General features: G+C 38.3%; 2 protein-coding genes across 7 annotated transcripts; both read right to left on the reverse strand.

Annotated features, from left to right (window-relative positions):
• Positions 1-4651: 4651 nt before the first annotated feature.
• COL12A1 (collagen type XII alpha 1 chain) lies at positions 4652-104012 on the reverse strand. 6 transcript variants are annotated; one of them, XM_086876302.1, is made up of 67 exons: positions 103908-104012; positions 103460-103559; positions 100790-100897; positions 92453-92569; positions 91632-91775; positions 90695-90751; positions 89765-90028; positions 89487-89651; positions 88862-89035; positions 87755-88045; positions 86929-87531; positions 85266-85538; positions 82756-83028; positions 81566-81838; positions 69824-70093; positions 67688-67954; positions 65584-65776; positions 63828-63949; positions 61016-61165; positions 60810-60929; positions 60121-60285; positions 59785-59931; positions 58951-59090; positions 57658-57787; positions 56470-56615; positions 56074-56203; positions 55154-55293; positions 54277-54406; positions 52766-52905; positions 52377-52509; positions 52249-52275; positions 51795-51937; positions 49595-49724; positions 48599-48738; positions 47373-47502; positions 46591-46733; positions 45560-45689; positions 44500-44642; positions 43019-43148; positions 42701-42820; positions 41946-42092; positions 41042-41158; positions 40460-40606; positions 40298-40372; positions 39639-39778; positions 37637-37760; positions 37298-37441; positions 35313-35477; positions 32577-32615; positions 32344-32482; positions 29991-30133; positions 29510-29619; positions 25507-25656; positions 25017-25094; positions 24366-24452; positions 23474-23527; positions 22861-22956; positions 21391-21444; positions 20406-20459; positions 19144-19197; positions 17976-18047; positions 12413-12448; positions 12239-12305; positions 10479-10667; positions 9376-9444; positions 8166-8336; positions 4652-5773 (listed from the first exon to the last, which is right to left on the reverse strand). In XM_086876302.1, the coding sequence occupies exons 3-67, from the start codon at positions 100860-100862 to the stop codon at positions 5592-5594; spliced, it is 9369 nt and encodes a 3122-aa protein (XP_086732428.1). In that variant the 5' UTR covers positions 100863-100897; positions 103460-103559; positions 103908-104012; the 3' UTR covers positions 4652-5591. The 6 variants fall into 6 exon arrangements, with proteins under 6 accessions (XP_086732428.1, XP_086732427.1, XP_086732430.1 ...); XM_086876301.1 differs by lacking the exon at positions 103908-104012 and having other exon boundaries at positions 103460-103897; XM_086876304.1 differs by lacking the exon at positions 103908-104012 and having other exon boundaries at positions 4652-7018; positions 103460-103897.
• A 13727-nt stretch (positions 104013-117739) lies between these two features.
• On the reverse strand, positions 117740-121638 carry COX7A2 (cytochrome c oxidase subunit 7A2). Its single transcript, XM_023922347.2, has 4 exons — positions 121434-121638; positions 120295-120384; positions 118761-118845; positions 117740-117954 (listed from the first exon to the last, which is right to left on the reverse strand). The coding sequence occupies exons 1-4, from the start codon at positions 121449-121451 to the stop codon at positions 117896-117898; spliced, it is 252 nt and encodes an 83-aa protein (XP_023778115.1). The 5' UTR covers positions 121452-121638; the 3' UTR covers positions 117740-117895.
• Between the last annotated feature and the right edge of the window lie 258 nt (positions 121639-121896).

Here is a 121896-nt window from a genome sequence, read left to right on the forward strand (position 1 = left end):
AAGGTATTTATCAGTTTTATATACTTCTGCTTATCCCAGACAGGAATATATTTTATTTTTTTTACAATACAGGGGTCTCTTTTTTTGCTCAGAGAACAATAATTCTGGTGAAGCCCATGACAGTAGACCCTGGATATGTTCCCACTCTAATGAAAAAAGATACTGCTTTTATTTTATTCTTTCTGGTATTTCCTGTGCATCTGAAGCTTTTCTACTTTCATTACAGATGAAGGAACAAAATACATCTCCTTCAGTACTTTTAACTGCAGAACTTTACAGGGATAACACTGATGACACTGATAACTTTGAAAATGAGAAACAGAAAATATTTTATTTCTTTTCTGTCCAATTTTTATTGATTTATTCAATATTTAATATTATAAAAATAATCTTTGTAGTGACTTGGAAGATAACTCAAGGCTGGTTAAATAGGCCAAGTTATTAGGGCCATACTGTTTTCTGAAACTCGGAGGTCAATGGGTGTCTCAAGGTAAGCACCCAGAAATGTCACATTCTTAAAACTTTAGAAACTCTTGAAAATCCAGTGAGTAGCTTCAATCAGCCCAGGAAGTAATAAATATGAGCTCCACAAAGAACATGTACAGTGGTAATGAATAAAAACCTCAAGACATCCTAGACTGACTATAGAGGAATGACAATCAGGGGGAGTCAAACTGGGCACAAAACTGTTCTTTACAAACAGTTCAGAAGCAAACAGGAGTGTTTAAGGATGAAGAAATTCATAACCACAAAGCTGACACAGAAATGAAAATGACACCAGGGCTCATGTGACTGCTCTATACAGTCTTGCTGCATTTCCTCATCAAAAAGCAAATCTCTGATTACTAAGGGCTTTCTAAATCTCCAAGTTTGGGGAAAAGATTTGTTCACTCAAAGCAGGACTACAAATGCAACCTCACTAAATTTGGTGGAAAAAACCTAGTTAATCATGCAAGAGAATTTCACAATCACTCTCTGAGCTGTAACTGTCACAATTCGCTCAAAGACTGCACAAAAGAACAAAAACATGGAAACATATTAAGCATAAATAAATGATAACACAACTGAGCATTTTTTTTTAGATGCCAAGAGGGTATCAGTACTAAAATCACTGTTGTATTCTATTCTTTTTAGCTGAGTGTCACCTAAGAAAGTTTCACATCTGGAGAAACATGGAAGAGAATTGCTTTTAATCCTCAACTCCTTTTCCAGAACATGAAAGTGATCAGTATTTTTTAACTAGTTGCTAAAGGCAAAACTGTGAGGTCTTCTGCAGGATACTAAGGGAAATAAATCCTTTATTAGAAGCTGTGTTTTCTTGATGGCTAAAAGCTGGTATGATCTTTTTTACTTTGAAGACCAGAAATATAACTACCTTTATATCAATAGGTTCAATGGCGCATTAAAAAAAAAATAAATACAAAAGGTGTTCATTCTTATTTAAAAACTGACATGAAAACAATTTATATCTCACAGTGTAACATCTTCCAAAATGTTTCACATTCGTAGCTGTGGTCTGAGATGCAGTCAAAAAGTGCCACTTGTCATAACAACAAGGGACAACCTCAAAGGATTATGTGTCTTCTTTAATGTGTTTTCCACAGAAGAATATATTTTTGAAACTTGCTAATATTTATTGCCTTTAAGATCGTTAGAGATTGATCCATTTATCACTAATATATATATTTAACTTTTTTTAATATAAAGAGGAGCCTTCAAGGGAACAACGATCAACTGCTTTTATTGTTTTTGAAACCTTTTGTGTCTGTCCAAATCAGTTATTTTCCCTTTATCTTCTTCTTTTTAAGTCTCTATATGCAGTCAACACTAAGACATTCAACAGATTACTGCAAAACCACAGCAAAAGTAAAAAGCATTCTTACATCCTTTGCTCCATTTTTGCCCACTATTGAGCAAAGATTACAACAGTGATGCATTACCACAATATTTAGCCTCCATAAATCAGTAACATTGTCTGGGTATTTTTTCAGTTTTGCTATCCATGCTATCAGAAATGCAAATAACTTGCTCTCTGAGCAGGCGGCCTGTGGAACAAAGACTGTCTTCATTAAACTCCTCTCTGCAAACACAGACTCACAAAATCAGATACTAAATACAGAGTCACAGAATGGGTAAGTTTGAAAGGGATCACAGTGGGTCATGTGGTCCAGCCTCCCTGCTCAAGCAGGGTCATCCCAGAGCACATGGCACAGAATTGTATCCAGATGTTTCTTGAATATCTCCAGTGAGGGAGACTCCACACCCTCTCTGGGAAATCTGTTCCAGTGCTCAGTCATTCACAAGTAAAGAAGTTTTTCCTCATATTCAGAGGGAGCTTCCTTTACAACAGTTTATGCCTGTTGCTACTTGTCCTGTTGCTTGGCACCACTGAGCAGAGCCCAGAAAAGTCCTCTTGACACCCTCCCTTCATGTACTTACAGAGTTTTTTGAGGCTCCCTCTCAGTTGCTTCTTCTCAAGGCTGAACACGCTTAACTGCCTCAGCCTATCAAGAACTTCATACTGATTTCAAGCAAGCAGCAGCCCTTTCCCACCTGCTTGTATCCACAGCTTTTCCCAAAATGAAACGTGTATGCAATTAAAATTCAGCTTTCAAACAATTTCTTTCAAACTGACAGACTATGTAAACTGCTCAGTTGTATCTGAGATATTCAGGAACTGAAATTTGTTTGTATCTGCATTGAATCTGTATTTTTCCAGGATTTCTTTGGCTCACCTTTGCAACAGCTTTCCCTGAAGTGTCGTCAGTAGCCCTACCACCTCCTTAAAGTCATTCCCCTAAGAATTCCTGGAAATAATTTTTCTTCTTTGTTGGCCTCAAACAGTAAATACTTGTTTATAAGCTGCCCAAACATCTAAAGTATTTTCTTCATATTCTGGATGGGACAGTGAAATTTCTTTTTGCTTCAAAATGTAGTCAGAAATCTGTCTCATGTCAAACAGGTGAAATAAGTGTTAATCAGCTTTGGGGATTATGGGGGTTTTTAAATGAAACATAAATGCTTATCAGCACTTAAGTACACAGATGATCACAACTCATACTTTGCAATTCTGTGCCTGTAGGGAGCACACAAACCTTACATCTACCCTGCAAATCTGTGAGCAGAATTTTGTCATTAAAAATGTATTGACTATCAAAAATCTCAGGCTTCATTGAATGTTTAAATATTTCAGGCCACCATATAATCAAATAGTGGCATCTCTATTAGGATTGACATCAACAAAAAATACAAAAAAAAACCAAACAAACAAACAAACAAACAAACTCCAAAAAACCCCCCCAAAAAACCCCAAAGCATCCTTGGCAGGAATTTGGAGTATTTTGTGAAGAAATAAAAAAATAATTTAAAATAAATGCTTTAAAAATGGTAAATTTTTTGGTTTAAAGGACAGAAAGGAATCTTTTAATTGAAGACATGGACAAACTTGTCCTAGAAACAATGCCAGAAAAAGAAAAATGGGAGATCAATGCAAGATGTCATTATTTTTAAATACAATTAAGATAAATTTTTTAATCACTTCTCCAAATTTTTACCAGTATCTTTTTTTGCCTGAGACATGCCTTTATTGTACTTGAAACTGCAGAACATGTCTTTGATACTCAACTCTGAGCACTTAGAAAAAAGAGTAAAGAATTAATAGCTTTGATTCTTCTTCCTCAGTTCAACCCATAATTAGTCTCTTACAGTCTAAAAGACGTGTGGATGTAATCAGGATCACTCTTTGAAATGCCATTTGTTTGTATTTCATTTCACTGATAACCAGTCAGGCAGTCAATGGAGTTGTGTAATTTCCATTTGTGAACACTAAAATTTGCCATGCAGCTTCCAGTGCAGAGTGAGATTCAGTGATCAGGGAGCCAGCCTGCACATCTAGCTTCACCTCTGTGACAGATGTCTCACATGATCTTAAGAAACACAGCTCCAGCTTTCCCAGTTATATCAAAAGCCATCATACTTATCAGGAAGAGAGTTGAGATACTGTGGAAAAGAAGGATCACCACCAGTCCGCTCTTTCCTCCTCCTCGGTTAGCAGCTCTGGCCCACTGCTGTTCTTTCCCAAACCACTGTTATCACCCTCTGCAGGTAAAGCTCCATCACAGCCTCCACTGTGATCAGAGCTGTGTGAACACAGGTGACCTCCCAGGCAGGGAGGAGCCAGCCATCCCAGCCATTCCCAGGAGGATGGAACTCAGCAGACACCAAACCCCGCTTCCTCAAGCAAGCTATGTGCTAATGTCAGTGCTGCCACAGTGCTCACAGCCCACCAGCAAACACAGGCGGGGTAGGTCCAGGCACTCTGCAGTTCAAGCAGTTCCTCAGGTGGAAAATCTCTCTCCCTGCAAAAGCCATCCACCAGAAATCCCCCAAAAGACAGCAATTAATCCTCACAGTCGATCTCCCTTTCCTCACCAGAAGCCTTGCAGACTGAATTTCCTAAAAGTTATTCATACGTCAGAGAGAAGAGACATCTCCTGCTTTCATCCTGTCTCCTCTAGCCACCATAGTCCAAATACTTCTTAGACTATTCCCATTCTAATTGAATTTGATACCTGGCATTTCCAGATTATTGAGGAAATACAACTAATACAATATCAGTCCCACAATGCCTTTCAAATAATGAATTGACACATACATTTTCAGTAGTTTTATTGAAAAATGCCTCTTTCATTTCAGAAATAAATAATATAAGGCAGTGAAATTCACAATTTGCAGTTAAAATATAAAAGCAGCAATTCTATATCCATAGTCTTGCAAACAATTTCCAACTGCTTTTGGTAACTACGAAACATTGTATTCTGAAAAAAAAAATCCATACTAAATATACAACATAAACATGCAATTCCACCTCTGCAGGATTGACTGCAATTTGGCATAAATGTAACTGTGTCTACAAACAAGGAGATTTCAGGCATTATTAAACTGTATCCAGTTGATACAATGATTTCAGCTATTTAATGTTTGTGGTGTTTAGAGGAGATGTATAAGAGCAGTATATGCTCTGCAGACTGTAACTCAGAATAGAAGAAAATTACAATGATACTGGAAGGAGAGAGAAATTTTTGGTTCTTTTTAACTAGATATTGCAGACCTGTGATCTGACTGAACTGAAAACATGCATTTGAAAAAGAAGAAAAATGTAGAGCTAAAGCAGACAGTCCTTAGAAAATTTGCAACAGCTCTGCGGTTATTTTTGTTTTGGTTTTTTGGTTTTCTTTTTTTTTTTAATGTATTTGTTTTTACATTATTTTAATGAAAAGGCAGCACTGGGATAACTGAATGCACACCTTAATCTGTATGCAACCACTATAAGCAACAGTATTTTACAAGCATTTCCAGAGCAACATGAAGTGTTTGGGTACACACATTGCTATCCCCACATAAGCGAGATACAAAACAGGGGTGTATCTGATATGAAAAGACCAGAAAGCCATATTGCAAAAGGAATGATGCACTCTCCCTGTGTGTATCTGCAAATGCAAGCACAGCAAAGAACAACAACCAAAAAAAAAAACCCACCAACCAAAAAAAAACCACCAACCAAACAAAAACCAAAACAAGACACAGATCTTTTACGGTTTTGTTTTTGCATTTCTTGACAGTGATCTTTTCCAGCGCATGTGCTCAGGGTATTCTGGTGAATGCATTTCAACTCCATAGTCCTCATACTCGTCCTCTCTCCTTTCTGACTCCATAGGTACTATAAAGGGTTCACCTTCAGGCTGATAGGGTCCACTTTCAGGCACGTATGGTTCTGGTTGAAAATAGTTGTCCGATTGAACATAATAGTTATCGCATGTCTTTGAATCCACATATGCAATGAAAGTTAGTCTGTCTACATAATGTTAGTTCAACCTTATTTTCATATAATAAATATATAAATAATTAGTTCACTGGGGGTATTTCTCAGTTTTGCTCATGAAAGCTTTTTTGGCAGTAAAATAATAAAAGGTTTAAAATTCATCTTGAAAGGCTTTGTATTTATAATACACAAAACAGTGCAGAAAGAGTCATAAATTAGGCAAGGGACAAATCATGGTAAAACTATTTAAAGAAGAAAACCAAGAAAATCAAATAAAATTACTATTTTACAGCTACTTCAGTAAATCTAAGCATTGGGCTTTATTTTAAACTGCATAATTAATAGAAGATATGGAGCAGGTAAAATGAAGAGATGGGTTTGGCATATACTAATTTTCTCTGAGAATGGGAAAGTAAGTGTAGGCATAACTATCACCAGCGGCAATATACAGTACATGTCATTTTGTCGTGCTGTTCCTCGTAACAAACCGAGTTACAGCTGGTGCTTCAGGAACACCAAAAACTACAGCAAAACAGAAGAAAAAGTATTATAAAACTTTGGTATTTATAATTGCAGTTACAGATCCAACAAGATTACACATAAAAAAAAAAAGGTATATGCCCCAATTCAGACATGTTGGTAACAAGAAACAGACAAGTAGGTTTCATAAGTTGTCAAAGATGTTATTCTGGCATACAGCAAGCAGCAGCAGGCTTTTATGCAAAAGTATCACATAGAGTTGTTAACAGATTTTAGTGAATACAGTCCCATACAAATCATCTACAAGCCACAATTAGTTTACTATTTACATAAGTTATTTCTCATTTTCCAGGTTAAAACTGTCTCTCTTCTAATGGCATTACCTTTGCTGGTTAGTAGTTTTACAAGCCTCCTTCACCACTGAGGTTTCTGGTGGTCTAGGTCTTTTTTTAAAAAGAAAGACTGTCTATTTTATTACTGAAATGCAATAGGCTTAATGAATTGACGTCACTGTCCTTTATCTCATTCATGAGTTGTGTTAGTAAAAGTATCTCCCCGTTCTATGAGGTCAACATGGTTCAAGAACCATATCCGTGGTGAAATATCCATACGGACTCATTTTCTAATAAGCACGTGCGCAAACATCTCAGAAACAGGATTTTCATGTATTCAAACTGTAAGCAGCACTGGCGACTTAGAAAATGTGTTAGCCGAAACCTGAAACAGGCCAAAGATGATGTTAGTCTTTTAAAAAGTCCATCTGATGTGCAAAAACATACTTTCATCCAACTAAACACATAACAGTTAAGTCTTAGGCATATATTTATATATGTATACATAGCTGCTTGCTAGAAAGAACACTGCTGAATCACATGTACAATTTTCTTTATTTTTCATTTAAATAAGATTTTTTTTGTGATTTCTGCACAACCACCTGGCACTTTAACCAGTATTACTGAGTCTGCAAGTGTGTACATATATATATATATATATATATATCTTTTCTTTTCTTTTTCTTTTCATGAATACATGCACAATTACACTAACAGCAAACCATATCCAATAGTAGTATCACATACATTAATTCTGAGATCTGGCAAAGCATACATATTAATTTGTTAACAATACTGTGGTCCTGCAGGATCCCCATGTTAAAATATATTAGAACCTTTCCAGTCAAAAAATGGTGGTCACTGTGACCCTTCATTTTGGTTCCAGAAGCAGCCTACTGCTTTGAGCTACGTCACAAAGTGGAAGGTTTGTATGACTCAGGGCTAATCAGGGAATCCATGGTGTTTAACTTGGTAGGTATTGTAGGACAGTGGTGCTTTCAGTTTGTCTGCACTGTTATCACCAAATGGATTTCCTTTGTGGAAAAATTTTATTTCAGGAATCTATTTTGTATAAATAATCCTGACATGGCTCAAAAAGAGACACATGGAAACTGCCAACCACAGCATTCCTTTTATTTTTCAAGAGAAACATGGAGAATTCAACCTTGTTCTGAAGACGATTGGAAGGGGTGGTGATAGAGGGGGAAAAAAGAAGAGAAGAAATTGGTCACTTAAATCCTACGAGCAACACTATCAGCTAGTAACCATCTACATTAAAAAAGAACAACAAAACAAACAAGACTACAATTTTACTCATTATTTCCTATTTAAAACAAACCATGCATAACATCAAGTCTAAATGGCTGCTCATATACCTGTACCTTACAATGAGGCAGGCCTGCTCACTGCAGCCATCTCCTTCTGACCCAGTATGTTCAGATTAGCAGGACTGTCTCATGTAAAGCAGCTCGATATGAACATCTGTGAAGGCTATTTAGGGCAAGGTTAAGGTTAAGTAGTTCATAACCTACCTGGGAATCCTTGGCCATTGTAAGGGATGCTAGCACACTGGGATGAATCACAATATCCTGGTGGCCCTGGAGGACCCCGAATACCCGCGTTTCCTGGACGGCCTGGTGGCCCTGGTGGTCCTCGTGATCCTGTGGAGCCTGGTGGACCGGTTCTAGATTCTCCTTGTGGACCTAATTTTAAAATTGAGAGGTTGGGAGTTTGTTTACTTTAATAGCCATCTAGATAAAACAGCTAACAATACTTCTGTCTAGACTATGCAGCCCAGGCTGTCTTTGGTGAGAAAGCACTCACACTTTGTTGCTATATGGGGGTCAACAGAAAGAAAAACAAAAGAAATCTAGAAATGTGACTCATCATGAGTTGCTTCCCTGTGTGTGGCTTACTTAAGTATTTATTCTTAGAAACTAATTTAGTAAGGTTTGAGCCAAGTAAGAAACGTCAATGTATTCTCTGGTTAATTTCCCCTTTGTGTAAGATATGATGATCTCAAGGGAAACTACTAGATTAGACAAGCACACTGGATTTCAATTAAAATATAGGAGTACATCAATTATACTGCCCAGTAGCCCCAGGACAGATGAGGTAATGTTTTTTTTGGAACCAGTCTTATTATGGTTAGCAGAAAAGTAAAGCTTCAAGTAACTGGGGCTACAATTTGCTGCAAGCATGTTATGGTTCGTGTAATGAAAAGCAATTTTAGTCTAGTAAACTACAAGCAGAAACAAGTGATGAAGATGATTATGCCAAGGCGTAAACAAAATTTCATAATGCAAAACCCAAAACTAATAATCAAATCATCTTGTCTCTATTATCTGGTAACTCTGCATGTGGGAGTATTTTGTAGTCCAGCAAGTAAAAAAAAAAAAAAAAAAATAGGTACTACAAAAGAATCATCTGATAAGAATTATGAAAAATATCTGTCAAATATTTTGACAGTGTATTTTCATTAAACACATTTTCACATTAACAGGCATGCCAGATGACTAAATTAAAATATAAAGATGAATACCTATTAGCCATGTCCAAAAGTCTCAAAATTGCTGGTTTTGTGGTGGTTACCTACAAATTTATTAGAATAGACTCCAATATAGGCCAAAACCATGAAATGGGCAAAGGGTGTTCATTCACCATATCTAGTCTGGTTGTCTGTGAAGAAATGTTTGCTTTTCTCCTACTTTTCTGTAATCTGATTAAACAAAAAATATTTACCAGGTGGTCCTGGCAAACCTCGTGGTCCTTGGGATCCAGTCCCTCTTTCACCTTTCTCTCCAGGGATTCCTACAGAATAATAAAAAGGCCATGAAAATCAAAGAAAGGAAACCACATCAACAGACATTTCTTTACACTCTCTCACTGACATTAATATTTACTTCCCATGATTTAATACAACAAGGGTGGTTAAAATTTATGTTCTACAGATGTTCAAAGGGGAATTTGGGAAAATAATTTGGAACTAAATATAGTTACCCAAGAATAAAATAGGATGTAGTGTAACTTAGCACAAATAAACTCTCTCAAACATAGAAAAACACATAGAAACACCACCATTTTTTTTTTATTTTAAACTACAATCAGGAAGGAATTTTCAGTCTTGTATACTTCTATAAAGCATGATTTACGCTTTCTTAGGAACAGTTATAATGAAAAAATTTTAAGAAATTCTTCTGAATTCCTTGAATTATTCCTAGCCTTTTTAAAAGAATGTATAAAATATATCCTAGAAAACACAGCACTGAGTCTATGCTATAGTAGAATAGTGGAAATAAGCCAAGGCCACAAAATAGTGCACTACAGGCACCCCGTGTGATTGCAGTGATCCAAGATAGCCATAAAGTAGGTTTAGCCATATGTTCACATTAACTTCAGTTGCTTCCCTCCCTCAAAATATTGTAAAGTGCTAAGGATGTCGATCTAATTCTTTAAAGTCCTACATTTTATGCTTGCTAATGACTCATTTTCTCTCTTAATCAGTGTTCTATTTTGCAAAGAGCTGTGTTACTCCAAACAGCCTTTTAAGACTCAGCTGTTTAATGCCAGAAGAGATCTGAGAACATTTGCTTTGTTGGGTTATTATGTGGAAGTCTCAGACAGCAGCCAAAATGTTACACCAATTTGTATTTCATGAAACCTGAGCAAGAGAGAGACCGGAAAGCAGTGATCCAGTTAACCTTGTCCTTCAGCACACCAGTGTCCCTCAGGCACTCCAACTGGCCCAGCAGGGCTTCCTAGCCTGACACGGTGAAGGGAGCAGACTGCTCCTCTGGCAGCCTCTGCACTATGTCCACAGTACAGCTGACTTGAAATTTATTCACCTCTTTCACCAGGTGGTCCTTGAACCCCAGGAGGTCCTGGGAATCCTGGTCTTCCTCCAGGTCCAGGTTCTCCTCTTGTCCCAGCAGCTCCTGGGGGACCAGGTGGACCTGGTGGCCCTGGCTGGTTTCGGTTTGAATAATAATCATTCGGGATTTGATTCAGCATTTGATTGAAGCGGCTCATTTGACCTTCAAAAGAAAAGAAAAATGTGAAATGATTGAAAATCTTTTATCAGAGTGGGAAGGAATAAAATATTATCTCTCTTAATTAAATCCTTTGCTTGTTCCCATTCAATAAATTAGTACAGATAAATTAGAAAGACTTAAGATTAATTTCTCATAAGAAGGGTGAACATAAATGGAAGAGGGAGGGGGCAGGGAGTTAAAGTAAGGGAGCTTTTGGAAGCCAATGACATTAAAAAAATTATCATAGAACTATTAAAATCAAAATCAAGGCATTTTTTTTTCAATACTCTTGCTCTTGGAGTTCTGTTTAGAGGTTGTTTTTACTCTGAGGAACAGAAAATATTTGTTCCATTTCTAAAACTGTAGTTTCACATTTCTATGCTCTTTCAGACCTCTGCATCTACCACAGACAATATAAATTATTCAGGTGTAGAGTTAGCAGCACAGTCAATGAAGCAATTTTCTTAAGCCTGTAGGATTCACAGGCTTGTACCTATATACCTTCTGCATATGGGAAAATTTAATTTCCAAAAAAAGGATGTGTAAACAAAAGCAACACCATTTTGAAACTTTGCAGGAAGGAAGCCTTAATGGAGAGATTACATCTGATTAGTATAATGTGTCAGTCCTAGCATAACAATGAAGAGATCAACAGAATGTGAAAAAAATAAGGCAGGGATGCTCTAAGAAATGTTAAAATATCTTGGACATGACATCCTTATTCATAGGCCTAACACATTCACAAATGTACTTCTTCTGTGATGGCTAACTAACAGACATGTTTTTATTAGCAGCCATCACAGACATTTTAAAGGACATACTGTCCTCCTCCCTGTACACAAGCACTCTTAATGATCCAAAAGGTATATCTGTTTTCCTCAGTTAGCGCTTATCCTTGTAATAGATACAATATTAAAAACCAATTTCCCTCTGTCTTTCTTGGCAAGCCTACTGATAGCAAAAGCACTGCTTCAGGGTCAGAGAGAAAGCCTCTGTAGAGAGCAACTTCATGGGCTACAGAGCTTCACTATGTGGCAGTAGAGGACTGAAATTAAATTCAAAGTCCTTTTCCAAATAAATTTTGTTTCTACTTGCATAGCACCACTGGTTTTGTGCACAGTATTTACCCAGCACTCATCTGTCCTTCCCTGCTGGCAAAGAACCTGCACTAAGCATCCTTTTTCTCACTGATTCCCTTGTCATGAAGATATGACACATTTAATGAGAAAATATATACTGATTTGATTGCTAAGATGAAGTCATTTTGGACCAAAATGATAAAGGGAACCTCACCAGAATGTTAGAACTGCATGCATATCTCCAGAGGTCACAGATTCTTCCAACTCAGTTTATTCTGTTATTCTGTGATTATCAAGCTAGCCTCTGGATCTCGTAAAAATTTGCTGCTACATTTTTTCCACCAAATCATTTGCATTGGACAGCTATCAGATTGATCAAGCTCTTGCTGTGCTCTGTGGAAAATATCTGTCTCTTCAAATTCAAACCATCGCTTTCCCTTTTTAAGAAAGTAGTTAATTACGTGTATGGGATACAAAGCAAGCAACAGTGTTTACCATTTATCAGCTGTTCACAAACTTGTCTTGCAACGGCTCGCATCATGTTTTGAGAAGCAATATCACCCTAAATAATCAAATTCAAAACAAGTGTTTCATTAGCAAGTGTCTGTACTTTTAAAAACATAGTGTTTAATTTTAAAATTATGAGAATAGACTTTTAAGCAGACTTACCCTGTCACCTTTTTCTCCCTTCATTCCAGGTGCACCCTAAAATAAATAAGTAAATATTAAGCAACTGAAGGATTATTTCACCTTAACTATAAGTTTGAGATGTTTAATTTTAGAAAAAGTTTTGACTCCGTCAAGAAGAAAGTTCTGGTTCTCCTTGAACTTTTCATTTCAGAGATGCTAAAACAGGTGCCAGAAAAGAGTGGAGAAACAATGATCTTTTGTTTGTCATCAAGCACACTAATAGATGCAGAAGAAAAAGACCTGAAGGAAAAATTCAAACTTGGACCAAAAAATGGATTAATTCTGACACTTGGATCACACTGTCAATTTCAAAGTTAATTTTCTAGCATCATATTTCTGTAAAAGGTCAATGGTCTTGTATGAGTTATATCTGACTGTTGCAGTAGGTATATTAGGAAGAATAATACATGTCAAGGAAGGGCAGTTGTCTTCTTGAATCCATATGAAAGGAATTCTATATTAAGTGAAATAGAGTTATTAAGAGATGACACATAACATGGAGAGAGTGTTTATTCTACTTATAATGACAGCTTCTCTCTTAATTCTCAAACATTTCTAGATTTAAAAATGTCTCATAGAAGTCTTAGTTTGAGGTCCTTTATAATTACTAACATTTGCCAACTTTTCTCTAACGGCTCTTTCCATTTGCCTTTGAATAGTTTAGTGGTTGTGGGGTTTTCAGTTTTCAAGGGTACTATGTAGGAAGCAAACCAGAAGGAATTATTCCAGTTTATATATATATACATTCAGTTTTTATATATGTGTATATGAAAATACCAGAAATAATGATGGGGCTAGCATGTGTTCACATGGATTTTCATTTCTAGCCCAAATTACTACTTGAACATAAGGCATATTTCAAAGGTGAAAGATCAGTTTGGTCATCTGCTGCTCTGCAAAGCTCTCCACATAGTAACACACACATCCTGAGTGTTACTGCTTTTTGCACTGTGTTATTTCTTTAAGGAATCTATTTATCACCATTAACAAAGCAAAGGCCAAGTGTGGGCTGCAGCTGTTTCTCATAACATTCCTACAGTACCCGCAATTAATTTCAACAACACGAAACACCAGATCATTCCACTGAGGTCACAGCAGACACCCCTCGAATCTGGTGACACTGTTTCATAGACTTCTACAGAGGGTTTGGGCAGACAAATGTCCTTGGGGTATGTCAGGGTGTGAACTTAGTGTGGTCTCTGAGCTTCTCTGCTGCAGAATTGCACACACCTACCCCATGACATGGCACAGAAAATATGAGACAGTTCATCCATCACTGAGTTAAGTGGTTGTCACACGGTACATTTGCATCATGAATAACAGATCGTTCTTGCAAAATTAATTGTACAGGCTCAAATGAGAGATTTAGAATTGTAACACCATAAATGTGCCATTGGAATAAATTATGCCACCAATGAGGCAGCTGTTCATACGTACAAAATATACCCATGAAGCTGATGAATATGCTTTCCCTTCTGTCCTTTGCTTTTCATCTATATTTTTCTTATGCTGTGAAGTCCATGGGGAAATGTCTGTCTTTAAGTTTTAGCTTATTACAGCCACAAGCTGAAGCAGACTATGGACTTGTAAATGCCATATCATAAATAAATGGTAACAACTAAAGCCATTAGGAAAATATGACAATTCTCTCTGTCATTCTCCAATAATTAACATTGTGGTAAAAGATGATGTAGTGAAGCACTAAAAAACCCTGGTTTGATTCCCAAATAAACAGACATTAACATCTCATTCATAAACTGTTACATGTACCTGAAATATCCATTGAACAGAACTATAAGTTTTTTAATTGCACTAGTCTATTACATGAAAATCTTGTAAAAAACTGTTGATGCTCCTCTTTCTGTCTGAAACTTGCCAATTTTTCTATTTCCTGCAAGCATATGCCTTTGAAATTATCTGCTGTGTTCATAATTATAATACCTGTTTATTTTATTCTCATTCTTTCTAAGGCTTTCATAGTATGATCTTGTTCCAGAGCAAATCATAGAGTACATCTTTTGTTTATTCACTAGGTAAGTGCAGGCATTATAAATCAGATTTCTCATCTACTATCCTGAAAATATCCTGATAATTACTTAAAATGCTATGTTCCAATTTACTTGCCAGACAAGAAGAGAAGAGAAAACAGATAAAAAGTGTGCAAAGTTAAAATGTTCAAATCATATATACTGTTTCTGGAAATATTTCTGCTGACTGATCAAGGAAAGATTGTCAGGCTGTCTTCAACTACAAGCCATGTTGGTAAAACAGGGAGGTGCTCTGGTAACAAAAACACAACATTGTGCCAAAGTATTGACAACAAGTTCCCCCAGGGAGGAAAATGCTAATGCCATTCCTTCATTATAAGCAATGCATGGTCAATTTTAAAATTCACTGAAATGAAATGAGCCTCATTCTTCAATTTGTGACCTTGCAAACACTCACTGATTCAGCCTTGTGGCTGGAAGTCTACAGTCTATTTGGAACTAAGTTTAAAATTTGAAGCCTAGAGGCTGACTGGTCATGTTAACAATAAAGTGAATTTTCCACCATAGAAACAAATTTGCAAAAAAGTAATTACAACTGCAATTATTACTGAGTTACTATTTGCATCTTCCTCCCACTTGGTTATATGCCTCTTAAATTTCAGTTTATTTTCTTTTAATAGACAAAAAAGTGCAGTTTAGCCAACACTTGACAGCATTTTGAGAAATAGCAGCTGCTGCTGGCATTCTGTTTTGTTGATATCCTGCAATGAGGGAGTCACTTGGGGTCAGTGCAAGGAAAAGCTGGTTTATGCTGCATGTGGGATTTTTCTGAGCTGTGGGATGAAGGCTGTGGCTGCAGCATAGTTCTACTGCTGAAGGAGGACAAAACAAAGGAAGTTTTGCTATTTATACTTTTAAAGATAATGTGCTCAATTGTTTTTCCCAAAAGAATGTTTGGTTCCCTCAAGAACCACCAGCTCATTGCTCCCAAAGCAGCGCCTTTTTGAGAACTCATGTAGGACATCTCTATAGATGGATACAAGAGCAGTGAACACATGGCAGCAGAGATGCAAAATTCTCAAAACCTGCATGTAATTCACAACAGACTTGGACTATCCTCAAAAGGTTTTCACAGTTTATTTCATCCTGGGGGCATCAGTTTAATAGCACCTTACTTATTAAATTTAAATGCCTTGCTTTTTTTCCCGGAAACCATCTAAATCAACAGTGTCAGACCCTGTTGTCAGAGAGTCTGTTTTATAAACAGGACAGCTCTACCTTAACACAACTTAGTTAGCCTACCCGACATTACTGTTTTCAGTCTCACACCTATAAAAAAACATGTACTGGAACCTTTCCCCTCTAATAGTCCAACATCTTCTATTTCCCATTATATTTATTCATAGAAAACATATCCATTTCTTCTTGAACCAATATCCTCTTCTAGTTTAATGAGTCTTTCTTACTGTTGATGGTTATTACCTTTATGATATGTGTATGAACCACTATGGAATTCTCACTATCTGACCAGACAGACAACAAATATTTTAATCTCCTCTAGGACAGCCTGCACACAGTTCTCAATAGATTAGCAACTCATTTGTGTTCTTACGGTTCCTTTCTCAGCCATTTTGTTGCTACACTGGAAAAAAAATCTAAGTTTCTCTTGGAGGTACTTGTAAGCAGACCAAAAAGCCAAATTTCCAATTTCCATGAAAATTCAGTTAACAGTTCTAGGATATACTTGTTCTAGGATAAGTACACAGTGAGGTAGAGAAATGTTTACGGTGTGGTCTGCCTCAGCTTAGCACAGGAAGGAGCTCCTGCTGACCACATTCTCTAGGGGTAACCTCATAACACCAAGGCTCTCACTATTTGCAGGTAATGGTATATTTTTACCTGGAATGCAATATCCCTTGGTTTGCAGGGGTCTTTCTCCTGACTTTCATTTAATAGTACTAGCAGTACAGATTGTTCAGGTAAAAGAAAAACTGGGAGGATCTGGTCAAAAATTATTTATTCCTTGTATTTACTAAAGGCAGTATGAAGCCTCTTTATCTTTCTCTTCAGGCAGAACTGTGATTCATGACAGTGCAAGTTGCCTTTGGCTGTCAGGCCACACCTTTGGCAACTGTAATACTGCAAACAAAGGAAGGCCTTGAAATTTTGTCCACCAGGAATCTGATAAAACATCTGTGCAAGGTGCAAGCCAGAATTCCTGCTGGGATCTGTTCTAGAAACATTAGAAATGGTAAATATGATGTGCAGTGTCCCATTACAAGAAAGTGCAATTACTGCAGGGAAAAAAATGTATTCCTAATTGAAAGAAACTCTTAAGAATTAGAGTGCAGGAGAACTTAGACATGCTGCTTGGACAGGAGTTGACTGCCTTGCTTTGCAAATGCCTTTAAATTGGGCTTGTAGCCAGATTTCCTTCTAAACTCATCACAGAAGATCTTTGGTTCTGAACTGGGTCAGCTATCCATTGTCCCAGGTGAAGGAAAAATCAGATACACCTGACAATTTAAAGCTCCCTCGTGAGCAAAGCACAGCACTTTGTGCTCCGGCCATGTCTATTCAGCAGGTAACCAAGCACGAATATCCCGTTAGAAATGTATATCTAAAGGCTGGAAAGCTTCAAGACTTTCTTAAGACACTCCAAGTCCTCTGCTACAAAGAGAAATGGAATTTACAGTCTGGCAAACACAGGCTGAATTCAACATGTGTATGAAAAATGACCCAGCTTCCAGGTGATCCCAGGAGCTTCCACATGCTCCTGAGAGCTTCCACTTCATGGCCATCAAGTTTCCCAGCCCACTACATAGTCTTTAAAATTATCCACCATTTTTATATACAACTACACTGAGGCAGGATGGAAAATTCTAGATGACTGCCATACATTATTCGCAAGTAATGAATGACATCTCATTTCACTTTCTGTCTCCACCCCTGACTCAAGCATAGTTTCTCAGAGATCCTATACATGAATCAAATTCAATTTCTCCTGAAACTGTTTGTGAGAGGCAGCACCTCCTGCTCTTTCTCCCTGTTCAGGAAGCACTTTAAAAGATTAAATAGAACCCACAGAAACCACTCCTAAATAATTTTGAATTTACATTGTAAAAAGAATGAAACATTTGGAAACAGAACTGATTATGTAATATTATCAAAGATTGTTCACCTTCAGCAGTTTATCGCTATTTTACTACACACACTTGCACCAATGTAAAGACTTTTAAAGACAATCATTTTGCTGACCTAGTTTTTCATGCTTATGCAGTGTAGGAATGAATATATATCTTGGCACATAATAGCCTACGATCTTTTTAGTGGAAACCAGAGACCACAATTTCCAGCCCCAACTATTAAACTCAGCAAAATGGCATACTGTAAAAATAAAATTGTTCTTTAAGAAAGATTTGTGGGTTTAGGTCAGCTCCACTATATTAACCACCATCATAAGTACAAGACAACTATTTAAAGCAGCAGAAGTCTCGCGTTCATCAACAGACTATAATTTTAAATTTGATACTCTAAGTGTATCATTATCTTACTGGTGTCCCACGATCTCCTGGTTTCCCTGGTTTTCCACTTGGGCCAGCAACTCCTGGAACTCCGGGAGCTCCCTGCAACAGAAGACATGAAAAATGAATTGTGGAAATACATAATCTAAGAGCTAATAAGAAGTGTGCTAATGCATTGAGTACAAAGAAATATTGAAAATGGCTCCTTATCAGGTTGTTTTCTGCTAGGTGCATATCAAGCTTGAAATTTTTTTTATGGAATAAAGTTTGTTTCTTCTTGGAAATGTGTTCTTTTATGTAACACCACAGCTTAACAGGCATTTCAGCACTAAAAGATGCAGTGTGTATATGCTTTTGGTAACATTCTTAATGATCGAATCCTAAAGCAATACAAAACAGTTTGGCCTTCTAAGTTCACCTAGCAGGTCTGTGATCCATGTAAAAATCCACAACAAGACCAAAATCCTTTCTAATTATACTAGATAAGTACAAAAATTAAAAGACCCGTATCCGATTATGTGACAAAAGCTCATCTGCACATTCACAAAGGAACATAAGAAACAATTGTGGGGGAGTGGGGCCAGCCCAAGACCTACCTTAGAGACTGCTGTCTATATGTAATGCAAATATGTACTCTGTGCAGCTGCCTTCTGGAAATGCATTTTCCAGCTTGCTGCAGGTTGGGCCTGGTGACATGGAGCTGCAGCAACTTTCCTATCTCAGGTTTTCTGGTCCAACATAGGCTTTTCTCTAACAGCCAGCCACTTTTCTAGCATGGCCCCACAACCCACAAAACACAATGAAGCAGCTCTTTAAGAAAAAGCTAATCCTCAAATACTCTTGTCAAGAAAAATTTGTATCAACAGTGTTTGTTTCCATCAGTGTACAAGTAATAAGCTAATTGATTTTAGAAGACCTAGCTGTGCATTTAAAGATGATGGCTAAAGAACCAGAGAAACTGATTCCTCCCTTATTTACCATGGCAGAAACCAGTTTCAAAACCACTGTTACGAATGTTTGTGAATATATGTTTTGTCCTGCTGTCTGCTCACCTTCTAACAAGAGTTTTTCAGACCCATTTAGGAGATTGAGCAAAGGATCCATTTTACATTTGACAGAAATTGAAAATTTCAATGTTGTGTCTCTCTTTGCTCAGGTCTCTTAATTCAGAGTATATCAAAGACAAAATTATATTTACCGCTGGTCCTGGTGGGCCTCTGGGACCTGTGGGACCATCTTTTCCTGTGAAACCCTATTCAAAAACAGAAGAAAGATTAGAGAAAAGTGGTCTTTACAATTATATAATTGCAATACTTCTGGTTACTACTAGCCTATCTTTTAAAACCTAACCACAATATAAATCCTAAAATAGCTATCACAAATCATGCTGGAGAAGGCTATGGAACACTTCAGACACTTTAGCTGTTCAGCTGCTGTTGAAACTGAACTGAAACTGAAATCAATGTTTATTAATATTTTTAAGAAAAGGAACCATTATTCTATCCCAGAAGAGCAAAATCTCTCTTTTCACTGTTCTTTCATTCACGGTTTAACTGGACAATCAGAGGTTTATGCTTAACTGGTGAGCCACCTCCCTCTCATATATTCCCCCTGCAAGAATGAATGCTAAGAAATCCCGTTTCAGTAATCCAACACAGCATTCACAAGTCAATGTTGATGGTCCATGACCCACCAATCCAACAGTATCCTCTTTGGTAACTGGCTACCACATGGTTGTCTATTTTCATTTCCAGCTATCAATTTCCACTAAAGGACAGTTATAAATGCATATGTCAGCTATTAATTTTGATTGTAAAGGCAAATAATTGTTTCAGTCATCTTAAAAGTGATATTCCACTGTGACGAAAAAAGACATTTACTTGACACCAATTAGAAGAAAGGAATTGCAACAACTCCACAATGAAATACCTGTGTACATGCCCTTCATTAGGAAGACATTTCAGAGTTCTCCATCCAAAAAAGCTCCTGATAGCCGCAGGTTTAGGGGCAAGCTTGACCTTCACAGTAAGTTTAGCACAGACAGATTCCTTACCAATATCTCCCAGATGTTGAGATAAGCAGAGTTTCAAAGGGATCCCTTTTGATCCCCTGCAGCAGCAACAATGTGGGGAAGACATTGGGGCTGAGTCCCTCGGCAGAGCCCTGGCCAGGGGCCACACTGCTCTGTGGGTGAAGACAGCTGAGATCCTAGTCAGGGGAGGGAGCAGGGCAATTTTTACAGAACCTATCTGGCTACCAGTAGCTGTCTGGGGAGGTTTTCACCCCTGAGGTGCTTCCAACCCTCCTGCTTTTGTCTCTCCACAAGAAATGCTGATAAAAGGCCTCCTCATGAAAAAAACATTTGAAAATTGAAAGATATATAAAGAAGGGGAAAAATCCAACAAAACACAAAAACTACATTATTTGGTCTTTTCAGAACATAAGCTGAGGAAACCTTACCCTTTCTCCTGGAGGTCCTACTGGTCCAGGTGGACCAGGTAAACCTGGCGTTCCCTGAAGGGAGAGAGTGAGAAGTCATATCCATGACAGAACAAACATTGCTATGTCATTCCATATATCTCAAGTATATATGCTCTTCCCTCATTTCTAATCTCATTGTACACTAACATGTAGCATTGTTTCCTACAGGACATAACTACTCCCTACAAGTATATTACTCAGAGCTATAAGGACTAATGAAACAGGTAAATAACACAAGGCCCTTGGCCCATGACTGGCCTTATCTGATACATGAAACTAAGTCCACAACAACATTCAAGCATTCCTCATATAGCCTTTTCATCATCAGTAAAATTAAGGACAGTATAGTAACCAAGTAATATTCATTATGCCATGACATGTGCATATCAATGACCTTAGATTATCTATAAATTTGGCCAATTAAAAAAGACCCTAATTTTTTGTTTTCCTTGTATGGTTTACAACACAGAAACCTGTACATAACTGAATTTTAATATTGTTTTCTTCTTTCAGAAAGCATACAATTAATGTCCCAAGGCCATTTGGATTCCAAAAGTAGGAAGAAATTAGGCAACATTGCTAAAGAAAGGTTCAGTAAAGGTTCTGCAATCTTTATTTTGGAAGACTTTCAACTGCAAGCGGGCAGAAGATGAGAGACCTTCCTTGGTAATTATCAGAGTACTCTTCCTAATCCAATGGTCTGTCACTGTGAATTCACAACTGCCCAGATGGACATTTGGACTGACCAAGCACAGCTGTTTTTTCATGTTTGCTGTTTTGAATGGTTTACTATTAGCAACATTTGAAATTTCAAAGTGTAAGATAACTGTGTTTCCAAAACTGTGGCCCAGAGAGGTATGAGAAGAGCCTAAGACTCCCAGTGATGTCAAAGGCAGCTGTCCAGCAGCCAGGTTGCATCAGGAATAGTGTAAAATGACATTATCTTGTCTAAGTGTCAACTTACCGATCGCCCTGGGAGTCCAGGCTGGCCAGCATCCCCTTTCATTCCTTGACGACCCTATAATTTTCACAAATGATTGCAGAATACGTCAGATTTCCAGTACACAAGGTGTAGGAGCATATAAAGAAGCAATTTGTTGCCTTTCACAACTAACTTGCATTCTGTATATGCTACAGCACTGTAGTGTAAATTCACAGTCCAAACCCACATGAGCTAAACTTGACAATAAAATATTTATTTTTTACAGTGTCTTGGATGATTATCCAGCATTAACAACTGGTACTAATCAAAAAATTTGTAAACATAGACTGAGAAAGTGGATTGCAATTGATTCAAAAAACAAAAAGTACATGACTCAAAAGTGCTCTAAATTCTTGTTAGCTAATGAGAAATTCCACAAATGTTGGTGTTTTCGTTCTTCAGACTTCTTTGAGTGAATGTGAAAAATAAATGTATTATTTGTATTACACATGTAAAAGGAATGTTTTTCCTTTCTTGCTCTTCGGTAAATCTAGATCTTCTTGATTAAATTTTTCATCCCAGTATATAACCAAAATAACCATGAAAAGAATTTACACAAGGTAACAAAATCATTCTACTTTGACCTTACAAAGCAGAAGGTGTTCCTAATGTCTATCTTAAAGCACATTTTATTTTCTATTTCCCAAATTCCATTACAGATGAAGCAGGTAACCAATTTTCAAATGAAAAATTACACAGCATGCAATTAGACATCACTTCTTTCTATAAGCTTTACATTTTGATCAAAGACTTCATTAAAAAAGCTCCTGAATATATTAAAATTCAAGTTAATCCTAATTAGGAAACATCTGAATTATATTCTTGCTTTTAGGGTGATTAATTTTTGAAATATGGCAAAATAAGCCTTAATACAGTCACAATACAGAGTTATGTATGGGGTCTTCTATAAAAACCAGAACATAGTGAAACTTCATCAGTGTTAATAAGAATTACTATGGCTTTGAAAGCATGCACATGAAATCAGAAATAGCATCCTGCTAAAACATGGATGCTGTTGCCAAGAAAACCCCTAGCTACTGATTTAAGCCAGAATATAGAAGTGGAACATGTAAGTCTGTGGGAAAGTCTTCAAAGTAATACTGCATGCTTAATTTTCCCATACCATAGTTTGATTGTTTTGAGTCCTTTATGCCTAGCAACTCTACAGAAAAGCCATTAAGACTGAAAACAGTGTAGTACAACTTAATTATAGCACTCAGACTTTGATCCTTCATTAGAATCCTATAAGCACATGTAACATTCAGGACAGAAAATACTATTGTATTAAGAGACTTGTTTCAGAAAGAGGTGTATTTCACAATACTACTGCATTGCAGGGACAAACAAATGCTGTGGCAAATCTGCCACCCTCTTCCCAAGACCACCATCCCCATGGAGAGCTCTGGCTCCACACACACTGCCTTGCTGATGGCACTCAAAAGGGCCACTCACCGGTTCTCCTGGGATTGACAGCCCATTGGGACCCTGTGGACCTGGGGGACCTTGAGGGCCTGGAGGACCTGTCTCACCACGAGGACCAGGAGGCCCCTTAAAACAGAAAATTAAAACAAAATTGTAAATGACAATCCAGTCTGAAATCCAGAACTGCAAAATCCTTTGGGCTAGACACTTAAGGTAAATCAGAAAGCTGGAAACACGATAAATACTTCAGAACAATGGTGGAAATGGCTGTTCCAGGGGCATAGCTTATGGAAATAAGCTATTCTCTGATTCATGTTGGCAGTCTCAGGCCAACACATGCCCTCTGGCACTGCCAGTTAGAAGCACTGCCATGTCCTCTTTACAGAAGAGAGAACAATAATGTTGCAGAGTGCATATTAAGACTCTAATGCACATAATCCCAATATCCTGACGTGTGGCCAATGCCTTTTAGGCTACACACACTGTAATATATCATCTCAAATAGGCAGGCTGCACATAAGTAACAAAAAGGCATATTTTCAACCTACTTTTTAAGCTACATTCTTAAACTAAACCTAAAAATTTTCATACAGGTAAGCCTGTAGTAACATTATTATAGCTGCAGTTTGGTAAATATACTTACAGATGATCCAGTCAAACCCCTTTCTCCTCTGGGACCTTTAGCGCCTGGGCCACCCTAAATCGAGTATTTGGAAAGAAAATGTATTTCATACACAGAAAACAAAGGTGCATAATACTAGTGTGCATTATGAATTCTCTTTAACAAACTCTTAAGTGAAGTCCCAAAGTTTTGAAGTGTACAGATCACACTGCTAAAAAGAGTAGTAGAATGAAATATGCTTCAGGAACTCAGGGAAACCACATCAGCTTCAGCCTTGCCAATTCAACCCATGAAAAATTATTATTTGGATTTTTTGTCCTTGCAGACATAAACTTCAATTTATATTCATCAAAATCTCTGAATATCTCTCTAGTAGACTACCAGACAACTCAACTGGGCTTTAGATTCCTCATGCAGCACTTTTGATAGTTTCAAAGTATGACTACTGGGCTGAGCATAACTCCCTAGTATTCAAAGCAATTGATAGAAGTATGTACATACCATAAATTACTATCTCTCCCTTTAAAAAATAAAGTCATTTATTTCCCTGACAGAGTAAAGAATCTTTCCTTGGAGTGAAATTTTGACTCTGTATTCAGGAAAAATATTTTCTCAGTCCATTAAAAATATCTTGTACATGATGTGCAAGAGGCTGGGCCAAAGTCTTTCAGCCTATCAAACAAAGAGGAGCTAATCCCAGAGATCACACTGGAAATACATGAAAATATCATACAAGCAAGTAGATTTAGTAGGAGCTGATGAAAAGGGGAAGGATTACCATGTTGTTAAGGATTTATTGATAGAAACTGACTGACAATTGTTTCACAAAACCATAGACCAACACAAAACTACTTCCATAAATCTAAAAATCAAAAGATTTGTCTATTGTGAATAGCTACAGTCGGTAACTTACAGCTGGTCCAGGAGGTCCTGGCGGTCCCACGCTGTCTTGAGTACAGGTACAAGCATTTGGAAGAGCTGGGCACTTTGCTTCATCTCTCTGAAAATTCAATCACAACTTATTACTGTCCTTTTAAAGACATTTACTTAGTGGCAGCATGCTTTTCTGAAACAATAGCAGGAAGATTATTATCCTGTTTCCAAGTAAAACTTACAGCTAAACCATGGTTTAGGATCTTTTATATTTTTAGCAAATTTTCTTTGTGAGCTATGCAAGGCATTAGCAATAGAGGCACAAGCAAAATGTTGTTCTAGTATTTCTATGCTTTTAACAGCTTGTGCTGACAAAGAAGAGTAAGTTTTTGAATGCCCCTGCAAGAACAGATTAAATGAATAAATATATATATTCCCATTTATAATACCTATAATTTGAAACCTTACTATAATACATATATTACAGTAATTTTTTGCACCATTTCTAAGGGGCTCAATTCTAGCATCTCAGACACAAAACTTTTAAATAAGGTGCAGTTGACTGGCTGCTCTGACAACTGTGATTTAGACGTGTTTGCAGTACAAGGTTTAATAACAGCCAAATAATAATATTATTAAATTTACTATTAATAACATTTTTCTGGATAGCCTCTGGTTCATTTATACTTACCATAGAAGGGAGATCACAGCATCTATCTCTGCTAGTCCAAACTGGACTGCATACAATGTCAAAATTCTGGATTTCTAACTGTAAAAGAAAGTAATACTCTTGAAAGATTAGTAAGTTAGGAATGTTGTTAAGTATGAAATGTATTGATATTACCATTAAAAATTACTCCTCCATTTATTTATAATGGTAGAGAATTCACAGTACATGCACTCAATTACTATCTGATCTCATTAAAAGAAAAAAATTCCTGCTCCTGTTTGAAAATGCCAGATTGCAACTTCCAGCTATTACATTTTTGTTCATGCAATTCTGCTGGAACAAGAAGCTAAAAAGACAAAACTTCTCAGTTAAGCACATTGAGTTTGACAGTACAGATTCTTGAAAGCTTTGGATATAACACTGGTTTCCCAGCAATCCCTAATCTCTAAGGTCTTTCCTCAGAAAATTTCAAGGTCTTGCAATTATGAATGGATTCATATTTATTGCTTACTGTTGCTGATCTTCGGTCGCCTTTTAGAAGTTTCCCAAGTATCTCATAGCCATCAGTTGTGATATTGCCAGCCTCCTTGATTGGTTTTTCCAGTATTTCACTGCAGTCAATGTAAATCTTAACATTTGATGAAGTTACAACAATATGAACCTGAAAAAAGGTTTAATGAAATATTTAGATATGGCACATGGGCACAGTTATTTTAACACTTTAGCAGTATTTCACTGATTCGGTAGTAATGTTTTAAATTTTATTCCTAGTAATCCTGCTTTACCTCCAACTCGTGGAAAAATTCAAACTCAGGGAAAGTCTGCAACATTTATAACCTCTTTAGAATGTATTAAAGGTCAATAAGATGAACATACAAACACAGCTAAGAAACACTATTTAATGTAATAGTTTAACTATTATTAACTATTTTAAAAGGTTTCCTGAAATATTTTTTAATATGACATAAAAGTAAAAAATAAAAGAACTTTTGAGAGGAAGTGGATATAAGCATTTCTTGTTCTCTTCTGCTGGCTGGGACCACACATGTTTATAAGCCTGGGTCTGCCCACTGGCTAATATACTCTGTAGCTCAGAGAGTTGATTGTTTCAGACCCAAAGATACAGAGTCCAGTTTCCACAGATGACTCAACCAGAGGCATTAACTACACTGAGATACTGGAAGTGACCAGAGAAGCCTGCCCAGAGCAAGACAAAATAATGGAAGATGCAAGAGAAAACTTCCATGAGAGAAGTCTAGTTACAAAAACATGCCAAAACAAGGGGAAACAGGGAAGAGATTAATTATTGGAAATAGAAGACACTTAGGAGTGAGAAAAGAATGATCGTAATAAAGAGAGAATACATTTACCAGGAGACAAGAAGGAAGTGTTTGGGGGAAACATAGTAAACCTTAAACAGAGGAATATAGGAAACCTAAGTGAAGATTATATTTCCAAACATTTACAGTACACATGGCAAATGTTACGAAAGTGAATTTTCTACATTGCTCTGAAAGCACAGAAAATATTTAGGAGCCTTGATAAATAAATAAACAAGGACCACTTTAGCACATCTAATATGCAGTCGATGAAAGAACATCTTCAGGCAACAGAAAGTTTTCAGGGGCTTTATAAAATTCATATACATCATTGTAACTTCCATGTAATTGCTAAAGTATCAACACATAAAGATCAGGAGTAAAGAATTTCTGAAGTATGTATTTATGTTTTAAATCTTCTCTTACCACAGCACATAAGCACACAGAAGCATATTGCTATTTGATGACTGCTTTAAAAATTGGCATAAAGTTGAGAGATTCCCCTAAATGTCTTGAGTCAACAAGTGCCTGAACAATCTCCTGGGAATTTTTACTTTTTTTCCCCTTTCAAATATTTTCCCATGCAGATTTGTCTCCAAGGCATCAGCACAGCTTATCTAAAACTCTTTTAAAATTATGTGCTTACACTTTATATCTCAGTGCTGTGTATACAAGTGGGGCTTTTAATTAAAATTCCCAACAGTATTCATTGAGCAAATAATATTTTTTAAAAACAAACAAACAAACAAACAAACCACCAAAAACGCAACAACAACAATTGAAAGATAACTCTATGTGTCCAAAGTACAATTTGGTATTAGATGCCAAAGTTTCTATAAAATAAAATAAGTGCCGTGCCAAAACTTTAAATTCATTACAATTTGTACATTATATACTCAGTCACTTGATTATATGACCAAAATTTACAGGTTAATTACTGCATCATCCAGTTTAAACACATCATAGATGCAACTTACTAATTCTGAAAGGTACCTAATATGCAAGCCCTTCTACTGGAAAGTTAAGTATTTGTCATAATTTAAATAAAATAAAACACATTGCATAGCAAATATAGATTATATTTTCACTAGCACAAAAAAAGAAATTAGGAGAGGTAAATCTACATCAGAATGTTGAATGAGATCAGCTTCAAAAGGTTCAAACAGGAATAACTGCTGAGCATCACCTATCCATCCAAAGAAGAAGCAAGAAGAACAATCAAAAATAAGGAGCTCCCTCCCAAGCCTTGACACAGTCACTTAAACACTGATTTACTGCCAGATCTGAATTCCAGCCTGAATCTCATGGCCTAGGCAATAAATCTAATTAAAAGAGGCATCTGGTGTTTACAGTAAATAACATGTCTCTGTATTCAACCCTGATACATTTTGCTTTCAACAGTTTCTAAGGCACCAACCTAAAGAATCTGTTCTGATTAGTTCTGACTATTTATTTAATTTAGGACATTTTAGGAAAGAAAACATACTTTAATTTTTCTCTCTAGCTGCCTTATAAGGTAAAGTTTGATGGTGTTCTGATCTGCTGCTAAGTGAATCACATCAATAAGCCAAGCAAACTAATTTCCCATATGTATATCAGCAGAAAGATATACATTCATTATCGAATTTCCTCTTGCTAACTACGGCAAAATGGCAAGCTGAAAGGAAGTCTAGTGTGGTAAGAATAAGTTGTCTGTCTCTCCAAAACATCAGTTATAAATTTAATGACTGTCTCAGGCAGTCAGAATTTTTCCTATGGAACTTGCCAGATTCAACAGCTTTCACCATGGCTATGCTACACAGAGTGTTCGAGTACGCCAAAGTAAATTTCCCTACAGTTAGGTGTAGCTAACTGTATTTCACTGAATGAGCCAGGAAGTCATCAAATGAAAGCCACAAAAATATTTAATATTTTGGAAAACATCTCCTTGCATTGTAAAGATTTGTCATTTATTTGAAACTGGATGGTAGGAGAAATTGCAAAAGTACCTTTAGAAATGTGTTAATCTTACTTTCCTTCCTTCATCCATCTGAAACTACTGCCATCCATTATTAGGAACTAATCAACACAGCTGATGCACAAGGCTTTCCCAGCAGGTTGGGAAGCCCGTGATGCCATCATTAACAACCTGACTGAGACAGCAATCTTAGTAATCATCTGGAGAGAAGCCAGAAAAGCCAGCTCAGTTTCATGGTGAAAAATCCCAAATGTAGCTCTAAACCAAGACTCTTTCAGCTACTTTAAATATTATCAAAATCTGAACTTTTGATTCCTTTCTGGGAAAAAAAGACAGAGAATTACACATTGCATTAAATAACTGAGATTTTTTTTTTTCTTAAGAAATAGTCTCTTAAGCAAGAATTTGTAGTTGTAAAGCTTTAAGATAGTTTTCAAATCACTGCTACTTCTGTTCATTTTTTGGCATCTTAGGATCATTTTCTCTCCATATGTATTAGTGTATTTAACTATTAAAATTATACAAAATTTTGGATTTTTATTTTCCCGGTAATGTAGCAAATGTAATAAACAATTCTGCATAACTTTTAGCAGCTAGCAGGTTTTTCCTCATTTGCTCTGATAAATGAGCAGAACATCACTGTAAGTGCTGTCAGGTAAGTTTGCTCAACTCTATCATGTTTAGAGAAACTATAAGGAAAAAGGTGATTCTAAACATCAATTAAATTAGCAACAGGTATTTAAAACAGACTGCTGGCAGTACAGCATGTGGAGAGCTCCACACCACTGACCTGAACAAGAATCAGCTCTCTCAGTGATATCTACACTGGTTCCCCGCCTACTCACTTTCTCTGGCTATATCTTCCTCTGCTCTGAATGATTTCAAATCATTACACTCCCATGCAATCTTTTCTCACCACAACTTTCCTTTCTTTCTTCCACTTTAATTTTATTCTTTCTCTTTCATTTGGCATGAACCAGGCTACAATTTCTTCTTCAGTTATATCCCCCCACTTACACAAACAAACACTTGACAAATTCTTGACAAATCTCTTACAGTGGTTCAAAGAAGACCTATAGCTTCAGAGATCTTGTTTTACATGATCTATAGGTTCTTAAGTCAACTTAAAGTACTATCCAAAAACCAGATACAATCACCTGACAGTGACTTCTGCTTGGTTGTCTTCTATTTAAAAGAACAGTATTTCAGAAAGCAACATCACAATTTCAATCCTTTACCTTATGGAAGCTTCCATAAAAGATTTTCTTTACATCATCATTATCAAAAGTTACAGTTTGAACCTCTCCTCTTGTATCCTTGTTAAAGAATGACAGCACTTTGTTGGCAGCTATAAAAAATAAAAATATCATATTTCATTTCATGTGTACTACTGAAACCACCATCCTAATACACACTTATGGATAAAATCTAGTTTACTCTTTATTTGGGTAAACACAAATCTTAGATGATCTTAATGACCTATAAGTATATAGATGAACTTTCCTTTGATTTTAGAGTTAATACCAAAGTTGAAATGTAGTTTAGATGAATTATTCTTAGTTGAACTATAGATGTACAAACTCTAAAAGAAATCTCTTAAAACTAAAAATGTATAATCCTTTTTTCATGTAGAAATGCCTTTGGGTTTGGAAATATTTGGTAAGAACACATGCGAAGTAACATGTAACTTCTCTATGCAATAAGTATAATTGTCCTTACGATCAAGCACAACTCCAACTTGTGGTTTGTAATCTCTGTCTGTAATCTGCCAAATTGCAAAAGGCTCATTGGGGGATTCTGGCAGAAGACGGAATAACAGAATGATAGTGTACGCCTGTGGCAATCCCTCTGGGTGAATCTCCCTGTTAAGACAATATGAAGACATTTTTTCAACATGGAAACATGTGACAAAAATAAGATCACATTTGTTTGCTCTTTTTCAAAGAAAAGACACAAGAGTAACAGGGAAACCACAGTGTTTAGTGGAAAAGAGCATTTTAACTACTCTCTCAAATAGAAAACACCATTGTGATATAAAAACACTGTGATTTGTTAAGATGAACTCACAGCCTGTCTTCACTTGGTGCCAGCACCACAGTTCAAGAGGACACCAGAATATGACCAAGAACTCTTGGGTATGTATTCTTGTGGTAAAATTCTGTATAAAATACACATGTTTTAAATTCCTTGATGATAAGTACAGAAAAAAAGGACCACAACTTTATTCATTTTTTTCATCTGGCCTGCTTCATTTAGGCAACAGCATTTAACTATTGCTGCCCTTCAGGCACAGAAGCAGGGATGGAATATTTATTGTCTTCTTTCCAATTGGTGATGCATTTGAGCTCCAGCCCATTCTTTAGTAGCTCAGGTTTAAATTTTTGATTTTTGAACTGTTACACATTAAAAAAGCAGAGAGCCAAAAGTAAATGAAAAAATTCATGAAACTTCAGAATTTTCTATAGTGGAAAGGAGGGAATGGAGGATGAGAACTGTAAGAAAGGAGGTGATCACTGCCTCTCTTTAACCATTATAATGGAGCTCAGAAGGAGATTTAGTCACATGAACATAAACATGAAAACCTTAAAATGAAGAGATGAGTTGCTTTGTACGTTAGATAAAACTTATGAACCCATACAATTAGGAACACTGCAATAAAAACCATATCACTAAGTCAACAACACCACACAGCACAGTGCAAGAATTCAAACTTTTAAGTAGATATAGCAACACAATTTATAACTTGGATAACAAGTTATTCCAGATATGGAAACAACTATGCCACTAGGATCAGTATGTGTTTAGTGCTTTGCTGACTCAGTCCAGAGTTTTATTTTCTGGATTCTCATGAAAGATAAGTGCCCAGAATACCCTGGCAAGTCTATTCCACCTCTTTAGCAGACATTAGACTATGTATAACAACATTTCTAAAAGAATGAAATAAATATGAAGCCTATCTTTTTATTGTCTTTTCATCAACTTATCCCAAATGAAATATCTATCTATGCAAGAGAGTTGCAAAACTGGGATTGTCTCTATTTCCCTAGAATGCAAAAATCCATGCTGTCAGAGACCTATAATCCCTACAGGTATTAATGGCATGCAATAAATTTAAAAATCCTTGAGTCCTCCACTTTTAAAGCTGTGATCTCAGAAGGCTAGCAAAAATAAATTATTTCTTCATAAACCTCAGCTTCTGTTTTTCTGATCTGATCTTCACCCAACCTGGCAGGATTGCAGACAAGTTCAAAGGCTTTTATGAAAGAAAACTAAATTTTCCTAAATATAATAGGAACAATGGGCTATTTTTAGGCATCTCCTCTGAACCACAATAACCTTTTTTGAAACTTACAGAAATAGATGAGACAGAAATAAATGTAAAAAACAAACAAAAAAACACACAAAGCAAAAAAAAAATAAAAAAAACCAACAAAAAACACTCCAAAAAATCCCCCCAAAATATAAAGAGGGAGAAAAGTAGTGTTCCACTTTTAGTAAAACTGCTAACTGAGTCCTTTTTTCCTTTGGGAAAAAATGTTGGCAAGAATGACCACCATATTACCCATCCATAACCAAGTACTAAGACCACAGGCCCTTGAAAACTCAGCTCCATTTGCCAAATAAGGCAAATCAAGTAGAGGAGAAGCTACCCTAAGTCAATGGCATCAATATGCTGCCTACTGCAGTGAGAATGATGCTTCTGGAAAAAGTGATGCTAATCCCTCCGTATTGAAACCATTTGTCCAGCAACGTGGAATTCATTGTACTCAGGAGATTGTTTTTCAACTGCCTAAGTATAAACTGTGGATTATATGCAACATGAATGGTTAAGCATGATCTCAAAGAAAAATAAGCAACTAGATTAATAGTGAACTATGATTGCAGTGGAAGAAATAGATTAGCATTTAATGAAAACAATGGTAGATGTTCTTCAGAGTGTCAAGATCTCTTGAAGCTCAGTAAAAAGAACGTTAAGTTAATGCATCTTCCACAACACACAAATGCTATCTATAAACTCTGTTAACCCTTCATCACCTGATCACCTTAAATAGAAGTCTTTAGGTTTACTTACCGTATTGGCTGGCTGACAAGGGCGTTTTTGTGGAGTCTATATGCTACGTAGCTTGGGAAAGAGCCTGATTCCAGTGAAACTCCTTGTACAGAAGCAAAATGCTTCTCTGTTAGATTGTATGATTCCAGCATCTTGAAACCTTCAAGTCCAAAAAGAAAAGAAAGCATAAGAAACACTATAGAGCTGTAAAACAGACAAATGAACCTATGCCAAAATATTAGACAATTACTTACCAGGTGAAGTGTATCCCTCCAAGTAAATAAGGGGACAAGCTGAAAGACATGAAACAATATATAATTCAAAACTATTAAGCCTAACAGGATATGAACATATGTAGAATTCAGAAAGTTTTATTACCAAGAAGTATATGCTATTATTAATTATGAGACAGTCTTTATTACTTTTGTCATATTGTGTCCTGAACTCTGTTAGATGTCAAAATCTGTACTCATCACTTTTAGTAGGGTATTTCTACTGTGACAAATTGCATGGAATGACAAATGAACCCCAAATATTTTAGGAGTATCATTCATAGGAAGAAAGGAGGACAATGACACAGTCTTTCCATGAATATTTAAGGCATGAGTCAAACTGCATAATAGCTGTCAGATTCTCAAGAAATAACTGCAAATTTATGTGTCTCCTCAGGAGCCAGCAGATGAGGCAGTTAGGGAACATGCAGTTGCAAATGACAGGCCTGAGAATTTCTTATTTTTGCCATAGAAGGATTTCACTTGAATAAACAACTGAACTTAGATAATTTTAAAACAGCGCCACACACCACAACTATACATCTTCAGCACCATTTTCAGCAGTAAATAAGTTTAGTTTACATTAGGCATCATTCTACTTCTTAACATCGTGACTGTTACTCTTTTATTCTTCTACTAGTACTTTTGAAATGCAAGATTAGATTACATAAAATACAATACTCACTTCAAAATTTTAAAAAGTGACTTGCTCCCTTGAACTATATCCAGTTACTCTGAAATCTAACTTTTTATTATGAACATATCTTCTGGTGTACCTTAAATAGGATGGCAAATTATATTTGGGTTGTGTGGCAAAACTTTGGTAATGGGGGAGCTACAAGGGTGATTTCTGTGGGAAGCTGCCAGATGCTTCCCCTGTGTCCAACAGAGTCAGTTCCATCTGGTTCCAAGCCAGACCTGCCACTGGCCAAGGCTGAGCCCAGCAGTGGTGGCAGTGACTGGGGGATAACACATTTAACAAGGGGCGGTGGCTGGGGTTGGGAGCTGTGTGTGTTGGAACAGCACAACAGCCTGCAGCTGGAGAGAGGAATGAGAATATGTGAGAGAAACAACTCTGTCAGGCACCAGGGCAGAGATTCCACTGTGTTCCTGGTCTTCCAGTGGTGAAGACTATGGTGAGGCAGGTTGTCACTCTGCAGACTGTAGAAGTCCACAGAGGAGCAGACACCTGCCTGCAGCCCCTGGAGGACCCTATGGCAGGGCAGGTCTGAATGAGACTGTGACACTGTTGGAAGCCTACTGGAGCAGGTTCCTGGCAGGACCTCTGGCACCGCAGAGAGAGAAGCCCATGCTAGAACAGGTTTGCTGGCAGGACTCGTTGACATCATGAGAGATCCACAATGAAGCAGGCTGTGCCTGAAGGACTGCACCATGTGGAAGGGCCCTAATGAGGTTCAACAAGGGCAAGTGTAGGGACCTGAATATGGAGAGAAATTACCCCAAATTCAGGTTGGGAGCTGACCTACTAAACAGTAGTTCCGCTGAAAAGGACATGGGAGCTTTGGTGGATAACAGGCTGACTATGAGCTGGCAGTGCCCTTGCAGCCAGAGAGGCCAATAGTATCCTGAGGTGCATCAGGAGTAGTGGCCAGCAGGTCAAGGGAAGGGATCCTGACCCACTGCTCTGCCCTAGTGAGGCCACATCATGTCCTGTTCTGGGCTCCTCAGTACAAGAAAGACTAGGAGCTACTGAAAAGGTCCAGCACCAGGGTATGAAGATGAGGAGTCTGGAGCAGCTCTCTTATGAGACGAGACTGAAGAAGGTGATCCTGCTTCGTCTAGAGAACTCTGAGGGGGGATCTCATTAATACATATAAATATCTCAAAGGTAGGTGTCAAGAGGACGGTGCCAGACTCTTTTCAGGTGTTCTCAGCAACAGAAAAAGGAGCAAAGGCCATGAACTAAAACATGAGAAGCTTCATCTCAATATGAGGAAGAACTTTCTTATGTTTAGGGTGGCAGAGCACTGGAACAAGATGCTCAGGGAGGTTGTGGAGTCTCCCTCTCTGGAGAAATTCAATACCCACCTGGATGCATTCCTACATAACCTGCTCTAGGTGACCAGAGGTATTGGACTGGATGATCTCCAGAGGTCCCTTCCAACCCTTACAAGATGATTCATTCTGTGATTCTCTGATCTACACTGGAGCAGTTCATGAAGAACTGCAGCCCATGTTGAGAAGTTCATGGAGGACTGTCTACCATGGTAGGGACCTTCACTGGAGCAGAGGAAGAGTTTGAGGACTACTCCCCCAGGGAGGAAGGAGCAGCAGAGACAACATGTGATGAACTGACCACAGCCTCATTCTCTGTGCTCCTGTGGTGCCCAGGGTGAGGAGACAGAGAAAATTGGGAGTAAAGTTAACTCCAGGAAGAAGGAAGGGGCGAGGGAAAGTTTTTAGTATCTGATTTTATTTCTCCTTATCCTACTCTGATTTCATTGATTATAAAATTAAATTTTCCCCACATTGAGTCTGTTTTGCCCATGACAGTTACTGCTCAGTGATTTCTCCATGCCTTTATCTCAATCCACGTTTCATTGTATTTTCTCTTCCCTGTTCAGCTGAGAAGGGGAGCAATAGAGCAGCTTTGGTGGGCACCAAGCATCCAGCCAAGGTCAGCCCACCACTCACTCACAGCACTATATAATCAAATATACCAATTTGGGAAAAGGGAAACCAATGTCTTCTACTCACTTGAGGTAGCTGTCTCACACACAAAGGTGACGAGGTTATCTTGAATCTTTTCAAAGGCATCAAAGTCATCAACAATAAATACGTGACGCTCACTGGGCTTGCTGGCAATCTTGGCCAGTTCATTGTAATCTACATCAGCCACACCAACCACAAAGACACTGAAGCCTGTAAAAATCACACTTGTTACTTGAAATGCAGTAAATATACATTAACATTTTTCATGTCAGTATTGCACAAACCATTCACTTGTGAGGAGCTGCCTATGAGCACACATTCCAGATGTCTTTTCACCCTGTAAAAGCTCAGAAGGCTTTCTCATCTTTTTTCAAAACTTTCTCCTCTTTCATTTTTTTTGGGGGGGAGGCATTATCCAATCTCATGCAGCCTTGGCTATACAACCCCCTCACTCTTTAATACAATATGTAGCATTCTCTCAACTCTACAGTATCTTAATTCTGTTCTGCAGCCAAAAACTTAATAGAGTGATAGTTATCCAGTTGTCTATCTGGTTCCATCTCTTGCATTTCATGCGTCTCAGTTTCTCGTAGAGTGGTATTCACCTCACAAACTTCCTCTTTCCGAGTTGTTTAGTTTTTCTCTATAGTCAGCAGATATACTAGAGCAGATTCAGAAAGCAATCCATTTTAGCTCCCTAACATGCTGACCTCAGGATAAGAAAAGTCATTGTCTATAGATGCCTATCTGTTGCTCTCTTCACCAGTCACAAAAGACCTTAAAACTAGACATTCAGTTGTCAGATGTCTTAAGCCAAATGAGAAGGACCAGACCATAGAAGTCAATCACCGGGTATAAATTTCATTGAAGAGAAACTGCACAGATATTGGAAAAGCCAGTTGGAGGCTGAAACTGGAATTCACATTTATTCCAAATGATAAAAGTACCTTTATTTTTTCTTTTTAAAGAAGGTAATTATTCCCCTGTTGCCAGTTCTGATGAAACTCTGACTGAAATACTCTGTCCAGCTTTGAGTATGCTTTGATATGTGTAGAAAATAAAGCAAGTAGAGAGGAAACTAAAAATGATAAAGGGTTTTGAAAACACGATCAACATGAGATTGAAAGAAACAGCTTTGTTTAGTCTAGAAAAGAGAAGAGAGAAAGAGGAGATGACAACAGTTTTCAAATACGAAGGCCCATTACAGTGGACAGTGATCAACTTCTTTCCTGGTTGACTAGGTAAATGAAGACAACCATCTCACTAGCATGAAGAAAGACTCAGGTAAAATGCAAGAATAAGGTCTCCTATCAGTAGGGCAGTTAAGCACTGAAGCATATTTTCCAGGGAGACTGAGAAATCATCTAGACAGACCTAATTCTTCCAGATTAAAGAGACAAAGAAGACCACTTGTGCTTTACATGCATGATTCCCATAAGGATCTATAACATGTCCCTGCTGAGAGATCAGGACTAGGTGGTTCATGCACTGAAACACAAAATGTTGAGTGCTGGGACAGGAACAGATAACTACACACACATAACCCACAATCATCATATCTTATGAGGAAGTGCAGTGCTTCTTAGCTCAAAAGGCAGCAGAGGAGTCCATTCAGACCCAGTTCCTTCAAAAAAAATTACTCTAACTGGAGATCCACTGATTTATACAAGATAAAACATAAACTTCAGCAAACCTGGCCCATTAAATCCAGCGCTAGTATGAAGTACACTTCCCAAAAATTTCTGGGGTCTACACATCAAAAAGAGGAAGAAATAACCAAATGCCACATCTTTGAAATTATATGCATGAGGAATTACTTGAAATCTTTGGGAAACCACATCCTTCCCCAGAGAGAAGGCTTAAGAAAGAGAATGTAAATCTAGGTCCAGAGAGCATAAATTCTTTGAACAGTTTTGAGGTTTTCCCAAATACTCAGAATGTATTTCTGAGTCTATAAAGGATGAGTAAATGATTCCCAGATAATTGAAGCAATACAGAAAAGAAACAGCCAGATGCTGTGAATTGCTTACCAGAGTGCTGTATGACTGTTGCTGCCTTCCTCACCTCATCCTGAGACCGACCATCTGTGACAACAACAAGTACCTTGGGAACACCTCGTCTCATGCCACTCTCCCAAGTCAAAACCTTTTCTTTAATAAATGTTAGGGCTTTGCCTGCAAAGTGTAAAATAAACAAGGAATCATCCTTTTTATCCACAAGAGAAGAATTCTTTTACTTTGTAAGGGCAACAGCCACAGAGCAAAAACACAGCATAAAAACCTACTTCTTCAGTCATGCAATATCAGGATAATTATGCAGTTTCTGAAAATATTTTATCTTAAATAAATATAATTACAGCACAAAATTACCAGTCCTTGTGTTTCCTCCTCTGTACTGAATATTTTGAAGAGCTCCCAGGGCCTGGGCTTTGTCATCAAATGTATTCAGTTTAAATTCAGATTTTGCTTCATCACTGTATTGCACAAATGAAACCTGAAATGGAATGTAACACAGTGTTGAGTCTCATGCCTCTACATTCAGGCCAGCTCTCTCCATTGAAATACATAAATTTGTATATTAATAAGTCTTAAATAATCAAAAATTATTTTTCAAATAAATCTGACTATGCACATGCATATATATATTTATATATAGACAGCATAGCAATATGCACACATCTTTTCTTTTTTCCCTTCTTTCTTTCTTTCCTTCTTTCTTTTTCTTTCTTTCTTTCTCTTCTCTGTATAAAATCTAATATGGACTTAAATGCATATAAACAAATTCTTGCCATTACTATGATGAGGTATATATGCATATTCCCTACTTCTGAGTAGATGTACAGTATCTACTAAACTTCTTCCAGTTGCTTTTTGTTTAGGAATAAAAAAGAATTTGTCAATAGAATGTAAATAAAGTTGGACATACATTAACACATACACTCTCTTGCCTTAAAAAATGAAATACTGTCACTAAAAACTTATTCCTAAATAATCTTTAAATATGTTTTTTATTTTGCTCCTTTTAATAATCTGTATCATTGAACTGTTATAGCATACTATTTTAATACTGAATAGAAATATTTCTGTATGTATATATTCACATTTTTGTAGTAAATCCCTTTTTTAAAATTATTAATTTTCAATTAAATACCTGAGATTGTTGCATTTCAAGTGGTATGTGACTTCATTATTTTACTAAACACTAGTGTGTTTATATATCTGTCACCTATAATGTCTTCTCTACTTCCATAGATATTAGCAAGAAAAATATATGGAACAAAACACAAGTGAAAAGGAAAACTACCCAGTATAGATTAGAGCTAAGAATGATAAAGAGTGTCTGACACAGAGTGACTTTAAGGAGTATCTTTTCCTTTAAAAGTCTAGAGAGTTAAAGATCGGGAATCAAATGACTAAAAATATGCCTAGAAAATGAAAAGCAGACTTTTAGCAAGACCTTTAACCTCCTGTCAGCTTTCTAACCAAAGAAAATGCATTGCACCTGCAGCTCTCTGCAGGTCTCCAAAAACACCACGTAAGAAACTCTCTCATACCTCATGTCATTCATTTCATTTAGTGAAAGAGAAGTCCTTATGGGAACCTAGACATTGATTTCATCCAGATTCCTACTAGTAGAAGAAAACTGATAATGGTGCAATGCTTATGGTAAGAAGCCTGACAGGAAGATCCTTTGACATAAGTATGAGCCCAGAACCCCTGAAAGCCTATCCCTCATTAGCTATTACTGTTTACTCTCTCAAAATGCACTAATTCATGAAAAGGACCTTTTCATACTTTTACTATGCCCACTGTGGAGCAGACCCATGTTACCACAGCATGCAAAGGCTTCTGCAAGTGCCTTTTTCAAAGGCATTCTGCTATTTAGTGCAGTGGTATTCTAGGGAGCTCGGCAATGGCAAGCCAGCCAGGCCTTGTATCCACAAGGCTCATCTTTTACACTGAGTATTTAAAATGTAGCCTTTAATCAAGTCAGAATGTCCCTAAAAGAGATTTTTGATATGACAGAGACAAAATCTAGGATACAAGAACAAAGCAGTATGCTACTTGTTGATGCTGTATACAATAAACAAAAATATAAAACTGACCATACATCACACCAGTTTCTCTACCTGGAGGATTCCCACAAACTCTAACTTTTGTATTTCAGAATATTAACATCTCAGAATAGACTAGATTTCCCTTGTATTTATAAAATGACAAACACATTTAATAAATAATAGGCATGCACACCCATATACATGTGTTTTACAACAATCTAATACAAAAAATGGCAGCAATCTGAAAGAAAGTAACAATTCAGTTAATCTTCACTTTCCCTCCAAAATGTACCCAATGGGAATAATAAACTGACCTGAATTCCAGCAGGATTGATTAAATCAAAGGCTCCTACTGTGCTAAAAACAAATTTCACTACTTTGTTGAAATTGTCATCACCAATACTCCAGGAAGCATCAGTCAAGAATACAATGTCTGCTTTGGCACCTCTGCATACTGAAAGTCCAAGAAAAGGAACCCTTAAAATACATCAACCATATCACCATGAAATAAATATTGCTTCAAAATTTGAAAATTCAAGAATGACAAATATTCAGCAAATGTCTACTACCACGCATTCAACCTGGCAGATGACTAATGCTCTACACAAAAACATTAATTAAAATATATCAAAGAAAACTTCAAGACATATGAAAAAGTTCAAGAATAAAATGTAAATGTTATAAATTATTTTCTGATCAGCTACCATAAAACATGAATTGTCTGCTGAGAGCAGATAATCTCATACACTTTCTGCAGAGCTATAGAATATCAATAATTTCTTTCCCAAACGTTTTCATCTTGCTGTTCTAAACTAGGAAATGCTGAAGTCTAGTAAAGCTCTAGAACAAAGGGATGGCATCTGAATCTTCATTTCTGTTTTAAATCCACTTGAAGTTATGGAAAATGGAGGCAAAATATAAAGCAGTATAGGAACTACACAAAAATATTGAATAATTCTAGAAATAAACATACCATCCCGAGCTGGAGGGATTGTGGGAGGTGGAGGAGGTGTAGGTGGGGGAGTTGGTGCCTCTGTAGGTTTGAGAACTGAAAAGAAATAATAATTTTATTCTACAGCTGAAACAAGGCAAACTCTATAGCTAAATCTTAAAGTTCACAGTACCTGTTACCTACCTGTATGCTCCCTCATAGAGACTGGAGGTCCCTCAAGGTTAGGGGTCTGAACAAAGACAGTAGCATTGTATTCTGTGTCTGGTGAGAGCCCAGTAAAACAGTGACTCGTTTCTGACCCACGTATTGTGATTTCCTGTCCTCTGGAACCTGTCAAAAAAAGCCCAATGGAAAGTTAGAACCTATTCCTTCCTTTCTAAAGTATGTATTCATTAGTATAGAAATGAAGAAGCTTCTTTAGAAGAGGTTGGAGCCAATGGGACAGCACTCTTATTCCTGTCCCATAACACCTTTTCTAGAGCAAAACTGTGTGGTGAATATGAACCCTAGAGCACAATAGAAAGTACAGTTGCAGCCTCCATGTGAAACCAGGCAACTGGTAGATGTAGGCTCACTTGACAATAAGCCATATTCCTTTTTGCAGCTTTTCCACCACTCAAGAAAAACAGGTTAAGTTCAGAGCTTTAAAACTCACCCAGATGTATCATTATGGTTGGTGCTTGCCACCAATCCAAATAAGTGGTGCTGTCACTCATATGAGACAATTGTGTTTCCAGAAAAATGCAAAAAACAGAACACACTTACCATCAGTTGGGTTTAGCTTCAGTCTGTAGGAGGTTGCTGACCGATGAGGTGACCACCGGATACAGAGAGTATCCCAACCCACTTTGTAACTTGTTAGGTCAGTGACATTCAAATATACTGTGAGAGGAAGAAAGAGAGAAATTGTTCTTCAGACAATTGTGTATGTAATAGGTAAAGAACACCAAAATTATATTAGCAGTGCTGGTTTGGAACTTGATTTTTAAAAATACTTGCAGAAATTTTATTAGCAGTGCTGGTTTGGAACTTGATTTTTAAAAATACTTGCAGAAATAAAGAGCAATTCTAGACAATTCTCTTCATTTTACATCCTACAGATCCCCACCTAGCTATTTACAAAGGCCCCAGATCCCATACTGGGTAACAACCCACTTTATGAGTTTTCACATGAAGTTGATTTCTTTACAAAATAAGAAACTTCCAAAAATAAAAATCTGATTCATATATATAGCACTATGAAAAGAATGTACTGAATCAGGATGCTTGATTCATCATAACTGAAGAAATTTTTAGAAGCTTCTTAGCTGAGGCCATCATCAAAATCGCTGGACATTTCTATGAGGTAAAAGCAGAGTACCAAAAAGCCTAGACCTGATTACTAGCACAGTTAGATTCTGTAGTACCCTGGAGACAGGTAAAGATTGACTCCACATATAGCTCAACAAAATTTTAGGAAATAGACTAGAAAATTTTATTTCATGAAGTCATTACTTTAAAATATATCTTCATTACTCTTTCCAAGATTAGTGTTTTTAAGATCTACATCATGGACAGATGACAAGCATTCTCCACAAGAGGATGCTCAGGCTTCCTAGCAACCAGCCATCAAAATCTTCTCTTCAGCATATGTATCTAACATGTCTACAACAAAATTATTCTGACTTACATGTAGTGCCTTGATCTGTCAAAGGTATGCTCATTCCAGAATCATACTGAGCATAAACACTCACATCATAAGTAGTACTGGGAGACAGATTATGCAAAGTGTAGGAAGTCACTTCTCCCACAAAAAACTCCCTGGGCTCATTTGAACCTTGAATCAAGGAAGCATTAAGAAAAGAGAAAGAAAGAATCATGATTACATGAGCTACAGAACTATTCCATCTCTTACACATCATTAAATGTTAACCTCATCTCTAAAACAAAGCATATTGATTTCTTAAATTTTAGCATATTACAATGTTGCAAACAGAACAAACACATTAATTTTGCAAACTATTGTAAGATGTTTGTGTTCAGCTTCTAGAAAGATATGTATATTGTTTGAAGGCCAGATAAAAGTTCTGCAGGCCATTAGTACCCATTAGTACCCAAATTCCCGTCCAATGTCATCTCATGTACACCAATATATAGCCTCAGAAGGACAAGAGGCATTAAAGAGGTTAAAAACAAAACAGGTCACTGTATAAAGTTTTAAGTATACAATTCAATCCCTGTAATTGAATGCACAAAACTGCTCTTGATAGTTTGTGTTTATTATAGAATACTGATCATAAGAGTGAAGTTTTCATGAAAATTGGTAAACAGAGGGAATAAATAGATCTTTTAACCCAAAATTATACATATGATTTCTACTCTGGTCTGCCATTAGCTACTCACTGTTCTAAAAGTGATATACTCAGAATGAGCAAGTTTTCTTACCCACAGGTTTGTATACAATTTTATAGCCAAGAACAGGGGATGGTGAAGGATCCCAGGAAACTCTGAAACGTGTATACCATTCATCAGTTATATACATATTTTGAGGAGGAAGAAGGCCAACTGAAAAGAAAGAAAAAAAAACCCATTATAATTAGGCTAGTAATTGCTTTTCAATCTTTAGACATGTAGATTATTACTCTGCAAGGTAACAATCACATCAAGGACTTAATTAACTTAGTGAAACCTTAACAATGTTGAAGTGCTCAAGGAATACAACTCAAATTGAAAAAGAACAAACAATATGAAAACTATAATTACCAGTTCTGCCATTTCCAGTCAGTTGTCCACCATCTCCATCTTCATACACAGCAACAACAGTAATTTTATATGGCGTATCTGATTGTAGTGGTTGTAGTATCACGTTATTCCTTATGCCAGGAACTGTTGTCTAGATCACAAAAAGAACAGAGGTAAACACACTCAACTAGAAACAAAAATTTGTTCTGATATTTGGTACACGCTGTTTTATGTCCACCATAGGAAAAAGTCATTCAGGATACCTTAAGGATTATAACTTATAAACTATTACCAGTATTTGTTATTCTGAATTATAAAACACTGTGGACATCACAAAAACATAAATCAAATTGACTCTGCAGCCCCAAACCTCCATCATACTGAAATACTGCAGCTCTTCACCAAGACTGCAGTACTCCTCCCTCACAGAAATATAAAAGTCATAATGATGTGTTTGTTTTCTTGGCAGAAATAAGTTATTCTGAGACAGAAGCTCTAAATATGTTGACATATAAAAATTTCCCTATGTATGTATCCATCAATCCTTATGTAGTCATGTATTATTGCTCCCTTCTAATGAAAATGTAGGTATAATCCCAAAAGTGATCCTGCCCCATAAGGAAGACATAAATCACTGAAACCAAGGGAAGTAACTTGGGGTATCTATCTCAAAAGCACATGCCAGTCAGCACTCGCTACTTCATTAAAATTTTCAGTTGTTTGAGACTTGCTGTTTTATGGATTGTCCAATTTTTTCTGCAAAAAAAGATATGTGTGTTGACAAGATGTGTGTCCTGATTAATGAGTCCAATAGTGAATTTTCAAACAGTGAATTTTCAGCATGTGCTATACAGTAGTACAAAAGCAATAATAATGTCATTTTTGCTGGTGGCAGTTGGCAGGAATTCTGCTACTGTCCTCTATAGGATCTGAGCTTTGCTTTGCTATAAATACTCTGTGCATTTTATAAGCTTCAGAATAATTTGTGCTATCATTAAGGTGCAGGAAATGAAACACACAATTCATACTGAAACACAGAACAGCGAATTACATGCTGAATCAAAGTCATCATTGTTGTCTTATTAGACTCTGACAACTCTCTTCAATTTATAAAATGCAGACATATGTTTATTCTGTATCATAGCACACTGACTTTTTAATGAATACAGTATGAAGTAATAGATGGCTATTCAATGTACCACATTTTAACAAAATGCCAGGAAGAAGATTCTGTTCAGAATCTTCTGGTTAATGTATGACTCACATATTTAACATTATTTCACACATATATTTGTTCATGAAACCATATATTTTCTGTAGCTTCACGGGGAAAAAAAAACTGTTTTATACAAACCATGGCTTCCTAACATTGACAACAATGACCAGAAAACCCACAGAGCCTGCACAGAGTGCTACTTGTGGAACACTTGTCTTGTTTTTCCTGTAGACTAAAGAATCAACTGAGAACACCTCAGTGCTTACCAAGGAATTACAGAACTTACATATTCATCGATAGGGTCCCCCACAGTGGGTGAATAAATGATTCTGTACTGCTGGACTGGCCCATCAGCATGGTCCCATTGTACAGAAAGGCTGTTTGTAGTCTCATCAAATACTCTCACATTCCTTGGACCACTGCGAGGCACTGCAGAATGAAAATACAGAAGATTGTATGGGGAAGGATACCTCTAGATCAATGTCACCCTCACCAATCCAAATGTTGCCCTCTAGCCAAAGTCAAGGGCTCTTCCTAAAACCCTGAATAAATAAATATATTTGGGAGATTAAGTCAAAGATCATGCTGCAGTGCCTGATGGTCTTAAATAGAAAGAGAGCCCAACTGGAGGAACTAGAGCAGTATGGAAGGGAGAGAACATCCAGATGTGCAAAGTGAGCATCTAACACACATTCTGCTTCCCAAATTCCTGCAGACAAGTATAACTATAGCCTCTCATATCTTCAACTTTTAGATGAATATGGGGATTTTACAGGGAAAACAGAAGAAAAATTATTGTTGACAGGTTCTGTACATGTTATTTCCGGTATGAAGGACAAAGCAGAAGCCGGCCAAGATCCTATGAGATAAGTTGTAACAAGAAGATATTGTTGTTTAGGCGTCTGCAACAAAATACCAAACAGCTGGAGAGGCCAACACATTTACCGTGTCAGAAACCAAACATTAAGCCCTTTTTTTCTGTTGACAATTTTAATTCTAGCCATCTTAAAAGACTATGCTTTTTAAAAAAAGATAAATTTTTATTCACCTGAAATTTGATTTTTGAGATTTTTTTTAAACAGCCTTTAAACTCTAACACATTCAAATTAAGCTTATTTCCCAATTGAAAATTACATTGCTAATTATTCAAGTACCACAACTGACCGACAGCATAGTAAAAGTTCCTTGCCACAGATGCCTATAATTGCTGCAGGCATAGTTCAGATGCATTAATTCAGAGTTGCACTAAATAGTTTACATTATTTGTAACTGTAATCAATTTTTTAAGTTCTTCACACACCAATTTTGACATATATTTCACAACAAAAGTACTGACTGTCTCTTACATGTTCTTCCCTGTGCTTGGCTTGGATTTCCCTCTCCATCTGCATACAGAGCTATAACATTTATTGAGTAAGCAGTGTCAGGAGTCAAGCGCTCCAGAATCACATCACGAGTGTTGCCGGGCACCACAATCTAAAAAAGAAACAAAAACCACCCCTATAAATAAAGTTTCAGCTTATACCATCCCTTTTTAGAAAAAAATATGAATGATATAGAGAAAAATTAGAAACATGACCATGCTGCACACTATCCAAGAAAAAGAACACAAGTTTAAAATAAACATGCAATATTGATAAAAATTCAATAGCGATGGAAAAAAGAACAGAGTATAAGGAGCTCTCATTCTGCAAATACAACTGTTATTTCTAACATTTTACATTAAAATAGTTCAGAAAAAATAGAAGAAATATTCTCAAACAGGAACTAAAAAAGTAAATTCTGTCACAGTTTTTTATGTATAAAGGACATCAAAGTCCTTAAAATTCCTTACATAAAAACACATACACCTATATGGGTGTACATTTTGTGTGAGTACCTTCATGGTTGAAGCTTTAAAACTGCTCTTATTTCTACAGAAATACAAGAATTCTTACTTCACACTTGGAGGGCACTTTTTTACCCATATCCAGACTTCACTGCTCACCAACCTCCACTAAAGAGTAATGATGTGGGGTAAGCAGATGGTTTGGCAAGAAAAGCACATAAACCTGGCATCAAGTTTCATAATTTCACAATTCCTAATAAATATTTGTTGTCTCCAACTCTCCTAAAATATATATATATTTTAACTCATCTTAACCAGCAATATGATAAAGGATACTCAATTCTTAATACAGAGTTTTAAATATTTCTTACATTTTACCAAATAAGCCTTTATTAACAATGGACTAGGCTCCTATAAACGCTGTGCTTTCAGCAGAGGCTCTCCTGGGCAGACAGTTGGCCTGACTTTACTGTTATTTTTTACACTCATTGAAGGAAGCAATATTCTCTACACACATTTGACTAATAGTATAAAAGCTAAATTACTTACAGATTCTGATGGCCTTGGGCCAGACAGTGGAGCATAATTAATTCTATACTGCTGTACTGGACCTGGAGCAGGTTCCCAGCGGACATTCATGCTGTTTGGTGTGGGATTGTAAACTTGAATGTTTCTTGGTGTTCCTCTCTCCACTAGATTAAGGATAATTTAAATTTAGTTTTAAAAAGTTGCATGTGTAAATTCTGTTTGTACATGAATTTGCAACAGTGATCAAAAGACGAAAAACACCTCAGCCCAAGATAAATACACTGCTTTTGTTAGCCCAAAATTTACAAAGTTAAGAATCATCATGTTCAGTAATTCCAGACTTCCATATCAGGCAGCAAAGTACATGCTTGTACTGAAAATTGAAAGTATGATCATAACACTTTGTTATCCTATTGTTGATCAGATAAGTATGAAAAATAAACACAAACTACATATTTTAAGTCAGGTCAACATTCGTAGCTCAAACTTCCTGGAAAATTTTAAATACACTGTATGCACATTATCACAGATTAACACCAATATTCACTGTTTGTTCATGAGTATTTCTACTAGCACTACAACTGAAAATAGGCTATTCTGTGAAGTAAACACTAAGTGTGCTGCACAACTTTGGAGCTGAGCTTGCCCAAGATAAGCAGACTGAAAGCCTCCACACAAATAAGCAAAGGAAACAGAATAAGTTACAGAGCTGCAAAAATAAGCAATGTAAAATCAATTTCTAATGATTTGAGGCCATTTATAAAAAATCCTAAAGTTTTCTTGAAAAGGACTGTTTTCCTTACAAGTGCGTCCAGTGTCAGAGGTACGTCCACCGTCCCCCTCTGGGAAAACTGGAACCACAGTTACAGTGTAAGGTGTGTTGGGTTCAAGAGTCCTCAGGATGACGTAGTTTGTATTTCCTGGAACTGTGGTCTACAAATTTAGAAAGACAGGAAGGGTCAAGAAACTTACAGAAACATGAAAAAAACAAAAACAAACAAACAAAGTTTAAGCTTTTTTATTTCTCACTCCCCTACCATATCTCATTTCCAGACTGGATGTGATAAAAACTTTGCAAAAGGTGAAGCTTAAAAAAACATGGTTTCTGGCATCTTGTGGAGCTGCCTTTCAAGAAGGTTCTGTCTCAGACTTAATTCAAATGAGCTCTATGTTCTCCTATATAATCCCTTATAGCTCTCTCCACTTTGGGGTCCAGACCCTGCTGTAGTGAAATGAAGAGTAATGAAAGTAGCAGAATCTGCAGTGATCTCTTTAATGACTACTATTTAGCAGCTCAGAGGCATTAAAATATCACTTTTAAAGTCAAGGAAAAAAAATCCATTACATAACACTACAACACACTAATGGCAAGAAGCAATGAGCAGCTCATGTTAGGAAATAAAACTCCACAGCACTTGAGAATATTTGTCATCAGCAGCACTTTAGTTGCTTTTGAAACAATGACATTCATGTGGTCATTTCATGTGCACATTAAATTGCACTGATGTAGAAAAATAAACACAACTGGAAAATAATATTTCCCAGTCCGCAGCAAGTGTTTCCTATTTTCAGGATTCTTTTAGCTCTTTAGTAATTAAGTAATTTCAGGAGATGAGAATATGGATTTTTCTGCTTTCACAAATACCATTGAAGCCCACAATCACATGACTTCTTAACAGTAAAAAAGGATAGAAATGAAGTCTGCTAACTTTATAACCTTTAGTACACCCTGAAGTCAGCTTTAAATTCCCACATAGTGCCCCAGGGATAAAGAAACAAAAACTTGTGTGTGGTATTAAAGCCCAGGCTAAGAACTAATCACTGATGGTTTACTATATGAAATCAAACATCTGTAATGCATATGGGAGAACTTTCATGGAGGTGCTATGCATTTTCTCCAGGGTGGCTATAAACAGAAAGAACCCAGTGCATGGGCAAACAAGACCTACTTCACTCAGCAGCATTTCTCTCAACACCACCAAGAGCTGTAATTTATCTGAGATTAGTGAGATCCACATGAAGAATTTACCATTTCTTCTGCACCTCCAGCAGTAGGTCCATAAAACACTTTGTACTGGCGAGGACTTCCTTCTGCATGATCCCATCGAACATTCAGAGTACTGGTGGTTGGGTCATAAACTAGCAAGTTCTTCACAGTGGTGAGAGGTTCTGAAACAGATCAATAAGATGTCAGAAATGTGGAACCTTATTCTCTCCTTTTTGCTGTCAGATCACACCTTTGTAATGCATCCTTAGAAAATTTTAAAAATAGGTTCAGTAGCTCATGTTAAATCTTATTTATCTTCATCAATCTGAACACATCATCCCTATCCAACACCACAAACAATGCTAGTTAGAAAATTTTATTTCCAGACACTATTTTGGAATTATGCAATGAGTTCATTAGGATTTATTTCTTCATTCCTCACCAAACCCATTGCTGTGTCCAACTTTCCATTGCAAGCTCATAATTTAAGTAAATGCAACCAAATTAATAATTTTATTTTTATATCATTAAGTAAATATATTGAAATTGTTCTTATACCTGGAGTGTTTCTGATAGCAAATTACTCAGTGATTTCTATGGTAGGATCAAAAAATGCATCAATATAAAATGATGGAGGAGTCCTAAAATGCACACTATGAAGGTCAGCCTCTCAACTGAAGGTGCTTACATATATGTAAGCACATATATATGAGTAGCATGCCTTCAGATCCTTTAAGCTGCTTACTACATTATGGCATAAAACAATTAAACAAATCAAAATGAGGAAGAAGTTCCATAGAAGATTAGGCTTCCTCTCAGCTGTAAAAACTGGGCTTCCAGTCAAAGGCAGCAGTCCAGGGTTTCTCTACAGCCAGGAGACTGACAGGTGTTCTCACTGCAGAAACTTGAAAACCACCAAAGGACAAATGACATATACAGATGGGATTAATTTCACCACAAGAAAGCTTTCTCAGCTCTTCTGAAAAGCAATACATCATTATTGTTTTGTACCTAACAAGTCCTAAAGAAGTTACTTACTGGTTCTGCCTCGTCCTGTCATTCGTCCCCCCTCACCGTCTGCGTACATTGATGACACAGTAATGGCATATGGTGTGTCAGGCTGCAGCTTCTGTATCACCACACTGTTCTGTCGTCCTCCAACAGTAGTCTGCAGCAAAACAAAAGGAAAATATTAAAATCCCTTTTATACTGTCTCTTTTGTGCTTACAGCCGCAGTAAAGAGTGCAAGCATTTGATGCAGAGTGGAAAACACTGCAATGTATCAAGTGTTGCAATTTTCTTTTGACTGACAATGGCAGTAGACACTGAACAGTAGTATTATTTAATATATATTGGTTTTAGCCAGTTTAGACACAAAGCCACTGCTCTTTATAAACTCCCAGTTCTGCACCAGCACAAATTATATTGTAACTCCTATCATTCTTTGTACTTTTAAGACTACCTGCACATTTTCAAAATCTATTAAACAAATGTGTTCAGCATAACACTTCAAATCATCTGCTGATGAAGAACTGACAATGAGTAAGCATTTACATATCTTCACATTTCATAGTAATAGATTATTTTAATTTACAAGCAGACTATTTTAACTTAAAATCAAAGAGGTTTTTGTACTCAAGTGTACAAAGCCCCTTTCAAAGCACAAATGCTTTTATCATCCCATCATGGCTGCCTCTACATTTTAGTATCTGATTGCCTTTCAAAACCTGACCCTAAATGATCATGATCATTTAGTCTCTGTAGTTCTGTATGCAGTTTTTGCAGTCCATTTTTCTTCAAATCATCTGCAATTCCTCTTGTTGCTGAGGCCATTAAAAGTCAGACAGGGCAATAAAAACCCTCAAGAAATCGTATTTTAAATACTTTGGTGGGGACTGTTCTACTGCCTACCCAGAATATACAGTTTAATAAAATATCATAGTAACAAAAGAAGACAAAGAATTATAATCATACAACTGCAAGTCATTTGCAAACAGACATTAAATGCCATGAGCAGAGTATGACAGTTCTGTGCCCTCTCCTTAAACAGAGGTGTTTTCTCCAACTGCCACTACTTGACTCTATCCAGCTGTCTAATAACCATATTCTTTGCACAGATTTCAAGAGAATGATCATAATTCCCTTTTTACTCCATTGCCAGCAATTAATTACAGATATTAATTAAACTTATTGCTGTTCCTTATTCCCATAGTGATTTCTCACTAAAATTGCATTTGACTGCTCAATATACATTTCAATTACCTCATGCACAAATGCATGTTGTTGAGAAGAGAGTTTAAATGGATGTGTAAATATCCAACGGATTCTAAAGTAAATATTCCTAGATATACTTCTGAACATGTGTGATCTCTGATTACAGGAGCAAGCTAAATGAATGTGGTTCTCATCTGAGACTGCTCCTCTGACTCATTTGACAGTAACCACAACAGCCTCCCACTACAGAATAGGGCATTTTTAAGTAGCACACACTTCTGTTAAACAGCCTGACTGAATTACCATTCCCAGGCTGTGTTGCATTGCCTGCCAGTAGTCAAAACAGTTCATGCTGACAACACAGGGAAAGCTGGCTGATCATAGAGTACTCTCTGTCCATAGCATTACAGCTTCCCATCCTAGTAAAAGAGTCAAAAATACCTTAAATACTTCATTAGCACCTGTTTTGCATGGATTTCTCTTTGCAACTGCTACCTCTGTGTGATTATTCTGACCCTAAAGTGGTGAGAGAACTGTCTCAACTGTTCACAGCAAAGCCTTCTGGTAGCATGGGAATCACACTATGAAAACAATGGAAAACTCTGGACTACAAAAGTAGTCATGGTAGTTCATATTATTGATTTGACACCTTTATCTCTGATTTGTAGCCTTCGATGCTGATTGACCTATCCCCCAGCACACTTTATTTTAGTTTTATCCCTGGATAAACAGTTGGATTTTATGAACTCAAAGATCTTTTCCAATATAAATGAGTCTATGATTATGTGATTTTTGAGAAAACAGGATATATCTTAAATTATTACTGCTCATTAAAGAGCATTCTAACTTGGATCTTGGATTTGAAAGGTGGGTGTATATACTTATTCACTACAAATATAAATCTTTACATAAAAGGTGATTAATATATACAGTGTTGTCCTTTGTAAGGAAATTATTCTATTGGATTACTTTGTAGAAGGTTGCATTTAAGGTTGAATAACTTTAGCACTTCAAAATTAGTTACCGTCTGCTCAGGGCCATCCCCACTGATAGGCTGGTAAATGATCCTGTATCTCTGCACTCGGCCACTGGCAGGATCCCATTTGACAGTCAAACTGTGTGAAGTTGCATTGTACACCTGAAGGTTTCGTGGGCCACTCTTTGGGGCTGAGAAGCATAATAAAGAAAAGAATAAATATGTAGTTCATCTAAGAGCAGAGACAAACACTCATTCTCACTTTTAGGGCTACATGAATGCCTGATCAAGAGCAGAATGTATTAAGTACAGGGGAACATAAACTATAATATTTGTAAAATAATAAACATGTGGTAATCTAGTGTTTAGAATTCTTCCAAATACACAATAATATTTATTAAATTATCTCAGTTTTTTTTAATGTCAGCATTTGTCACAGTTTAGAAAAAGAGAGCTATGAGTTTCCTTCAATAAAATGGTACCTGGAAATTCAGATTCTTACCTTGTGTAGTGATAGGTACCAAGGGTACTAGGAAAAAAGTAGAAAGAATTTTCAGAATTCTTGTATGTGTATGCCTTATGTTTCAATAACTATGAATAACAACATGCAGAATCCCTTTATTTACTTACATGTTCGTTCACTGCCAATGAGATCATCACTTTCTGATTCGTCAGGATAGATGGCAGTAACTGAGACATCATATAATGTATCTGGATTCAAATTTTCAAAGACCAAACTATTCTCATCCCCATTTAAGATAGTCTTGCAAAGAAATTAAAAACAAAAGAAAAAGATAAATAAACAAAACCAAAACGAACAAATGAAACAGGCAAACAGAAAGTGGGATATTACTGAGTAACTTTTTACTCAGTAACATCATGGGACATGGCTGTATGTGTCCTACGACTTCTCACTGAACTTCAAAGCCATAGGCCATTTATCAATTACATTTCTGAGTTTAAAAATACATCCTCTGAGAGACTGCCCACAAAAGCATAAGGTGGCTGTCTATTTTTACCTCCTGTTTTTCCGCTCTTCCATAGGGCCCCCATGTTATTCTATACAGAGAGACATCTGGAGCTCCATGATCCCAAGTACCTCTGAAACTATTCGTGGTTATATCTGTGATTCTGAGATTGACTGGTGCTGGCACAGGCTCTATTATGAGAAAAAGAAAAATATTCCACAAAATGTAACTACAGAATAAATACAGTTAAACAAAATTACTGAGACAAATAATTTAGAAGATTATCTAGAAAACTAATCTCTCAGTTGCCACACTTCTAATGACTACAATCAAATGCTGAAGTATAACCCAGTCCACTTACACAAAGCAAATCATCCTTCATAAGGGCACATCATTAGGTCATCATCTGATATAATAGACTTCAGCAGAGGTCACAACTCACATGCCTACTCAAAATAACTGAAGCCCTGAAAATAACTGAAGCCCTGGATGTAACATTTTGGCATTATATGGAGTGAATATGAACTCCCATAGACACAGGTCAAGTTTCTGCATGAGTTTCTTGCAAATCTTAAAATTCTTTATGTAAGCCAAATAAGTCATCCCTTATTTAGAAAGAATTCGCAGAGGTTAACTGTAGGTTAAGGAGAGAAAATATTATAGCCACTGGGAAGAAATATGTAAATTGGTAGAACCAGTGAATTAAACTAGAAATAATTTCTTTGGTAGAGCTTTTCTTTCCTTACGCACACATTCACTCAAAAACACAGGTACAGAGCAAAGACTAGTGCAACAGTAAGCAGGAAATCTCACATTTTTAAATACATCAGACTACAAAATGAAAAATTCAGAAGAAAGAATATTCATACATTTTTCTTCTTTTTGACACCAGATGGAGAGACAGTGAAAAGGTAAAATTACTCTTTTCTACTGTAGCTTTTTTGGTTAATTATATTCTTAAATCTTAAGCCTCAATCAGGTTGAGAACTTCCTTGATAGCTGGTTTCTCCTTTCAGTCTGCCACATCTCTTGGATGGAAATCAGCTCTTACAGCTTGTGCAGCTTCATTTGTTTGCCTCTATTTGTTGAGGTCATTCAAATGCTGCCTTTATGATTCTCTAAAAGTAAAAGTTGCTTTAGCATTCCATGATGCAAAAACTCCCTTTTATCAGAGGCAGGATTGTGTCTCTCTTATCCTCTAGTATATGGGCTGGCTTCTTACTCACTTGCCTAGATTCCTGCATGAACTTGCTAAAACTTTATTCTGTCCTCATATTTTCTTACCAATTTTACACCTACTCTTCTCCTTCAGTCTTTAAACAGAAATAGTTTTCCTTCAGTGGCTCTTCACCTCTCTGCAGACTGCAGTGTCAGTGTTCACTGCAGTAAGACATAACTGATCTAAGATTCCTGCAGTTTATTATATTGCAAATAATGCTACAAGTGCAAAGTATTTCTCAGATTAGAGCTCCACCTAAACTCAATATGATAGTGCAACACACACCACTTAAATCAAACATAAGGCAAAAAAACCCACAAGAATGACTATTAAGAAAACTTACGAGTGACAGCTTCTGCATTTGTTGGTATGGATTCCCCTTCATCATATACAGCAACAACTTTTATATTGTACAGCGTTTGGGAGGAGAGGTCAGAGAGAGTAACGCTGGTTTTGAGTCTGTCAAGTTCCACCTAAGTATAAAAATAGTGACTTAAAGGATTGCAAATTGCTCTATTTCTTACTTTGCATTTGGTATAATGGCAAAAAATCCTGCTCTGAAAAACAAGGAAGAATTCTGCACTACATTTTGCCATTTGCCCTTAAATTTACACCTGAATATTGAGTGTTCTCTACTAATTCCTTTGCAAAACATATTATATCAGATACATGTAATACTTGTATTCAGTGCTTTATTCCTTTAGAAACAAGGATGCAGATGGAACCTTTGGAAAATTTCCTTTAAAAAAAAGGTAGTTCTCCAAAAGCTGGTTTATGCCTAGCAGCACAATTAAGGAAAACTTATACATAACTAAAATCATCTCTAAAAATGGTCACACATGTTCTGTCAGTATGCAAAGGGGCTAAAATACCTTTATTCCACTATCCTGTCCTCTTAATTTGCACTGTAAGCTATTATTAGATCTTAGAAGCATCATATTTAAGCAGAGCATAGAAATGCTATTTACCAAAACACACAAAAATTCTCCAATCAGTTTAAGGATTTTTCCTCTCTGGAGGAGGAGGAGGATGAAGGGAGTGCCTAAGAAATCTACCTTGTGCTCATTCATTTCCCAAGAAATCAATAGACTTTCCTGACTACAAACAGTATGAGCTGATGTTCTTTACTCACACTAGTGGGTTATAATAATACCTTTACTATTATTTTAGTAATCTAGCTTCTCAAAATAAAACTATTCCTAGTACTTTAAAAATCTTACCTCCTTTACATCAGCATCATCAGCTATTTTGTATCTTAGGATGTATTTTCGGACTTTTCCTGGGGCAGGATCCCAAACAACATTCATGGTGCTGTGAGTAACATCCTGAATTTTTAAACCTCTGGGTCCAGGCAAAGGTACTGTAAAAATAATGATAATAAGTGCGTGCTGCTGATAGCAGAGCTATAGGAATCTCACAGATGGAAGTGAATTCTCTTCATGTCTTTCAGTGAAATGGAGGCAATCACTTTTTCACAAGTTCATTGTCCAGGGCATTACATGAGAGAGTTCATAAGCTTATTTTCCCAGCAATGAGCAAAATAGCTATAAACTGTGGCAGTTTCACCTTTGTAACTTATGAGTGCAATACTTCCAGAAGTATCAGGGATTAAGAACATAACTTTTGGTGGCAATAGCCACTTTTTATCTATGTCTAATGGTTTAAAATTTTAAGGACATAAAAGTAGCCATGCTGCATGCATCTACACCAGAAGCATTCCTCTGCCAAGAGAAAATGTTTAAAAAAGGGTATAAAAAAAAGGAAGCCATTTTTAGATTTTTTTTCCTTGATATAGAATGCTTCCTTAGTATTTTCTATGCTTAAGAGGATGCATGAATTTGGGAACAAGGTTTCTAAGTTAATACAAGCAAAACTGAAACCCTTTAAAAACACTGTGATCTCAAGATTTCCTTCATTATTCAAGTTAAAAATTATATTGTTCCCCTTAGTAGCTGGACCCTTCTCATTGAAATTGCCTTTGAGGTCTTTGGGAAATGTATGAGTGCTAGAAAATGCATAAAATATGATTAAGATGGTCTTCTAAATGAAACAGATTATATAATTCAAGCTGTTGCATGAAATATAATTAAAATTAGGTGTTGCTGAAGCAATAACAAAGCAAAAATCAAGATATCCATACACGTCACTTCCTGTGTGGTGAGTGGGTCACTCTTCATATCACCAAACAATACGTAAGCTGTTAAAGTGTACTCAGTGTTGGGGATGAGATCTACCAGCTGCACCTCATTCACTGACGGTCCCACACGCATCTGCAGATGAAAAATAACACACCATGTTTAAAAACTGAAGAAAGCAATGGCAGAAAAGCAAGCAATGATTTAACATCAAGGGAATTTTGTTTGTGAGATTCACAGTATATTTACAGCTTCCTGACTGATGTCATTGTATATAATGTCCCAGCAAGTTCACTGCACTTCAAGAAGTACATGCAACTCTCTTGACTATTATGATGGCCTAACAGTTTTTCTTAATTTATTTTTGGTAGAGTACAGGTAGCAAAGACAAATTCTCTTACCTCTTTCTCTGTGGCTGGGACGGTAGCGTTCACAGGTTCATATGTTAACAAATAACCAGTAGCTCCATTGAGAGGTTCCCATCTCACTCGCATGTAAGTTGATCCAATGTCATAAACATTCAAGTTTCTAACTGAGGAGATTGGCACTGTCAAATAAAAAATACATATCATTTCTTTCAGCCTCTAAATATTTTATGTCACAGGTCATACCAGTGGGAATATTGCACACGGATATTAGGGCATATTATAGGTAGTAGAGAGGTGATCTGCAAACAGTGGTGTTTAAATTCTTAGTTTAAGAATGAGGTAATGGTCATACCAATTTGAATGTGGCCACAGATTTTCTACATACACAGCTAACACTCTTACAAATCTACAATGGAACATTTTAATCTTGTCACAAGCAACATTAACTCACTTGAAAATTCTAATATGAAACGACATGACTGGCTTGGGATCTGTACAAAAAGGATTCTTGTCCTTTCTTTTTGTTTTCTATATTTCTCAAATTATTAAATAAATGAAAAGTTTCAATGAAACCGTATCAAAAAGTAACACAGATTTTATAAAAATTATACATATATTTTAAGGATTTTTGACAAGCCTAATACAAGATAAAGAAGTGAAATGAACAGCAAACATTTAATATTATTAAGAGGGCAGAAGAGTCACCCTATGTCACCCTATGTTGCATACAGCATAAATACACCTGAAATCAATCATGTAGACAGCTCATAGGAGAAACATAACTGAGTTATTACTCATAGAAGTGGCATAAATGTGTTGAATTAGGTTTTTCTAATGAGAAATAATTCTGTCTGGTAGTAGCAGGAATTAATTACCTAGCAAAAAAAATGAAAAAGTACACATTTGTTTACAATCAAATTTCAGGAATTTATAAACTCTGTCTTGTAATTCATGTCTGTTGTTCTAGTTTTGTACAGCCATGCTTTATAAGCCTAGAAACAAGCTGGGACAAATATTTTCTGCCACATTGCAGTTTCACTTTGCTGAAGTCTTGCAGACAACAAGGTCTGAACAACCACAGTAACACAATACACTTTGGTAATTCAAATTAAATATTTTACTTCTGCTAAGAAAATCCATAGTGCTAAAAGTTCTACTGGAGACTTCCACAGGAGCCAAACTGGCTGTTAACATATTATTCAAGACCCATTTCTAACTTACAAGTTGTTTCCCTGCCGATCAGAGGTTCACTGCTTTCATCTTCTACCACAGAAAACACATTAACCACATATTCTGTTTCAGGTTGCAGATCTTTCAGAACCGTTGTTCTTTCCATCCTACTTACATAAAACTGTAAGAGAAGTAATGTTAATCACTGTAAGACAAATATGTTTGTAACCTTATCTCTAAGAAAAGCAATCATTCCGTGTGAAACTGCAGAAATCAATGACAAGGAGATAAGTCTGGTCCTAATTTTGTATACATTTTATCTGACAATATAGCAATATTTTTGCAAAGCAAACTGTAGTGAAATCTCAGATATTGTTTCAAAATGGGCTGGATCTGCTTAGCATCACTTGAAATGCATTCTGATTTCACGCATAGTTTATATTTCTATATCACTAAAGAACATAAAGAAAGGACCAGAAAAAAAGGGCCACTTAGGAAAAGATTTCAAAATCCAGGATAACCCAAATGGTTACAGCACAAGGAATTGGCAACACCTTGCAGAACAGAAATGCCAGGAAGTAGTCAAATTGTGAAGTCAGTGTGCACTGGAATGACAGCTCAAACTTTAATCAAAGGCCAAATCTTGAACTGTCCATGAGCCAAGTATGAGCTAAGACTTAAAAGCCACAATCGGAGATGGGAAGTTCAGAGCTAGGTACGCAGAGGCATCTACCCACATTCTTCTAAACACTTCACTTTCCTAAATATTATTCTGTTTGGTTAAAGAGAGTACTGAGCAATTCAGATTTCCTAGAACCAAGAGTTGCCAGCCACTGGCTCCCTGTGTAGAGAAGTAATAACCACAAGATAAATTTTATCCTATCCAATAAACAGTTTGGAGCTATAGAGTGTTAACCTAAGCACTTAATAGTGCTAACCTAAAACACTTCTCACAACCTGTATGCGCCAGTGTCTTGTTTTCTACAAAGAGGAAAAGGCATTCAAAGGACATGAGACCTACCCATGAGTATGGTCAGAAAATTTCTGGTACAGACATATTTCAACTAATATCTGACAGTGGAATATAAAAATAAAGGAGTTATAAGAAATATATTTTACTTCTGGATTCATGACACTAAAACTACCAAAGTACTATATATGCTCCTTTTTTTTGTAATTTTGTGTATCATTTACCAAAGCATGATATTCTTGACCTTAGGAGTATTTTTAAGTTACTATTATATCCTACTCAGCACAAATTCAGAAAGATATTAAAGATATTATTATGATGTGGAAATCCAAGGTTATACTGGACAATGTCAAAGATGAACATACAATACTAACCTGTTTAGGGCTACCTCCAGAGGTAGGATAATATTCTACTCTGTATCTATCAACACTCTCAGGAGGTGGGCTCCATCTCAGTCTGAAAGAGCGAGGTGTCACTTCTGAAATAACTAAATTTGAAGGAGGTGGCAAATCACCTGCAAGAAGGAAGCAAATGAAAAAAAATTCATTTATCTTATCAGAAAGGAAAAAAACACTTCATGTAATTGCTTATATTTCTTTTTCCTCAGGATTCTTAAAAGTACTGCATGAAGAGATAGCTCGCCTTAACACACTCAAGACTAAACAAGCTCCCTGTAATTCCAGCTTCAACACCAGTGTTTCACTGAGGAACCATCAGATAATAATACCTTTACTATTATTTTAGTAATCTAGCTTCTCAAAATAAAACTATTCCTAGTACTTTAAAAATCTTACCATCAGATAATATTACTGCTTTTTCCATGCTCAGCTTTGGTTTGGGGCTATCAGACATAATTACTTGAAAAGAGCAGGGCTGCTGAAATTTTCCTTGTTGGATGATTATCATCACAAACCATGCCACAATGAATAAAAAGCTGACACACTAAGAAAGATACTTCACAATTCTGGGGAGAAAAAGAAGGCACATCCAGCAATGTCATGCTGTGTTAGTTATAACACAGTCACTGTTGGAAGGAAAGGAAGAGAACTCCTGCAGGGTAGTCCAGGTGGTCTGCACAACTTCCTCACACCAGCAGCTGAAAAAACAGCCCACGGCTAACACTGTGTTCCCAATAAGTAATAAAAAGGAATCCGCAGGGCAAGCACGTAAATGGACAAAGAACGAAATGGACTGAAAATGTCATGTACCTGGACCTTTCACACTGTTACACAGATTTGTGGTTACATTATCGACAATGTTAGCCAGGAAGGAGAAATCTGCAACATTGTAAGCATGGATGTCATCTGGATCCGTTGCAATCTGCTTCAATTCGTTCTCATCTGCATTTTTAATACCTTACAAGAGAAGAAGAAAGCAAAGCCTGTCAGAAATTATGGCCATGAAGCACAGTAACATGTAATTAAGTCCCTAAACACATTCTTTGAATAACCTTTTATGTAACTATGTATGTGGCCACTTCTCTGCGCATTTAGCAGATGAGCAGGAAGGGGTTGCTGCAGGCCATGCCTTCACAGGGTACTTACCAATAGCATACAGTTCCACTCCCTCATCTCTGAGTTTTCTTGAAGGGGTGACTACGTCATCTTGCGATTTGCCATCAGTGATGAGAACACCAATTTTGCGAGCTCTGGGCCTTAAGCCAGCAGCTGGTCTGAAGTTGTTTCTTAAGATGAAATCCAAGGCCATTCCTAGCATGACACAAAGAAAGTAACCATTGCTGTAAACTATTTTCATATAGTAGTCACAGTAAAAGAAATTAGTGCATCCTAATGACTTCACTCTGAGAATATAGTTCCACAGTTCATTTCCTTCTAGAAGAATTTTGAATCTACCTGCAACCCATCATCTAGACTTGTCAGCAACTGATACTATTTGGTGTTCTCTTACCTGCATGTTATGCATCACCATCCTGATTTCCACTGCCTTTCCTTCTGGCCCCTGGTTGTCTTCATCCCAACCCTGACACGGAACTGACCTTTCTTCATCTCATAGGCTCAACAGCAACACAAGCTCTTCATCACCCATAATGTCTTCTAACACATTTCTCCTGAGTTTATAGCCTATGCTGGACCTGTTCTCTTCCAGCCATACTGAGCTGAACTGTTAAGTCCCTTTCATCACAGACACATTTGAGTTCACTGCACAATATTAGGGTCAGCTACTAGAATCATTTTCATTGGAGTTAAATTAAAATCCTGGCACTGTGACATACCTGTTAGAGTATTGCCTCCTTTGTATGGTAAGTTGGCTACAGCCTCTAACAAAGACTGTTTGGTTCGGTAGGCATTGAGATTCCATTCTGTCCTGGGATCACCACTATACTGTGCAAGACCTGGGAAAAAAGCCATCATTTACCCAGTTATTATGTGTCTCTGTAGCAGTTATGCTCCATTTTCCCTCCAACATATGAGAACTTACCAATCTGTACTTTGTCAGGGCCAATATCAAAAACTTCAACAATACGGGCAATGAAGTTCCTGATGGTTTTAAAATTTGGCCGCCCAATACTCCACGAGCCATCCACCAGCAACACAATATCGGCTTCTGCTCTGGTTCTACACTCTAAACCTGCCGTGTCAACCAGAAAAATATAGCCTTAGCATGATGGCTTTCTTTCCCCATCCTTTTAGATGACATATGTCGTGAGTTAGCTTCCAAAATAGCTCTAGTTTTATTCACTGGCACTCCATCAAGTATGACCTATTTGAGAGCATTATTCACACTAGTCAGTGGTTCCATGGCAAAAGCTGTCTAAATTCCTTCATGTATGTTTCCTTTTAAAAATAAGCCTTTGCAAATGTCAAGGCCAGCGCTCTCTATTGTCATGTCATTGTCTGTTTTGGTCTTTAAAGATGGCTGATAACTTGATTGCAGAAGTTTTGTACAAGACTACTAAATGAACCACTGATTTGGCAGTAAGCACTACTAGATTATACAATTTTATGGTATTTTAGTCTGTCAAATATAGCTAAACTACTGATTAATTTTCAATCATGTAACAGTGGAGTTAACAGCGTATATTACAATCACTTTCAAAGAAATAGCATTCCTCAATTTTCAGGGGAAAAAGGCATAATAATACATGTGGTGTAGAAGTTTGCATGTACAGAAAAGAAAGAGCACAATCCAGAGAAGACACACAAGCATAAACACAGGTCAAGAGATACAGAGGGAACAAGAACAAACATTCATATAAAGCTGCAATGTTCTAAAAAGGTAGGAAGTTATTTCACATATCTTCAGTTTACAAATTACAAAATAAAATATGCATCATATTGTTTCCATCACAAGGAAAATCACAAAATATTTATACAAAACAGAAAGACACAATAATTTTATCCACAAAATTTGCCATTTGCAAAAAAAAAAAAATAATAGGAAAAAAAGAAGAATTAAAAAAAAAGCCAAAAGCCTTTCTCTTTTTCCTGTAGATTTTGTTACCAGCTGCAAATTTTCTGGCTTCCTGCCATCAGAGCTTCTGGTCTTTATATGGAAGAAATCCCATTGAGAAAAATCATCCACACTCATCACAGTTGAAAGACATTGTGATTTCATATATGTTCCACAGAATTGATCCAACACTGTAGACTCATGAATATAACTATTCCATGTACCTGGGGGTTAAAAGCATGATCCTCTTCTGCACAGAAAATACAGATCTAATCTTTAGTCAGGACAATAAAATCAGCTGGGAGTAGGGTTTAAGTCAAACCATGTTAGTTCAAAAAATTGCATGCATAACTTTAATATGGAAGTTAAAGTTAGCTTTTTGTACAATATAAAAGTAAATCTATTTTGACTTTTATGTTTCTTCTAATATACTATAGTACCCTACATGGAAAATTCTAGCAAATGTGCCAGATCTAGGGTGATTTTTTTCCCCCATTAATAAATTATTTACTACTACTACATTTACAGTCCAAGATACAAATTAATTTTTCACATTAACCATGACTCAAATCCATGCATTTATAAAATTAATTAGCTTAAAGAGTATAACACTGAAGACAGAAATAACAGCTGCTATAATGAAAAATAACGAAGAACTCTCAGTGCAAATTTTTGTTGCCAGACTTATTAAAGCTTTAGTCTAATGTCACTGATGGCCTGCTCTAGGGTTTTGGTTTTTTTCAGTTCTACCCTCTAGTATTAGACAGAGAGGGACACAAATTAACTAAGGAGTCTCTAAAAATGTTTCAATAAATTTAAATACAAGATGAGTATTTTTTACACAGCCCAGTGTGGGCTAAGCAAAATCAATATAATCAGATGTCAGAAACCTTTTTTTCTTTATTTATCTCTGAAAGGACTTTGCAGTTAGGTTCTTTCTCCTCACCAAATTCTCTCTGATGGTTACACAAGTTACACAAGCATTGAAACAGCAGAGGAGAAAAGGCTTTACTTATCCATATATACTTGGCTATTCAGAAGCAGACCTGTTTTTTATGCTTTCCATGAAGAACTGAACCCAGAAACTTTCTTCAGGTGGTATAACTGAGAGTATGGTGAGCACAGATACTAACATGCAGAGGCCTATTAACCACACCAAAGGGAGATAATATCACAGCGCTCACAGAAACCTTGAAAGAAAGGTTTACTAGCTACACAGTGAGAAACTCCCAAAGGGATACTGGAGAGCACTCTGCAACTGCCTTTGTGAAAGTCTCCTCCTACTACAGGAAAAAAAAAAAAACCCAAAAGACTAAACAATGCTTATGTTGAATATAAACTTAAATAACATACATTAAACTAGGACATCCCCAACTCTCATATCTTTGGTCATTACATCAACTTAGTCTCAAAAGGAAAAATCACCATATATGGACAAGAAAAAGGCCAACAATCTGCTTAAAATTCCTTGTTATACTCCTGTGAAGACCCCCGTAGATGAGCCATGATCTCTGTTCAAGAATTTGACCTTATGTGATTTAACACAGATGTGGATGGCTTGAAAATGCAATTCAGATGGCTTTGAATAATCAGCAAAACACAGGTTGCCTGCGTTATCATCTTTGTAAGATGGTCTGAAGGGTGCAGAGGACTAGAACTGTGAACTGGGGCATGCTTTGTGGTCACTTCAGACCAGGGTTTATGCCATCAGGGAAGGGAATACAATGAATCCTGTAAACATGTATGTGCATTTGGAAAACAAAAAGGAAATGTAGTAAAATTTTGATTTTTTTTTATCCAAAATACAAGACTGCCTTTTCTTCAACTCAGTCATGTTTACCTCTAGATAAAAATGGCTCCGTAGTAGTATCTGAAAGGGTAGTCATCTCTTGTCCAACCAGAGGGTTGCTCTCTCCTCCTTCAAACATCCCAAAAACATTTACCTTGTAGGTCGTTCCTGCCCTGAAATAATCAAAGAGGTGTACTTTAACTAAAGTTATTTGTCCAATACTAAATACTAAATTAAATTAAATTAGTTAAATACTAAACACTTCACTTATTAAATTCTCCCAGGAAAAAAATACTTCATGGAACAGAAGGTGATAAAGCATGAAGCCCAAATACTGACTCTTCCACAAGACATTGATGTTTCAACAATTAAAAAGCTGATTTTACACTCTATATTTACATTTATAGCCTTCCTCATTCAAGTTATTTAATTCTGTGAAGAGAAATTGTCCAGGCATCCAGAGATCAGGTTAGAAAAGCTAAAGCCCTGATAGAATTTAGTCAAGCCAGAGACATCAAGGGCAACAAGAAAAGCTTCCATGGTACACTGATGATAAAAACAAGACTAAGGAAAAAATGGGCCCCGTGCAGAAGAAAACAGGAGACCTGGTTACGCAGGATATGGAGATGTCTGAGGTCCTGAATTGGATTTTTCACTGAATAGTGCTCCAGCCACACTGCTGGAAGGTCACAGGTGGCAAATGCAGGGATTGGGAATGATGCCTGGGCTTCATCATAAGAAGTGACCAGCAGGTCACGGGAGGTGATTCTCAACCTCTGTTCTGCTCATGTGAGCCCCCTCCTGAAGTACAGCATCCAGCTCTGGAGCCATCAACATAAGAAGGGATTGGACCTCTTGTAATGAGTCCAGAGGAAGATCAAAAAGATGATCAGAGGGATGGAGCACTTATCCTGTGAAGACAGGCTGAGAGTTGGGGTTGTTCAGCCTGGGGAAGAGAAGGGTCTGGAGAGACCTAATGGTAGGCTTCCAGCAGCTAAAGGGAACCTAAAGAAAGCTGGAGAGGCAATTCTGACAGGGGAATGTAGTGATAGGACAGAGAGTAATGGCTTTAAACTGAGAGTAGATTTAGATCAGATATTAGGAAGAAGCTTTTTACTGTGAGAGTGGTGTGACACTTGAACAGGTTGCCCAAATAAGTTGTAGGTGTCCCATCCCAGGGCATCAAGGCCAGGTTGGATGGGGCTTTGACAAACCTGATCTACTGGAAGGTTCCCACAACAATGAGGTTGGATCTAGATGATCTTTAAGGTCCCTTTCAACCCAAACCATTCTATGACTGTATGATTCTTTGACTTAATGATCCTATTTTAATTATATTTAGTATACTTGACTAACAGATTTTGACATGGTATGAAGCCTGCTTTAAAAATCCAAGCATCTGAGAAAATTAATTAAGAGCTAAACTAAGCATTTTTTGAGAAACATGAGACATGAAACTTTTGAGAGGAAACTTTAGAAATCCCAAATATCCTTCAGAATTCCATTATCTTTCTCGTATGTGAAATACAGAATAAAACTCCAGCCTATATCTTTGCCTCTTTCAGTTCCTGTGAGAACTCCACAAGTGATGTAAATGGATAATCTTAGAAAGAAACCTGACAGGTACCTTTCAGAAATGGCATAACAAGATTTTCATAGCTAATTGACAAAATTACTTGCTTAACTTACAGTTGATTTTGCCAGGCATTTCAATACCATATCACAATTAAACAAAACCCTAGGCTAAAGTTATTTAAAGGAAACAAAATTAAACAAAACAAAAACCAACATGAGGTAACATCCATACCTAAGCTCCTCTAATACCACTGTGCTGTCATATGGCCCCACTATTAATTCTCCAAGACTCCCATCATCTTCAGTAGGGTGGAAAGTCACTTTGTACCCCTTCACTCTCCCTGGGGCTGGCTCCCAGGTTACTCGGAAACTTGACATAGTTGAATCAGAAGTTCTCAGATTTCGAGGTGGCTTAAAGGGAGAGGCTGAAAGGGTGGGAAACAAAAGAGTTTAGATCAAGTCTGCACATGGCAAAAAATCAACCATTATGCTTTTAAGTATATATATATATATATATATATATATGCAAATCTTGTATTAGTGACAGTCCTAAACTCTTTGTTCCTTTCTTTAGACACTAAGACAAGTATTAAAAGATGAAAGATGAGATTCCTGTCACTTAATTTTAGCTCTCTAACCAATTGGTACATGGGCTAAGTCTATTGTGGAGGCTCCCTCTGCAGCCAATGGACTAAGGGATAAATTACCTGGCAGCTAAAGCAACTTCACCAACCACAGGTGTGGCAATGTGTCAAAAAACAATTCTTCTGAGGAGTGCCAGCCAAACAGCTTGAGGTTTTCAGGTCAAGAGCAGCTTCCTCAGAAGTCTAACAGCTGCCCACTGCAAGGCAGTACTCACAGACAGAGCAGTTAACAAGCTGTTTCTAGCTTCTGCATTTTGTGCTACTTCTGCTTGTGTGCAACTCTAAAGTGCACTCGTGGAAAATAATGCAGCGTTGTAACCTCAAAGTTCCAAAATAATAGGAATTAGAGTAAACAAAAAGTTACCACTCTAGCTTTGGCATGAAAGAGAGAGGAAAAAAAGAGTTTGTCTCTGTGCCTATGCAATTGTCTAGCTATAGCCAAAAGATCATAAATGTCATCAAATTGTGAATTCTGCTGAGAAACAGTAGGTGCACTCCACCTCACAAGGAAAAGTACAGATTCTCTGTCTCATCTCTCGTCGTACTCCCTGAATTACCAAGACAGCTTCAAACAAAAAGATAACTCAGGCCTCACTTGCTTCCAAAATGTTATTTAGACTGAAAGCAGAGGCATATCTGTACCAAGATGAAGAGCTCAGAAATCAAAAGCAGCTGGATAATCTAAAATTTATTGCAGTATAATTTTCAGGATTAGAAAACTAGGTATTGGTCAAGAGCTGATCAAGTTTTCATGACTCCTTCATATCAACCACATTTTAGGTTACGAAGAAACCTTTCTTCAGTAACTGAGGTGCTGGCATCTCCACTGCTAGGATACCTTTATCTTACTTCCCGACATTCAATATAACATATATTCAGAAAACAGAGAATGGCATGAACTATTTACAGAGTACCTCAGTGAATGGCACTAGTGTCACACAGGCAGAAACCTCTTGAAAAAGATTCTCATTTGGTAATAGCTTTCCATCTATGGAAGCAGAAAACTGACACTAAATCTGATTGATCTGAACATCTAGAGAACATTTTCTTACAAAATGTAAGACCAACACCACATTCATACTAAAGGTAGAGTAGAAAATGAGTTTTGCTTTTACCACAAAAATACCTTCACTGGGACTTAATAAATGTTTTAGAGTTTGAGTTTCTGAGAAGTCAGCCTGTCCAAAAGACCATGAAGTCAGACTTCCACAGACAAATCTTCAAAATCATCTACTCCCTTTTTTTAGTACCTTGGGTTTTCCAGGGAAAATATGGTGACCAGACAAGACAAACCTAAATAACAGGATGCTGGGTAGCTATTTATTAAATACCCTCAAGCAAAAGGAAAATTATGCAACAGTTGTCAACACTTGATTAAGTAGTCTGTCTTCCTCACAAAACACCTTGTTTGAACTTCTGATGACAGCATTTCAAAACAATTATACTATTTTCAAACAGATTATACACCATATTTACACCTTTTAATATCAACAGTAAAAAGCTGTGCTCAAGCTATGCCACAGTGAAATTTCAAACAAATCAAACTCTCTTCTCAACTTCTAACATTTTCTTCAATTTGTCTGTCAGTTCATGATCTTGGCAGACTCCACCATGCTTTTCTATGTTTCTTGATTGTTAATTTTAAGCACAAAACTTGCATTATGAAATCCCGTACAACCTTGTGGTACATACCTGTTGTTCCTTCTCCTTTTCTCGATTTCCCGTGTCCAAAATCATAAATTGGAACAACAGTTAGGTCATACGTAGTTCGGGGCTTAAGTCGTTTTAGCACTATGCTGGTAGCAGGAGCATTTACTCTTCCAAACATCTGTCTTCCTCCACTGCGTGGTTTGTAGTTCACACGGTAAGACAAAACTCTCCCAGGCGAAGGCTGCCATCTAACTCTCATTGTATTTTCTGTCTCGTTGTCTACTGTCACAGTCCTGGCATTTGGTGACACTTTTCAGTGTAAAAATATGGATAATTTTTTTACTTTATCATATACAGATATATTCAAATGCATGACTATAAAATTAGTTGTGCTGCATTAAAACAAAATTGCCCTTTTTAAAATTCTAGTATTTGATTATGGGGAAGACACAGGGGAATCTTACAGGACATTGTTAATTATTTTTTAATTGTAACGGACTAAACAAACAGAAGGGTGGTTTTCACTCCTGAGACAAAAAAGAGGGAAGTATAAATCACATGATGACACAGCATAATTGGGAGTTTTATTTAGCCATGCTCTTCAGTAATCCATTAAATAATGGATTCAGTACTTTCAAATGAAAGTGATAAATTGTAAAGTCATTGATTTTCATGAACACGATGTGCTGTAGAGTTCAGATTTTCTAAGTTTTGACTTAACAGGTCTGACAAGGTACTGGTGAATACCTAAACGGCTGGCTGTTGAACCCCATGCAAACTGTCCTTCAAATATAGATGAGTGGCTTTCCAAATGCTTGGAAAATCACTCATCACAACATAGCATATGTGCTGAAATAAGCCCATGAACTAGTAAAGCATTTTCTTGACAAATCGCAGCATTCAGCTTCTAAGAGATATTTTCCAGACTGTACAAATGGTATAAATAATCCCAAGTGAACTGACAGGTATGCAATACTGGCTGTCAGCCAAAATAAACCATCTAGGCTTTGTCAAATCTGAATCTTCTTGGCATGGTGGAATTGGTCAGTAATTCATCATGCAGTAAGGTAGGCTTTGTAGTTCCTAGGAACTGACAATTTCTGATTGTGTGTGTACCTGAAATATACAATATTAGTTTCAGGCTATCAGCCCCAGGTCTGAGGCTATTGCTAGGCCTAATAGCAGGTTCCCTCAGTCCGAACACAGAGAGTCAGCACAAATGATATGGCAAGGCTGCCTACCTAACCTGGAAAAGCTAGAACAGTTAGTCTTGATGTGCTTGAACAAAGAAGAAAGCCATGGGACAGCATTCTGCTTTGTCTTTGGGGAGTTTCCTCTTATTAACAGCATCAACCACTACTCTTGCAAAACCTTAAGAACAACTGCACTGGGTCAAGGACAAAGGCTAGCGTAGTTCAGCAGCCTGTCTGCAGCAGTAGTCAAAACAGATGCTTAGGACAGAGCACAAGAACATGTAAACACACAATGCTTCCCCAGAGCCCTCCCTCAGGCTTTGTCTTCACATGGCCCCTTTAGGCAAACAACAGAAATGTCAAGCCTTATCCAGGACGTCCCTTCATTCATTCTGACTCCTTTACTTGCCAATTCTTGCTCTAAAGAAACAAGCCATCTCTGGTCTCCGTGTTTTTTCACTTCCCCTACACTGCAGGAGAGTCTTAAGCCTGCTTCGACAGACACAACATGTTTGGCAAATATGAAGAGCCCCAGAAAGGTACGTAACAAACACCAAAATCACCCAGTGAGCCTCAGTCTGATGGCTGTGAAGACTGGAAGAGCAATAACTTGGAAAGAAAACTCATTGATTCTGTGGGCATTTACCCCATCTTTCCTCCTTGCTCGATCCATACTTCCTTCATCTGATTTTTAGCAGTCACACCAAACCTACAAAAGGCTGAATTCAGAGCAATATGCAGACAAATCATATCTTAACTTGGAAGTAATTCTTTCTGAATCCAAACCTATATGACACAGAAGAGATTCTGTGGGTTTTTTAATGGTCCAACAAAATGTCAGAATTGGCTGAGTTGAGGTAGCATTTTGGTTTGGGGAAATTTTTCATTACCAAAAAAAAAAAAAAAAAAAAGTCCATTTTCTTTTAAAAATTGTAATTTCAACAAAACCAGAATGTTACAAATGGTGGTAATGTACTACACTTACCATCAGTGAAAGCCTCTCCTTCTACTGGGTCTCCTTCTCCACTGCTGTAGGCTGCATATACTGAAACCCTGTATTTAGTCTCTGGCTCCAAGCCTTCTATCACAGCATCCACTGTATTTCCAGGGACTCTCTTCTCTCCCATGGTATCATCATAAAGTGATTTCCATATGATCCTGTAATGGTTAACTGTTCCTGGAGCTGGTGTCCATGATAATCCAACTGTAGTGTCAGTTATGTCTGTGGTAACCAAATTACGTGGTGAACCACGTTCTGCAAGAAAGAAAACAGCAAATTCTCTCTTAAACACAAATAGCAAAGGTTAGTAAAGTACAAATGTAAAAGTCAAATGATCTTAAGAGCTAAACCAAACTTTTCCCATCAATATTATAACATACAATGGTAGTTCCAGGAGAAAATAGATGAAGGTTTCAACAAAATGCTTAAAGCTAACTTTAGACTACAAATGGTACTATCCTTACCATACTTAGCAGTCATGCTTTAGAATATGAAAAATAAAAATGGCAGTATTCAAAGACCTGGAATTGGAGCCAGTGCTTAAATATGGTGCAGCTCACTTAGGTAAATTTTAACCCTCAAAAAAATTATTTTATTTCATTCATTCATTTTCACTGTTATGTGTGCAACTTTTTTCCTAGGGTTACATAATGGGGACTTTTCAGAGAATCACAGAATCTGTTGAGTTGGAAGGGACCCAGAAGGATCACCAACTACTGACCCTGCACAGCACCATCCCCAGGAGTCACGTCATGTTCCTGAGAGAATTGTCTACACACTTCTCAAACTCTGTCAGGCTTGGTGCTGTGACCAGTGCCCTGGGGAGCCTGTTCCAGTGTCCAACCACCCGCTGGGTGAAGAACCTTTTTCTAATATCCAACCTAAACCTTCCCTGACATAACTTAAGGCCATTCCCTTGGTCCTGTCACTGGTCACCACAGAAAAGAGATCACTGTCTGCTCCTGTCTTCCCTCTCATATTCAACTTTCCATCAAACAGGATCCCCAGTGGGTCCCTTTCCATGGCACTGATCTCCAGTATCTCATTCCCTGCTCTTTCCATACATCCAGGGTTGCCCCATCCCAGGTGCAGAATCCAGCCCTTTCCCTTGTTGAACTTCATATAGTTGGTGATTGCCCAAGCCTCTAATCAGTCAGAGTCCTTTCTTGGACAACGTTATTTTGTTATTTATTAGTATTAGTATCTTCCAGAGTCCCACTTGCCAGATCAGCTATTTCATTTTTATATTCACAACTAATTTTCAGTGTGTTTGCACCAGCCCACACTTACTGTAGAAAACACCCTCCATCTTTCCATTCATAAGAGCTGTATCACTTTCCTCCTTGTAGTTTGCTTCAGCCAGCTTGGAACAAAGGAAGCAGCTCATTAGTCTGTGAAATCCAGTTGTCAGACGGATATGTGAGTCTCACCTAACACACCAGAGTAATTCATCTGCTTAAAAGTGAAGCTCATTGGTCTAAAGTGGTGCAATGAAAGGAGTGCCTCACTTTAGTATTTAATGTGCATTTATAACATATGTTTCAATTTTCCTGCTGCAATGGCTTGCTTTTGATGGCAGGAAAGGAGCATTGACTGGTGGAATTAGTGCAACAGCCTCACTGTGGCAAAATCTGCAAAAGGGCTCCATGAAACCAGATCCATATAGACAAAGAAGTACTCAGTTCTTTGGTCTGTATTCTCTGTGGGATTTCTCACTGCACAGGACATTCCTGCGAGAATCTTGCTTAGCAAGAGGACTTAAACACTTGGGGTGGCCTCATGGCATCACAGTTAAGTTTTACCCTCACTGATAAAAATATGTCTTTAAACTAATCCTTAGCAGCCACAGGACCAGAATCAAAATTCTTTGAACACAGAGGAATTCAATACTTATCCAATTTCCACTTCTTAGTCTCATTGCAAGAACAGACCTCACTACATTCAGAAGCCTGAAGCAGTTTCAGGCTGAGCAACAAGTTGCTCAAAGTCATGTTCTGAGTTTTCACTTTTCATACTCATTTGTCTTTTACTTCCACCACAATCTGCAACATTTCCAAACACAATCCCACTTGAGAAGAAAATATTATCTGTACAAAGTTTTGTTTTAGAAATATCTCATTGCCAGTGCAACTTCATTAAAAGTGAGCAAACTAATCCCACTTGGCTTAATGATGAATGTAAATTAATGTCAACCTATCAAAGATTCATCAACTACCCAGAATGCAGAATCAGAGAGTACCATAACAGTTACAAAAATGATTCTCAAATACAGCTAACAGAACATGTGTTGTGGGGGGTTTCTGATTTTAATTAAGTCTTAGGGACATTCCATCATATTTTTCTGGAGACAGTTCTAGTTTCCATCCTAACTCTGCATCAGTTCTTAAAATTGTGCCCTTCAAACTGATTTTTAGCCTCACAATATGAATTACCACAATTTATGGCATCTTCTCTTCAAAAAAAAAGGTTAAAGTACAGAGGGTTTGGTAAAGTTCACTTATAATTTCACAACAGTGTTTGGACATACTGAAAAAGCTATAGTGAAAAGGCCTGATTCAGCTCATGCCTCATGAAGTCTCACCAAATTCAGTGACTGTATTAAATGAAAGCCAGGGTAGAATCTTAACTCCAAATAACAATTTTCCTGGAAGCCTGAAAAAAAGATTTGCCTTCAAAAGTAAATTGCACCAATTTTTCTGTCTGCTCTTAAGCTCCTACTCTCAAATCTTGGCTTTTTTCATACAATAAAAAAAAAAAAAATATTAAGGCAATTCAAATGGAAAAAATATGGAAAACTTAACTTGATAGAATGCACAGATGTCTCACAATAAAAACCTTTCTTTCCATATTTTAATGTAATATAAATATACAAGTCACTTTATTTTGGCTACTTTAAAACATGGCTCTGCCACAACATGATTTCAGTATTCAAGTATCTGCTACCACAGCACAATTTTTTGCAAGTCTACTCTTGGATAATACAGCGAATTATATATGTTGGAAATACTGCAAAAATAACTTCTTATTTAAAACCCTTATTGATTAAGTCATTATTGAGGTCATTAAATAACAGAGGAAAATAATTTGTTTGGAATGGATTATAATGAACAGCAGTTACTGTAATATGTTGGTTCTGAAATAAATATTCTTTGGAACTAAATGTCTTTTTTATAAGGCAAGGTAAAAGAGGGAAAAGGAACTGGGATTTCTACCAAACCACTAAAACTAAATGGAAAATTTTTACTTCAAATAGTTGGAAACTGCTGACAAGACAACTTACCTACTAAGGGAAATTAGACTTGTTATATGTTACACTGCAACAGAGAACATTTCTTTAACATAACACGCTAACTTGATTTGCACCTCACGTGTGAGGAAGTTCACTCACAACTTTTTTCTGCTTCAGTTGATCTCCCACAGTGAGTTTTTTTAATTTATTATTAGGAGAACAGCTATGTTTAAGATGCAGTCCAACTGTAAGTCTTAAATTGTTAGGATTCCATGCAATATTATCAAAACTGCTACACTCAGAGTCAAGAAACACATTTATGCTCCACGATTACACTGGTATAACATGGTCACTAACAAACATACAGCGAGACTTATAAAATATTCTTTTCTTGGATTGAAAGAAAATACCAGATATTTTTATTTTACCAGGTAATTTGCTTATATTTCATCTACACAAAAAAATCTACAACTGTAACACATGAAAACTCGATTTTTTAATTTGGTCCATGTGTTCAGAAAGGCTTGCTGAGCATCCACTTCTTGCCTGCTTTTTAAACAGGATGGTTAAGAAGCATGTAGAGACAATGCACATCATGAGAAAATGGTGGCTGACTAGCAAGAGACTCCTCTTTTTTCTTGACTGGAAATGGAAGCTAATGTATGTTCATCACTTCATACAGCCCCCAAGACATCAGAAAACAAAGATAGAGTTGTTTTTCTTAAATTATTTAAATTATTCTCTAACCATTAATTCCCTAGCAGGTGTGAGGTCCTATGATAGTCTGGAGTATTAAACTGGCTAATGTAAGCACAGTTGTAAGCTGTGGTGAGTACATATACAGGAAAACAAAAAGCTTGCATGGACAAGCCAAACCCTTGCTGGGGAGAGCAAGTCAGGCACAAGCTTCAGAATGTCAGATTCACTTTGGCAGTTTTCAGCTCAGAGCACTTTTCATTGCCTACAGTCCCCTGTACGTCTCTCTACCGTTGCTTAGAGCAGACACACTTTCAAAAATTCACTTGGTAACTTTCAGTCAGGTGCTTTTATACCCTGTTCTGGACTTTTGAAATGTCCAGTTTCCATATTAAGTTTTTCCACTGTAGTGTGCCAGAGACCCAATATGATATTAAAGCAGTTTCCCTCTATCCACTTGGCTTACTTCCCGTAGCTCTCCAGCAATCACTGTTGTTATTGAACACAAGACTGAATCAGCTAAAATTAAAATGTTGACATTCATAAAAGGCCATTATTCAAATGGCCTTTCCCCTCAGAGACATTTACACAACTCCAGCTGATCTCAGTGGGATTTTTACATGCAATTTGGACCCAAATTTTAAACAGCTTTCTGTATGTGTTTTTTAAAACCAGGTTTCAAAATCAATCTGCAGTGGTGAATTTTGTGCAGAGCCCTGTTTCATTTAAGTTAAACATAGGATTTCTGTAAACCAGCAACCTAACATGTCAGAATCAACTAAATAAGCCTTCACATGCAGAGGCATAGACCAAAATGGTCTGGCCTGAGTCCTGCCTTGTTTACAATGGGAAAAAGTCAGGAGTATCCCATTGTGTCAGCAGACTAGATTGCCACAGCTAAGGATCCAAGTGCATGCATCAGAGGAGATGATAGCAGGATCACTTCAGTGTTACTCTGCTGGTCAAACTCTCCTCAGCACTGGAGGAGGCAGTCTCTTGGGTGGGCTGATATCCTTCCCTTCAAGACATAAAGTGGCTAGCAACCAGCCCTCAGGCAAGCAGAGAGGGGATTGGCCATGGTGCAGGGGAAAGCCAAGGACTTACTACACAGAGGCATCCTCACATGACCCCACTAGAAGAGATTTCTTCTCTTCTGCAGAAAAGCAAGAAATGCCAACCAGGAGAGTTCTAACCCAAAATAGAGGAACTTTAGCCAGAGCACTCTAGAGTCCCTGATCTAGGGTAATGCCTACAGCTATTCACATTCAGTTTCTTTAATATTCTATCTCTTTTCCAAAAGTTATTCAGCTAACACTGTATAGAAATATCTTATTATTCACTCAACCTTCCCCCATTGGGGTTTTTTTTCTGATACATATTTCATCTCCTAGATAAAACTAAGATAATTTCAAGTCAGTTTCAAAGGTCACATTCAAAAATCTTGTAATGTGTAATTTTAAAAATGCATGATACAGCATTAAATCTCCTGAGGACACTGAGTCCTTGTTTCTGTCAGGACTGAAGCAGCACTACACTGTCTGGCCATTACATAAAGTCCTTCTGATATGCTAAAAACTTCATTGTAAGAAAATGTCAATTGAATTTGTACTGTTCTGCCTGTAGGAGTTCATTCATCACTAAAGCATTCTCATGATACTACAGAAACAGCAAAAAAGAATCATTTATTTAGGAAAGAACTGCTATCCATTTTCTGACAAAAAAAGAGACCACTTCCAAAATCTTCAAACCTAAACTATAAGAAACATATACAACAGAAAATCACTTCAAACTTAAAATGACCCAGTCATGACAACTTTTTTTTTCATATATTGTTTTAGTACAGCCCAATTCTCACAACACAAATAGCTACCCCTCAATCAAATAAGATGGAAGGTTTGGGCCCCATATCACTGAAACAAAGATTCTCTTTCTAAAGCAGAATGACATAAACACAATGACAAAATTATCTCTCAGATTTATTTATACTCTCCTGAATATAATAAAATATGCCTCTTTTTGCTTATTCTAAAAAGCAAGAAGATAAGAAACAGAATAGGCTGACACCCCTACTAATGGAGACCAGCAACCTCACATATGCCAAAGAACTTTGTTCTTTTTTACCAAAAAGTGTGTCTAGCCTAGGATCTTCACTGATATAAGTGGAATTACTTGGAAATTTCTCAGTGCAAGCAAGATGGAAATCTGATCACTAACTATTTTTCTGGAAAAAAAAAATAAACCACTTTTTTACTAAATTTATCTGAAATTCTTATTTTAAAGTGCAATGACTTCCCTGATTACAGTCAGTTACTCAAATATTCTTAAAACTTTTCTGAAAACCATATAGCTGCCAGCAAAAGGGCACATAAACCAGATCTTTAGCTTTCAAGCTTTTCAGACATTTATTAGGATTAAGCATTTCTGTATTGATTGTTTAATCTAGCAATGAATTTCTTACTCTTTAAAACAACAGCAAATTATGAAAGTTAATCTGTTTAACAGCTAATGTACAGTATGTTCTTTTCATCTGACAGCATGCATTTGGGCAGAAGATCAAATTCTTGCCAGACTTAAAACCACTTCTCTTATTAAAAAACAGATTAGAAAAACAGTAGCTCTCACAAACCACTCGCTGTCTGCTGCATTTAGACTCACTGCCTTCACCGTGTTTCTCACTGTATTTTAAATCTGATGTATGAAGGCTTGGGTAAAAACCATATGATCCCAAGAAATATTGAAAGCCAAATGTTTGTTTGGAGTGTTTGGAGATAAGAGAAAGACTTTTTCCTAAGATATTCCGTTGGTGTTTCTTGCTTGTTCTTCAGTCTCTATTATATAACATTAAATATAATCAGTGCAAATTTGTTCAATTCCTCCAGCTGTCACAAGCCCTGTTCCACCCCAAGGTAAATGGCAGCCTTCACTGATTTAATTTACTTAAGCAGTTTCAACAACTTAGAGTGAGCTGAGGGGAATCATAGCCAAAAAAGTATGTCTGAGGAAAATTTTTCCATGGCACCTTTATAGAAATGCTCCAACCAAAGCTGCCCAGTGATGGATTGCCATGCACTTTTGAAAGTGAGAGAATAAAAGTGGAGAGTTTTCTACAGCACATATTTTGTACATGTAGTTATATTTAAAGCAGTATGAAATATAAAGCTCCAGAATTTTCACCTCTGGATGGTACTTTATAGCTGTAGACAAAATCAACTAATGACTGAAAGAGGTCATATAAAAGATGAGAGAGCTATAAATTTCCTAAAATCTGGATTACTGAAGAAGGAAAGCATACTCCTTCAACAAAGGAGAAAATACGTTGTTTCCCTTTTCCTGCTCCAAAAACACCAAAAAAAGAGAAATAAATCCATTCTCTCTGAATAACAATTACCTGGTAATGGAACAGCACTCTCAGAAATGAGTCATTTTCTGATTACTCATTTGCTAGACTCTCTACACTGTGTTGTCTGTGAACAGTCCATAAAATGCTGATCCTCTGGCATGTGTTTATCTTTGGGCTGGACCGGAGAGCTATGCAAACAGTTTATAAAAGAGATTATCTACAGTTACTTGGGGGAATATTTGCCCTCTCTGCTTTATGCAAAGAAGCAATAAGGGCAAGCAAAAAGGAAAACACAAGGAGAAACTGAGATTACCCAGATGGTAAATGATATCAAGTACACAGAATCGTTTCTGGGTTTCTGTGTATTGATTTTCCCGTGAAACAAACAATCCACTTCAAAACACTGCAAAACTACCATGCAGAGCAAAGCAGAGGAGCAGGGTGAAAATTGTAACTGCTCCAAAATATTTTGGAGATAACAAACATAACTGAAAGGCCTTCAATGAATACCTGGGCAGACATGTCATGCAGATCAGGTTAGAAATTCAGCCTAAAAATTTCTCAGGTTTTTTCCTTTCTGCTGAAGGGTACTCTTGTCTGAGAGCAACTGCCTATGTGAGTTCTACTACTACATGCAGAACAAAATAAATCATTACTGAAAGCAGGAAGAATGTTTGCCTACATCCTTAATCATAGAAGATCATTTAGTGATTCAGTAAAATTCCATAAACATCTGAGAGTTTGGATTTTTCATTTCCTGCCACTTGACTATAAGATAGTTGGAGAAGGTACTGTATCCAACTCCTCCTTTCTCACTTTCCTGTTAGTGCTGAAATGTTCTCTACACCCAAACTGATTCCTCTTAGGCTACATATTAATTCCATGAGCTAGTAACCATCCCAGTTTGAAAGGCAATCTCAAGCCTTGCTCCTGATACGATGAGCAACTATGGCACCAGTGACTGAATAGGTTTGGTGAGAATTCATATGGTGAAGACATCAAGTAAGCCCATAGGGATTCCTGATACAGAAAAATACTTAAGTGCTCAGTCTTTCTGGGTTGTTGGCAATGAAAAACACACACCACGCTATTTTGTTTCTCAGACACCATGGCTCATGGAAAAACTAACTGAAATACTAAACACTTTTTTATGCTTCCTTTCACAGCTTTTTTGTCATTACTGTTGATAAGTTTATTTCTCCAGAAGTTAAGACCTGTCCTATTTCCAGCCTCAGTCAGACAAGCTATTTCAGCTACTCATTAGTCAACTATTCACTTCACTGACCTGCATAACTTTTCATCCTGGTCCAACCATGTTTATTTTAGCTTCACAGCCAGCATGACATCTCTTTTCATGTAAACATCTATACTGAGCTTTGAAATTTGAATGTTACCTTTCAGTTCCAAAACTACAACCCTTTTATTCATAATTGCCTGGGTTTCTTTAAAAGTTTTGTCATTTTATCCTTCACTGTGGTAAGATAGGGCCATACAGTGAAATACTGTCTTATATGCTGCAAAAAATATTCTGAAAACCTTTCATATTGTTACTCAGAGAGTCTTTTAAAATATCTATAACTATGTTCAAAGAGTCCTGGCCTAATTCAAGTACTTTTATTGCCCCATGAAACTTCAGATATGCCAATTACGAAATACACAGTAGATATTCCATGAGGAAATATCATGAATTAGGTCTTTGCTGTCATGAAAAAAGAAATTTGTATTCTGTTCTTTCCCTTTGATCACCCAGTAAGGACTGACATCTCCACAGTACTCTTATTAACATTTCATATAACCAAGAAAATTTAAGAGATAGTTTTAATACGAAGAGCAATGTTTTCTGAAGAGCACCTTGAAAGGATTTTCAAATCCAGCTGAATCTTCAAAGAATTTATACTTGAGTCATAAAGATATATCTGTCAAAATGGTAATTTTTAATTTGGTTTCTTCACAGCTGAAAATCTGAATAAAAAGTCATTCAGTTGAGTGATAAGATGCTATTTTATTCATATTTATCCCAAGACAAAATCTGTCACTGAATTTTTAATGTAATATTTTAATTCAGTTGTTTGGAGCAAAATTTCCTACAGAAATGCTTCTGTGATCTTTTAAGTCCAACACTCATTTTAAACTTCATCTGGTTGCATATAAGCCCATACTTAAGGTAGAGGCAAATATTCTTTTAAATTATTTGTCTCTTTAACCAGTGTCAATGTTTTTCTTCTTATTAACAATTTAGCAGTGCAGAAAGTCCAAATAAGAATCAGAGCCCTTGAGGGGGACACAGGGCAGAGAGCACTGAAAGGACAAGACAGTCTGTACCTGAGACTGAATTCTGGTTTTCTGATGATTTTGTCTTTTGGATTCTACTGTATTTCATTCACTGCTCTCTCTAGGATGTGTTTTAACTTAAGCTCTAGGCAGTGCCCTAAAAGATTTTTCTTTTGCTCAAGTTTTATGATAGGATAAAAAGCTAAGCTTACTTTATGAATTTAAAACACACTTGTCTCCATGGCTTCATGTTAATAAAGAAGCTCTCTGATGTTTACCACAAATATACTCAAAGAAATGTTTCCACCAAATGTAAACAGCTAACTTGGTCAAACCTTTACTAAAATATGAGGTATGTCCTAAGGAAGTGAACCATTCAGTCTGTTTAACAGTGAGACAGAGGCCTCTCGAGATTTGCAAAGGAAGACTGAGGCATTTCTCTATGCACTGATAGCACAGAGGAGAAAAAGCAGGGCTGTCAGCTTCTTATGTCTACTTGGGATGCAGTCTGGTTTTGCTCTGAGGGTGAAATTTGTATTCCTGGATGGACAGGAATACAAATGTTCTGGCTCATGTTCTGTGGAAATAATAAGGAAGACTCTTGCCCAATATATTCTGTGTATTGTGAACCTGCAGGGATGTGGGGGTGAATTCAAACTATCCCATATAACATACAATCTACATTTTCACCCTCTCTCTTCTCTCCAAAAAATGTTACACCTAGGAAGTGGCAGCACCACCACCAACAGGGAAGTTCTTAACATCCTCACCATCTCTGGCTTTTCTGGAGGGTATGGGCAGTGTATTGACACATGATCCCATTTAACTGGATCTCAGCAATGTTCTGGGCAGGAGACAGGCTCTCCTCTCCTACAAAAGGAGACTTTCAGATCTTGCATGGGTAGTGACAGCAAGGGAGTTAGGAAACTTTCAGCATGAATTGCAAGGTGCCTGGTTCTCTGACAGCTGAATCCACCAGAGTAAGCAGGTCTCAGGCAGTGTGACAGGCAGGCAGTTGGTGTCTAGAGCTCTCACTTACTCTCTGTATAGTCAGTGGACAGAGAAATGCTCATTTGAAGGAAAAAAGAGATCTCAGATGGACTATCTGCCTACTGGAAGTATTTGCCTTTCTTCATCAATCACAGAAGAATCCTAGAGAGCCCATGCTGCAGACAGCAGTGTTCAAATACCTAAATTTTAGTAGGAAGAATTCAGCACATTGGTGAATCATTGAAACAGATTTTTAAAATTATTTCATTTTACATTTTCTTATTTAAAACGGGTTTTCTGGATTGTTTCCTAACCTATGTCATAAACAAAAAGTTGAACTGGTAGAGAAACTGAGAATCAAGTATATTCCTACTGTAACATGATTATCACCAATGGACAAGTCTTAATTCCACACAGTTCATCCATAAGATGTTTTCAAGTGTGGTGCCTACGCAGCTGCAGTGCCAGATTTCAGCAGTGCATCACTGGCCAGCACAGTGCAGAGTCACACTTCCTTTCAAGGCCTACAAGGCAGCTTTCCTTATCCTCTGACAATCTACAGATCACACTGAGAATGCTCACAGAGAATTATTCTGGGAAATTATCTGCTCAATGTCAAAGAACAGCCTTTCCACCTTATAAGAAAGCCTTTGGGTCCGACTTGTGCTTTTTCCAGCATTCTGTTTATGCTCAGCTTTAGGTTTTTGTTAGAAGCAGGATATGACTCTGTATGCCTAAGACTACATGTTGTTTCTCTGATGCAAAAATGTCCCCTGAACATCTTTCAATCTGAGTACTGTAGAAATGCTGCAAATTTTCAAATGGCTGAAATACTTAAACCCCGTTAATTAATCCTGTTACATTAAGAACAATATATCACTTAAAGTGCTTGGAAGATGATAGTTTTAAGACAAAATATTTAATGGAGGCTGGTGTGGAAGTACAGTCAGTTGTGGTTGGTGCTTCTGGCAATAGCTTTTTCAAGAGACACAGAATCCTCTCCACAACCAGGGATTTAACCCACTTTTTTTTTTTTTTGGGGACAGTAGGTTTGGAAAGTCCATGTAAAGTAGGGAAGTATCTTTATGTCTATTTTTCATTTAAATATTTACTTCTACAGAAAACTTGGGAAGACACTTAAAGACACCATAAACATCAGTCAGGTAATGAATAAATAATAACAGAAACGATAAATAATTACCTTCAAGTGTTTCTCCCTCTCCAGAAAGGGCATCTCCTGCTCCAGAGGCATACAAGGCAGACACAGTCAGTGCATACCTAGTGGCTTGGTCCAAGCCTTTCAGCACTTTAGAGGTAGTGTCACCTTTCACAGTCACTTCCTTAGTTTCACCTCCTGTGACTGGTGTGTATGTTATAAAGTACTGCTGCACTTTGCCAGGAGCAGCACCCCAAGTCAGCTTCATTGTTGAGGTTGTAGCATCAGAAATTCTCAAATTCCTTGGATTTCCTCGGACTGCACATGTTAAAAGATGTTGAAAACAAGTTGAAGCAGGCTTAATTTATTGGTTTATCTTTTAGGTTACAACTACAAAGGATTTTATGCTAAAAAATAATTCTCTAATAGGCTGGACCAACACTGCTACAGTGCACCTTTACTGTAATCAGGACTGTACAATCACATCCTCACCCTGCTTAGGCAAAAATGCACCATAAAGTCCACTTAATTTTTTTTTCCTGTAAAGCAGGCTCAATCCTGGAGCACTTATACACACTAGTGCCTCTAGACATGCTCAGATTCAACAAAGATTTATGTTGAAGAAACTGTCTTCAGAATCAAGTCAAAGATGACAAATGAAATGTGAAATTAACACATTTTGGTTTCCTAAAGAGGTCTTTTTGATGATAACATTCGTGGCTCAGTGAAACTTCAACAATGATCAGGACAGTCATACTGTCAGTACTCTCTGGATTTTCTTTAATAAGGTATGATACATGTTAAAGGATCATGCATTTTCACATACATGAAATCTACAGTGATAACTTGAGAAAATTAAATGTTTCATTAATTTCTTGCTAAACATTCAGCACAAAGTGCAAACAGAGTCTGAAAAGGTATAGAAGGTATATAATTTATATCACTGACAATATGAAGGATCATGGGGATAATTAATCAAAAATACAAGTACATTCTTTGCCCAAGTTACATTGCCATATCAGATTCAAGACACTGTATTTTAAAATGAAATACTGTGATTTTTATAAATTCTACTGTCCTAAGTTATCTCCCACCTAGACTTGGGCAATGTTATAACTCTGTTCATCTAGGATAATACATATGAATTAAATGGTTTATTCTCCTTTCAATATGAATATATCAAAATGCAGCAAGTTTTTCTCACGCTTACTATGTTCACACCATTGATCATGTACCTTCATCAGTTTTTGCATATCCAGTCAATGGATTCCCAGGTCCAGACTGATACTCAGGAACAACAGACACTTCATATCTTGTATCTTGGATCAAATTCTGTAGAGTAGTTGATCTATCATTTGCTGAGGCAGTCACTTGTCTCCTTTCTCCTCCAGCAAGTGGTCTATAAACAAGCCTGTACCGTAGCACATTTCCTGGAGCTGGAGTCCAGCCAACTACAAAGCTATCAGTAGTTTCATCTGTTATCCTTAAGTTTCGAGGAGCACCTTTAACTACAAAAAATATACACATGTAAGTTGTAAATATTTGCCTTTAGAGAAGCACTATCTGAAGCAAAAACCATTCCAACCATTCTGCTAGCTCATCCAGTTTACCAAAACTGCTTATATTGCCCTCCCATTGCTTTAGGGTACACACACCTTTAGTAATTTCGAAAATTTATGGTCATAGTTACATTCAGCAGTGGAACAAAGTTGTCCCCAAAAGCACATTCCTCCCAGTTTATACAACTGCTTTTGAAACTCAAGACAGTCTGACTGTGTTTAGTGGTAGCAGTAAAACTGAACTGTGTAGGGGACATTTGGGCATAGTGAGGAAACTTCTTGACAAATGGTATAAGTTTCCTTGCTGCAGCCATCTGCTTCTGTACCCCTTTCATTTACAGGTGGAAAATGGCAGATGTCAGACATCTGACTACACACAGACAGCTGTCCTACTTGCAAGAACAAACAAGGAGCAAACAGTAAAACAACCCCACCAAACCAATTCTACTCCTTTGAATTTTTCAAACAAACAATATATTCACTGCAATATGAGTTACAGCTAATGTCTAAAAATGGTTTCTAAATTTAATCTCTTACTCAAATAAATAGTTTATTATCCTAGAAACTAAAGAAAAACTGTGGTGAATTCTTTAACCTGCTCCTTGACAAAAGCTACAGCAGTTCAGATGAACTCAGTGGGCACACCAAATGAGACTTGACTCTTCCAACAGGCATGAAGATCTACTGTACTGCATGCTGCCTAGCAGTACCTAGCACTGTCACTTAGGGGAAAAAAGTTCTGCTTTTTATTTACTACTTATATTCCATAAGTATTCTTCTTCAAAGTTAAGAGTGGAGTAATTAATAATCCTGGTTTAAAAAAATAAACTTGTTTTCTATTAATCAGAAACACAATACTCAACTTCAAATCTTTTAAAAGCCTGAAACCAAAGCTAATTGCCAAGAAAGCCATCTGGCTCAAACTGTTAGCTAGATCTGCATGGAGAGCTGCTGATGTTTACATTGCTGTAGAAGAACTCTGTCTTCTGAGACATGCTGGGATATCATCACATCACCATGTTAATAATTATTTAAGGTAGTATCAGTTACAAATGGGAAGACAGATTATTTTTATTGAAGCTTTTCCTTCTCCTGTCCTTTATGCACAAAAGCTACATGCTCTATCAGCCAAGAGTTTGTTTTCCTAAGGGAAAATTATGTGTGGCCAAAATATTCTGACTGGTACAGTCATGGAAATGTGCACACTGACAGTGAAACCTGTATCTTCCAAACTTAACATCCAAAACTAAGCTATTTTGTAAGTGTTTATTTCTATCAGTCTTAAGAGGAAAGAGCAATTAACAAATCTTCATGCTGTTTCTTTTGCTCCCTTGAAACCATTTATGTCACCAAAGGTCACAAATGACAGCATGGAATAATGAAAAAGAGTAGACCAATATTTTTAAAAGCATGGTTTAGAGTAGACTGAGTGTTCAACTACTGGAATAGAAAATCAAATCTACTTTAATGCTGCTCCTTTCAATAAGGGGAAATGCATCATGGCAACTCTATCAAGAAAAAGTAAAGCTACCATGCTTAAATTTACAGCCATTGATCACATAAAACACATACTGACGTCAGTGGAAGTTTTGAATGAGTTATTGGACCAGACCAATGAATTTCTGATAAAAAAAACCAGTTAACCAAAACTCAAGCCCTTTTAAGCCTACTGTAATAAAATATTTCTACTAGTGTTATATTAGATATAAACACAGCAAATTGCATAGGCACACATTTGTCTTCGAATGTATTGAAGTCAGCATTCATTCCTGTATCAGTCTCATAATTATTAAATAGAGTAGAACAGAACATAATAGTTGAGTTGGAAAGGATCTACAATGTTCATCTAGTCTGACTTGAGTCTATATTGACAATAATTCATGCCATGGAATTTAATATTGAGAACACACTACTTCATTTGAAAGGAGGCCACTGCAGAGGAACACAGCATCCATCCAACCTTCAGGAAAATTAAAGCCCAATCTTAGCAACTTAATATTTGCATATTACTGGAATTTTAAATCTTTACTGAATGCATTGAGATACAATAATGTTTATTCTCATCCTGCATGGCAGTACAGCTTCTCAACCTTAGTTGACTGTTCCTCATTTACCCATTCTCCAACTAAGCAAATTCCTATTTGAACATATGACTCCCTTGTGTCTGAGGATAATGGGAATCCTACCTTCTAAGGTGGTTTCCTCTCCATCCAAGGGAGGGCCATCACCATCTTCATATTCAGAAATCACACTGACTGCGTAAGTAGTTTCAGGTAGTAAGTTGGTGAGAACTGAGCTGGTAATTGAAGCTGGTACTGAAACAATGAATTCATCTCCACCGACTGCTACTTTGTATTTAATGAGATAGGACAAAACCTCGGATCCAGCTGGGGACCAGCTCACTTTGAAACTCTCTGATGTTATGTCAGAGAAGACCATGTTCTTTGCAGGTACATAAGCTGTATGGAAATAAAAATGTGCATATGAGGCATACTTGCCAGAATATGTTAAACATAAAATTTCTAAAATAAATAATAAATGTTCCTCAATAATTTGATTTGTTTTAATTGAACAGATACTTTGCTGCATGTGCACAGTATTTGTTTTCTATACTTGCTTATATCGATCAAATTTAAAGAAGATCACATATAGGCTGCCTAAAATCATTTACCAGTAAGTAGAAGAACCAACTCAGTGATTTCTAGATCAAATAAAAACAATCCATCTAAAAAAATACATATTTATGAAAACTTAATTCAGAATCTGATGATCAAGTTAGTTTCCATATTTCATATGTCCAATGAACAGCAATAACATTATGTCCTCAATGGAAACTAAAAATTGTTGGGTTTTTTATTTCAGATCTAGATTTAAAATAAGACAAAATAAAACACAATATTTTTTCAGGAATGAAGTCAAAGGGGAACAAGCAATTTGATACAAGGCACAAACACAAATCTGACATCCCAGGCTTGTTTTGCTTGGCCTAGTCAGCCTAGCAGTGGGGATCTTAAAACTTAAAATCAAGCCCTCTAAAACAAAGGCTGCTTTGCTGGTTTGTTCCTCATACCCATCCTGAAACAAAAGGCTTATTTTTAAAGAGAGTGCAGCTTTCAACACTGGGGACTCTTCAATGTTAGTGTCCTACTGAGTATAGGCAGGGACACTGTGGGGGCAGCTAATCATAAGTAACTTTATCGGACCAAAAGTTGGCCATTTAGAAAATTTTTGAATGTTAAACGTTATCCATGCTGGCCTAATTTGGATGTATGTGAAGACTTTCATGTGCTACCTCATTTCAGTCTTTACAGTTAGATTACAATCACTATCACCTAGCATCAGCTGTCTCAAGTTGTCTTGTATAAGCCCATTTCAGAGGGCCATTAATTTTACCCAAAAAAATAATGGAATTGTACTCTAGAGCTGTTGGCATTAATTTGTTGCCTTTGAACATCTAAAAGACAAGCTTAGACTTGCCACCTGGTTTGGTAGAGCTAAAAAAAGAATGCTCTGGTAACTGTTTTACCCAAGACATTGAGTGCAAAAGCAGAGCATATCCACTAAGGTCATTCCAATAGACACACCTTTTATTAGAGTTTTAGATACCTGGCAGGGGTGGGGGAAAAAATTTCTCCAATATTTTTTCATTTCCATTTATCCATTAATTTCACCTGTTGCTTTTAATACGTTTGAAAATGAGAAGCAAATCCCCAGTTATTAAAATCATCATTTGTATAAGGACAATTTCATCAATATAAATTCTTTAGGTAACTATAAGCACAAAACATTGGTTCAGATCCTTTTTTCATTGCATTTTCTACATTCTTCTAAGTAATAGTAGTTACTTACATTTTCTCCTTATGGCAGCCAGCTCCTGCTCAATTCGTAGGCACACAGACTGTGTAAGTTCAAATGATATTCTTTGAAAAGCATCAAAATCTTCCACGGTGTAAACATGGGTGTCCGCAGGAGGTGATGCTATTGCTTCCAACTCCGTACGCACTGCATCCTTCACGCCAACCGCAAATATTTCTACATCTGCATCTCTCAGCTTAATTGCAGGTTCTTTAAAAGCATCTGATGATTTTCCATCAGTGATAAGAATCATGACTCTTGGCACGTTTGGTCTTGATCCTTTGCTGGTAACAAATACTTTCTCCCTCACGTACGTCATTGCTTTGCCTGTGTTGGTAGATCCACCTCTGTAGGGGAAGGTGTTAATAGCCTGAATTATGTCTTCCACTCTGTTGTATCTGTTCAAAGAAAACTCCATATGGGGATCTCTGCTGTACTGGACAAGACTTATCTGTACTTTTCGAGGTGATATCTCAAAGCTTTTAACTAACACTTCCAAAAAGGCTCTTACTTTTACAAAATTGGCGATACCAATGCTATAGGAACCATCCACTAAAAATACAACATCAGCTTTTACATCCACACCACGTGAGCATTCTGCAAAGAAGAAGAATAAACACTGTAAACAGATTTTCAACAGCCACATAACATTACAATCATATCTGAAGTTCATGTATCACACACAACTGCTTATAAACTAAGTAAACTATGCTAAGCAAAGCTGTTTCTCAAAAATAATAAAGGTATGATATTAAAAAAAGCATCAGAAGTTTCATCAGGGAAAACCTACAATTTGAAAATAAGGTGGCTCCAAACTCACCCACTTGAACTTTTACTTGTTGTGTTTTTTCCATTATGGTTATTGGCTCACTGGGGGTCAGTCCTTTCATTGCATAAACATTAATTTGATACTCTGTGTCTGGAGAGAGATCTTTAACATTCAGAGCAGTAGTCTGAGGACCCACACTCAGTACATGCTGTTTTCCCCCAGCTATCATTGGAATGAACTGCAGACGATAGCCAGTTATTTGGCTTGTGGATGGATCCCAAGTGATTCTAACAGACTTTGAGGAGATCTGAGTGGCCACAAGATTTGAAGGAGGCTCCACCACTGAAAGAAATCAAAAGCAAATCCAAAATATTAGTTACAAATATAAACATATTTTCTTAACGGTTTCTATTTCTGGAATAAGTTTAGTTATCCTTGCTTGATCTTCACTAAAAATAATTTTGTGGTATTTTTTAGCATAAAAAGATAGAAATTAATTACAGGAAAGTCCAAATGAGACATTAATGCGAGGGCAAATATATGAACAATGCATTTGTGGTCCCCCAAGTATAGCAAAGCTTTTAGGAGAAGTGCTGCCCAGCTCCAAAACTGCTTCAACCCAGAGTGAAAGCTACGCTCACAGGAGAACAGTAGAAAGAACAAATGCAGACTTGAGCAGAGAACAACAGCAGAGTCATCTCTACTGCCATTTTTGTCAAAGAATAACTACTCACTTAAAACTTTACAGGGCAAGAAACCTGTAGTGATACAGTTTCATGTGTTTATTTTCTGTTTTCTCCAGTTTTCATGCTTTTGTTCTTAAGCTATTACATATTCTGACCCTTCCCCAAGCAGTTTTTCTTTCCCATTAACACATTTTTCCACAGAAGTGATGCCTGCGTCCAAACTGACTCTGATAACTGCACACCACTGTGCTGCCTTTGAAACTATGGAATAATGGATATATTCCAAATCTGCTACGTCACATGTTCTGTTATCCTGCATTTAAAGAGAGAAAACTGGGACCAGTTTTCCACACTTGCTAAGTGAAGCAATGGATAAAACTCTAGAAATAAAGGAAAGGAAGTAGGGATAGCCTCTTCAATAGACATTGGAATAAACTGAAACTATAAATACTTTTTTTATCAGGTATCTCACCTTCTTCCCCACTAACCAGTTCACCTAGTTGTTCATCGACACCGGAGCACACTTGCAAGATAATTTCATTCTGTATATCCACAATTCCATCAAAATTAGCCACATTGAACACATGCTTCAGTGACGGCTGAGATGCAATTAGCTTGAGTTCCTTTGCATCTGCTGCTTTGATACCTAGAAGTTGCAATAGACAGGACTGTGACAAGTTGCCATAAAATACAGACAGCTGTGAATGTATTCATGAAGTATCAAAACATCCTCGGATGAAGCCGAGTTTCAATTAGTTCTTCCTTCTGTCATGATCAATAATCAAACTACAAAGTAACGACTAATGAAATGAGGTGTCAGACTCAGTTTTCAACCAGGGAAAATGTATAAGTGAAGAATGAGGCCAAGGTTGGAACTATGCTAGTCAGTCATATTAATCTCCATGTAGGAGCTACATAATTACCACCAAATTAATACAGCTGGTGTGTTCCACTCCAGAGGGCACAAATGACCCATTTCAAGGCATACATTTGAAAAGAGGAGAATAATGAAATTCTTCAATGATACAGTCTGTAAAACTTTCAAATTAACTTTTTATGAATGTTAATCTCTCAATCATTAGAAAAACTCAACGTACCCAAGGAAAAAACTTCAACTCCTATGTTGCGAAGCTCTCTTGCAGGAATTTCTACATCATCTTGAGCTTTTCCATCAGTAATGACAATTGCTACTTTGGGAAAGCCTTTTCTTGCTCCAGCAGACTCAGTGAAAGTGTTTCGAACAAGGTAATCAATAGCCTCACCTAAAACCAACATCACAAGTTGTGTCTTATTAGACTTGTATGAACTAGGATTTAAAGCAAATTTGAACTGCGAAATGAAATGCAGAATAAACATGTATGTGGGAAATCTGTACCTGTCATTGTGTTGCCACCTTTGTAAGGTATCCTTTTAATTGCATCAATAAGATCACTTCTTCTGAAATACTGATTTAAATTGAACTCTGTTCTTGTATCTGAACTGTACTGAACAACTCCAACTCTCGTCTTTTCTTCCCCAATGTCAAAAGCTGATACAAGGGCAACCATGAAGTCCAGAATATATCCAAAGTTATTTCTTCCTACACTCCATGAACCATCTACCAGGAAAACTAAATCTGTCATTGCACTTATGGAGCATCCTGGAACATAACAGGACAAAAAAAAAAAAAAGAACACTATTAGCAAATGAGCAATTGTATTCTTACAAATCAGTGGGAAATGTCTAATGGAAACGCAATGGGTAAAAGCAAAAGCAAACAGATATTTAAAATATTGATCTTATCTGGGGTATCTTGCTTGGGGAAACATTACTCACATAAGTGAGTTTTCTAGCAGACATTATCAAAAGGGAACTGCTTCTAGAGACCTCTCACACTAATCCACAATAACATATTGTTATGCCACAACAGATGAAAACATCCATACAAAACATTTTTAAAAGTTTTATAAAAATTCTATTTTGTTACCACTTGTACCTTGAATCTTTATTTCCCCATTGTAGCTGCATAGGTTCCTCTGCAAAGCCTTTTATCAACAGCACAATGACTTTCGTTAATAGGACCAAGACACTCATGGACTTGCACAGGTTAGTTACATGAAATCCCTAGCTTCGGCACCAACTTTGCACCTTAATATTTCAATGCATATAAATTCCTTCTATCCTAGTCCCTTCACAAGTTTTCTTAACTCTGCACAACTTTACAAGTTAACTTCTTTGGCAGGGAACACAGAAGTACAATTTTACTTTGTGAGCTAGACCTCAGATATGATGAATGTCAGATAAGTTGAAAAGCAAAGCACCTTACTTTGTAATTGAGCCTCAACCTTCTTTTCCTCTGGTATCCCTGGGCCGCCTGTCTGAACTACACAAAGCACAACATGGACAGAATGAATGGGGGAAATAGGGTTAAATTTTTAAACATCAATGAAAAGCACATAAGGAATATGAGAAACACATCTGACACGCCCAAGAACACAAAAACATAAATGCAGGTTCTGAGTATACCACCTGTACTTACAGCTTTGACAACATAGTATTCAGGGTGACACAAATACAGAAAATGTAAATATCTAAGAATTCTCTTTATTTTTACATCTTGTACGGTTATTTCCTGAAAATTAACTGCAACATGCCTGGAATACTAATATTACCCCTCTCTAAAACCTAGGGGAATTGATAATTAGTAATTTTCCCATGGTTCTTTGTGAAGCCTGAGACATAATACAAAATGTGCCATAGAAAAGAGTCTGCTGTGCATTTTTATTTAATTCAATTTATTTTATGATTTTTAAATTATTAATATTTATTAAAGTTTAAATTCCATATCTAAGTATGCATTTAGATATCCTGTGTCAGATTTTATGATTATTTGATGAATATAATTTGCTTTCTCACACAGAATGCCAGTCCAATTAATTTGTTACTGAGGTCAATGATTGTCTACCCCTTGAATGCAGCAGAAGCAATTTATAAGAAGTAGGTATAGCTCAAAATACATAGTGGCCTCCTGCCAATAATTCTATAAAGGCTGGGAGACACTATATCCATATTAGTATCCTTTGATCTCTTGCAAATTTTCTCTGCTTCTACTATGACTAATGGAAAAAGGCTGTTCAGACAGTTCCACCAAAGGAGAGTTTAGGTATGTGGCAGTTTTGTTGGAGAACTGGATGAAAGCCAAGTTTTGTGAATGACCGCTCAGTTATCTTAATTGGCTTTCTAATTGTACTGCAGCTACTTACTTGTCAGCTGACCAAATACAGGAAGACTCTCCTCTCTGTCGTCATATGAAGCTATTGATACAACATACTCTACATCAGGTATAAGATCTGATATGACAGTTTGGGTAGTGCTAGGTGAAAGAGTAAATTCTTTAGTAGGTCCATCTGCAATAAATACATAAAACACTCAATGCATCCTTAAAATCCAATAATATTGATAAGCTGATTGTAAAACAAAATGCAACAGGCAATAATCTATCTCAAACCCCAGTGATAATTTTAGAATGATACACTTTCTGTTTTCATGAAGTATAAATATTGAAACATGAAACTTTAGGCTAATGTGGTTTTTTTTTATAATGAATAAAATTGCTAAAGTGTTTAACAAATTCCAGGAAATTTGAAACTTGAAATGTGCATACAAAATGTACTATCATCTAAAAAGTCATGTCCTGTTCTGATTCAATATCACTGATTATTTCTCAAAGTGAAAAAGAATAACAGCTGTCTTACAGAGCATAATACAATTCTTGAACTTTAAAGTGAAAGCATAGAGGAGGAGTGATCATAGAGCGATGATTTGACCTTATTTTTGCTCCTTGCAAAGCAAAGGCATCCAAAAATTGTTACTTGCAGTCCCAAAATGGTAAACACTATGGCAAGAATATCTCTGACTTGGAAGAATCACTGTCTCTCCTGTATGCCCTTTATTGCTACCCAGACTTGATCACAAACTTCTAAAAGATTTTAACAGCTACTCTCACATCTAAGTTAGATATAGGCAAAAATAAACTCAACATTTCAAAACATATAATCACATAAAAAATGTTGACAGAACTCACCACTTGTTGGAACCACAGTTACTCTGTAACCCACTATTGCATCTGGTGGCCTTTTCCATGACATTTGAACATTATGTTCATCTATAATTGTAAAATTCAAGTCTGATGGTGGATTAACTGCAAAAGATTTATATCAGGTAGGTGTTTAAAAGCTTGAACAAGTTTTGGCAAATGAATAAATAAAAAAAAAAATGTTTAGCAAAGCTTACTAAAATTGTCTTTGCATAAATTTGTTTCCAACAAATATAAAAATATATTGTTGGAAAAAGAGTAAAATAAAAGCTGACGAAATATGACAAAACATCAAAGAGTATATGCATTACAGAGGACAGCACAGAACATATGTTTCTTGAGTTGCCAAGACATTCAAGAATGGCCAGCAAAATCAAGCACAATAGAAAACACATTTGGATACATGTACAATGAGTTCACAGATAATCACCACATATGCAAACATTTCACATAACAATTAAAGGAAATTTTTTTACATGCTGGGTGCAATCCGTACAAGCATGCCAAATCACAACCTGCTTACAATATCATAAGATCATTTAGGATGTGGAGAACACAGTACTCTTCTTAATTAGACATCAAAGAATTGATCAGGTTTTTTAATATAGTCTCTGCATATGATATTTCTTATAAATTTGACTGAAACTATAAACTTGGCAGAGAAAAGAAACAATTTAAAGAATACAGGAAAAGACTGGGTATTTAATGTTCAATAAAACAATTTCTGTTAAGGTCTAGATATGAATATCTATGCAAAATGTATATCAGCAATAATGATACATTGATGTATCATTACATTATAAAATATGGAGAACTCCACCCCTTTGTTCCTAGAAGCTACTAACGTGACATACTTTGCATATAGCACAAAGGATTCAGGAACTAAGGGAATAATAAATGGCATTAGCAATGGTTGCAAATTGCCAAAATATTCAAGCTGATGTGAAGTTCTCAAAAATAAAATTCTACCTGTTTACACCAGATTTCTGTACAATTTCAAAGGTGTAAACTATTGTTTTCATGTTCCCTTTGCAGCAGGTGTACCCATACTAATAGTGGCATTTTAGCATAAAATGCCAGTATGGTTCCAAACAACAAAATGGTTAATTATGAAAAGACAACATCAAAATATATTTAAGGACATTTATTTTACAGAATTTATAGAAAACGGCAAAGAGAGCACCAATGAACTGAACAAATGACTGCAAATAAAACTTGTAGGAGCTGATGACAGAAGTAACTGAACAGTACAGAAAGAAATAGTTTACATACGCTAATTTGCAGCATCATGCATATGTAAATGAAATGTTGATTATTGTTTTTTTAGCTTCCCACAATGGACAAAGCTTCCATGTACAAGGTTCATTACACAAAGACGTTTCATAAATATTTTATAATGATATTCTCTTTGTAAAATTGTCATGCTTATTCATGCAGTATTTTACTGACTCACTGTCAGTGCATGGTAGGTGTATTATATATTATTGTTTAAATAGGTCTACAAAGTAAGATTAGATCCAGCCATACTTTCCTTAACTACTAGTGAGAGAGTTTTGCAGGCATTTTTAAAAGACAGATCTTCTGTTTCTTAGAAGATCTCCATCATATGTCAGATTTCATATCAGATTTGAATATCATTTTAAAAGCAGATAAAGTAGTAAATGCTAGAATGTTTAATTATGAAAAGACACTGTCCAATTACAAAAAGAAAAACTGATCTAAAAAAATATGGATTTTTTTTCTTTTAATTTTCTGTAATTTCCAACGATAGGATAATATGGCTTTATAATACTGATACAATAGATAACACTAGTACTGAAGTAAATGTTATTTTACCTGTTGTCCATACACAGGCAGTGAGATTAGACCATTAACCTGCATGCACAGTTTATTCATCATTCAGTTTATGAGTACCACAATGCTAGAGATGACAGGGTAGTTACTTAGTATCAAAATCATGCAACACATGTTAATAGTAAAATACATTTAGATGATAAGAATATCATTATAAAATATTGTTTCAGTAGCAATGGCTCAGGACAAATTTAATGCAAAGGCAGAGACAACTGACCTGAGCATGCTTTTAAAAAAATTCAGTACATGGAAAAAGTAGCACCACCAACCTTGCAAGTAAATTGGCATGTTGCAGCAGAGACTTTAGGCTTTAACTGCTGAAGGACAGCAGCAGCCCAACTTGTTGATATCCAAATGACCGGATTCCAGATAAACTGAAAAAGCTGACTGTGAGGAAAAGTCTTTAGCATTTTAAAGGACTTTGTTCAATTTTATGAAAATTCAGATGTGGCTCTTGGCAGGTAACAAGAATAGTACATTGACATGTGAGTGATATATCCATTCATCCAGGTGATCATGGAACAATGGCATTGTAGGGGAACTTGAAAGTCCCCTCGTCCATCGCACGGTCAAGACAAGATTGGCCACCCTGTGTCATTCCTGACACATTTTCTCAGATCATTCTTAAAGACCTCCACTATTGTCAAGACTGACAGCTTCCCACAGAAATTACTCCAGAACCTCATTGCCTTTATCATCATAGTTATTTTTGAGACCTAATCCCCATCTTCATTGCTGTATTTTAAATCCATTCATCTTCATTCATTCTCAGCCTGTGGCTGGCTTATCAAACTCAAGCACTGAATACTTTTCCCACAGAAATCCAAAAAGGAATCTTGCTTGAGTGAAAAAAAAAAAAAGCCGTTTGGATCCAATGTCATCAAAACTTCTTCCAGATGGACTGTTTGATACTCAGACAGAATCTCCAAAACATCCATGGACCTTCACAGGGGTCAGATTTCACCCAAGTGAAACCAGCTGTGCGGTAAAGACCAAACCATGGTCATATGACTGAGAGTAGTAAGCTGATCTGAAGTACAGAAAAAATGTTTAGATGATAAAAACCTTATTGTGATAATAAAATAGGGCAACTGTTACTCCATCTCATTAAAATTCTTCTTCCAGAAGGGAATTCATCAGTGGAAAAATAATACATCTGCAATATTGAATCAAACCAGAGTTCTAGGGAAAAAATGCCCCTTGCTGTAGGACACATGCCCTTTTTTAGGGACAAACCTTAAAACTTGGCAAAATCTTACATGCGAGTGCAGCTTAACTCCAGCAAGCAGTCTTGATGTCAGGCTACTTGCAGCAGTGAAGTCGCACCTATTCTTAGTGTAGTGACACTTCTGATCCTGTGCCCATCAAAATCCATGCCAACCTCTCACTGACTTGTCAAGGTACAGGATCATGATCATAAAAGGTCATGGTTTTGTAGTATTGCCTTCATGCAGTGATCCAACTGTTGATGCACAGAAATGCATAGCTCCCCTATGGGTCTCCAGAGGAGTAAAAGCATATCCTGCTGCACAACAATCATTATTTCCACAGCATTAATTTTGACCACTCTTAGAACTGCCTTATGATACTTTCCTTAACTGGATCTTCTATATTATGCACCACAAAAGAAAAACAAAATAAATAAAAAATCAGACATAATATACTTAAAACAGTGCCAGTTCTTGTGTTATATACACATGCAATAAGGGTATAATTTCTGAAAAGAAAAAAAAATGAAAAGAGGAAAGCAACTTTCTCATGCTATGCAGGTCTTATATGTCTTATATTAGCTTGTATTACTTCACAGGTAATATAAAATTTTACATCTTTTTGCAGATAATGCAATGTGACTGCTAGAGGATTCCAATGAATACCTTAACAAGAGAGAAATAAAATATAACTGGAATATCAAGCAATTTATATCTAGAACCAGATTTAAATGTGATATAACTTGGAAGTAGCTTCCATCCACAATCCCTATGTGAAACATATTTTGTGATTCCATCGATGGAAAGGACACCCTGTAATCAGCATGTAAAGTAACATGTTAGCCCATGTTAAAATTACATAGAGTCTACAGAAGCCAAAGAGTAAGCTCAGCCTTACCATCACAGCAATAAGGCCTGCTGAGGCTGCAAGGTGCCAAAACTCTTTATTTACTGTTTTTTTTCAAAAATGGCATGAATTTGGCACAGGTAACTAGATCATTACCCCAGTTAAGTTCCTCTGAAGTCTGCATTGTCAATGTGACTGGGAGAAGGAATTACCTACAGCCTAGAAATAAAGAGCAGCTTCTCAAAAGAGCAGCTTCTTAGACTTGTTAGATATTCATTGCCAATCACAACACAGAAACATTGCCATCTGTATCTTTGCATTTTTTTAATTTTATATATGTATATGAAATTTTTCTCAAAATAGAAAATGCATAAATTTAATTTGAAAAAAGATTAATTTAAATCTAAATATACCTATACAAATAAAGACATACTTATCTCAACATAACACATATATATACACACACATTGTATGTATGAATATTTACCAAATTTGACATGTTTGTGCATATATATGTATATGCATGTGTATATACACTTACACATGCATGTATATTTTGCTTTTAATTAGAAGCAGGAAAAACATGTATGTATAGTCACCCTCATGTATATAAAAATTTAAATTTCACATGTCAATCTACATGGCTCTCTATTTAGGAACTTTTGAAATCAACAGCTTCTTTCTCAAAAGATATTGATATGCCATCAAAAGATATTAATATAATGGTCCTACCAACCAGTTTCAAAACTTCAAAAGTTTCACCTATCCCAGATCACCTCTAAGTCATTCAGTCAATGAAAAGTAATGTATTCAACACAGCTTTATTACAAGCCAAAAATTCTAATCATCTGCAACTGCAATTGCTGTGCTGCAATTATTTGTCACTTACTATACTGGGTGTCCTGGTAACAGATTTTTCACCAGACAAACCTTTTTATGCACAACACAAATGTTCCCTACTTGGATCAGTGATGCCCTCCTTCCTTATCTCCAGCCTAGAAAACAGACTTTTCTAGGTCTGAACCAATTCCTGAAAAACTGAAAAGTCAGCACCTACAGAAGCTCAGTTAGGTTACACAAAACCAATGATTTCCACATTTCTTTCCCGTGCCTTTGAAAATCCCTCTGTATTAAAAAACATTACATGCTACAGAAGCCATGACAAGATCATAGCAGTAACTTGAGGTTATAATTAATAGATTCTTCACATGCCAATATACTTGCCTTAACTATAACTAAAATAAGAGTCCTTGGCTCTTTGTGATCACAGATGAAAAAAATACTGTAAGAGAAAGGAATTCTGACATGTGGACAGACATGGAATGCACTGGAATGTTTCTGTGCTGGACTAAAAAGCACAAAACAACTTAAAGTACAAAATATAGAATCACATGCAAGGAGTTTAAGCTGGGAGATAGCAGGAAGATTGCAAAATAAAACAAGAATTTCACTGTAAAAGAAAAGAGCAAAAATGCTGAGCATGAAAACAGATTTGCTTCCTTGACCACCATAAACAAACTTCCCCAGTGAAATGGCATGAATGCACTTAGACTATATATGGGTTTTACACCCTCTACTCCTACAGTGACTGCCCAACTAGAAACTCCTGTTCTGCTGTACCTCTGTAGAAAAGCTCTAATACCATTACTGCAGATCACTGCCCTGCCAAGAGCACACAAAGGACTTCAGAGCTGCTGTGATGCTGATGAAGTCAGTTGCATACTTGAAAATTCAGAAATCTATGGACAGCAGCATCAGATAAACACTAGATCTGCTTCCAGGGGAGACTGAAAAGTGAAAGCTGAAGGAGGGCAGAAAATTAAACTTTTTCTTTCCTCTGCTTTCACCCCACCTTCCTACCTCTTACCAAGAATCTTCATCATATTAAATGGCCCTTATTCCCTTATTCCCCTCTCACTTTTTCATCCCATCAAGTGTCTACCCACACCTTCAATTCAAATGCATGTGAATGGTACATGAAGAATCAAAAAGAACCACGAAAAAAGACACAGGACTGACTGACTGACTGGTGGAGGACGATAGCTTTCTCACAAAGTGATCTGAAATTTGGAAAAATAAGACCAAGGGACAAACATTCACAGGAGAAAGTTGGTTCAGCAGACAGGATTTAAGTTGCAATGACACCAGAATAAAGTAAATAAATAAGTAAATAATTTGCTAAATTAAAGAAAATGCAATTTACAAAATTATGCAAACTTGCAGCACAAAATTAAAACAGTGCAGAAGAATGACCAGTATAGTGCAAATAAAAACCCCACTGCATAAATCTCTACAAAAGCTCATCCCACCACAGCAAGTCCTAAAGTTTTGAACAAGTCCTACTAGTTTTGAATTTTTATTTTCAGCACCACTATTTCTCACTCCATTTTCAGCGCCAAAAGTTTTCATCCCACATTTCCCTGCTCTTCAAAACTCTGGAGCTAGGAGAATCTTCATATTTCTCATAGAAATATGATCACCCTAAATTTGGTACTTTATCAAACATTTCTGAAAGCAAAGTAATGTAAGTTCTGTCCAAGAGCCCTCTACAACTCTCAAGATCAAGCTTTATCCACTCTTTTGCTTGGCAATAGTGCATCCTCCAACATCTAATCAAGGCCATCCAGCTATGTGTCAAGATTTGCTGTTATAACTGTGCTGTTCCAAATACATTTTTCTAGCTTTCTTTAACAGTACTGAAGGTATGACTGGTTTAGTCTACACTACAGCTAAATAAAACACCTTTACTTACATTCTGAAATAACATACTCCATACGTGTAATTCGCAGTGCAGAACAGTAATATTATCCAGCTCCAAGTGAGCACCCTTCTAAGATGAGGAAGACTACACAAACACATCCACTCCCTTCCTCCATCAAAACTGTACACTTTCTCTGCTTTCTCTGGCATGGCAGTCCTGTGTTTCAAATTCAACTCTGAAATTACTTCAAATGACCTTTTGCAGCTCCTTTGCCCAAAGCAACGCAGCACAAGAGGAAGGCAGTGGACTGATTATCTCCTCAGGTGACCACATGTTGCACTACTGGCAAAAATGCCATCTTTTTCCAGAAAGACAGAGTACTTTACAAGTCCCAAACAAGCACTACTACTTGGGGGGCAAACACTGCAGAGGCATCTCTGACACCCCATGATTTTAGGAGTTCAGCCAAGGTGACCAGGTCCAGACAAGGGAGCTTGTGGCAGGCCATGATCAAGGAATTTGTTTCAGTTTAAGACAAAAAGAGAAGGAAGGCAAAAAAAATGAATTATCAGTTGCTGGCTTCTGTTTTTTTCCAGTAAATCCAGGGGAGTCCACACCTATGATGGAGTCAGGTCCCAGAGGTCAGATCAAGTCATTTCAGTGCAGGACATTCAGCCTTTTTTCTCCCTGGCAGCCACTGCTGACAGAAATGCCATGACTATGGCCAAAAAAGCCAAGCAGCTCCCACTGAGGGCACAGGACACAGTTGATGTTAACCCACTGGGGAGTAAATGCTGGGCCAGGGCCATTTTGAGCCACCCTGCAGCAAGTATGGCAGTGAAGATGGGTCTCCCCACGGCTTCAGCTGGAGGCAGGATGCTGCAAGGGCTGACAGGGGCTTCAGCCTCCAGAGAGACTGTGCCAAGGGCTGAGGAGGAGAAGGAAAAGGAAAGCCTTTTTGGAGGTGACAGTATCACATGCGTGCCAGAGCCTTGGAGCCCCGGCTGCCACAGCAAGGCCTGGCCCAGCCTTCCCTTCAGCGGTGCCCATGACGTGTGTCACGGCACCGGCAGCATCTCCCCAGGCGCGTTCCCCGGGTCAGACCCACCACAGAAGTTGAGGTGTCCCTGAGGGAGGGTCCGGCCCCCCGAGGCTCAGCCGGGGGTCGCCCCGCCGAGCAGGGGAGGCCGATGCACCAGCAGGCCGGTGGGGCAGAGGCGCAGCACCCGGCTGGACAAAACACACAGGCGCAGAGAGCCAGACTCTGTTGGAGCATTTTATTTCCAAGTTGCAGGTTGCTGAGTAGTAGGTTTTCCGTTTGCTCTCTCAACACTACTAAAAGGCCAGAGACCAGCCCTTCTTGGTCCATCCTGGGGGCAGAGCCATGGCCCCAGCCATGCCGGGCTGCCCACCAGTGGCAATGGGCTCCTCGGGGCGCTGTGCCCGGGTGGCCTCGTCCTGCCTGTGGGGCGGTGTGGACAGCACACCAGAGGGACAGACAGAGAGAGCTACGGCCCGGCTCGCTAGCCGGGAGAAACACAACACAGAAGGAGCTGAGCAAGGAAGGAGAGGCGTTTCTCTGAAGGAGAGAAAGAAAGAAGGTGAAGTATTCACACTCATAAACACAGAGGGAGAGAGCCAGTAGCTCAAGGCTGATTGGAAGATTTGATGGTCAGAAGGGCACCGGGGCAAGAGGGCAGGGAGGAGAAGGTTACCTTCAGCCTCGATGGAGGAGAGGAGGGCGGCTGCACACAGAGCAGCGACTGCCGAGCACAGCGCTGTCTTCATTTCTGCCCTTTGAGATCACAACAACATGAATGAATCTGCAATGATGGGGAAGGGAGGAAGGGGGAGAAACGAGAAGGAAATGATACATGTGCATTAAAGGATTGCGTGGGTGTATTCATAAAACATAAAAAAGACAAACCGTGGATTTCACTTTTTTCCCTTATCCCCAGCCCCCACCCACGGGACCAGGTTGGAACCTCTAGACTTGAAAGCTGTCCAAGACGACGAACGATCTGTATGACTAACTGGAGAGTCTCGTCTCGCAATAATGTGCCTATTGTTGCTGAACCCTTTCCAATCACAGTAAGCACATGAAGCCTTTACCTAGTTAGAGTTAATTTGATCAGGGAAGCGCAGCGAAGATCTGTGCCTCTGCACAGGCAGAAGCCAGAAGGGAGCTCCATGACTTCATCGCTGAATGTGATGATAGCTAATTCAGAGGTCATTCCTGCCTTGGATCAACTAAATGTCTCTTTCAGCTGGGGATTTTAATCGGCTCCTTTTTCATAGCTGTTGAACCACTTAGTTAGCTTTGTTTTACTGGTCTCAAGGCAGTTTGGAAACTGTAATAAAACTTTTTTGAGGGGTTCTGCCTACAAATGTGCTATTCTTCATTTCTTGAAAGTCTGAAATAGGTTATACAGAAGTGTGTGTAACACACATCTGAAATTTGACACGTCTGTCTAGCCATGATGTTTCAACATCTGATAATTCATTTACATGTCCTGAGAGAAAATATATTTAAAATACACTATATAAAGCTGACAGGCATAGGAGTCTCACAACCACTGCAGGTTTTCTAGCAAAATATGTGGGATTAGACCAAGTTAGTGGTTCTTAATTGCAAGCAGCCATACCTTCATAACTATATGCTCTAGGTCATGTAAAATTACTGCCAATTACTCCAGTAAAACTTCCAAATTATTTCCTTGTCTAAGTAAAGTCTAATATGAATCTACACATACATCTAAGTGTTTCTATAGTTTCAGATTTTCTATCTCAAGAAATGGGGGAATGGCAATTTGAATGAATAAAGTCATAAATGCATCATATATCATAATTAGGCTGCAGGAAAGGATTCCAAAAGCAATTAGGCAACAGATTTTATCAGGAAGGTGCCAAGAGCAAAACAAAAGAAAAATACATAAATCATCAGTCCGCAGAAAAAAAAAAGAAAGGGAAAACAATATTCTTCTACCATCTAAAGAACTACCCAGCAAGGCACATTTGGTGGGAAGACACTGTGGAGATCCAGGGATCTCCCAGTTACTGACACTGAGCTTAACAGGCTTCATTTGAGAAGTTGTATATAGTTGCCTCAGCCAAACGCCTTTACTGTACATGAAAATACCAAAAGCTCAACAAAAATCTAAGCAAAGGCTTCAGCCTAATGGCAGTTCCAGCAGCTAAACCAAAGAGTAATATTGACCATGACACTAACACAACAAAGACCAAGGTTAGTCTTAAAACGCCCTGAAAGCTCCAAAATTGTATCACTGTTCTGCGTGGGAAACGGCTGCCCCTGGGCAGATCTACCGCATGTAGCAGTGAGTTTAACGATTGCCTAAATTCAACGCAAAAGGACGTTTTGTCCTGATAATCTTGTGCGAGCTTTGACTGCCATCTTTTGATCATTTTGAAAAACAACAGAAATTAACCATCTCACAAAGGCATCTAGGAATTCTCCACTGTTGCAGGTCTACCATTCCTAACACACGCTTTTTGTTTCATGAAATACACCACCTCAGCCAAAGCATTCACTTGCTAACCTAGCAATACCGTTCCCTTCTCGCGAATTTAGGTGTGAAAGAAGCCCTGGAGGTGGCAGAGGAGACCTCCTGTCTCAGCAGGGACACAACAGACTTCGTGTAAGGACTAAAGGTTTTCTCATTGATCTTTAGAGACCACTTAGAAAAAGACACAAGCTTTCACAGTGCCAGTCCTATCTCTCGCTAATTCAACCTACAGAAGCTCAGCCAAAGCATTTCTAAACCACACAGTGCACGGCATTTACCACTTTCAAGAAGGAAAAAAACTAAAGCAAACGGAAAAAGAAAAAAACAGCAGGAAAAGCCCGTTACCCATCAAAGATATAAAAAACTGGAAGCAGGAGAAAGCATCACCGGCAGCTGCACACACAAGGGAGGGAAGCGAGAGCTCCTGCCAAAGCCGCAGCGGTAGCGTGCCTGCAGGCTCGCTGGGTGCTGACAGCGGGCTCCTCCTGGAGCCTCCGGCAGCCGGGAGCCTCTGTCTCCGGGACACCACCGCCCCTGCCCGCATTTCTGCCCAGGCACCCGTCCGCCGGCAGCGCTCGGGGCCGGCATCCCGCCGGGTGCCCTTCCCCGGGCTGACAGCCAGCGGCCCCGGGGCGCTCTGCCCCGCACCTCTCCGCCCGCCCGGCCGCACGCCCGCAGCCGGCTCTGACATGCCCGACTCTCGCACACACGCTGCCTCCTAATCCCGTGTCAGCTTCCAGCCCGGCGCTGCTGGCCCTGCCTAAGGTGCGCTGGAAGGAGCTGCGTGCGCGGTGCGTGCGGACAGAGCGGGACACGGGGGGCGGGCAGGGGACCCCCGCTCCGGCGCGGGCACACACAGACCTGCCGGGGTGGCCGCAGGCTGCCGGGGCCGGTGACGGGACAGCTCCTCCGGCGATGACTCCGGCGGTGCCCGCAGCGACGGAAGCCGCAGCCGTCGGACCTGGATAAAGGGAGGAGGATAAAGGATGAAGCTCCGGGGGCACCTTGTGGAGGGAGCAGCAAGTAGCAGCAGCGGCGAATGAGGAGCAGCGGCAACTGCGGCAACAGAGGAGGCGTCTCGATTACTGTAGCTCCCGATGCGAGGGGTCTGTCTGGGAAGACTCGCCTTCTCCAAGTGGGAAGAGCCTCTTCTCAATCTGCTACTTAATAGAGGGCTGTTCCCAACTCTCAATTTACCCTCGTAAGCGGTTACGAAACTTCAGGGAAGGTGGACTGCTGCCACCGGGTGATATATGCGCTGCTGTGCTCCAGCAAGGAAGGGGATCCACTTCTGGAAACTGGCGCATACCTCCGCGCATTCCTGCGGCATGAGACGGGAGCCGCGGCGGCAGCGCGCCCAGAGGCAGGGGCCCGGCCCGCCGCCCCCTCCCTCTCTCCTCTGGGCTTCCCAAACGGGGAGGACACGAGAGGGCAGTGGAAAAACTGAGTCTTCGGGCAGGCTTCGAGGGACGGCGGCGCGGAGGGTGTCCCCGGGCGGGGGGGGAGGGTGTTCCAGGCAGCCCCCGTCGCCCCCGCGGAGGACCCGAGGCTGGGCTGATCCCTGGCACAGTCTTGCAGAGCAGCGCGGCCACTGCCGGTGGCGCGGCCGGGAGCCGTGAGGGCAAAGGCGATATAACCATTGTGACACGGTTCAGGTGTGTCTGACCTCAACGCTGTGCGGCCATACGTTAAACATACATTAAATACACACACCCCCCCCACCCCCCACGACGGCCCTCCGCTACATGGGTGTTTCACTTCGAGCACGAAGCGCCGCGGGCGCCGGGAACAGCCCTGCAGCGGGGAGGGTACGGCTCCCCGGGCCGAGGCACGGCAGCACCGACCCTCCCTCGGACCCCACGGAAAATCCGCGCCCGTAGCCCATGTCTGAAAGTCTGTGCCTTCCAAAGGAACTTCACCTTCCGAAACCGGATAATCCGCTGCGGGTGAGGCTCCGCTAGGATCTCCCATCACTCGCTCTCGGGAGCCTGCCCGGGTCACCCGACGTGTCCCGGCCTCTGCAGCGCTCCGTGCCAGAGGGTGACACGGCGGAACACCCGGGCCCTTCTCTGCCGACGGCCCAGACAGAGCAGCCCAGGGGGCCCCGAGCCAGCAGCGGGACTGTTCCCACACCCGTGGGGAACGGCATCCCCGGTAACACTGGCGGACGAGACTCCTCCGAGACCCCTGGGCTAAAATGAGGGATGTCACTGTCCCCTCGGAGCGACTGCTCGAAGTCAGGACGCGGAACAGAGATGGGCGAGGAGCAGGGGCAAACAGGGAGGGGGACAAACTGCGGGTGTCTCCCAGCCGCAGCCCCGCTCGTCCCGGAGCCCCAGCGCCGCGGCCCCGCCGCACCGGGGCCATCCGTGGTGCCCGAGCGCCCCCCGGTGGCGGCCCCGGGAGGGAGCGGCGACCGACAGCCCCGGCGTCCGTCTGTCCGCCTGCCGAGGCTGCCGCTGGGCCCCGGGGACACCGCTCTGAGGACGAGATGGAAAACAGGGCCGGGAAGGGCGGACAGAGGGACAAATGGGGCCATGCCTCAGCTCAGAGCTCGGGACTCCCGCTCGGAGCGGCCGGGGAGGTTCCGGGGCCACACTGGGTCCCTTTCGGCTCCGTGCCCGACGTGACCGGCAGAGTTATCGGGGGGACTCCAGCCGGCGTGGAAGTGACCGATAGAGGAGACTTATATTCTATCAGAGGACCGCTCCTGGGCGCTTCTCAGCAGGACTGGGAGATGAAGGACCTGTCGGCAGGAGGACTTGTGTCTCCCGAGCTTCATTTCTGCACATCATCTGACCTGTCATCTACACAAGAACCCAAATGCTGAAAAGAAAGCGATAACCAGAAGACATGTGCTGACATTTCCAAACACTTTGGAAGTGAGTCAGCTTCTCTTTGGGACACGGCACAGTTTCAGCTGTCTGGTATTGATAGAATGCACTTTCTAAAGCAACATCTCCTCCGCTGATAAAACTCTTGACCTATTAAACCCCCTTGCCCAGCTGTTGTGTTGGATTTTCTCTTTTGGCATCATTTTGGCATGGGGAACTGGATTTCTTCTCATCCAGATCTTATATGGAAAAGCAATATTTCTAAGACATAATGTATTTAAAAATTTTAGTTCCCTGAATAAACACACCAAGAACGCAAGTATAAATGTGGTGTGGAAAATAGTTTCAGAAGAATGAACATCAGGGATTGCAATGAAATATCCTTCCATAGGAAGTGAATTAATGCAAATAAGGTATTTTTATCACTTGTGCACTGCAACGATATGTTTTTACAATATACTGTAGATGTTTTTCATCATAGGATAACCAAGGTTTTATGTTAATAGCAATTAATTATGTTAAAAGCAATTAATGCCAAAAATGAGGCTGGAATAAAATATGCATTATTCTATGTAGAAGTTAAATCATTCAGAAATACTGTTTTTAAAGGTTTAAATACTTTGGTGTAAAGCTACAAGTGTATTTACATTAGTGGAGACTTTGAAAGCACGGGGTCTCTCAGGTCTGCAAGAATCTCATACTCACAGACTTAGATGCTGCCGAGGGGACTATCTCCCCTTCTCTCAGCTGACCAGCTTTGCTTAATTTCTTCATGTGAAGTAAGATTCAGAGCTGGCAAGAGCAAATGATTAGTCAGCTCCAAGGGCAGCAGGATTTTGTTCTTATCCTTAACTCGTATTCTAACACTTCTAACCATGATTCTTCTAAGATCATTTATGTACAAAAAATTGCATTTGGAGTGTGAGCTTTCATATATCACAGTAATTAAATGGGTTGTTTTTAATTAGCACTGTTTCTATGTACATTCATAGTCTGAATGTACATAGCATGTGATGCAGAAGGCATTTCTGAAATGCGTAAACTTACTAACGCTCTCCTGCCTGCTTGTTTCTTAGACAAATGTTAAACACATTAAGACCATTGTACTCCAACTTCACAATTTTCTCTGCTATCTAATCTGAACACATTGAAATAGATTTAAATTTAAAAATCAACATTTAAATTAATATTTATACTTTTAAATATAGTGTAGGTGTGTTATAGTAATATTGTAGGTAACCAAGAATTTCTTAGAAATTTTGAAATGGTTTTGGATCTAAAGCAATTCAGGCAACTTTGTCTTTCTGACACCTCTTTTATTTTTGTTACCTCAAACTGCATTGACAGGGTAGAATAAAACAGGACATTCTGCATTTCAGCACTGTAAACCTTGAATATAATTTCCATGTGGCTATCACACTAGATTTGGCCTCTGTGTTGTCATGACAGTTAGTTGCATCTGCTTTGCATATGAATATGGTAAATGTGTTATTCATATGTATATATGCATTTGAGTATATGTTTTGCACAGACGAAGAATAAAAAAAAAAAGGGTAAGCTCTTTGAACATCAAACAATATATAGATTAAATATTAAGTGTTGTTATACAAGCAAAATTGTGCTGCTGCCAGTGACTTGCAGTCAGTACAGCACATCTGCCCAGGAAGTACTTTGCTGGTCAGTCTATCACTGCATCTATCACTACAGTACATCTAAATTAAGCACTGCCTTAGTACAGTCATTTAAGAGGCCCATTCATTCCTGACTGCACAATGGACAGCCTTTCCAGTTTACTTTTTATTCCCTATTACATCAGTTATAAAACTAATATTGCATGGGACTATATCCACACTCATAAAATGCAGAAGGACAAAACACATTAACATTAAACTGCTTCCACCAGGCTCTGCCTTCTATGAGAGATTTCTAGTCAACAGCAGGACAAAATCTCAGTCTGATGTTTGTTTATTTGGATAAGTTCATTTCAGAGCTGGTATTCAGAGAGCAGAATTAGTCTGACCTCTCATAATGAGGACTGGCTTCTTATATTAGCAGTGTTCAGAGAGGACTGGTGCTATCTAAAATCTGCTCATTCAGTGGAACAACTACAGAAGCAACATCTCTGGAAAGTATGACAGCTATGAAATAATTATCTGCCTTACCAGGTATGTTTTCCTTAGCAACTATTTATTTCTCTAATTCGTGTAATTGATTTTTCCCATCATAAAATGTTCTGTAAGTTAATTATTGTGGCTCCAGATAAATAGAACTGGAAAAGTAAATAAATCTTTCAAAAGCAGATTTATAAATAGAAAGAAGCTGGTATTTAGTGGAGTTTGGGAGCCTGAGAAAGTCCAGTTAATTTTTAGGCAGTATTTCTTAAGGAAACATAGAGCTTTAGTACTAAAATTGGAAACAATAGATGCAACAATCTTGTAGTCCCATACATATACACAAACACTCTTTACTGTTACAGTAGTAACATTTCTAAATAAAGTTGCTTTCTTTCAAAGAAGCTGGTTCATTATTTCATGACAGAGTCCTGATCTATTTAGGAAGCATCCCTCTATGAAACCAGTACAAATCTTGATTGATTAAAGAGGACAAGAAAATAAACTAACTGAGGACAGTGACTGTACATTTTTCAGGTATCACTGTATGTTTTAACATAATTGTTCCTGTCATGGCAATGGACTAGTCACAAAGAATTGTGAATGCAAATCTAAGCATTCCTCTTCACACAGCTGAGAGTTTCTTTGTGAAAGAATGATGATTCACTGAGGAAACCCGTAATTTTGAAAAATTAAAATATTTTTAGAAATCACTAGCCACTAGCTGCTACTTGCAGTACATTATAGTACAGAGCTCACTGAGTACCTAATTGGATTCAACATCTGCTGAAGGATTAATAGCCATGTGTTTTCCTATATTTGGTAGCACTTCAACTTTTGCAAAGTAATTTCTTTCTATGAAGAAGCTCTTGATACTAATCAGCAACAAATTCTGAAATGGCACAGTGCCAAGCTCTGAATTGGAACAATTTGCTAATTCTTCTATAATAATATGTAATTTCTATATATTAAAAAAATCAGTACCTATTGGGACAGCAGGGTAGGTGTAGGTGGTAGGTAGTTTTACAGAGAAAATAAGCTTCTGTCTGAATGGGAAAAGTATTCAAAGCTGTTGAAAGTTCAGGTTGCATTAGCTAATGAGTGACCTGATCCTTTTGTTTCAGACAGTGGAATAATTAATGGTGGGGGAGAATTTTAGGACTCAAGTACCTTGTTATTAGGCCAACTGCTGATGCTGGCCTGTCCCCCACAGAAATAAAAGACATTGAGGATGTGGTGATTCCTCTCACTGAAGAGCAGGTTGGAGGAAAGCTGTCAAGAGGGAATAATCAGCTGCTCCTGCACTCAATCCCAATACACATCTTTCCAAGAAGGTTTAGAGGATGTAAAGGTCAGCCCCAAATCCTCAGTTCAGCAGGACAAACATTCAAAACTTTAAGCATTCTGACAGGTGAATCTGATGCAAATGCACAGAACCATAGTAAATGAGGCTGGAAAAGATCCCTAGAAGCCATTTAGTTCATGACCTGTTATTTTCAAGTGCCCCAGGACTTCAAAGAGAAATTCTCCATACCATACTTAGTGGTAACAGCATACTTTGGGGAGCTGTTTTGTAGCAGCTGACAATAGATAATAACTTGTTTTAGGTGAGTTAGGCAAGCTGTCCAGAATATGACTATGAGCACAGCTGTCAGAAATAAGAAAATACTACTACACCAGACAAGCCTGTATCTTTGGATCAGAGAATCATAAAATGGTATGGGTTGAAAGGGACCTTAAGGATCATCCAGTTCCAGCCCTCTTGATTCCACAAAAACAGTCTTGTATTATTGTGAAAAATTGCTTGCTTAACTGGCATGTCTGCACACTCAGAGAGCAAAGAAACCAGACTGGGAGAATCCTTTTTGTATGTTACTGTCAGAGGTACAGATCTCACCAGTCTTGCTAAAACCCCTTTTGCTGTTACAGTATGTCCACATATGATAGTCACGTCATTTTTTTGACCATTTCTAAACTTTGTGGGAGATGGACTCCATGGTCACCACTATTCCTGCTCCCCACTCCCCCAGCTTCTCAGTCTCCGTGCCTTCATATTCAAACTCACAGACTGTGGCATTCATCACAGCTTTTTCCTCTGCAAAAAAAACTTGGGCTAGGACACAGCTAGGGAATGCACCAGGTCCAAGGAGCTGGATAGCCTAAATTATATATACTTTCCTGGGACCTATAATCTGTGGCTCTCATCTTCATGTTGCCTACCACAGATATTGATGGACACTTGGAAACTTTGAGGGTTTGTGGAAAAAGAAGTCAGGCAAGAGTTTAGCTCACAGGCGTTAAAAGCACAGCCTAAGTATCACCTGTCACAGCACTAATGGACTCCACATGAATCTGCTTTGAAAAAGAAACTTGCTTCTTTTGCAAAAATTATAATTGGCAAGTGACTAAGGAGGAAAATACATGGACTAAACAATGCAGATCTAAATCACTATTTCTTAATGCAGCTTTGTGGCTGCTGCTTCCCAATATGTTGAATATGGACAGTTCCAAATACCAGAAGACAAAATTAATTTGGATTATAAATAGATGTTACCCTGTGCTTCAGTATCAGAAGCACTCTGTTGTGTAAACAGAAAACTATTGGCTTTTGTTTCTGCTTTTAAAGGTTACTTGATAGCTTCCATGTACTCTCTGCTGAAAGCCTTTTTCACCTGTTGGAGCTGGGTCTCTCTCTTGGGTATCAACACCTCTACAGCCTGCTGAGAGACTTCACTTGAAGCTGTTAAAATATCTCTTCTCATACGCCCTTTCCTCCAATCTCTTGGATGCTCTCCAGCTGGCCTCACTACTCTGTTAGCTTTTAGTCAGCCCAGTTCAGTGAACATGTCTTGAGTTTGTCATTGTCCTGATTTCTGCATGTATTTTTTATCCAGGGAAATGTGTTTGCTACTAGCTCCAATGTGTCTTATTTGTTTAACAAAAGCAAAAAATAAATAAACTAATTAATGTATCTGCTTAGGATTTTTAAACAAATAGGCTTTTGGAAAATCTGACCTGTTGTTCCTTTACCCTCTGCCCAGTGCCCTTTGAAATGTATTTAGAAGAGTTCCTGTTTAAGGCAAATCACACATGGGGCTTTACTACATGATCTTCTTCCCCAGTTAAGAACAGCTGCTGCAAGATGAGGTCCCTTTATGCTAGGAGTAGCTGTTCGGACCTTATTTTCTAATAAAAACTCCAAAGTCTGTTTTTCTAACCTCCAGAGTGGTTGAGAAGGCAGACAGGGGGCACATACTCCTTGACACATGCCCCACCATTGCAGCTTTGCTCTTCAGGAACACTGGATGTGCCCACTGCTCTGTCCTGCATGGTCACCTCAGGTGGCATTTGGCTCTGGGTTATGGTACATTGGGTGCCTGCACATGAGCCCAGCATCTAAACTTCTGCAGTGGCTGAAGACCTGAGTTACTGAACTCAGCAGTGCCTGAGAAGTTTGGCCACCCACCATCCATGGGGTTTGGATCAGTTGTTATCAGTGGGCTCTAGAGCTGTTTGAGTGTTTCACAGCATCAGAGATCTCTTGTAGAGCTGCCAGCTACCAACAAGGATCCACATATGCTGACACATCTCAAACTCTTCTGGACCACCCAGGAGGCAAAGGCGACCCCCTGGTGCTGTTCTGGGTGTTACAGGCCGCCTGATAGTTCCTCTTTGCTGAAATGCAAGTGTATGAGTCTCCTGCAGGTCCTCTGTTGTATTTTCTAGCCCCAAGCAAATGCCTCAAGTGTAACCTGAGATAGTGTTGGGTGCCCCAGCTGAAGCACTGGATCAAGCACTTTTCATCTCCGGTACTTTAGCCAGTGAAGCCTTCTGCTGATGCAAAGCTTTGTCATCTGCTCATGTAAATATCTATTTACCAGGAACTGGAATAATCAATAAATTAAATAAAAGATCAATAATTGGGCCTGGAGTTGATCAAAAGATGTGATTTTCAGGTCCTACTCGTCTGTTTCTCTGCTTTTGGATCTCAGACCCAAACAGAGAGGTACAGATTGAGACAGAGATTCCTGCCTAATGCTGTAAAATACATCATATACAGACCAGCCATAATGTTGAGGTCTGCCCTGCACCACACCCATTTTGTGACTTCCTTTCAGAAACTGCATTTACATCCCACAATTAATTAAGATGGGGAAATCAAAAGTTGTGGTTCTCTTCTTTTCCCAGAAATCTACTCATACATAGGAGCACTATTTCCAGGAATAATAACACCTTTTCTTGTTGTAAGTCATTTTTCTATTTTATTATTTTAATGGAAGAGAATTTCTTGGTATTGCTTTTCTGAAAAATCAGACTATTTATGTAAATATCAGAGTATGGATTTAGCAGTCTTAAGTTTAAGCACTTCTTTCTGAAAATCTCAGCCAAAGGGAGATGGGCTAACATCCTGTGCACTGCACTCCAGCTCTGTGGCATTGATCCCAGTGCAATGCTCCACACAGAGCACTTATTAGCACACCACACTATATTTAGCAAAATGTGCCTGCTGCTCCTAAGAGATGACTGAATAAACCTTGATAACACAGTTGGCCTGACTCCTGTGGGACTTGTAACTGCCCACTGAGCAATAGAGATCATTATAATGCTTTAATTATATAATTCCCTTTTGCATAGTGCTATGACAGATAAGACTGAGTGTTTGTCAGCCTTTCCATTATAAACTTCAGGACCCAGAGCATTAGTCATCCAGAGTAAGTGTTCATGTTGAGATGAAACAATGCAGAACAATCTTTATATTAAATAAACATATATAACTCAATTATTATTAAGAACACATTAGTAACTTAGAGGTCCTGATGGAATCACAAGCTTTTCTTTGGAACCCTGTAGGAACAGAAGCCACTCACAGTTACTCGGAGCAAACTGTCTTAATACCTGCAATAAAGTCTAACAGCACTGACTCTCCCTCAATCTCTTTTATTCCCAAAAGCATCTCCAAATATCTATGAATCATGTTACAGATGAGGATGACACCGTAAGATTTGCATAGAAAGTCTTAGAATAATCAATCTGTCAAAAGGAACATTTTGGACAGATCATGTACTTCAGATCCTGCACAGCCCAGATTTCTTGGCTAAAAGGGAAAATCTTCCATGGAAAAATAAGGCAGCCATCTAAAAGTATTTGATTTTTTTTCTGCTGTTTCAAATATTGTTTAAACCGGACTATGTCTCTTTGGGCCTGAGAAGTCCTCTACAAAATGCTTAACTCAATTAGTACATTTTAAGTACCTCCATTGAACATCTTACTGCTCCTTTCAAGGAAAGGATGTTTTCAAGGAGAACATTCTTCTGCTGCTCCTGGTTAAATCACAGGGAACTGTATCTCTGGTTGAGCTTCACAGGCAGCCTCAAGTGAGCTATTCCACTATATATCTCTAAGGTAAAGGATACCACTTTATTAGATTGACATATCACAAGACACTCTACTTCTCTCTTATTTTACAACTTTGTTAGCAGTCAAACATGTAGTTCACGAGGAAAGTGCTTGTGCTGAAATATGCTTTCAAAGCAATACTATGACCTTGTAAATTTCATACTTAGTTTGCAACAATTTTCTTTAGGAAACCTTAACTTAAGTAGCTTTAAAACTCCAAGCCTCCTGTGGTCTTTTTTTAATGTAACTCCTTCCATGTTCTGGTATACTTAAAGCTTAAATATTACTGAATCTTACCTCATCATCACTTTCCAACTTATTTCCATGTCCTCCAGACAGCATCTTGTCTTTTCTTGCAGAGAGCAGAGACCAAATTAGGCAAGGGACATACATTTTCATGAATGAAAATACTAAAGTGGGTTAACATAATAATAGAAGAATAAAATACCATGGAGGCAGAAGGAAGATGATAATATTGCACCTGATAAACCAGACTGAAAAGGCAAAAGATCCTCATGTTTCAGAAAGTTCAGACTTGTGAATTGGGAACTCAAAGAAGGAAACACATAAGCAAAGGACAAATTAATCTCTCTTTGGCAGCTTTCTCTAGGACTCAGCAGGCTATATGCTGGCTCTATGCAATGGGAGTGAATGTTTTGAGATCTTAGTGAGCTGTATACAGACATTGGTTTTCTCTGAGGATCTAAACTCAGAACAGCCTGACTGGGGACACAGTGGGATAACCCCTTTCCTCAGGTACCTCCCCCACGCCCTGAGAATGAATTTGGCTTGTCACAACATTTATAAACAGGAATCCCAGCCAGTGGCCACTTTTGTCGAGGATGCATATTTTTGAGGAAATAGGTAAAAGCGTGCTTTTAGCTTTAGATGTGTTTTGGGGGACACTGTGTTCAGTTAGTCTAATTGAAAACCTGTGAATTACAACTCTTCAAAAATACTGAGGCAAGACCAAAACATGTATCATAGACCGTATGTGTTGCCCTCTGAGTTTGAAGGCTTGGATATGGGCTGGACTTGGTGACCCTAAAAGTCTTTTCCAGCCTAGCGAATTCTGTGATTCTGTGAATACTTACATTCAGAAAAATTACAGTCCAGCCAAGAGATTCTCCTCAGATGGTGTTTCTGGACAAGCCATTATTTTTACAGCAGAATTGGCTGAGTACTGAAAAAATAAGTGGAAAGGCTCAGGCAAGTAAGATTAGCGAAGGTGGTGTTATTGCTAAAAGGAACTTCTTTAAAAAAATAATCGCACAAGCATGCACATGAAAAGATACATTAATACTGACTTACTCATCCCCTAAATACCTTATTTAGGGTCAAGTCAGGTTGATCAGGTTGATTTTGCCTCTGAAAGTCTGATTCACCCTAGCAACTGTGAAGGTTAACATCCAGTTCTGATATTGAATTGAGAAAGAATGGGAGAGTAAGGAGCAACAGCATAGTATGAAAAATGCCAAAAAACAAAAATTCATTATGCATTCTCATAGTTCAGAGCAGTGATAGCTAAGGTCAGCAACATTAGAAAAGTGATATTTTTACTCTGGGATCTGGAAAAAGAAAAGAGTATAATGAAGATCATACACTTAGGGATCTCCCTGGGGCTTTCTTTTTATTTCTGAGAGTTTCTGAACTTTTTCACCATATCTTTTAGGAAGTCAAAGCTGTGTTATAGTTGTATTATTAGTACTCAGACTTTTACTGGGGAAGTTTTTGTGTGTGTCAGGCTAATTGGATCTATGCATGTATTCAGCAGCCAAGAAAATGTAGCCCAGGGCACCATTCTAAGAGTTGATATTCTGAGCTACCTTCCAAATGGAGAAAGTAAAACATGGTCTGTACATCTGGAGTCTCAGAAAGGATTGTGGAACCTGGAACTGCAGTACTGAGGATTTAATTTTTCTGTTTCACCTGATTTTTATTTGAATATTAATTTCTCTTCTAGTTGCATGAAGAATTTTCTTTTTCATTTTGGCAAAGCTGGCTCACTTCTAAGCTGAGGGTGTTAACTGCTAGAAGCCCATGACTTCATATTAGTGAGCATTTTATTCCTTTATAGTTACAACTTTTTTCACGTTAGCAAGGAGTAAAGGATGTCGCTTATTTTATTTTCTGCTACCATATAATACCCATAGAGAAACTGAAGTTAAGATCTTCAGATACTTTAGCAGTAGGGAAGATACATAGCTCTCTTTTTGTATTTTCCTAGAGAGAGACAGTATAGGCAATACAGGCACCCAGTTTACCTCTCACAATTTGTGCTGTGGTTGAGCCTGCAATGAAATACATGTATAGGCTGCACCGTAGATAGGAATTTCCCTGCCAGCGTTCTAATGCAGTCCCATAAAATGGTGCTGAGCAGCTGACGGTGGTTTTTGCTTGGTTTCCTGCTGCTGCAGCAGCAGAGCTCCCGGAGCGCTGGCAGCCCGTGGACCGCGGACGCCTCCCTGTGAGCGCCCGGCAGCCGCACAGCGCCAGCCGCTCTCCCGCCTGCTCCGGCTGCGCGCTCCTGGTTCATCCCGGGGCTACTGCACACAGCTCTGCCAGAACAAGGTTTGCCATTTGATGGCATTCATTTAAATAACATTTCAAGGCTCTGATTAGAAATAGCGATTGTTCTGTAGGATAAAACTTTCTCGTTGCTCTCCCGTGCTCTCCCACCAGGGCTGCTGCCGGCACCACAGTTCATTCACAGCTTGCTGCGGATCCCAAGACATTGGACACATCCCAGTGCAAAAACAAGAACAGCAGCACATTCTGCTTTTGTTGCTCACACAAACATGTAGTTACTGCATAGCTCATTACAGGATTTTTATAATTTAGACTATTTGAACAATTACTCCTTTCAAAATTCTTCTTAATCCCTGTGGGCAGGAAAAGATGTGAGCTTTTTAAACATGTTGATCTTCCCTTATGCTGCCTTCCAGATGCCCATCACTTGGTTCACATATTGAGTGTAACCCTGGCATGTGATGGCAGCAGAAGCCTTACCAGCACTGCATAGAGCAGACTAATTACTTCAGATTCTGTGTAGTATAGTTCAGTGTGCCATGGGGTTTCTCTTCTTTGTAGGCATCAATGTTCATCCCCACTTCCCAAACCTTTTTCCAACAAATCCATCCAGGTATTATTCTTTTAGTCATGCAGTTGGCCAAAGCCACCTGTGCAGAGAAACTACGATTGAGGGGTACTCCCCCATGTACCCTTTTTTTAAGATTTTTGGTTCTACTAGAGAGTCCTGAGTATACCAATCCTTCTCTTCCAGTTTGCATTGAGTTTAACAAGCATACTCTGATTCTCCAGGATAGCAACAAAAAATGAAAAACAAACTTAATCCACAAGAGGCTTAAAATAGCACTGTAGTGGGAGGCTAGATTTTTGAGCTTGTTTTCACATTTTGAAAATTACACTGTTTCCTTGAGAAGAGAAACAACAGGATTACTTTGATGAAACTGGGTTTTCTTAGCAGCCCTAATTGTTACAGTCAATACGATACTCTGGGCATAATAACCCACAAGTAGCAACTTGACAGAAAAGTTAAAAAGGCACAAATTCTGTCAAGAACATAAAACTGGTTTAGGGATGCAGAGCTACAAAGTGTTTCCATTATAATTTTCTGTTGCATCGCACCACAACCAAGTCATGTCCAGGGAGGGTGCAGCCACCAGTGATAGACGTGGGAAATAAACAAGACGGGTCTTCTTTGGTTAAACTCGGGAATCCATTTATTTGGGGCATCACCACCACATTATCTAACCAAGCACAAACCAGAGACAACCAAGAAAAAGGCAGGGTCGTTGGTTTTATGGGGTAGGGCAAGGGTGGAGTTTAGGGTCTGGGTCCAATAGGGATACAGCAAGGGAGAAGTCTCGGGGGTACAATCCAATAGGGGTAAAATAGGAGGGATTGTTAAAATAAATGTAGCAGGATATAAGGAATAGTAACACAAGAAGGGTGGAACATTCTGGGCTGATACTTTATAAGGGGGTGGAGTAACTTCCTAGCCTTATAGGGCACATCCCCCAAGGCAGAAGGGCAGAGTTCACTCCTTACCGGACTTAAAGCCACGCTCCTCTAAAATCATATCCCCGCCTCTCTGGGCGGGGGCACTCCAGTTTTCCCCAATAATTGCAATCAAGCTAGTAAGAGCCATCACAGTACCTAACAAGTGATACTTATGTCTTGCTGTGTTGTCCCTCCAGCAGAGACTGGGGTGAAGTCCCCTATAAGGCCCAGGGCTAGTGAATGGGAGGCTGCTCCTGTCTGCCTATAGACTCATCCACTCAGTCTTCCTGGTCGGGTGGCCAGCAATAGACCTGCACCACAGTGTCACCTCTCCCGCCCTCCCTTTAATCCTGACCCATAAGTTTCCCACCAACTCCTCACCCATCCCCAGGTGGAGCTCCATGCACTCAGGCTGGTCATTGACATGGAGGGTAGCACCTCATCTTCCCTTCCAGTCCTTCCATCCCAGCACTCCAATTGTAGAAGCCACCATCCCATCACTTCTCTGTGATGCCGCTGAGATCACCGCCCTGCACGTATCAGCATGTCTCTAATTCCTGTTAATTCCCTATGCTGCATGCATTCCTACAGAGGCACTGTTGTGTCCCTGACAACACAGACTTCCAGGCAGGAGTGTCCTTGAGTCCTCTGTGCTGCTCTGCGGGTGCTCCTGCTGACCTAGGATCCCTTTCCTGGCTCTGGGCCTCTATGGCTTGGCAGCTCTATGACCAAAAATGCTCACACACATGAACAGATGAAACAGTCCAGGCACCCACTACACCACGTAAAAACTGCTTTATTGATTGCAGTTTACATGTTACAATTAACGTATGATTCCAATCATTAAGCCAGCTGCTTATAATCAGCTGCCACCACAGTCACATGGGAAATGGACAAAGAGATGTTAGTTGCTGAGGCATCCTCAAAAAGAATCAGTTGGGCTTCTTGGGCATTGAAGAGACAAGCAGATAATAAAGAGCATACATTGTTCCTGAATTAATGGAAAGAAAAGATATTTTCAGATTAGTACACACAGAATTCTTTACAAGGCAGCTTTCCAGTTTGTTTCAGAAGAAATGCTGACAATAAGCAGCTGCAATTCAGACAAAATATATTTCTAAAGACATGTTTCAATTCTTTTTTGAGATTCATATTTTAGGAAAAAAAAAAAAAAATTAAATACATCCCCACAGGCTGCACAAAAATAAAAAGTGGGGAGAGGTATGTCTGTATAACCTACACAGTCAAGAAGTAATGGTTACTCATTCCTAAAGTGGCTGAACTGAAAATCTGTTTGATCACCGCATTTAAGTTAGAGACTATTGCAAATTATGAATTATGAATCTTGGTTATAATTCTGCTAGGTTTTACAGCACATGAGAACTCACACTGAGTATCACCTATCACTAAGAAGAGTCAGACAAGTGCAAAAACTGGTTCATTGTATGTGCTATAATTACATTTTACTCCTTTGCAGAATAGATGAAGTAGTTCTGTTTTTCTCTAACACCATACATGAAACTTGAAGGAGTATCCAGACCATGGTACTAAGTCTGGGAAAAAGCCATATGAAAAGATAAACCTGGAAAAGCACAAATGAATACACAGTATGTCCAAATGTGTTTTTTCTTCTCTACATAAACTTTGCATGTTATAAAGAACAGACTGAAGACATTGCATAATTATTTTACAGAGAAAACATCATCCATGTTGGAGATTGTACCAAAGAAAAAATATTTTAATATTTAGTGCACTGGAAATTGTACCAAAGCATAAGTATTTCAGTATTAGCCTTACCAAACACCGTAAGACCCGCAGTGGCTCTATACAACAGGGAATCTTTTGCCCCACCTTTAAGATGCACTGGGAGGCCATTATCCTCCTAATGGAAACAAGTGACAAAGATAAATTATTTGTATGCAGTTCTTACAATATTGTGGTAATATAACTACAATCACCCAGGGAAGAATTACTACTCTACATTATCTTTCTGACTCCCAAAAGACAGTGAACCTTATTCAGATCCCACTCTGTTCTAAAAGTTTTCACTCTGGTATCAGGTGATGACTCACTAGGGGAGAATAATAAATCATGTGCACAGTTCATATCTAAAGCAGTGATTGGCAGATGCCTGAACACTTCTGACACCAGCCAGACCCCTTGGGTGCACAGGATGTGATTATCATCCCTAGAAACCTCACATCCATCTCCAGTATAGTCAATCCCTGCTACAGGGAGCAACAGGGGAAAGAGTCTGTATCATCACTTGGTGATATATAGGAAATTGTTTTGCTTCACCCAAAGTAAAACTCCTAAGCACCAGATCCACATGATCTTTACCCCTGCAAGATCACCTTGCTCTGGATTTCAAGCATCTTCCGGTGCTGGTGACCTGCAACCTACCCCAGCTTAATTTGCTGTCCCATAAGAAAGGAATGAAAGGAGGAGGAGATATGCCTAGAGATCTCTGCCAGCAGAAACTGAACTTCTGACCCCCTCTTATCACCAACATCACCCTCCCATTTCCTTCCCCTTGGCTCACAATGAACACTGTGCTCTTTAGTCAAGTGTCTCAAGACTAGCTTTCTGTTTCAGGGGAAAGAAAAGCAGTAAGATGCTAAATCTATTTAAGTGGGGCTTCTGATATGCTCAGTCCCTTTCATGGAGCTGAAGCCCAGATTATCCTCAGTTTGAAGCTACAGCTCCAGGTTGTGGCTCACAGCTGGGATTACTCTCTTGAGTACTCTCTCTGCTTTTACTACTTCACTCAGTGGCCCTGTCAATCAGGAACAGAATAATCCAGAAATTATTTTTAAAGATTCAATAATTTCCAATGAATGAATCCAATCACTTAAGACTTTTACAGTTTTCATAACTGAGAAATACAGTAATACCACATCCTCATTAAAAATTATGGGGCTCAACTATGAGCTATAGAAAGAGATGTAAGATTTCAGGTTTACCTTTTCACTCTATTTCCGCCTTCTCACTCTTCTTCTCTATTTGTTCCTTGGACATACTCCCCCATATCAACTAATTTCAGAGTACTTTATCTTTGTACCATGCCTAATACCTATGTGAAATTCTGGTACAAATCATTTCATGGGGTAAAGAACTCCCTAAAGAGTCTGCAAGTCAAGTATGCATGTAAAAATACTCAACCTCTGCAGAAAATAACTGCTAATTGCAAACGTTCTAGTCATACAACTGATTTTGAGAGCTCTCTTCAGATGTAAAAGGGAGCCTGACCAGTTCCTTTAGAAAAAAAACATGCAGTTATGATTTACTAAAACCTTGTTAATCTACTAACACTATTCAACTCACTCATTACCTGAAAAAGCTTCTGATTCTCAGAAACTCTATTTGCATACTGCCTGCGTGAAGCAGTGCTGATGGCTCTCTGGGAAACCTGGTGAAGAGCCTGAAATAAAAGATAAACAGTGTTTTAATAACAGTGACATTTTACAGCTCTCTCCACACAGGGTAAAAATTGCTTCTTTGAAAAGAGAGATAGAAGTGGGACAGCAAATAAATAAAGGCTTTTAAAAACAGACAAAATTCATCATGCTAGTTGTGAATTTAGTAAATTTTTCAGCAACCTATGTAAAGGACTGCTTGAAAAGGTCCTGGCTATCTGAAAAGGACAAACTCGGTAAAATTATTTTCAGTAGGACACAACAGATTTATACATCTGTACCATAACCTTCAGGGGAAATCTCTCAGTTCCTGCCCCTTATACCTCAGTTTTAGGCATCATTTCCTGTGTCTGACTAGCGAAAGAGACAATAATATTTTTGACAAATGTGTTTGTGAGGACAACGAACTCCTGTCACTGTTGCAGTTCGCCTACGAGCCACCAGTACAGGAGACAACCTTGACAGCGTTAAGGAGGCACCTCCATCCCACCACACACACAGCCTAAATCACCTTGCTGTGTCCTGAGCTGGCATCTGTTTCCACAGACTGATCATATCGGGTAGCCTACCAAAATCAATATACAATTCTTTAATCTGCCTTCGCTACAATGTCAAAGCTCAAAGCGCGGTAGCTCTAAGCTGCCAGCGGCCTCCTTCAAGCAACACTGACAACACATCGTTCCCACACAATTATTGCCGCTAAAAACGCAGCCACGGGGCGAGCAAACATACAGGTGATGCTGGTTGCAAGGAACGGGACAAGGCATCTCCTCTCCTTACCCACCCTAAATAAACACGCTGTAACACATACCTCCTTAGAAACGAGCTAAGCGTACCCGAGCCCCCCGACTCAACTTTATCCTCTCAAGTCCCTGAAGCTCAGCACTACATGGAGCGAGTGGGCCGCCTAAGACCCTGCCCCGACCCCCGCAGGTCGCTCCGCAGCGCCCGCCAGGGAGAGCGGCCACCACGGCCGAGACCCGCAGCCGGGCGGGCACCCTGAGCGAGCCCCACACACCGCCGGCGGCAGCGGGCCGCTCTCCCCGGGCCTCACCAGCACGTTCCGCCACATCGCGCCTGTTGGTCCTGTCACCTCCCGCCGGCAACAAGGGCAGCGGAAGGGGAAGCGGCTCCCCCGCCCGCGGCGGACACACCACAGAGAGAGCGGCCCAGAGCGCCGCCTCAGAGCCCACAGCGCCCCCCGCCAGTCCGCCCGGCCCGGCTGGGGCAGCGCGGCCGGGAGCCCGGGCTGAGAGCCCAGCCCCGGGAAAGAGGAGCGGTGACCTCTCAGAACACGGCGGGCAGCAGCGGCTGAGGCACACCGGGAGCATTTGCCCCCTCACGCCACACAGCCCCGGCGGGGAACCTGCTGACACGGGACTCCATGGTTGCCGGCCGCTTCCCTGCGCCTCCAGAGGGCGCTTCGGGAAGTCCATGAAATGTCCCCCTAAGCTCCTACATACAGAATTTTACATCTCCTTTGGTTTAAAGGTTTAGTATCTGCAGAGGGCGGGACG

This window comes from Cyanistes caeruleus, chromosome 2 (assembly GCF_971803275.1).
Source record: "Cyanistes caeruleus chromosome 2, bCyaCae1.hap1.1, whole genome shotgun sequence".
Taxonomy (NCBI): domain Eukaryota; kingdom Metazoa; phylum Chordata; class Aves; order Passeriformes; family Paridae; genus Cyanistes; species Cyanistes caeruleus.

Excerpts from the sequence above, each read along its gene's own strand:
- COX7A2 (XM_023922347.2), bottom strand. Across the intron at positions 118,846-120,294 it reads AGAATCAGAAGCTTTTTCAG|GAGGATAATGGCCTCCCAGT; the intron begins GTAATGAGTGAG and ends TGTTTCCATTAG. Across the intron at positions 117,955-118,760 it reads TGCGGGTCTTACGGTGTTTG|GAACAATGTATGCTCTTTAT; the intron begins GTAAGGCTAATA and ends CCATTAATTCAG.
- COL12A1 (XM_086876302.1), bottom strand. The coding sequence starts at position 100,862 with ATGAAGACAGCGCTGTGCTCGGCAGTCGCTGCTCTGTGTGCAGCCGCC. Across the intron at positions 59,091-59,784 it reads TAACAGTGTGAAAGGTCCAG|GTGATTTGCCACCTCCTTCA; the intron begins GTACATGACATT and ends TCCTTCTTGCAG. Across the intron at positions 21,445-22,860 it reads TGTCAATCCCAGGAGAACCG|GGTCGTCAAGGAATGAAAGG; the intron begins GTGAGTGGCCCT and ends TGAAAATTATAG.